Raw genomic sequence first — 144,179 nt, forward strand, 5'->3', positions numbered from 1 at the left:
TGATGATGGTATTCATATGAAAATGATATAAGTCTTAAATTTGCATTATGCATGTGCGCGATAAATAGGTGAATAACTCAAAATCACGCCAACCAATTTTGATGATTCTTTTTTCATTAGAAAGGATATACGTTAAGGGTAGTTTAGTGAAAGTTTGGTAAGGTTCTGAGCATAGGATCCATGACAATATAACGGAACGGAAGGGAACAGAACAATTCTGAGGAGCACGTTAGCGATCCTCGGCCGAATCTTTTATTTATATGTTATTTGGATATTCGATTTACCTTTCGAAACGTGGTTATGTTCATGAAATTGTCGCAGTCGAATATTATAATCAACTAGCGACCCGCCCCGGCTTCGCACGGGTGCTATACTGATGCATCACATCGCAAACTTCTAAAATTATCAGTGTTTCTTTACTATATTGTTCATGTATTATATACACAAACCTTCCCCTCGAATCACACTATCTATTAAAACCACATCAAAATCCGTTGCGTAGTTTTAAAGATATAGGGACGGAGAAAGCGACTTTGTTTTATAAGTAGGTACTATGCAGTGATGGAAATCCTGAACGGCTTACAGTTAGGATGCGATTTGGGGCATAATTTCTTATTGTCTTTAATCAAATTTTGTGTATATGATGTGATGCCATATGATGTACAACATATATTAGCTCTTTTGCAAACTTCGAGGTCGATTACAGCTCTTTCGAGGGTGCTACTTTGTAGTTTATGCCGCATGACGTATTAAAGCCGCATTTTCGAAAGTCTATTTCCGAAAAATCCGATGTAGTTTCTGATTCATATAAACGACACGCTTAATCTATCCATATTTAAAAAAATAGTTAGTCTAAATCAACTTCAATTAAAATCTGAAATACTAAATATAAACGGCTAATGAAGTAAACTCCATAACTTTTTAAGTTCTATTATATTTTATTATATTGTTAGCTGTGCCCGCAGTTGCATGGGCGTTTCTCGGGTTTCTCGACATCAATAATACGTGTTTCAATCAAATTATTTTATTACGTTTTGGTAATCACTTTGAAGTCGGTGTTATTTTTGAGAACAAACATTTTATTTTACTCTTTTTAGTGTTATTTTCTCAAAATATAAATTAAAAGTCCTTATGTAACAAATGATTATTTGTTGATTAATATTTAAAATTAGCTTTTACTTACATAGTTCATTACAGCCATTCTGTAAGAACTAAGAAGTAACTAGAACAAATCTGAAAGTCTGAAAGTACCTAATACTGTAATAATTATATAATTAAGGCGTGTATTCTTACAGAAAAACGTCGCAAAAAATATACTGTTTTATGTTAAGTATCTTAATAAACCTCTTTGATAAAAACTTTAAAAATGTTATCCTTTTGCTTTAAATGTTTTCTATCAAAAATTATTATTTATTTATGTGGTTTGATTGTCGTACCTAATACCTTTATTATATTGTTTACCCCTTAAGGGTACACAACAAGCAACAACAATTATTTCAGAAATTACATAACCAATAATTAACTGTCCCTTCTCAACTTCAACTCCTCTATTACTCACGCGGCCACAACTTATAATGAAGGAATTATTTGAACGTCACGATACTAAGTCGCAATTTGTTAATATTCAAGTTGATACAGTTTCATGCCATATATCTATAAACTAAGCAAATTATGAAGACTTAACATCCTCAGGGCGCGTATTAAAACATATAATTATGTTTATATATATGTGAATTATTACATAATTATATTTATGTGAAATTTTGAATTTTTAATCACCGTCAAGAACGTAAATGAGTTCTTGACTGGAAGAGATCGCTATTTTAGCGATCTTGTGAATCTTTCTCCATCATGTCTAAATTATTTATTTATTGGTGTACAATAAAGGGTATTTTCATTTATTTTGATTTGAATTCTGCTAAAGAGATTATATTAAGACTTTAAAAATTAATGGGACAAAGTGAATAATAAGAAAAATTAGATCCGCCTCAATAAGTCCGCAGATCGAAGGCATAAATTCGACACACAGTGGCTTCATTAATGCTTAATGTGTGTTTTCAATTTTTCATCTCTGCTCGGCAGGGAAAAAAGTATGCCTTGAGCTATAATAAAATACTAATTTGAAATGAGGAGATGTCTCTCATTGAAGTACTATTGATGACGACTGAGTACTACTAGTACAAATATTTTAAATCCATAATAATATCTGTAGCAGTGACATAAAATTATCTCATGTAAATATAATATTTGGATTAAATATTTACATAATTGAAATAATATTCAAATAAAATATAACGGCACATACAAACAGAAAAGTATAAAATGAAAAGCTAAAATGCTGAAAAAAACATGTTACTATAGAACAAATTTAATTGGTATATATATGCTTGTTCCATTATTTTTTTATATGCAAACAAAGCTACTCACAAAAATAAAACTTATATTGGAGCAATACCTTTGCCAAAAAGATTTAATTCAATTTAAAAAAATACTGTCAAGTGTCAATGTCATTTGTAGCTTTAACTAGTAGGTAAGAACTGTCAAATATTTAAAAAAAAATATTTTTTCTGTTTGAAAACAATATTGTGTTCAATTAGGTAAACAAACAAAATGTGACTGTGAGTGCGTATTGGATGTTCCATTTTTGAAACGTTTATTGTATACAAATGTTGTATCCCATTAAAACTTCACAATGAAACATCAAAACCGATATAAGTATCGATATTCGCTTTTGCCGTTTGAAAATGGGTAAGTTTGTCAATATTTTATTTAATATAATTTGATACTGGCTAATAAATATTAATCTGAGATATTATGTAATAAGATTAAGAAATGTATATTATTATTGACCTGTGGCGTTTATTATACAACAAAAAATTTATCTAAATAATAAACCATATTCTAACTAAGCAACTAATAAAAATGAATAAAATCTATCAACAAATTCTAGTGAAATTATTACATCAATTAGATTATTATTTAGTATAACATCAAATATTTTAATAAATAAAATCAAAGTATAGTAACTCCACCATGCATAACAGAATATAAATGAAAATTTTAGAAGCATTAGTATATAAACAACATAAGTATATATTTCCCAAGTAGTAACTTATTCTTTTAAACTCACTGTAATCAAAATTAAATTCCACATGACTTGTGTGTGTGTGCAGAAGTGTTTACAGCATTTTAAATCTTGACAAAAACATGTTATCGAAAAGTGTTATGCTGGCACAACAATAAATTATTAATCAAGCTTTAATCCAAACTACAGGGGATGCAAAATACTAGTGCGCCTCACTGCTGTAGTCAAGTCTTGTACCATATGTGATGCGAGCTAGAAAGTCAATGTTTTTATGGCTTAGAAAAATTTGTGGGTATATTTACTGATTTTGTTTAGTTTAAAAACTTTTTGTTATATTAATAATTAGAAAAAGAAGTTTCATTAGTCTATGAATTTTAGTAAGAATATTTTTTTATAGGAAAGATAAAAAAGTATATGTATAGTTTCATGTCAAGACACAATGGTTTTTTATTATTTTTAAATGTACAGAAAACATTTCTAAACAGATTTTGTCACTATCAATATTTGTAAATAATTATAAACATTCACAATACTTGTACATAGTATAATATATATGAGTCCCAGAAATTTCGAATTCCTTGCTTCTATATATTCTTAAATAGTTGTAAGCTTTAATAACATTTATAAGTTAACTCAAGTCATCTCAAGTATAATTTTGGAATACTATTAGTGCCTAGGCCGGTGGATCTAGGTTGTGGATGCCTGTACCGCTATGATGGCGTGTTTTTTTAAATATTATAATTGTTATAACAAATGTTGCCGTTACGAGCATATAGAAAGTAAATATGTCTATATCAAAAACCCATTGTTTTTGATTGAATTAATTAATAAAATAAATTAATACTGACTATTAATACTAATAATTACTATTTAGATTATAATAGAAACACCTGAACCACTAAATAACAACTAAATAATCTTCTCGGTGACACATATAATATTTTTAGTATGATTGAAGTAAAAGTTAAAAGTAAAGGACCTATGCCGTAGGACTCTTTAGTAATAATCATCTTACAGTGTAAATTATTACCAAACAAGACTCAATATATATTTATAACTAATACTGATAGCTTATACATAGATAAACAACTACCCTTAATTAAGGTCAAAGGGATATAAAAAATGTTTAAACTAAACTTATAGATAACTTTATCCTCCACAAGATTGATATTAAGTAAATACAATTAGCGTAAATCTCACAGGAAACGAATAATTTGCAAAATAAATGTTAAAAAATTTACAGGCGGGTATCTCGAATTCCGAAATACTTGCCTAGTTTTGACAAAGATGAGAGGACTATTTAAACTATCGAATACACAGCCGCAATGATCACAACCTAAAGTTATAAACCAGCTTCCTCAATTGATAAAAAAATTGTGTAGTATCACTTGAAAATGTTCGTGTAATGACATAATTTGTGACAGTAATGTATTTTTAAAAAATTGTAGCGTAAGTTGTGTTATTATAGCGAATTAGTAAAAGTACTAATGTTATTAATAATTATATTTTTATTGTTGACGATGTGTCCGCTCAGTTATGATGAAAAGTTTAATCTACCCGAATGTCGAGCATTTCTCGATAAATAATAAAATGACATCGGAATAATTACTCATATTATTATCAACTTTATATTATTATAGTCTACTTACTTAAAACATATAAAAAAAACTTAAGTAAAATAGTATGATGATAGAACTATTACTTGGAACTGAATCACAGTTGTTCTTGTAATGCTAAAGATTTACTATAAAATTATGTACGAATTAAATGTACTTTATTAGTAGTAGTCAAATATAGGGAGACGTGTATAATATATCTAATAGTAAAACCTCATTACGGCAACAATATGAATATTTATTATCGAGGAAAATATACAAAGAAACTAGGCTGAATTGATAACCTCCCTCGATTTGGATTCGTACTGAAATACGAAAAAAAAAAAAATATATTTCGAGATATTTTGTGTGACAACAATAATAATAATTTCTAAATTACCTTTACTTTTTTTTTTGTTGAGTTAGACTTGAAAGTGAAACATGCGGAATCCTTGAAATAATTATTTATATAGCATCTTATTTAATTACAAAAAATACTAAAACAAATGAGCTGACTTTATCCTGTTGGTGTATAGCTATCAGCTATGCTTGAAACTCGCCAAATGTCATACTACTTTAATAGTATGCGTGTATTTGGGTCCAACTACTTATTTTAGTTCTACTATAATATAACTTGCAAACTTATTAACTTGAACATAGCAAATCTATATCTACTAAATACCTAGAATGCTTTTAAGTTCTGTTTTTTTTTATACGGTGAATAGATACGGTTTTTTTGCAGATCTTGGTTGGGATTTTTATATTTTTCTGTTATCAAACACCAATACTATTTATAGGGCCAATGTTATTACTGGCAAAGGAACATAACATCTTAAATCTTAACCGTCATTGGAGACACTGGTGATAATTATATTGGGTTATACTTACACCGCTATCAATGTGTGACTATGTTCATGAATTAAATAAAAGGAACGTCCATTAACTCTTTGGCTTCTCAGAAAAGAAAAACTATGATTGTGTTACGTAATGATTAATTAACTACCCACTTATATTTTCTAGACAATCTAAGGCTGATTTAAGGTATCGAATCCAATTTGTGTCGTCAAGTAAGCTTTCACAAGCAACTTTGAATAGTCTTTTTACAGAATTGTATTATAGAATTTATAAACTAGTTGCAATTTTTAGTTAAGCTTATTTAAATTATTTATTAAATTTAAAATACAAAGTTACGATAGTAAAACACATAAATATAAAATATATCGTACCCAAAAGTTAAATATTATTAGCGCAATTCTATCATCTGTATAATGTATGTTAAATAATATGCCTATTTATTAACGTTTTAATCAAAGAATTTCAATTTATAAATTGGCAAAGTTAAAAATAAATATGTGTTTCGCATATGTGTTTACTTAACAAATTATAACAGTAATGCTATTTATTTTCATTTAAATGTTTTTAGTTTATATTAACATGCTGTTCAAATAAGCACCAACGGCATTTAAAAAAAAACGTTTTAAATTACCTATCAAGACGAGTCGTTTAAAGAAAATACTAACTATTCAATCAATAACATTTAATTATTTGCTTAAAGCTCCAGTTACGTCAAAAGACACTGATAGTCTCTAAATTTGTAAAAAAACCAACATTCTAAGTATGTATTCTGGTAAATTTTCTAAACATTCACCTCTCATTTTAGCCCCTCAATGTTTGAATTAAAAAAGTAGCCTTTATCCATCCTGGTGACTCAAACTATACACACCAAATTTAAACTAAATTCAGCGATTTAATCATGAACATGTAACAAACAAAGCTACTTTCCCATTTGTAATAGTAGGTATCAAGATTTTTATATAAATTACGTGCTGATTATGGCTAACATGGTCTACCTTTATTTTACAAAAATAAGTGTGTATTACCTCCATATTGTTCCCATCAGCGCCGTGATGACCTGACCCATACACCATCTAAGCTTCGTTATTAATATTGGTTCTGTCGTTAAATACAGATGTATGGGTATAAAAATCGTTCCAATTGATTATTCTGTTTTTAGGTTTTCCGATGCGATATCGTTGAAAAGATGAGAGTTATTTAATACGGGATATTTACCATATTTTTTATTTGAAACTGTAAAACACTGGACAAGTCAAGTGCATGTCAAATAAATAAAACAAATATAACAAGTGACAATAGTTGTGGCGTGTGTGTTTACGTAGTAAACGTACGAGAAAGGAGGTCCGATATGGACACTTCTAACAAAATCAACATCTACCCGCAAACTCCAGACTCATGAACAAGACATTCGTAGATAATATCTAAATATCGAGCTCCACCAGCAAAAAATAAAAAATCATGGTAAATATCCCGTATTAAATGACTTTAATAATAAAAATAACCATGTCAATTTAAATTCCTATAAAGATCCCTAAGTACCTACTGAATTATGTATAGTTTTTTTTAATTGACAGATTGTTAAATGGGCCACCTATTAGATACACATATACGACCAAATGTGTCACCAACCTTGGGAACATGCGCCTATAATTACAACGACTCACCGAAAGTGACACAACAGTACCTATATGTATTGCAGTTTGTAAAATTTGTGATGATTGACTGGTGGTCTACCCAGGCGACCTGGCACGGAGCCCCAAACAAGTTTAATAATCCATTTATACTTTTTAAAGATCAAAATGTATGCAAGGTTTTCGGTTGAATGGTATTAAGAAAACTACCATACAAAATTCACTCGATCGATTGAACATGCAAATATCTAGTAAATTATTTGTGAATTGAATTCTAATCGTGCCAACGATGCACATTATTTCACGGAGAATAATGTTAAAACGAAAGAGTGATCAATGTTCTCGATATTCCATTATGAATTAACACATTTTAGTAGTTGGAATTTATTCGTGAATCCTTAGCCAGATTTTAAACTAATTTAACACTGAATACATCAAAATGTTTAGTATAATTAAAGGTCATACGATATAGCCCATTGGTATTCGTACCTTTTGTATACCTTTTATTCATTGCCAGTATCTCTATGTTTGTAATTATCTCTGCTAAGGTATCATTCTGATTCTGTTGGAACCGTTTCAAAAAAAAAAATATTTATTTTAATTGGTAACAGGATTCAACTTGCCGAGATGGGTATTGTACATTGACGATTGGTGTTCAAATCCAGGAAATTATCACTTAATTTGAATGTAAAGGTAAAGGGACACATCCAAAAAATCTACCAATTAAGAAAAAGAATAACTTAAATATCTAAGTCTGTACAAACGCAACTGAATCGTCATTATATAAATAAATATAATGTGTACGATATACATATGTCGATTCTATATAGGAGAACCGACAAGAAACTTGGAAAATAACCATTTTTTAAACATACACAAAACAATTGTCTGACCCCGACATGATCGTTGTCTGTTACAAAAAAAAATGCCTTTGTCGTATCGCTATATCTCGTAATGTATAATGTTACTGTTAGAAAGGCGTAGTATATAATTCGCGTATCAACAATGCCTTAATAGTGGGGATAAATCGCATGAGTGCTGATTCTAGTTAGTATAGTGAGAGGCGCGGGCGTCGAATGACTAGCCGGCCAATCTGAAAATTATACAAAGTCAAGGCAAAATCATCTCTGCACCGTCGTGCGTAAAACCTTTTTCGCATAAACTTTGTAGTGGTTGAGAAATAGTGACCCCAGTGCAGTGTAACAATGAATGAAGATAACTCTGTTAGTGATGATTTAAAACGCCAAGCGGCTATGTTTTATAATTCAACGGAAAGGTTTGTTTTATATCTTTTTTTTAATTGTAAATCAAGACAAAAACGGTCTGTGTATCATTCGATATTCATAACATTTTTCTGCTCTGTTTAACTTACGTAATGCTAGCTTAATGTCGAAATTATAATTGTATAATGAAGTACAGGTTTATTATGAACACGTTTTAAGATTTGTAAAAAAGCTGCTATTGCTTGAAATTGAAAATGTAGATACTGTTTTTATTTCTAAACATGTTTGCACATGTCATTGGCGAAATAATATAGGCACAGGTACGAAAAAAGGTTACAAAATAAAACATTTAACAAAGTAATTAGTAACTTTATATTATCTTTTGCTCTGGAATCGTACAAACAGCGCATTCTTTGGTTCACATACATTAAAAAATAATTAACTTAATTAAAAATTATTAAGTACAAGTTTCTGAATTGTTTTTTTTTTTTGTATAAATAATAGGTAAGTAGGTTTCATTCGGTTACCGAACGTTCGTATTAATGATGAAGTCGTGAGCAGCATACGAAAACATTAACAACTACGTGAGGAATATAATATGAACATATAAATTATAACAAATAAATAGTTATAAACAATTTTTTTTTTTATATAAGGCGTTGTAGTGCATACAAATATTTTAGCTTACGCCGTCAAAGCTTCGTTCGAAAACAAGGAACTCGTTACAAGGCCGCCATCTTTTCATTCTACATAATTTGAATATTTTAATGTTACCGGTGTTCGATTTTTAAGTTTGTCATTCATATAATAAATGATAGTTTTTTTATTTATTCGGCAATCGATAAAAAAAATAAGAGTTATGAATATTACTAATTAAATAAAGCAAGCAAAGCATCAATACAATATTGTTTGACATTACATTATGGCGAAAGGAAATTGTCATAGTGTATAACAAGATAGGGGAAAACCGCTGGCTTAGGGTGTCCCTACGTAATATGTGTTTGTTTATCGGTATTTTATTACTCGTGCGATGAATATCCAAATTATCTGCTCGATATGACGTCATCTGATCCTCTCGACATTTTATGCTCCCCTAGTACAAGCAACCTTTAGTTTAGTCGAATATATGAATGCAATATATGAAATAACTGAGATGGCCCAGTGGTTAGAACGCGTGCATCTTAACCGATGAGTGCGGGTTCAAACCCAGGCAAGCACCACTGTTTCATGTGCTTAATTTGTCTTTATAATTCATCTCGTGCTCAGCGGTGAAGGAAAACATCGTGAGGAAACCTGCATGTGACAAATTTCATAGAAATTCTGCTACATGTGCATTCCACCAACCCGCATTGGAACAGCGTGGTGGAATATGTTCCAAACCCTCTCCTTAATGGAAGAGGAGGCCTTATCTCAGCAGGCTGTTAAATTTTTTATTTACTTTTTATATTAATTAACACGTGTATCCGCGATTATATTAAAAGCATAAGTAAAAACGCATTTTTATATTTAAAATAAAAAAATAATTAATACACTTCGTCTGCGTGAGTATGTCAATAAAAAATTTACTATTAGATCTTCCACAGTGGTTCTTATCGGGTCCAGATTTTATAAGTCGTATTTCTTTTGTTTTTTGTTACATAACTACATATATTATATGTAATGATATGTATACAATGTGGCATTAAATAAATAAATATTGCTAATATTTTCTTAAATATTTTTTTAAACTGTAAGTAGGTACTATAGGTACATATAAATATTACTGAAACTTGACCTAAGGTTTTCCTTAGTACAATGAGTCACTATATAATCTGATAGATCGTTATCATAAACCAAAAAAAATAACAATTGTTTCTTTTTTCATAGTTATAACAAAGTTTTTATACAACAATCGTAGGTTTATTTAATAATTTTCCTAAATCCAACTACCGGTCTCACATTTCAGATACAATTCACATATTATATGATTATAAAATACACGTTTTTGCGGCTGGTAGGTAATTAAACATAATGACTCATCGTATTAATTACGCATTCGGTCTCAGTATAATAAAACATACTTAAGAAATGCTTCAATTTGCATTCGAGACTAAAATAACATATGTTATATTCGAACCAATACGGCTTGGGAACCTTCGGAGAAGCCTCCGGTGTTGCAGATCCATGGGCAATAATCAGTTTCCATCAAGTGAGCCTGTTGTTCGTTTGCCCTATATATTAAAAAAAATGTACCCGTAATACCAGTAAATAGTTACTGGTTAAAACTCAATGGTAAGGGTTTGTACAAGCCCGTCTGGGTAGATACCGCCTACCAATTCAACCGCCCAACAGCAATACTTAATATTTTTGTGGTCCGGTTTTAGTAGTGAGTGAGCCAGTGTAACTACAGATAAGTGTTTTGAAATCCGTCAAAGAAACGCAGTTATCGATAACCATAACAACATACATAAAATGTTACTATAAGTATGAAATACTGCCTGTGCCCACGATTTCATACGCGGTAGAATTTATCGAAAAAATCATGTTTACAGTCTAAGTTAGTCCGTATTACATTAGCTATCTGCCAATGAAAGTCCCATCAAAATAGGCCCAGCAGGTCCAGAGATTAGTCAGAAAAAAAGACATACAGGCAGACAGACATAAATTATAAAAAAATGTTTTAGTATATGTGCTTTGTTTACATACATGTGCATTTAACAAAAAGCTTATTTTAATATTACAAAAAGACACTTCAATTTTATTATATGTATGTATGTATGTATGTGTATAATACTTATATTGACTGTCGTACCAATTTCTCTTCTTTTATAATAGCATATGTACATAAGGCCTTAAGACTGTTTGTGTGAATATTAACACAGTCAGTCAAACGACCTATCTACCGTATTGTGCTAATGAATCATAACATATGTAGGTATACCGTAAACATCTTATAGAGATATAAACCCAATCAAAGAACTTTGACCGCTTTCTCCCACCCACAAGTATATAAATACGCGAAAAGTTTAACGTAGTATATTTTTTTAATTAAATTACTCATTTCTACTAAGACACTTTCTTATGTCTCTATCGAAGTAACACATAAATAATTGAATTGATCATTATTTTTGAATTTGGATAAAAATAATTACAAAAGAAATTCGAAGACATATAAGCAACTACTATTACATAAAGTGGTGTAATAATATATTTCAGATAATCAATTTACGAGCCTCCCACGGAAGCCCCTATCGTCAATTATTGCGGACAATTACTTTTCAATCTATCCGCTAATGACTTTAGTGATACAGTGACGGAGAATGCAGACACTTCTCGTGTCAACAAATCTCTACAACAACAGCCTGTAAATTTAAGGTTTGGAATACATTCCACGTTGTTCCAATGCGTCTTGTTGGAATGCACATGGCACAATTTCTATGAAATTTGACACATATAGGTTTTCTCGCGATAATTTCTTTCACCGCCGAGCACGAGATGGATTATAAACACAAATTAAGCACATGAATATTCAGCGATGCTGGCCTGGGCTTGAACCCGCAATCATCGGTTAAGATGCATGCGTTCTAACCTCGGGGCCATCTCGCCTCGTCGTGAATCTCTAAAAATATTCCTATATTCTACGCCTCTATTGCTCAAGTTTTTATTTAAGTAACAGCCATTTTGAATATTCAATCTTGATTTAAATGAAATATGTACTTCAATGTGAAAAGCTAACGATGTTTAAATGCATAAGTTCGGGTTGGATAGAACTTTATGCAAATTATACATAAGTTTTGTAGCTTATCTACGAACTCTATACAGAGTACATACGTACGAACTGCATAAAATAGGTAAGATTCGAAATAATTTAAAATTGGTAACATTTTGAAGCAGCGGAGTAATTTGGTAATCGATTGGAATTTGTAAATGTAATAATTGTTTACCAGTATTTCTTAATCGTAACTGTAGATTGCTTTTTACCTGTACAGTCAGAGAAAGAAAAGGTTCGTCACCTTAATCGATCTATTTTTGTGTGTATGAGCGATAATCTGCTTTACTGTATATGACATACTAGCTGTGCCCGCACTCTTGTGAACGTTTTTTTTTTAAAACGTGTTAACGTTTTAATTTAACAAAAAAATAAATAAATATTGTAGCCTAAGTTACTCCTTATTATATTAGTTATCTGTCAGTGAAAGTCCCATTAAAATCGGTGTAGCCGTTCCCGAGATTGTAAAAAATTGTAAAAAGTGTTCCTTCCATATATGTACTGTGTATACATACATATGCATTGAGTAAAAAGGGGCTATTTTAATATTACAAACAGATACTCCAATTTTATTATATGTAATAAATTGGGTCGCAATGATTTCATGTTTAGATTCAAAAGGTACTAAGAGCTTGAGACTTGATAAAGGAATCAATTTGAAAACTGACGAAGGTTTTCTTTCTTTGAATGTACCAGGAAATCATAATGAAATCAGAATGTACGTCATAATCCTTTTAAGTTATTTACTAACTTAACGAGGCAGCAAGAGAATGATCATTGACCATGCGTGTATACGACCACTTGTTACTTTCAAATAGAGGTTGCATCAACCCATGCGAGTTGTGGCTGTTGAATGTCAATCTTTTATGTAACCACTCGTAAATGCTTTATCTATATAAAAGTAAAGTAACAGACTGTAAATATCCCACTGCTGAGATAAGGCCTCTTCCATTAAGGAGAGGGTTTTTGGAACTTATTCACCACGGTTTTTCAATGCGGGTTGGTGGAGTGCAAATGTGGCAGAATTTTGATCAAATTAGACACGTGCAGGTTTCCTCGCGATTTTTTCCTTCACCGCCGAGCACGAGATGAATTATAAACACAAATTAAGGACATACTATATATAGTCGTGCTTGCCTGGGTTTGAACCCGCAATCATCGGTTAAAATGCACGCGTTCTTACCACTGGGCCATCTCAGCTTATCTATATAAATATATAATTAAATTAGAGTGTCTTTTTGTTTTATTAAAATAACCGCTTTTTCCTACATGCTTATTGCGTCTTTATGTACGCCTAGATCTTTAAAATTACACAACGGATTTTGATGCGATTATTTCATACATAGAGTGATTCGAAAGGAAGGTTTTTGTAGAATGTAGATAATACATGGAAAATATAGTAAAGAAACAATGATAATTTTAGAAATATCTAATGTGCTGTCAATAAACAAATTGTGTAGTATATTGAGTATCAGTACTGCACCCGTGCATAGCTGGGGCGGGTCGCTGGTGTATGAGTAAGTGGTGCATATACTAAAATCATATTTTCTACAATTTTTGTCTGTCTGTCTATTTGTTCCGGCTAATCACTCGAACCATTGGAATGATTTGACGGGATATTCACTAATCAAATCCCAATAAACTTTATTCAAATAGGCTTTAATACTTTTGAATCGTCATTTTACAATTAAGTGAAGCTACCACCGGTTCGGAAAGTAGATTCTACCGAGAAGAACCGGCAAGAAACTCAGTAGTTACTCTTTTTCAACGTTTAAAAAATACAAAGTCAAATTAGTTAAATACAATTACTTCATTAATATATCCTGCTTAGGAGTCAACAGGTATTAAATTCACGTTTTTTCAAGCACTGGTAGATGGCTGATGTTATAAGGGATAATTTAGGCTACAACAATAACTTTTTTGTTCACGAAGTCGCGTGTACCGCTAGTCAAATATATTTTTAGAACCAGAAGTAGGAAGTAGATTAACCTCTAAAACAATTATCTTTAATTTAAAATAACAATCAATCTACCACAATAGAAAAACATCTCAATGTGTCAACTACGAATCTCCCCCTTTTTTTTTAAAGGGAAGTTGTGTGACTTGACGCAGATGTTGCTTGTTTATTCCAACAATATAATTATGGTGATTTCACCTGAGACATTCATTTAGTGGAATTTTATTTTTGACGAAAATCTATGTTGATATTATAAATGTGGAAGTAACTCAGTCTGTCGTTCTTTCACGACTAAACCGCTAAACAGAATTTGATGAAACTTGGTATGAAGCAAACTTGGACTCTAAGAAAGAACATAGGCTACTTTTTTGCCTGTGACAGGATAGCCAACGCACTAAAACGCAAGCGAAACCGGGGGCGACTACTAATCTTTTATAACTTTTCTCTATTTAGATTGGGTCCAAACAGTGGCCTATATACATCCTTGAGATTCAAACTCATTTCATAGTCTTCCAACACTGGTTCATAAATTTAGCCGTTAAGGTATAACGGATAGACATGTACCTGATGACGTAACTGTTTTTGTAGTTCAGGTAAAACACACAGACATCTTTCTAAAAACACAGAAGTTTGAACTGACGTATCTCACTCGTGAAATGTTGACAAAAGATTTACGGTGGTACGACATTTTGATACCTATATCCTGTAAATATTAGTATCATAATAATTATTATCGCATAACACATTTTGCCATTTACTTGCTCTAAGGCGTTACAGAATATCTCTAAAAGTGTGCCATATGCAAATCTGCCTATACATTTTCCAAAAAGAATATGCAGTGTTTGTGACCATAATAGCTTGATCTACTCATTAAGGTCAAGTAAAATTATACATTAAATAAATAATTCATCAGTCGATTGACTTGAATAATTGGTACAGCAAAATATAATAGAAATAACTTGTAAATGTCCCTCTTTTGGGCTACGAGCATGTTCCACGATACTGCTCTAATGCGGTTTGATGGATTCATAATTGACAGAATTTCGTTAAAATTAGATACGTGCAGGTCTCTTCACGATGTTTTCCTTCGCCGAAGAGCTACAGATGAATTTTAAGCACATGAAAATTAATTGTGCTTGCTTGGGTTTGAACCCGCATCATCGGTTATAGATGTACGCACTCTAACCACTGGGCTATCTCGAAAAATCTGGGCACTCGTAATCTAAAGCAAAGTACAGCATTGTAAACACGACGATTTGTTTAACAATATTTATGCAACTATCTCAAAATGCGTACATTGACTGTGAGCGCTGTAATGCTACGCTAAGCACATGTTTAAATAATGATTAACAATGTGTTACTGGAAACCTATTATTACGAAAACATTCTACTTTCGCTTAATATAAATATACTAAAGTATTTAAAATATATATATTTGTCAAATGTACTTTGGCTATTTTGAAAGGTTTGTTTCTATTTGAAACACTTTTGCAATTACAGTAGTTTTTTTTATTTTTTTATTTACGTTAGTGCTTAAATTCATCCTTAGTATTTTTTTTTTAAATAACATAAATATTTTACGTCAAAGAACAAAAAAAATTAGGTGAATTTAATACATCTATGGACGATACAACAGGAACACATTAATCAGCGTTTATTAAAATTTAACAAATAAAAAAATCTTCCATTTAATAAAGGCTTTTAACCATTGACTGAAAATTTCGCAATTAAAAAAAGAAGGCATATTCCTAATTCAAAATCCATCCACAAACCATATTGTCAACATGATTTTTGACCTAATTCCTCTCGCACAGCCTGTAGATAAGCAACGTCAACTAGAGTTATAGCAGGATTAAACGGGATAAAAAGGGACCGGACAGAAATGGCCGGCCATTTCGTGTGCCAAGCAAGACTAAGAATACTACTGTTTAAATAATATTCGTCTATGGATTAAGTTTACTCTATCATAAAGGAATTTGGTGTGAGCCGCTACAAATGAGGTTTTACTTTTTATTTTAAGTAGAGGGACGCGCTCGCTCGTTTCTTTTCTGTTTTGTTACACTGTGACTCCGTGGAACATTTGGAGAGGAAATATACGTTATGTATTACTTTATGTACACCTATATATATATATATATATATATATATATATATATATAACTTGCTTTTATAATCAACTTTAAAATGATCATTACACGAAAATTATAATCAAAATGAATTTTAAACAAAATAATGACCAATATTTGTCCTTGATAAGTTTTGACAGTCACCAATTCGAATGTACACTGCACATTACTTCACTTCCGATATTATCTGTGTAATTTCCTGTGCAATTAATTCTACACATTCTCAAAAATTACGCTATCGATGTACATCTATTCACTTATGAAGGCAGGTCCACGTTAAATTATACATAACACTTCAATATATTATAAGGTATGAGATCGAACTATGAGATTTTTGGAAAATACTCACATATAATATAGTACCAGATTTTGCTACCGATTTCGTCCGCGTAGAAGTTAAAACAATATTTTTAGTCTAAGTATGTTAGCAAAATTTAGACCCTTATGTAAAAGTAGTGTATTTTATAATATTTTTGAGGATATAACTATAGTTTAGCAGTACTTGATATTTTTACATATTTAGGGGATTTAGACCCTTTTAAGAGAAAAAAAATCTATCATACCTACATGATTAAAGCCGTTTTTATATTTTTCATTGATACTTCGCTCCTATTGGTCGCGACTTTATTATTTATTCTTTATTGTACAGAGACACACACAGAGAAATAAAAATAAATATAACATAGAATTGGCTTTAATAAAACAGGCTTACAATTTTGGTGACCTTATAGCGATTTCTTCCAGGCAACCAACAGCGACTTGACAGTTTCAAATATGACCAGTTCCTGCAATTCACGTGAGCTCGTTCAACAAACTAGAAAATCAAACACTCTTTACCTTTCTTATATTAGTATATATTTCTAGAGCAGGTCACTCTGATTTCCACAACCTTAATCGTTTCATATAATATCATCGTCATTATTTTTTTGAGTAAAACCTTACACTATAATAATCAGAGATTGGAATGCCTATTTACACTACAACGTATACTACGTTGAATTAGAAGTATTTTCCGCATTTCTATATGTATGACATATTACTCTGTCGGGAAATGTTACACGTTCATAGCCTTGAATTAATAAGATTACATTTATACGACATATTATAGATATATATATCTTTTGTCAAAATTAATTTTAATTAAAATTATATATTCAAAATATGAAATCCGTGCATGATTTTATTTTTCATTTTAACAGTAACTCATTTGATAATAGATTTAAATAACGAAAAAAGATTACGTAACGTTTGCGCTTAGTAAACATACTCAGGATACCCAAGTATTTTCTATTATTTTTGACTCACCATTTTCGCTTGGTACCTACTTATAAATAAATTTAATAGGACTACGTCAAATCTGCGGGTCTTGACAGAGTTGCATGCGAATATACCTTACTATTTTTCCTAATGTTTTAATATTTGTAAGAAAGTATCGTCTAACTTTTGGTATGAGAGTTTTAGCTCCAGAAATATTACAATATTTATTTATTCTTAATAGAACTAAGTTTAATAATGTTCTCTCTCTTCTCTTCTTAAAAGAATAAAAGAGAAAGGATGATATACATAGGGGAATGTGAAGCTACGTCATTATTTATGATTTTCAGCGAACCACGATGTTAATAATTTTCTTCAAGTATTGTCCTTGAATTCTGCAGATGCACTAAGAATAAGTTTTTATATTTCCTTTTCCGAGGAAATTCAAAGAAAGCTTTGGCGATGCAGTCGTTTTCATTATGGCTTAGGTTGTGTGTCTTGAACAATTTAAGAGTATCTTTCGTTTTTATTTTCTAAGAGAAAATAAAATATATTATTTTGAATGTTATTTCAGTAAGAGGCTTTGTGGAATACTTGTTAATAAGCAGTGTCTATAAACATTGGTACTGTAAGTAATATTAATCAGTCTTCAAATCACCAGTGACCCACCAACCTTGACGCTAAGATGTTGTGTCATTTATGCCTGTGGCTACACAAGGTCACTATCTTTACACAAAACACAATTATAATCAATATAACTGTTCGCTAGTCGACTAAATGTTAAATGGGTGGAAATACAGGTGGAAAACAGAAATACTTGAAACAACACAAGAAAAACTAGAGAAAGACGAGGTCCTACGACTAACTAATACCTGAAAAGAAAAAGTAACATATGCCATCCCACCTACCCACATGACACGATAGATGCAATATCGTCAGAAATAATATGGGATATTATAAATAAAAAATTTAACAAATAGAAAAGCCGACTTCATACAAAACACTATTTTAAAACAAATAAATATGCACTAAAATGTAATAAAAACAAATGCGTATTGAACATATTTTTTAGAGTCCTAAGTAAAATGAAATGAAAATTATTAAACTACTTCAAAGTCGATCTACGATTATATAACGTAGTTATAGTTATTGTTATATTTGGAACCGGTGTCAGGATATAATTAAAATGGGACCCCACGGGAAGCATTATTTCAAACAAAAAAAATTATGATTATGATAATTATTAAAAAACAACCAATAAGCTTATACTAGAAAACAGAATAACATTCGTTCTGAAAGTATGAACCAGCGATAGGCCTGAAACTGAAACAATTTGCTTACATTTTCATTGTTACAGTATTCTCACAATTCGGATCGATATGTGTGACGTTCAAATTAAAACGATCGATTGTGATTGTAATACCTCGTGCGTTGAAATAATATTGATTAATTTCCCATAATACGTTTGGTGACTAATACGATAAGTATTTCATATGCGAATAAGCTGAAACAAAACTGTCGCATGGAAGATATTTTTTTGAGACAAAATTAACCTTAACTTTGCCCCAAATAACCAAACTTTCTCCCAAATATTGGCCAATTACCTCGCCTCTGACCTCGACGAAAAAGCGAAATGAACTGCATAGCTTTGAAGTGAATCTTGATAGTTTGGTGCCTCGAGAGCTTGATAGCTGCAAAGTTTTGAAAAGAGAATAGTGTGCCTATTGCCAAGCCGTAGGGATGCACTAGATTATAATATATTTTTATTCTATTTAGACATTGGCACTCTAAGAAATATGAATCATTCCCTTAGAGCGTCAATACATCACCTAACCTCGGAAAGGAAAAAAATATGTATCTCTTTTACCTGTATATACACTGGCTTACTCAGCCTTCAATTAAGAACACTACGATCCTAAGTACATCTGTTTGTACCTACTACCATGTAAACTAATAATACGAACAGTAAATTATTATTGATTGTTTTTTACGATAAGATAAAATATACTTTTATTTCACAATGATATGAAAGCTACATTGTACCCATCATAAAATTAACAAGGATTAGAGTTGAGTTATCATTCTATAGTTATTGCAATGTTCCCTTTTAAATGGTTTTATAAGCAACCCTTTTTTCAAGTTTAAAAAAATTCTTGAAGGGTTTGCCTGTTTGGGTAGGTGCTCTGATAGCATTTTAGTGTACCAATTTAAAGGCTGAGAGAATCAGTATAACTACAGACCTGAAGAAATTAACATCTTGGCTCCCAAGATTAGGCGGGGATGTTAAGAACATTAACATTTCTATGGCTCACGTGGTCATCTTTATTCTCCAAATTCAAGCATGCTCTGTAAAAACTCTACGTACCCTTTATTTAAATCTAGTTACTAATTTAAAAAAAAAAATCTTAATTAAATAAAACTAATTTTACTTGAAGATTTTCTTGAATAATTAGCCTTAATAAGTCACAGCTTTACATGAGAAATATTCTTTGAGATTATTCTGTGTTTCTACAAGTTTGATATCAAGTACACAAAGTTAACAGTGAAATAATTTAAATATAATAATTAAGAGCTGGGAATTACAGAATTATTATTATTTCTATAATAAACCGTGATCGTTTATAATTTTCAATTATAAACGATCACGGTGTGCACTATAATGTGTCCTGCGTAGTTGGCTGTTCTGCATGAGGATGGCGGCCGATATACGTCAGGAAGAACCATCAAAATAAATGTTTGATGTATTTTTATCTCATTCTTGAACTGTTCAATAAGGTACATTTCTATTCTAATATGCACTAATTAAAAACAAAAATGACCATTAAGAACAATCGTGGCATGCTGAAGATATCACGAAATCATTGCTTCGTTTTATTGCGTCGTTAACTAAACTCCCGATGGTATCATTACGTCGATGGCAACCGTGGGATGGACGTGGATGGTGTCAGCCGACCTAATTAGCCTTTGACCCAATTACGTTTTTAAGAGGTCTAGAGGAAAATTCAATCTATCAATTTAACTGATCGTTGAAACGATAAATACATTCATCATTTATTACTGAACCGAGATGTTTCAGGGGTTAGATGTGAATCTTAACTAGAGAACGAGTATTAAATCCTGCGTGGGTACCATTATTGCTTTCATATACCTACATATTTTATTTAGGTTGTCCGATTAGCTATTGGACGTGGTCGTCCATACATTGGCGTAAGAAATATTAATCCCTCCTTGCATGGCTAATGCCCCACCAAATTTGGAAACTAATATGTTCCACCCTCTGTGTCAACATTTATATTGAATCACACACAAAAACTGGAACATTATAATACTAAGTTTTGCTCATTGGTGGAAGAATATCTTAAGCGGGCTTACGTAAAATCCTACCTCCAAGAAACAGACATATTTTTATTAAAGTTTTAATGCATATTAGGTATTTTCTCTGGCCACTGCACTACACAACATTCTGCCCTTCAAACGATCTCCATAACAAACGCTATCATCATTACATAGTATAAAACAAAGTCGCTACCCGCTCTACACTTCATTATCACCGTTACATAGTATAAAACAAATTCGCTTACCGCTGTCTGTCCCTATGTACGCTTATAACTTTAAAATTACGCAACAGATTTTTTTTAAATAAATAAAGTGATCCGAGTTCTTCTCGGTTTTTGTATATAAGACATGGACAATATAGTAAAAAAACACTAATAATTTAAGAAGTTCCCATTGTGATGGGGGGTATAAACAAATTATATAATATATTCAGTATCATTGCGCATTGCACCAGTGCGAAGCCGGGGCAGATCGTTAAATAACTATATATATACAAATTATATGTACAAAAAAAATATAAAGGCTTACGTTGTTGTTATTCTATTTTTGACAACAAAAAAAATCTAAGCATTATAGTAAAATGACAACGCATTTTGGAAAATGTGTCACAAAGGCAGTGAACAGAAATGAATGTCTAAATTTATAAAGCTGTCCTTGCTTTTGGACAGAAAAACTTTTGATAATTTCCAACTAAATAGTAATTATAGTTATTGAACGGCAATGTTTAATATATTTATTTCGGTTACAAGGTTAGGAATCAAAGCAGAATTTCCTTTACGGCTATCAGAATATCTATTTTTGTTTTCCGTTCACTTGTTTTATACGTGGGTTTGCAGGCTTTCCTGTCTATATCCTATTTGTCTTTGATTAGTATTTATGAGCCAAGATGACCCAGTGATTACAACGCGTGCGTCTTAACCGATGATTGCGGCTTCAAACTCAGACAAGCACCGCTGAATATACATGTGCTTAATTTGTGTTTATAATGAATCTCGTGATCGCCGGTGAAGGAAAACGTCGTGAGGAAACATGCATGTGTCTAATTTCATAGAAATCTGCCACATGTGTGTTCCACTAACCCGCTTTGGAACAGTGTGGTGGATGTTCTAAACCTTCTCAAGGGTAGAAGAGGCCTTAACCCAGCAGTGGGATGTTTACAGACTGTTGTTGTTGTTGTAGTATTTATATAATACTACATTTCGTATAATGTCGGTCGTAGTGTACTAGGTATAAAAATAATTCCTAAAAAATAGAAACATTTTACAATTGCATCTCAATAAAGTTATTTCGTAAGTTTGGATGGCGTACGTACATACATCAAGGAACATGATAAAGGAGCGGATTTAACGTTTCGTAAGTCGTCACAAAAAACAACTGGTTGCTAATATGTAATAACGATTAGTTGAATATATTTTTATAGAAAAATTTAATAAATAAGATTGAGGTTTGAGCCTTTTTTCTTAAAACCTCGACCGGATGAAAAACTTGACCACTAAATTGATGGTCAGTCGTTCAAAGCAAAAACGTTGACGAACGTAAAATAATAATACTTAGTATAAAAACAACACGCAATTTGTAGTCGATAAATTTATTGTTCAATTGACGAAAATTAGTGTAACCAATACAAAAATTATTCGTGAAAAAATGTTTCGAAATATGCAAATTCATATAATACTAGTTTGCTCCCGTATTAGGGGGAGTGGTCGAATGTTTTAGATATATAAAAAAACCTATAATACCTTTACTTAGGCTGGGTTCAAGCTAGGTTTGGGTCAGTAAAGCGTAACACTCGGACGGAATTCCTTTGATAATTTTAATATTAGTCGTTTTAGACCGGGGGATGATAATGACAAATTAAATCGTTCGATACTCGTTATTTTTCCGATGCGTTCGATGAATGCCCACGCAATTGGGCCGCCGGTTCGAGCGCTGTGACCATCATTTTCCTTTTTGCCTTTACGTAATTAGACCCCTGAAGAACCGCCATACTGTTACAAATGACCAAATATTTTGGCATTATCATCTCCCGATCTATTTCGTAAGTTGGTTGAATTTATATCACTAGGCTAACTTTTATATTTATGTGATTTGAATAAAATAATAATAGTTTATTTTTAATATTAATCTTATTAATAATAAATGAAACAAAAGAAATCAAGTAACAAAGTAGTCGCTGAAATTAAATGTTTGAAATGTCATGAACACTAATGAAAATGACGCTAATGATTATGACAACAATGGCAGTATATGACAGGTAAACGTAGTATCAAGATTTATTATTAAAACACCGCTCATAAGGTCGCATATTGTAAAAACGTGTAGATTTAAATAACCTAACTTTGGAATTTAAACTTTATTAGAATCAAGTAAATTTCACTTTCATAATTATAATTAGTCAAATGTAATTAAACAACACGGCTATTTTATCTCCGTAGCTAATCGCATCGATTACTCTACTAATGTCGACGAAACGCACCAACAATGGACGCATTTGATATAATGTAAGTACAGTCGGGGTAAGAAAAGGTTCCTCACCTCAAGATCTATATTCGTGTGCTCACTATGAGCGATAATCTGCTTTACCGATCGAGAATATATAACACTGACAGACATATTTTGACAATTCAGTAGAAGATACCAAGTCTAATTTGAATTTGTAATGACTAATTACGCTATTAAAAAGGTTTCATAGTGACATAAAACTAGACGTAGTCCAAAGATGTTACCCTACTTGAACCAAGTTATCATACTATGTAAGTTTAATTTTATATGCATTAGTCAGTTTAGTGCTTCAGTTTCAAAAGGTAATAATAGTTTATGACTTGATAAAGGAATGAATTTGAAAACTGACCAAGGTTTTCTTACTCTGACTGTTCTTAAAAAACATTACAAAGGAAAAAGGTTGAGGAGAACGGCAGCCGAGATGGCCTCTTCCTGCCGCACGCATTATCGAGGAGTACGGGGTTGAGATCACCGTCACCTGAAGAAAGCTCATTTGAGCCACGAGCGCAGCACTGCACTGGAGACACGATCACAGCCTCTCCAATCTGTGCTAGCAGATACTCTCCAGTCTGTACTGGGTGGTAATTTCACCATAACCCTGTTTTTTAATCACTTTATAATACTAGTATATGTTAAATATAGTCTGTATTAATTCTGGATGAAATGGTGTCTCATGGTCTAATGGTTTGTAGAAAGAATTGTTGTTGAAAGAATTATTATCATCGATTCTATAGTTACGGAGTTTATCAAAATTAATTTAAAACATTCTTTATTCAAATAGGCTCATAAACGATTAAATTATCTTGTTACGGTACTGAATTACGTCTAAAGGTACCACCGGTTCGGAAAGCAGATTCACCATTCCAATAACGCAGTATATCAATAAAGTAGTAAAATTAAAAAATATATATATATATATATTTATCCTGTCCCTAAAATTATGTATACATTTCCTTTTCATTATTTATATTTCTCTATTATATATTATAAATGTGAACATAACTCTGTCTGACTCCATGAAAGGACATAGGCTACTTTTTTGCCTAACACATGACAACCAGCTCTCTAAAATGCGAGAGAAGCCGCGGGCGAATGCTAGTATTAACACAGATAGGATAGATAGATAGATTACTTATTACTGTGAAATTATCGTTAAGCAGCACATTAAAATTACGAAAGGATCCAAAGTGGAGACGAATTTCACAATAGCGTCTGCTATTTTGCTTGGCTCGTTAAACATTATCAAATGGCAGGAAGCGTTTTAGTGTTAAGATGTTAAGGATTTCAGAGATTTGTGTCTATATATAAAAGTATGTCTTATATTAAAGTATTAAATAGAACCGAGATGGCCCAGTGGTTAGAAGTAGTTTTAACCGATGATTACAGGTTCAATCTCAGGCACTACTGAATATTCATGTGCTTAATTTGTGTTTATAATTAATCTCGTGCTAGGCGGTGAACGCAAACATCGTAAGGACAGCACATTGGAACAGCGTGGTGGATATATTCCAAACATTTCCAGCAGTCGGAAATTTTTGTTGTTGTAAATAGTATGTATAATTATAATTAATTTTACTTGCTAAATTTTACACGGTTTCGCGCAATTTGGTCTGTGTACCACTTATTAAATATTCTACCGCCAAACTTGGTATGGTTGTGTTCGAATTGGAAGTGTGAATGAGGTTGTGCAACAAGCACAAGGGATATAAATCCTTAATCACCAGACGGCTTGCACAAAGACCTACCACCAAGTTAAAAATGGGAAGTGCAATTGCGCTCGACATATACAAGAAAGGTGTCGTCTCGGCCCTTTCAGACTGCCTGTTCTTCTGTTTATAGAATAGGATCTCTCAAGTATTTTTTTTATATTTAATGAATTAGCTAAATGTCATTAAGGCGGTGGTTAAACAGTACAGTTTAGCAAAGTAGTTAATAGCACAACTAAGTAAGTTAATTAGCCTGCGACAATAACAAACAACAACAACAGCCTGTAAATTCCCACTGCGGGGCTGAAGGCCTCCTCTCCCTATGAGGAGAAGGTTTGGAACATATTCCACCACGCTGTTCCAATGCGGATTGGTGGAATACACATGTAGCAATCATCGATTAAGATGCACGCGTTCTAACTACTGGGCCATCTCGACTCTGCGACATACATAACATAATCAAAATTACAATAATAATAGATTAAGGTACTAACTAACTTATTACTTACTATTACTAATACTTATTTAAGTCTACAGAACTGGAAAGTAAATCAATATATTACATTATAATTTAATTCGTCGAAAAGACAATCTACTGAGTTTTTTTCCGGTTTTTCTTAATATAGTCCTGTTAAATTACGATGCAAAAATGCTCGTAAAAGTACATATATTTGGAGATGTATCAATAAATTTTCATAATCAAACATGTTACCTCAGCCACGTTTTCTTTAAAACGTTTTCAAATATGATATTTATATGCCCTTAAGGAGTATTTACTCAGTGTTATTGCCCCTTATTTACATTATAAGGTAAAATACAGTTTGTGTAGTCCTGATAAATGTGTATCATTTGATCAAAGTTTGCTTCTCAAAGAAAAATGTTAATATGTTGAAATAAATTTGAAAATCCTTCATTTTTCATGGAGATAATTTAAAAAGGGCTTATAAGAGACTAGCTTCTGCACGCGACTTCAACCGCGTAGATTTCGGTTTTGCAACAGGATTGCGTGTCTCGAAAGAAAATCAAAATAACCCACGAAGATAAAAAATAAATAAATAAAATAAATAGAAGTAAGAAGATTCTGGTTGATTTTTTACACCTTGTGTCCGAAAAACCCAAATATCTTAAGGAACCCTATTTTTTCCAAAATAAAATTTGGCCTATGATACTCGTAAATAATGTAGCTTTCAAATAGTGAAAGATTTTTTTAAAATCGGTCCATTAGTTATTGAACCTATTCATAAGGCCATTCAGAAGAGGGTTTGGGACATATTCAACCACGCTGTTTCAATGCGGGTTGGTGGAATGCACATGTGGCAGAATTTTGATGAAATTAGACACATGCAGTTTTCCTCACGAAACATCGTGCATCCTTCACCGCTAGCACGAGATGAATTATAAATACAAATTAAGCACATATACTATATAGTGGTGCTTGCCTGGGTTTGAACCCGCAATCATCGGTTAAGAAGCAGCTAAGCATCTCACAAACAAACGAACAAAATTTTCTTATTTAAAATATTGGTGTAGATAAATTTCTTGATATCTTTATGTGATAGTTTTCTCTTTACCTCAAAAAATCATAACGATTTTACAATCTTCTATTTTGTGTTGAATAAATTCATTATGTACTTATAAAAACATACAAATCTACAGATAATTTAATTTTTCACGGCGTAATGTATTACAAACAAACCAAATTATTCAAGGTAATTTAAGTAAGGAGTTCCAATATAAATATATGTTATGTCCACATTTTTTATCATTGTTAAATGCTTCTATACATAAAATAGACTTTTGTTTGTGTGACGTTACGGAATCGCTTGCGCATGCTACCATGAGGTCACTATCGATATGAGCTCTGACTAGAGATTTTAATTCCAATTCCATAGGTATTTATTTATCATATGGGTTACTTGATAATTGTTCAAAACCTAGACGCTTCATTGGCGCTGTAAGAAATATAAACTATTCCTCTCGTCGCCACTACGACACCATTGTTTTTTTCTCGCTGGAAAAACTCTTTACGCGCTTCGCCCCACGCGATGGAAAGGGGGGGGGGGGTTGCACTCCTCGGTTTCCTGGACGCCGAGTGCACCCAGTTCCACCGGGTTTACCCACTAAAAACCCGCAGTACCCTCTCCGTCTTTCGGTGGGCGCCACGGGATCGCTTACTCATGCTGCCGTGAAAGCCACTACGCCACCAACCTTGAGAACTAATATGTACCCTTGTGCATATAGTTCCAATTTCTCAGTCATCCTTCAAACTAGAACTACAATACAAGTTATTGCTCTTTCGTAGTAGAAGGTGGTGATACCTACCCAGGCTTGCAATAAGCTCTACCGCCAAGTATGACCATATGTTGTACAAGTTTACAACAAAATTCTCTAAAAGTATATCTGTTTCTTGCTAGATATAGTAATATATATTTATACACGGATATTGTTATTTACATACAAAACATAATAACCTTACAACTAATAATTGCTGTTGGTTCTAATGAAATTTTACATTAAATAATTTAAATAAAACTCGTATCAAACACAAATTCGAAATAATATAATAAAATTGAACTGTTCGTATCTTTCGAAAAGGTAAATAAAAACATTAAAGAATTAGAGATGGACGCTGTTATAAGAAACATAACTACTTATATCCTAAATGCCGGCTTTATCCTTTGTGGTTACCTAATTACACGGGCTCACCATTCACACCGCAACACAGAAATACAACTAATTGTTGGTGATAGAATCAACTTACACAAAGTCACTAGTAATGAGCCACAATGATATGTATGTCATCCGGCTCTGTTTCCTTATATTACTTTGGAAATTTATGTTTGGAATAAAGATCTTAAGAACTGGCAGAAATCGTTGCGTAAAAGAAAGATAAGCATTGTACCTTTCCCGTTCTGCTAACGCTACTTCCGTCTATAATTTTTTTTACAATATTTGTAGGTTTGTTTCGGCTAATATCTGGAACAGCTGGACCGATTTTGGAGCGACTTTTCCTGGCAGATGTAAGAAGAAGTAACTCGGGCCCCAGCAATACCTTTTTTAATTCATACGCCCACAAATTTGCGGACAAAGCCAGCACTATTATATTAGCGAAAAGTTGTTCAAAACAGTTGTCCAACGAAATCTTTGACAGGCTTGCACCTAAGTCCTACCACCAAGTTAATCCAATTACAGTAATAAATGTATTAATATAATACAATTAATAAGTCATAAAAACTTCTCCATGTTTCAAAACAATAGATGGCAAATTAATTACACGTTAAATATGTGCGTGGCATGTTTATTACAAGCGTCCGTTCTTAATGGGCTAGTTCATCGTCTACCGGAGACCTTTGTGGACTATTAGGTTCTTATTTACATAATAGAGTGGATGAACATCCGTCCGTATGAGCCTATTATCTAAGTAATGGACGTTTAATATATATTATTCGTACAAATAGACTATAACTGTGTTATTTGCTCAGATTTCAATCAAATACATCGTAGTCTTTGGATATATTTCCATCTTGTCCTTGAACAGTGTTATCAACGTCTAGTTACTTGTCAGTATTTTTCAAGTAAGGAGATATTAGTTTTCAATGAAGTGTTATTTTCACTTCGATTATGAGTAAGTGCAAAGCAATATTAGATAAAGGAATTTAAATTTGTATTCGCGATGAACGAAAGAAAAATGCAGTTATTCTAACGATACCCGTAACTAAGCACATTTATGTAAAAATGCCGAGACTGTTCCCAATAAAGGAATTGAATTTGCTATAAAATAAAGATAGAACCATAAAATATATTTTCACGGGACAGAGCTATATGTTTAGCGTTATAGCGAAGAAACAAAGCAAGCAATTAAATATGATACTGTTATTATCTGGCAAGTTAGTAATTAACGTCAGTGGATAAATGCCATAATAGATCACATCACCGAACATCCGTATGCGAATGATTTATACCTACATAAGATTAATGTTTGACCTTATTATATTACATGACATACTTCAGGCCTTTTCACGTGTCGAACTTCTAGGAAAAATAATCGCACCTCATTTGTGGACACAGAGAAGACAAAAGTTAAGACAAATTATGAAAAGAACATCTAATGAATGTTACGTCTATTTAGAATTGAGTAATGACTAATGAGTGAGGGCTATGCCTTTTGGGCGCTCGTTTCGTGGAATAGGCTTTAGTATCAATTTTCCAAGTAATAAAAAGCTGTTACTTATTACTTTTTCTTTGTTTATATCAGTGTTAATGATATTCTGTTATATTATACAGTTCGGTATAGGAGAATAAAATTGACGATATCTTCATCAATCAAAACACAGGAATCAGCAAACATTCTCAAATGATTGATCAACTGCACATTAAAGTGTACAATTTTGTGCGCATGTATAGGTGCACTCTTTATCCTAATTCCTAACTCTAATTCTCCCACGGGTCAATAAACCGATATCTGAGAGATATAAGGCGCAAGACCAACGGCTTTACGTGAAGTGATATACGGCTTCATATCTCCAGGCTGCTAATAAGAATTTATTGACAGAAAAATCCAATAACTATTATTGGCTCGACCTGCTATTTGAACCAAAGACATCGGGACTGCATCCATAGTCTTGAGTGGACCATCATAATAGCCATTTCAGCAATAAAGCGTGTATTGATCCTTCGCAGACAATTCAATAGGAACATTAAATTAATAAGCCGAGATGACTGTCGTTAAAAAGCATACGTCTTATCTGATGATTGCGGGTCCAAAGCTAGGTAGACCATTAAATTACCATGCGCTTAATTTGTATTGGTTCTTTTTTAATGAAATTGGTGGACGAGCATATAGGCCACCTGATGGTAAGTGGTCACCATCACCCATAGACAATGACGCTGTAAGAAATATTAACTATTCCTTACATTGTCAATGCGCCACCAACCCTGGGAATTAAGATGTTATGTCCCTTGTGCCTGTAGTTACACTGGCTCACTCATCCTTCAAACCGGAACACAACAATACTGAGTACTGTTATTTGGCGGTATAATAACTGATGAGTGGGTGATACCTACCCAGGCGGGCTTGCACAAAGCCTTACCACCAAGTTTGTATTTTATCCTGAGCTTGGTGGAAAAAACATCATGTACGCACCTGGGTGAGATAAAATAAAACTCAAAACCTCAAAAAAGAAGAGGTGGCCTTACCCCGCAAGTGAATAATTATAGGCTGTTAAATATAATGGTACAGCTATGTACGTTCAGCTTTATATACTATATTCTGTGTGACAGTTTGAATACCCATTGTTAGAATTAAACTAGAGCCCCACGTTGCACAGGTAAGATAAGATTACCGAAACATTTGAGACAACGCCTTGATTGGCAAGGCTATTGATATTCAGGCACGTCTTGAATATTCGTTGAAATACTATTAAGATGAAGGATAGAGAGATTTAAGGATAGATTTATAACTAAACCTGTAGAACACCTAGGACATTTTGTTCAGCGTTTTTTATGTATACCTAGTGACGCTGTGTTACAAAAACAACAGCCTGTAAATTCCCACTGCTGGGCTAAAGGCCTCCTCTCCCTTAGAGGAGAAGGTTTGGAACATATTCCACCATGCTGTTTCAATGCGGGTTGGTGGAATACACATGTGGCAGAATTTCTATGAAATTTGTCACATGCACGTTTCCTCACGATGTTTTCCTTCACCGCCGAGTACGAGATGATTATAAAAACAAATTAAGCACATAAATCAACGGTGCTTGCCTGGGTTTGAACCCGCAATCATCGGTTAAGATGCACGCGTTCTAACCACTGGGCCATTTAGACTCTTGACACTGTGTTACTGGCCCTTATTTACACTGACAGAGGAAAAGGCAGTTCGTGTATTCCTAAAGGTATGTCTTTTAAAACAAAGTGTTGATCAAAAGCAAACATCTTCATGTTAACTGTTTGACAATTTTATGGTCAACCAGCAAGCTTTCCATGGCGTAAACAGAACGCATCAAGGTTTCATCAAAATCTTCTGAAGTTTTGGCTTTGGAACGCATAAAATACATAAAATTGATCATTGTTATTTATATAGCTCAATCTAGAAAAACAATATAAATTGATATACAAATCTACACTATCCGCCCTAATGAAGACAATGTCCTTTTGAATGGTTTCTGCTAAAATAAATAATTAAAATTGAGAAGTGCAAAAGCTTAAAGTATGCGACACACTCTCACAGTCTGATGAGGCGATCCGTCATCCGACACGTCTGAGAAGAGATCAAGCGTATAGCTAACGGATTTGCATGATTCCAAGGCACGAGAGTGTAACGATTGTCTGAGAAAACTCAATATATGATCCTGATTTCGAGTCCAATTCTTGTATGGTACAGTACTTATGTATGGTACTAGTTTTTGTCTGCGGTCTCGCTTGCATTTTAGAGGTTAGTTGTCAGGCATAATTTGTAAAAAATACATTGGTAAAGAAGGCATATTATTCAATACAAGATTATACAGACGATAAAAAAGCGCTGAATTAATACTGGTTGACGTCCGGGTTGGATATATTACATGCATAATATATAATTGTAATTAAGTAAGATGACTGTATTCTTAAATGGTAAAAAAGAGTACTGAGTTTCTTGCCGGTTCTTCTCGGTAGAATCTACTTTTTAAACCGGTGTTCACTTAATATAGTTGTTAAATAACAATTCAAATTTGCTTGTAATACCATTGTAATTCTTGAACAAAGTATTTGGATTATAATTTTTTCGGTATTATGAATAAAATCTTTTCCCCCTTCCCTTCCCTTTGATCTTGGAGTGCAAGCTTGCTATGTTATGAAGAAAGCTTGCTTGTTACATAACCAATTTCATTAAATTCGTCTCAGCAGTTTGGCCTTATTTAGACACTGTCTGTCCAGAATTAATTTCGCATTTATTATATAAAATCCTAAAATATGAAATTGGCGTTTTAAAACGAAGGAAAACACTTGTAGGGCGGTTTGGACTGCCGCATTAGAGTTTTTTTTACTATTAACTAATATTAAGTAAAGATTATATAAAGCTAAATTGTATGTATGTGTTAGATAGGCCGTTTATTGAATAGGTTACCATTCATACTACAAATGTTTGAACAATAACAATAACAAAGCTGATTAAAGCCGTGCAGAGCCTTTAATCTTATCTAGGCTATATTTCAGACAAAAATGGAACTTTTAAAAATACAGGATAGTATATAACGGAGAAGGCATGTCCGAGCGCGTTTTTAAAAAACATGACGTCAGCATAGCTGACGTCACGAGTGTCAGAGTTTCGATCTTTAACCATCTTCGGTGGTATGAAATAAAACTCAGGAAATAATCATCTCTGATTTATTCCAATATGAGACGGTCCGATCGCTCCGACGGCTCGACCAAGTCTGTCGAAACCGGCGGTCGCTTGATCTTTTATAACAAAAATAGGTGGGTAGACTTATTCACTCAAGATAACAGTTGTTTACAAACATTAAATTTTTCAGAGTAATTTAACATTTCAAAATTCACTAGAAATTATTCATTTAACAATGAAACAGTTTTAAATTAATAAAATAATCATTTCTGGACACGTGTTTTTCTTAAATTCGTGGTTCCGCGCCGACACGGCCATTCTGACAGGCGGTGCGCGCTCTGCACCTGCCTAAGTTGTGCGATTGGAAATCTGCGAATCAAAAAACATTTTTGAAGCAGGTATCTGTAAGCAACACATCATGTTGACCTTTGATAATTGTTTTGTAAAACAGTACACAAAGAAATCTCTCATGCATCTTTATTATAATAAATATGGGCAGATTTTACGCATTCTATGCTCATAACTGTGTCATCATAACTGTTAAAAGTTCTCGTAGATCTGTGGTGTATACATGTCCATACCACGGTCCACAAGGTCTCCCTACGGTATCTCATGGTTCTCTCTGGATACATCAAGGATCCGCGGGTAGCTCAAGGGTAACACGTGGTTAGCTCAGAGGTATCACTCTCCAGATTACGGTATAAAAATGGCTACTAAAGGTTCTCGTAGATCTGTGGTGTATACATGTCTAACCACGGTCCACAAGGTCTCCCTACGGTATCTCATGGTTCTCTGTGGATACATCAAGGATCCGCGGGTAGCTCGAGGGTAACACGTGGTTAGCTCAGAGGTATCACTCTCCAGATTACGGTATATAAATGGCTACCACGGCTCCACAACGCCTCCCAACGGTATCTCATGGTTCACTTTTGGATACATCAAGGATCCGTGAGTAGTACGAGGGTAACACGTGGTTAGCTCAGAGGTATCACTCTCAAACCAGAGTGTAGGCACACACTAGTTATGGTTGCATGAGGAATCTCAATGGTAATTAATATTAATTTTTTTTTTTTTTTTTTTTTTTTTTGCTTTTTTTTTTATTTCTTTTTCTTTTTAGATTTTAAGCTTTTTCTTTTTAGATTTTAAGAGGTAAGATAAGTAAATTTTGCCTCACAGTTTTATGCGATGATTAGTTCTCGTCGATGTTGACCACTCGCACTGACTGACCAGCTCGTGATATGGATGGTAACTCCCACTGTCACGGCCATTCTGCGGGACGGTGCGCGCTCTGCACCAGTCGCATTTCTTGGTCGCCCGGCTGCGGTGCACGACGAAGCTGATCACGAGCGCCCTCTGCCGACCACCTTCTCCACTGTCGTTATTCTTATGAAACTCGTTTTTGAGGGTAGTAATAACTTTTTCCACTTAGCCCTTTGCTCGGCTGTTTCCTGACGTGTTGTTTATCTTAGTGTCTCATTTCCCCGCGATATCCATGATCTCCGTGATATCCATGTGGATCACTTGTTGAGTTTTCAATTAAGATGTTCCACACATATGAACAGCATGGCAAATGAGGATGCCCTTGTAGCGTATTATTCTTAATTGTAAGAAGTAGCCGCCTTAAGTGTTGACGAAGTGGGTACTCCCGCATTAATCGGCCTTGGAGCTGATGAATGATTTACTGGATCCGTGGTTTGCGGTCCTCCCACTTAGATGGGCCCCATTACACCGAAGTTGCTCGTAGATGTACCAGGCAGTTAGTGTGAAGTGCTTAGAGATCTTCTTATCAATTCGCAATATGGTTCTGTCTTGTAGCGATCCTTATGTGACAGGTGGAACCGAAGCTGATGAGGACGTAGCAGAGATCGGAGCTTGTTCCAATCCCGCTTCTGATAACGGAGAAGGCATGTCCGAGCGCGTTTTTAAAAAACATGACGTCAGCATAGCTGACGTCACGAGTGTCAGAGTTTCGATCTTTAACCATCTTCGGTGGTATGAAATAAAACTCAGGAAATAATCATCTCTGATTTATTCCAATATGAGACGGTCCGATCGCTCCGACGGCTCGACCAAGTCTGTCGAAACCGGCGGTCGCTTGATCTTTTATAACAAAAATAGGTGGGTAGACTTATTCACTCAAGATAACAGTTGTTTACAAACATTAAATTTTTCAGAGTAATTTAACATTTCAAAATTCACTAGAAATTATTCATTTAACAATGAAACAGTTTTAAATTAATAAAATAATCATTTCTGGACACGTGTTTTTCTTAAATTCGTGGTTCCGCGCCGACATATAAATATAGATAGTAAATGAACATTTCCTATAATAAATAGTGTGAAGGAAATAGTGGAAAGTGCCCAAATAATATCTCTGTATTGTCATAACTGAAGATTTCTCTCTATTATTACGTGAGCAGAATAAATTCATTTTCGACCACGGCTGGTTTTCTCCTTCAACCCCACAGTATATACATGTAGATATAGATACAGATATAAGCCAGTCTTCGGCCTCTGTTCATATTTCCGCTGTTGCACGTGCTGCGTATTTTATAGCACACAAATAATATATGTTTATATATTTTTGCTGGTCGCAATGTTCGAAAAATATTACCAGATTTTTTTTGATAAAATATTTGGATAGCGTCGGAGTACTACGCATTCTAACTGAGATGGCCCAGTGGTTAGAACGCTATATGTGCTTAATTTGTGTTTATAATTAATGTCGTGCTCGGCGTGTCTAATTTCATCGAAATTCTGCCACACGTGCATTCCAGCAACCCGCATTGGAACAGCGTGGTGGAGTATGTTCCAAAACCCTTAATGGAAGAGGAGGCCTTAGCCCAGCAGTGGGAAATTAACAGGCTGTTACTACGGATTCAAATCTGAATTATGTTATTAATTTGTGTTTCTTTTATTGATCAGAAGAACAGATCAATGGACCATCTGATGGTAAGTAGTCACAATAGACATAGACGAATTTTTTAGGCAGTAAGTTATATAGTAATAAATATAATATTTTATTTCGGTTTCATTTTTATTAATTTATATTGATATGCAAATTGCATTCCTATTTATAGTTTTAAAGCGGACATAGCAAGTGAATTGGTTTAATATGTTGCATATATTTTTTAGATATATATAGATATATTTTAGATCGGTTTGTAAAAGTTAATATTTCATTGATTAATCATACTGAAATAAGACTGGGTGAAATTGTAGGAATTTGTTTTCTGCTTTTCATATATGTATTATTATTTTAATATATTATTATCATTAATAAAAAATATATAAATTTAATTGTACGAGTATATTTATTGTTCTTAAACGTGTATGATTATGATTAAGGAAAATAGTAACAGAATAACAACTTGACCCAATTTTTATTTTACAACCCCATACTTCTTTTTTTTTGTTTCATAAACGACGGTGTGCGGAAAAAAATAACTGTATTGATATCATAAGTATAAAGTAAATTTAAAGCAAGTGAAACCAAATGGCAAGGCTAGTTTATAATATGTTGCCACATCAAAATTATGAGAGCGTAGCGTATAAGATAGCCATGAGAAAGATTGTAATTAGTGTGCAAGTTTTTATCAATTAAATATATACTCTATGCCATGCCCATATGGACGCGTATTGATAAATTATAATAATCGAGTTTCAAATCCGTTGCACAAAATTCACATTTTCTACGCTTTTCCCGGTTCCGTTGTTTTCATACACATTCTATTGTAAATTTTTACAGTGTTTTTTTTTTTAATTGCAACACTCCCGTGCAAAAATATGTTTTAAATTTATTACCGATCGATTTTGTTGTCGTTTAAAATTTTTTTTTTATTATTTTTCTATTGCTGCTATTGACATTGACAGCATCACAGATAACGAAAATAATAACGTAATAATTAGTACGATAAAAACCGGAAGTTAGGAGACACTGAGATATTTGAAAATGTTATAAAGGAGAATGCCCAATAATAGTATCGCAAAAAATCTTCTTGTGTCTCTTTTATAAACTTAGTTATTATAAAGTAAAATTAAACAAATTATTTTAAATATGATGACATTATAATATCTCCGGATAACTTCAAACCAAAAAAAAGTAGTTGTTTCGTCTACATTGTATATTTATAAAATCGATCAACTCAGTCCGATTATGATGACGTTGCGAGTTTCGATTCTTATTTTTAAAATTAATTTCCAATATACATATAATAGAATTTTTTACATTTTATCTAAAAATACTTAAAATATGCATAACACTATTATAATATATGCAATATGCATTAAAAAGACTTTTTGTTTATTTAGATACAATTTATAAACAGATAATAAATAAATAATCGATAACTAAATCGATAATAACTTTTACTTCTGTCTGGCAGCACGAGTAATATGTCACTCAGTAACTGTTTTCATTGTTTGTAGTTGTTGTTGTTGTTTTAAGCTCGTGGTAATATTTTAGTACGTGTATAACAGCATTGGTGTTAGTATAAGCTAAAGTGATTGTGAGGCTGAGACTCCTTTGCTTTAGTTATACTTTTAATCCTTGCAGAATTTACCTTGTGACTTATAATTTAACCACAGTGATTGTGAACGACGTGAAAACCCACCTGTCACTTCATCAGAGAAACGGCAATTAAACCAAGAGATCAGCAGGCGCGTACGTTTAATGATGTAAATGCACCAGCCCAATTTTTAGATAACATTTTTGAAGAATATTGTTATATTTTTGAAGAATATAAATGATTAATATGAAATAAAATAATTTTTGTATATTGCCTAATTGTTTTATTTCTCTCTCTCTCTCTCTCCATCTGACTCTTTCTCTTTCATTCTTTCAACAGCTGTCACTGCTGGGCTTATTTTCAAACCATAGCATACCTTAATATAGATTTAACAACTACTTTTATTTTATTAATAATACTTTTATATTTATTAATTCCGGAGTTTTAGCCATGTTGTTTTATTTTTATATGTTTCTGTAGCATTATCACTATAAAATAAACATGAATTAAAGTTGACACAAAAATTTTTGTGGCGATACTAAAGTCCATAGTATTTTGGGCATTCTCCTTTGCATACACGTTTATTTATATGTTTTGTTATAATTTGTAATCCATAAAAGGCTTATGTAGTTCCCATTTAAAAAAACTATACGTCTAAAATAACAAGTAATATGTTATATGTATGACTTTAATTATTCTTTTTTTAAATAACACATTTGAAAACAATATTTATTAGAAGAAGAATTTATTAATTAAAGATTTCTCACAATTACTTATTTTTGACTAAGGTCGTAAGCGCCACTGCTACTTACACCCTTACTTAGGGTTAACACAGTGCAAACTCCATGATTGATGTTATTCCCCGCCATCATATTCGTGATGTTGTTTCTCGATTAAAGGAAGTGCTTTACTAACACTCTTCAGCTACTGTCTGAGTCTGCTTGGTATGCTTCTAAATGGAAACTGCAGATTAAACGCACATGACTATATTTCCATTTCGACCTAAGCGCCGTGACTTTGACCGTTGCGAACACGTACGTGACAAATAATTCAATGGATTTTGTAACCCTATGACCCGGCACATTTACTGCCTCAACGCCAGAGCTTAAGCTGAGACAAAATCACAAAAAAATGGATGCGGTTTTTCCCAATCACCGACGATTCCGCTTACAAATGGCCCACGTTTTTGACATTGACAGTCAGCCGCGAATGACGTCCATTTTTCTAAATTCAAAAGCTGGACGAATTATATTTAGCTTTACAGACAACACACATAGATTCTAATCGTGTTAAAGTGTATCTCTAATCTACTTTACTGGTACAACAAAATAACAACAACAACAGCCTTTAAATTTCCCACTGCTGGGCTGAAGTCTCATCTCCTTTTGAGGAAAAGATTTAGAACATATTTCATCACGCTGTTCAAATGCGGGTTGGTCGAATACACATGTAGCAGAATTTATATGAAATTAGATCCATGCTGTATTTCAGAACCTCACAATGATTCCCTTTACCGCCGAGCACAAATTAAGCACATGAATATTCAGTTGTGCTTGCCTGGGCATGAACCCACAATCATCTGTTAAAAGGCACGCGTTCTAACCACTTAACCATCTCGGCTATATAACTACTACTATAAGAATAGTGCGTAGTATATCATAGTTATGACTATTAAATCAAATATACTAGTTGTACTAACGTCAGATTATGAAAAAAAGTTAGGTGGAGCGCACGAAACAAAGTATTATATGGACAAAAAGACCCGTTGTTTCACACACGGTAATTGATAGTCGAATTTGATTTTGTATTCGCTTTCCTTGTTCCTTATGCTCCATCTGATTTTCCAATATCTTAGGTACAAGATATTATTATCAGAATAACATTATTGTTACTAAATATATATTTTATCGTTTCAAATGTTATTGTATGCAGCCACTACATTCAAGACCTTCAAGAAATAATTAAGCACGTAGTCAGTTTTAACTCTCAAATATATTTTTGAGGGTCGATGTAGTTAGTTTATTCCATTGTTACAAATTATGTATGCTTTTCAAATCTAAATTTAAAAATAGGTGCTAATCATAAGTATGAATATAGGCTTTTTTTTAATTTGAACAAATTAGGTGAATTATAGTGAGTATTGCTTAATATATAACTAGTAATCGCTCACGGCTTCGTTTGCGTTTAAGGGTGTTGTTTTTCATATTTAAGACAAAAAGAGCTTATGTCATTAGCTTGAAGTTCAAGTTTGCTTGATATCAAATTTAATCAATTCGGTTCAGCGGTTTGGTCGTGAAAGAGCGTCAGATAAACAGAGTTACTTTCACATTTATAATATTAATATATTAGATTATATGAATAGCTGTACTTAATCTATAAGCTTACTTTAAGGTCCTTTTTGCGGCGGAAAACCCGGACTTTGTTCGGGTCAAATATTATCTATGCCGTCAATCCACTTGCTCTTTAATCTGTTCATAAAAATAATCTTGTTCATTGTACTATTTCTATTAAATATTTATAATAAAAGGTTGGAAAGTGGAAGAGAAAATCTAAGATAATTCAGTGGATCCGTTCATCCACATAGAAACTTTCACTACACACATGCACATATAGAGATAGACTATCAGGACTGAAATTGCATCGATTAAAACACGCACATTAGTAAAGTATATTACGACACTTAGATGTAGCATAGGCAAAATTCGTAAAACCGATCACATCCGAATTAAGTACGCCATCCCTAATTATCAATATTTATTTCTTATGTGAATATGATCTTTACACAAACGTAATAACTTGTAATATCATATGACCTAATATATTCGTCGATTTACATGCACTTGCTTTCTCGGGTTGAACTAAGGCGGGAATCTGTAGCGACGAATAGCGTCGAATGGCGTGTTAGGGAGCTATTTCTACTGGTTGTATAAATCGGCAGTAATAGGTTTAATTGTATTTTCAGGTGCAACATCTAAGTTGTGTCGTACTGTAGTCGAAAACAATTTAATTTTGTTTAAATTTTTCGTTTTTTCTCATATAGCATAGACATCTCTAACTGGCCAGTAACTTTAAAAAAAAAAAGTAAGAATCCTCTTCAATGTTCTGTACATCACAACTGGACCATAACATTTTTTTATGTGCAGCTATCGTTACTGGAACAAAAATCAGTTTATGCTATTAATATATAAGGTAATTTTGCGAAACGCTCGCTATTACCTTCGAGAGCAGCCTGCCTTGTTCAAACAGGAGGCCTTGGAGTTAAAAAGAAAATAGTCCACGAGGTAAAATAAATTTACAGCAACAATATTCTTCTCCGTAGCAATAAATTACATTACTCCTTAGGGACAGCTGAAAATGTCAACGTTAGCGAAAATTCACTCGTACAACGTATACAATATACGGAATAAGTTAATTTTAATGTGATTTCTTTCAAGGCAACTGGGTCACGTGACCCTTTTAACGGGTCAGAGGAAATCTCATAAGACACGAAGCATTCTCTATTCGAATGAAAATTCTTTTACACATCGTTCCTTGCACCATATCAAAAATCACTCATTATATTTGTCTAGATAAATATTTTAATGTTAACTGTTTAACCTTCCCGATTTCACAAGCGTACAATAAAGGTATAGATAGATAAGTTTTAGATTGAACATCAAACATAAACAGAAATAAATTTTTGACTACTGGAAAAATTGTATATCTCGGCTTTTCTTTACTACGATATGCATGCATGCATCTTATATATGTAAACCTTACTCTATCCACAAAGAATCATCTGTTTATTGAAAAGTACATTAAAATCCGCTGCCTAGTTTAAAATATCTAAGCTAGACATCATGTGAATGGGCTACATTAATAGTGATAGTAATATATACATTTGCCCTTTAGACGAATCTTTGACGATTCCCATGTTTTTGAAAAACCTTTATGTAAAAGGCAGGATTATTCGACGTTTATTTCCTAATACGGACCCTGACATATTTAATCTACAATAACAATCATACCAAACGAAACATTTTAATAACAAAGATCTATTTCTGCGTACTCAAAATCCTTCCTATGCTGTTTCAGAGAACGAATACAAGAGCACCGAAAACACAAGACAACATGGCGGTTTTGGGAGCAAAGGAGATTGGTGGTCGCTCTGTTGGCTTTCTTCGGGTTCTTCAACGTATACGCCCTGAGGGTAAACCTGTCCGTCGCCGTGGTCGCGATGACAGAACCCATGGAAGTCGAGCTGGAAAATGGAACCATTGTTTTTGTACGTAAATGTTATACTTGAGAGCATTTTGGTAGCAATTGGTTTGATGGCCAGCGGTGCTAAAATTTTTGGGCGTCAGTCTCATATGTCTGTCTGTATATATAGCTAGAGTTGGTCCACGGCACTGGGACAAGAAAGGACTCGGCCATGGACTAATTTACGAGTACCAGCAGTTTAGCAAAGGACTGCAAAACCGATTCACACGATTCGATTATATTCGATTATCTTATTTATTTTAAATCGATTAGAAATTTTGAAACAAATTCAAGCAATAAAAATATACTCAATATCAATTTGCGATTTTAGTAATCGATTAAATGTCTAATTTTTTTTTAAAATATCAAACAAAAGAAAACATAGCGAACTCTTGTAGCAAAGAGATAATTAATAAATGTTATTAATAATAAAATAAAACCTAAAATAGTTTTCGATTATACTGATAATCGACTAAATGATTATTATTTTATATTCGATAAATACACGTTTGTGTTGCCATACGGTTTTATCATACAGTTTAGTCCTCTTCACAAAAATACCGTCAATTAATATTTAAAAATAAAAAAAAAGAAACTTGTTACTGTGAACGCAGTGTTGCTATTGCAAAAAATATATTTTTTATGAAATTAAAATGTATAATTTTGCAATATACGGTTATAAAAATTACATTCTGTATTTCCTTAAATTAGTAATTGTAGATGTGATCTTATAATTCAATTAATCGAAATAAAACCGCAGTAAAGTATACCTTAGTTACGTCAAAACCCAGAAAATTTAATTAAAGCACTTAAATATAAAATTCATCTTGTAATTCGTATAGGAAAAAATTCTGTTCAGCAAAAATCTTCATGACGTCATAAAGTTTTACGAACTTTGAAGATTTCGTCCCGGACAGACATAAATACATATTAAATGTATTAAAAAATCCCTCAATCGCCTTTCAAATTAAACTCTATACTGAAGTGCTAAGGGTCAGACTACACTTTGGGTACTGGTAATCAAATAAGCGGTTCCGTTAGATTAAAAACGGAAAGCTCTAAGTCGTTGGCATAAAGTCGAAAATGATATGATATCTAATCGAATTTATATATATTACTATTAGAGGGATTATTACTCGTAAAACGATCCGTCGTAACCATACATATATTTTTATAACGTTCGTTTTATAAATTCAGTCTGTGACATCGTATACTATAAATAAAATATATAATACTAATACTATAAATAAATATAATGTTTATTTATTAATAGGAAAGGAAGGAAATTGCGAGGATACATAACCCTTCTTACTGGAAATTAAACTCACCTGAATAACCAGTATCACAGCAAGCTTAGCAAATTATACTTTAAATCTATCAATCTGGTTATATATATAATTTAAAAATGTATAGACTTTCATACAATCCACTCATCAGATATTTAACTGACTAACATCAATACTTCGTATTGTTGAGTTTCGGTTTGAATGGTGAGTGAGTCAATATAACTAAACATAGACAAGGCATAACATCTGAGCTTTGTTAGACAACGTTGGTTGGTCCCATTAGAGGTATTATTACTCTTAAAACGATCTGTCGTAACCATACACATATTTTCGTTCGTTTTATATATTCGGTCAGTTACATCGTATACTATAAATGAAATATTTGTTTATTTTGTTAAAATTATAACTATCAAAGTTTTCATATTCGTCTTTTTCTAATAACTCAGTATTTTTGTGTTCCGATTTGAAGGGTGAGTGAGCCAGTGTAACTACAGGCACAAGGAAACATCTTAGTTTCCAAGGATGGTCACGCATTGTATGTAGGGAACGGTTAATATTTCTCAGAGCGCTATTGTCTATGGGCGGTGGTGTCCACTTTTATTTCAATATTTTGTGGAAATTCAAATAAATTAAGCAATCATTACTACTTGTATAGGAGAAAGTCTATATTCATGGATCTTTGTTACACTTTCACGCAAAAACTATTGAATAGATTTTAATGAAACTTAGTAATAGTGTAACTTGTACATCAGAATTACACATATAATTTATAAAATATAGTGTAAAGATTACTTACACCAACCCCTTAAACGTAGCCACACATAAAAACTTGTATAAAATAAATAAGCTTATGAAAAAAGATAACTATAACAACGCCCAATCGCCAAAGTTTTATAAACATAACGTCATTAAAGTATCCTGTTATCCCTCAAACATAATTAGGATTACAAGAGTATATTATAATATTTTTATTTTTTAAAAACAAGTTATAACAGTTGTATATATATAACAATTTCAAAGTTATAAAGCATTTAAACAATATTATAAGCTATTTTTACGAAATCACTTACAACTAAATACAGGCGGCAACAAAAAATATACCCACGTTAAACATAATCATAACAATTGTAATTTATTAAATAAAGTCATAATTTGAATAATAATAACTATTATTTTTTTATATACTTTGTTTTTATCACAACTTATGATTAATGTTTATTATAAATGTTTGTTATTTTATATACTTGTAACCCGTCCCGGCACAGGATATAAGATTTCTTTTTATATTTTTTTGTTGCGTTTTTCTGACATGTTAAAAAATTGTCATTCTATTTCAACATATTTACTTAAAATCCTTAATACATTAAATACATAAACCTGCATTATGAATCTCTCTATCTATTAGTGGAAACCGCATGAAAACGTGTTCAGTAGTTTTTTAGTTCATCGCGAACGCGCATGCAGAAAGACTTAGCCGAGCGCACTTTGATTTATAATATGTTGTGAGAATGTTCATTCTAGGTGAATGATAGAATACCTTTGATGTTTACCTAGCAGACCCAATTTATATAGAAAGCAGTAATTACCTATACTTCAAAGTGCAATTAGTGTATCAGTGAGTGCATGAAAATGTTATTATTATTCTTGTTGGTTTGTTTCCTCATCGTCCGAGTAGTTTGAAATGGTGTATCTGACTTATCCATGGGTCTTGGAAACCATTAATTTATTAACATACTAGCAATCCGCCCCGGCTTTGCTTGGGGCTTATAGACCTTTTTAAGCCGAGCCGTTTGCAATGTAATCGCATAAAATATGTTTATTTATGACATTCACCTTAGTAGTAAGATATATAATATAGATAGATAGATAATAGTAATACCTCTAAAATTATCAGTGTTTTTTATACCATATTATTTATTGATCCTTCTCTCAAACTCAATGTATTAAAAAACCGCATCAAAATCCGTTGCGTAGCTTTAAAGATTCTTTTTTTTCACGCTGGAAAAACGCGTTGTGCGCTTCCTCCACATGATGGAAAGTGGGCGGTGTGGGACTCCCCGGTTCCCTGAACGCCGAGTACGCTCAGGTCTACCGGGTTTACCCTCTAAAAAACCAGCGGTACCCTCTCCGTCTTGCGGCGGGCGCCAAGGGATCGCTTACGCATGCAATCGTGACGCCCTGACTCCTCTTAAATCTATGTTTTAAAAGAACCGCATCAAAATCCGTTGGGTAATTTTAAGCATACATTATACAAAAGGAAAGTCGGAATCGATATTGTTTTATACTATGTAGTAATTGTATGTTACAGGTTCCAGAATTCGACTGGTCGTATCAAACAAAGGGTCTCGTATTGAGTTCGTTCTTCTACGGCTACATCATCACACAACTACCCGGTGGCTGGCTGGCTGCTAAAATAGGAGGTAACAGGTTCGTTCCTTTTTATAGAACAACAGATAAATTATATATATTCTGTTTGACGTTGATAAATCAGAAATACCAATTCATTTTGTTGGTTTTCATTAGGACAACCAACAGTAGATACAATATTACATAAAAAAAGTTAAAGTAAGTAAAGTAACAGCCTGTAAATTTCCCACTGCTGGGATAAGGCCTCCTCTTCTATTAAGGACAGGGTTTGGAACATATTCCACCACACTGTTCCAATGCGGGTTGGTGGAATACACGTGTGTCTAATTTCGATGAAATAAACACATGCAGGTGGAAACCTGCATGTTTCCTGTGGAAACAGGAACTATAAACGCAAATTAAGCACATATGTATATATAGTGAGTGGTACTTGCCTGGATTTGAAATCTTCTGTAAATATTTCTACATTTTGTTAAATCAAATTATTTTATTAATTTTTAATGATCACATTGAAGTCGGTGTAATTTTTTAGAAAAAATATTATATTATTTTTAGCAATGATATTCTAATAAACAGATATGTTATATCCATACTAAACAACAGAAAAAAGTGTGCCGCGCCGGGGCCCGTTTATTTTAGTTTATTTTTACATTTCGTTAAAAGTAAAAAGGATAGCTTGATAAAAACAATAAGTAAAAGGGATAGATGTTTTAATTACGCAAAACGTATTACTACGTAATTATGATGTATTATAACGTATTACTACGTAAAACAACTAAAGGCAAACGTCCCAATTAGGACGTTTTCTAGTCTTCACTTTTTGCGCGTTAATAACATATCTGTTTACTATAACATCATTGCTTTTTAGTGTTATTTTCTCAAAATAGAAATTAAAAGTCCTTATGTAACAAATGGTTATTTGTTGATTTTTCAAAAAAGCGCTAAACCTATTTCAATAAAACTTTACGGGGCCACTTCTGGAGCATGATATACCAAACAATAACATTACAAAAGAAATGTTTAGTGAACCTGTACTTCTCTTCATAAAAGCTACGAAGAGGAGTATAAATTCATATATTAATGTTGAAAGAACTATTTCCTAACTCCTAGTAATTGAGGACTTATACCTTCCATCATCAGCTTAGCAGTATAACATTATGATTGCCAGAAGCAAATGCCAATATAACTTCATAAAATATGTAAAACACGGTACATGTGCCTATAAAATTTGATAAATCCCCTCGATTTCTCCAGGATCACATCATCAGACTTTGATATCCTCATCATGGTACCATTCCAGGAGTATCTTCTTTCTAACTAAAAAGCGAAGTAATCGACGAACAAACATAAAAAAATGCCTGTTGAATTGAGAACACTCGTTTGTTTGAAGTCGCTTAATAAGAGTAACTACTGAGTGTCTTGCCGGTTCTTCCCGTTAGAATCTACTTTTCTAACCGGTGGTAGCTTCACTTGATATACTTGTTAAATGACTATTCAAAAGTCCTTGCCAAAGCCAGATATTATTATTCTTTGGTTATTATTATTATTATTATTATTATTATTTGGTTATATTGAGTTCTTTGTATATTTTTGAGACAGGAGTGTATTTTTCTGTTTTAATTTTTTTATAAATAATAAAAAATCTTTTTTTATTCTTATATTCGTACGCCGTATTTTATTTTTTACTTAGAATAATAATTACTGTCAATATTTATTATTTCCCATTGTTAAAAGTCCGTTTTATTGATACTTAGTGAATCATAATTGCGTCCGGTTATGTTAATTTTACATTTTTTTAGGATTAAAGTATTTTATTATCAATCGTCAATTAACTAATGTGGTGAGATCTTTAAAAATCTACAGTGTTCATTAAGGATTCTTGAAAAATCGTGGTTTACTAGAAAAATAATTTTAGGAACTACTGATCTAAGTAGTTAAATGTAATATTGTTGTATTGTTAACCAAAAGTTATTTTCAAATGATATGATCTATTTCAATCTAAATTCTGCTTCTGTTATTGGAATAGACTAGGAGTATAAATAGCATCTTAAGGTAATCTTTGACATTTAAGAAATAGGCTTTTAAGAAAATGCCACCATCATAGTGCTGACAAGTCATTATACTTAAATTCATTAATTGTACAAAACATGCGCAGGTTCTGATGTAGGGTTATTGAGAATACTATCACATCCCCCCCCCCAACTCCCTGCAATAAGAGATAAAAAAGAAATTCTATCAGTCTCATTCCGAGAACACTCCATTATTACATGGTACGTTGTATGATGTTACACTACAGTTAGGTGAAGCTGTTTTACCCAAAAGAAAATCTAAGTTATTTAATGGAATGTGGCCGGAACGAATCGAAGAGCTGTGACAATTGATGACCTGCTTATATTGGGGGTAGACAGTTATAAATATTTGTATTTTATGTATACAGGATGTTCGCGATAGGAGTTGGCGCTACATCCCTTTTGACGCTCTTCACTCCACCTCTGGCGCACACGAGCACCGCGTTACTGATCGCAGTACGAGTGTTGGAAGGCCTGTTTGAGGTATTTATTTTTATCTTATTATTTGGATCACCAACAAAAGAAAACATTATTACATTCATTTCATTATCAAACTATTAAAAATAACTTAAATGTCCTTTTAATTAAACGCTATCACATCATGCAAAATATAATAATTGTAGTATATCAAGATTTAAATTAAAAAACAATAATAATAAATTCAATAAAACATTAAATAATAATCAATAACATTGACATAACTAATAACTATTACAGAAAATACAATTTAACATTTAATATAACACAAAGTTTTAAAATATCACAAAATTAAATTAAAAAAAATATTTTATTTTGGTTATTTAAAAAAAAAAATGCTTTATGTGTAATACTAAAAAATATTCGAGTCAATAAATTTAATTATCATAACAATAGCGTCAGCAAAAAAAGTGAATAGTTAGCAAAAAAAAATTGCGTGCGATAGTGTGTTTATATTTTGTTTTGTAAAGTAATAACAGTTGAATTCAGTATGAAATTGTTTAAATATATAACGCCTTTAAATAAATAAATCTAAAAATGGTTAGTTATTTGTATGTGTTGTTGTAGTATACTATTTGACATGCAAACTTCTATACTCTATTGCAACTATAAAAAAAGTCAAATAAACAATATTTGCAAAATTGACGGCGTTTCATTGGTCGACAGTTTCATTAATCTATGATATAAAATTAAAAGAAACCGCATCAAAATCCGTTGCATATTTTCAAAGATCTAAGCATACATAGGGACAGACAGCGGTAAGCGACTTTGTTTTATACTATACAACAACAACAACAGCCTGTAAATTTCTCGCTGTAGGGCTAATGCGGTTTGAGGAGAAGGTTTGGAACATATTCCACTACGCTGTTCCAATGCGGGTTGATGAAATACACATGTGGCAGAAGTTCTATGAAATTAGACACATGCAGGTTTGCCCATGTTTTCCTTCACCGCCGAGCTTGAGATTGATTTATAAACACAAATTGGGCACATGAATATTCAGTGGTGCTTACAAATGCACGCGATGAAACCAGTGGGCTATATCTGCTCAAAGGCTCGTTTCATACTATGTAAAGAAGATAGAGAAAAGATGATGAAATGTTCTCAGGGCGTGACGTACCCGTGCATCCACGCAGTGTGGTCGCGCTGGGCTCCGAGCGACGAGCGCGCCCGGCTCGCGACGTTCGCGTTCAGTGGCAGTTACGTCGGCACCGTCGTCGCCATGCCTGTCAGCTCCATGCTGACACACTACACCGGCTGGCCGGGTATTTTCTATGTCTTCGGTGAGTACAATACATTACAACAACAACAACAACAACAGCCTGTAAATTCCCCTTGCTGGGCTAAAGGCCTCCTCTCCCTTTGAGGAGAAGGTTTCGAACATATTCCACCACGCTGTTCCAATGCGGGTTGGTGGAATACACATGTGGCAGAATTAATATGAAATTTGTCACATGCAGGTTTCCTCACGATGTTTTCCTTCACCGCTGAACACGAGATGAATTATAAAGACGAATTAAGCACATGAATCAGCGGTGCTTGCCTGGGTTTGAACCCGCAACCATCGGTTAAGATGCACGCGTTCTTTCCATCAATACATTAGAGAAGTACTTATTATTGGATTATGGTTTAAAGGGTGAGTCAGTGTAACTACATGTTGGGAACTAGGTGGTAAATATATTTATATCTGTAAACGCCTGACATAAACAGTAGAGCAACCTACTCACCTACCACCTATTGTATACGCATACGACCACATGTTACCGTTCTAGTTGGTACGCAAACAATATATTAATAAAAAAGTCCCGTTTATTCCCTATCCCTTGGGAATTCTGAAATATCCTAAAAATAGTTTTTAGTTGTTGTTATAACCTACTTGCATACTAAATTTGAAACCCCTAATAATTACAGTTACGGAGATAGAGCTACTTTGGTTCGAAAATATGAATCCCATTTATTCCCTATCCCGTGGGAATTTTAAAAAATCCCTTCTAAGTGCACCTCTAGGACACTTAAGGCATACGTGTGCCAAATTTCAAGTCTCTAGGTCCAGTGGTTTAGACTGAAAAAAAAAAAAAAAACAAAAAAAAAACCTCTGAGTTTCTTTCGCCGGTTCTTCTCAGTACAGGGTATTTTCTTTTCCGAACCGGTGGTACTGTTTCAATTAACCATTAATAAGAAAGTGTAATACTTCTATATTGAATAAAGCAATTTGAGTTTGTGCGTTGTCTGTCAGTCACTCAGTCACTCAGTAACGGAACAGTTGTATATATTATATTATATATATATTGATAGCACCCTCGTGAAACCTGGTACGTGTCTCTAGTGATTAGTACATTAGACTATTTTCTACGTCTTATAATTAATGAATTTTGAAGTAAAACTTATGATGATTCGATTGTATATATGAAGACGTATTGAGCGTAAAGTTTTAAGGCCTCGCCTCACATGTATCGTTTCGATCCACGAGAGAGAAAAAAGATATGATATAATATAGTAGGGAGAAAGAGAAAGAGCTATATATCCCGACAATTAATTGTAGCGACATAAAGAACAAATTGATAGAAATGATCTCTTAATAGGACAATATCCACTCATATATTTTAACTCCAAACAACAAAATCTTAGGATTGTAGTATTCGGATTTGAAGGGTAAGTGAGCCAGTGAATAGGGATAAGGAACAAGACATTTTAGTTTTCAAGGTTTGTTTGGCACCAACCACCAAGATTGGCGCCAATTGCAACGACCAATAGTACTTAGCATCGGGTTGCATTTGGCCAACCGCTCACCAATGTCCTTAAAAATCTATCAAATAACACGCATCCGTTTCGTTGTTAAGAAATTTCACTTCTTTTTAATTTCTTTCGATTTTAAATGTTAAAACTGAAATGATTCCAGGTATATTGGGTTTGGTGTGGACGACGATATGGTGGCTCGTTGTCAAGGAATCACCAGAAAAAGATCCGCATATAACAGCCGCTGAGTTGAAATATATACAGGTAACTTAGTTTTAGTATATAAACAAATCGAGTAAATGATGAATAAGACAGAAGCTGTAGCTTTCTGGCCTCTGTCTGGTGTCTGGGTTATGTTGTATACCTAGTGTAATAAGTGTTCAGAAGTGCTTGGAAAGCCTATTTGAACAAAATGTATTATAATTTGATTTGATCTATGTGTGTGTTTGTATATTTGTTGTTGTTGTATTTATGTATCTTCGTATGCTGAGATGACCCAGGAGTTAGAACGCGTGCATCTTAACCACTAAATAATTTTGTACTTAATCTGTATTTATAATTCATCTCGTGCGCGATGATAAAGGAAAACATCAACTGCATGTGTCTAATTTTATCGAAATTCTGCCAAATCAGAATCCCCAGAAATTGTGGTTCAATATGTTCCAAAACCACATGTGAATCCAGTAACACTCATTGGAACAGCATAGTGGAATATGTTCCAAACCCTTCTCAAAGGGACAGAAAGCCTTAGTACAGCAGTGGAAAATTTACAGGTTGTTAATGTGTATAATGATCTTTTTTCAGGAGTCTCGGGGCGCTCTAGCAGTTGAAGGGACACAAATTCGACACCCATGGAAAGCAATGTTGACATCCGGACCTGTCTGGGCTATTGTAATGGCCCACTTCAGCGAGAACTGGGGCTTTTACACGCTACTCACATTCCTCCCGACATTTATGCAAGGTAATGATTAAATACCTAACAATTACTGTATATATTTAACCTTTTTAGAGTTCCGTAATTCCGTAACTGAGGATAAAAACGGGACCCCATTACTAAGACTTCGCTGTCTGTCTATCTGTCTGTCTGTCTGTCACCAAGCTGTATCTTCAGAACAGCAATTGCTAGACAGTTGTAATTTTCACAAATTATGTATATCTGTTGCCTCTCTAACAGCAAAATACACCAAATATTTAAGGGGGAGGAGTGAGTCACCCCTTAAGGGTGTAAAATGGGTGTGACGATTTATGTGACATTGGTAAAGTTTGATTTTTGTCGAGCTTTTTATTTTATTTTTATTTATTTTATTTAAGGACCACTCGTAGCTACTACATGTTTTTATGACAAATGTAAAACAATTAAGTGAAAATACCTAACATGTGAAGCTTTTTAAAGTAGCCACAACAATTACAATATTTGTTTTAAAAATACATTAGCACATAATTATAGCAACATGAGTAGAAAGACTAAAAAAAAAATAAGCCAAAATTGATAAAAATTAAAGACCATAAAAATAAACATGCACTTAATAAAATTAAAAACACAAATAGTTTGAATTGATATAGGGACAAATTAAAATTAAATAATTCATTAAATTAATTCAAAATTTACGTTAGAAAAAATCACAAAAAGTATACAAATTCATACAAAATAAAATTAAGATAGTAAGAGTTTTTGTCTGTAATATATAACTTTATTTTTTTTCAGATGTATTCAAGTTCCAAACGTCACAAACCGGGTGGCTATCAGCCGTTCCGTACTTGGCAATGGCTGTGGTGCTCCAAGTCGCCGGTCACATGGCGGATTGGTTGCTAAAGATGGAGATTTTGTCGAGAACCAACATTAGGAAATTGTTCAACTGCGGTGCCTTTCTAGCTCAGGTGACATGCACCTTCCATGGAAACTTTATGATTTACTATGTCCATTCATTTTTAAGCATTCAACGTATTGGACCAATAATTACATATATAAGAAAATTGACAGCAACTCCCTTTTACAAAAATATTAGCTCATAGCAGCTCATACAGTTTACCATTGTGAAAACTATTTCAGTTCATTATGCTGGAAACATTTGTAAAACAGTTACAAATTACAAATTTATATTGAGAAAAAAACAGTTAATATTTTAATTCAACAGCACCAAAAACAACAGCCTGTAAATTTCCCACTGCTGGGTTAAAGTCTCCTCTCCCTTTGAGGAGAAGTTTTGCAACATACCACGCTGTTTCAATGCGGGTTGTTGGAATACACATGTGGCAGAATTTATATGAACTTTGCCACATGCAGGTTTCCTCACGATGTTTTCCTTCACCGCTGAGCACGAGATGAATTATAAAGACAAATTAAGCACATGAATCAGCGGTGCTTGCCTGGGTTTGAACCCGCTATCATCATTAATGAATATTGTGTATATTTTTCAGACGATATTCATGGTGGCAGCTGCGTACGCCCCCTCGGTGTCGGGCTGCGTCGTGTGTCTCACGATCGCCGTCGGGCTCGGGGGCTTCGCTTGGTCTGGTTTCAGGTTAATATTATGTGTAACTTAATTACAAACGTTAATTTGTTCTCATCTCATTAAATTTTATTTAACACCATTGTGAAAATAGTCACGAATAATTGTATATTAATTATGTCTTAATCATTAGTCAATCATCTTTTCAGTATTCTTTGACACGGATTGAGTTTTGCAATATACATAAAAAAACAGCTTCCATATTTCACGGATAGATGGCGCTGTTTAATTATATTTCAAATATGGTAACATTTACTGTGTATTTAATATTACTAAGAGAGTCAATGGGGCAACGCTAAAAGACAGTATTTTTTAGTTTATATATATATACGACCCATCCCGGCTTGCACCCCGGTGCAATGCTGATACTAAGAATACTACAGATTCTTATTTGTTTCAATTTCTATTGTCCATATATTATTTACAAAAACCTTCCTCTCGAATCAATCTTTTAATAAAAATGCATCAAATTCCATTGCGTAATTTTAAAGATTTAAGCATACAAGCAGACAGCGGTAATCGACTTTGTTTTATACTATGTACTGATATATGTGTTAATATCCTTTTCCAGTGTCAACCATCTAGACATCGCCCCCCCACATGCGAGTGTTCTGATGGGACTTTCAAATACTATCGCTACGCTACCCGGTATAATCAGCCCACCGCTAGCCGGTTCCATAGTAACAGATAGGGTAAATACTATATAAAACTTTTATACTACCCTACTTGAGAAGAACCGCGCGAAAGAAATTCGGCGGGTTTTTTTTTTTAATTTAATTTCCGCTAGTTAGATTTAGGGAGATGGACAAGCAAATGGACAACTAAGTGGTAAGTAGTCACCAAAGCCCATAGACAATAGTGGTGTTAAAATATTAATGGCTTGTTACATAGCCAATGCACCACCAACCTTGCATACACGAAAATACTGATTACTTCTGTTTGGCAGTAGAATATAATATGATATATGGTACCAACCTAAGCAGGCTTGCACGAAGCCCTACAACCAAGTTTACAAGTTAATAATATAATATATATTCCTATTTATTAACGTTATTTGTGGAGAAATAATTAACATTTTTAATTATATTATTAAGAATTGAACATATATTAGGTTGGGGAAAAAGTCTTTTCGCATATAGTATGTATGAACTTGTAATAAAATCTCTTTGGCTATACCATTTGTATCTGGCTGGTTTTGGTATCATTAAAAAGTTTTAATTTTAAAGAAGGCACTTCCAAATTCAAATTAGGAATTTGTGTGATTTTCATTTGTTTTTGTTGTTGTTAAAATGAGTGAATCTAAAGAAGAAATTCGATACATTTTAAAATTTTACTATAAAAAAGGTAAAAATGCAACTCAGCCGCGAAAAAAATTTGTGATGTTTATGGGCCTAATGCAGTATCTGTGAGAGTAGCGCAAATTTGGTTTAAGCGTTTTCAAGCCGGAAATTTTGATATCAAAGATGCATCTCGCTCTGGTCGCCCTGTTACGGACAAAATTGATGCCATTTTCGAAAAAGTGGAGCAAGATCGGCATATTAGTAGTTACGATGTAGCTGAAGAACTGGCAATTGACCACAAAACGGTTTTGACTCATTTGGATAAAGCTGGGTACACAAAAAAGCTCGATATATGGGTGCCTCGTGAACTCACTGAAAGAAACCTAATGAACCGTGTACTCATTTGTGATTCTTTATTACGACGTAATGAAACCGAACTATTTTTGAAGAAGCTGATAACTGGTGATGAAAAGTGGATCACATACGACAAGAACGTGCGAAAAAGATCGTGGTCAAAGGCCGGTCAAGCTTCACAGACTGTGGCAAAACCCGGATTAACTCGCAACAAGGTAATGCTGTGTGTATGGTGGGATTGGAAGGGCATCATTCATTATGAGCTGTTACCGCCCGGCAGGACCATCGATTCAGAACTGTATTGCGAACAATTGATGAGATTGAAGCAAGAAATTGAGAGAAAGCGGCCAGAATTGATCAACAGAAGGGGTGTGGTTTTTCGCCATGACAACGCTAGACCTCACACATCTTTAGCCACTCAACAAAAATTACGAGAGTTTGGCTGGGAGGTATTAATGCATCCGCCGTATAGTCCTGACCTTGCACCTTCAGATTTTCATCTGTTTCGGTCTCTGCAGAATTCCTTAGGCAGTGTCAGGTTAACATTACGAGAGGACTGCCAAAACCACTTGTCGCAGTTTTTCGATCAGAAGCCCCAAAATTTTTACAGCAATGGGATCATGTCACTACCAACAAGATGGCAAAAAGTTATGGAACAAAATGGCACCTACATACTTTAGTCAAATGTAAATAAACTATAAAAAAAACTTTTTGAATTTTCATATAAAATACGAAGAAACTTTTTCCCCAACCTATTATATAACTTTAATTATTAAAATTATTAAGTTTATTAAATTCAATTATGTATAAACAAAGTTTTTAACTTTTTAAATAATCATTAAACTTCATCGTTTAAAATATTTTTTATTAATATTTCAGACAGCAGAACAATGGCGAATAGTATTCTTCATATCCAGCGCAATCTACCTGCTGGGTGCAATTATATATGGCGTGTTCTGTTCCGCTAACAAACAGCCATGGGTCGTGGAAGTTGACAGCGACGCTAGTTTCGACACAGATGGCGCCTCCGTCACCACAGCCCGGGGCTACGATAATAAGGCCATGGACAGAAGTTCCGAAATGTAGATTATAAATATATAAATTATGTGATGAAATTTTAACGGAATTATTTGTAGATCTTTTTCATAGTATAATTTGTATTAAGTATTATTAAGTGTTTTTCTGCTCAAATGCAAAGAATATGGAAATATTACACAAGCACATTATAAAAGATTGATAGAAGCGTCCTAGAAAGAATTTTGCGTTTTTTTTCTGACTCATATATGTATGACAAGTATATTATATGGACTATGTACAGTCGGGGTAAGAAAAGGTTCGTCACCTTAAGATCTATTTTCGTGTGCTCAGTATGATAGATCTGCTTTACCGATCGAGAATGACATATTGCGTCGCAGTGATTCGATATTAAGATTCAAAAGGTACTAAGAGTTTAGACTTGATAAAGGAATGAATATGAAAACTGACGAAGGTTTTCTTACTCTGACTGTACATCAACAGCTCGGAATAAAATATAAGTTGAATTATTTAAATGCAAGAATAAATGTATTCCTAGCTTCATCAGTGACACAAACTTGTTATAATCTCATAAATTATAATATAACTGTAACTATAAATAAATGTTAATATTGATAGTAACAGTTTTAAAATAAGACATTTTTGTATTAGTTAACTTTTATTATTATGACACATGATGGAAAAAAATTGATGACGGAATCCCTAGACATGCGTGTGCGCAAATGCGATAGCAATATTATCGCATTGCCTTTCCATAATCGCTGACTAATTTATAAGCACGAGACAACAGTAATTAGTAAAATTATATAATTTGAATTTAAATTAGATTTTTGTGATATTTTTTTTTTGCCGTCCTTTATTGTTTATGACATATTTGTTGTATTAATATCAAATATAATTTATCTTTCTATGTGTATAAGGAGAGTTATAGATAATATTTATTATTGCTAACTATTATTTTGTTGTGAAATGAAATTTAAAATATTAAGACGTAATTATTGTAAATTTATTATGTATGATATAAGCTCCATTCTTGAATCTTGTATACCCAAAGTACATTCCAACCACAAGCATAAAAGCCAAATAAACAATATTTAACAACAGATTGACACAATCTTATTGGTCGAGAGGTCTATGACATTCATTTTGTGTATTTGAGAAATTTTTCAATTGTTATTAGCGCACAATGTAGCAGTGTTATTAGCTAATCGCATGAAATAAGTAAATTAATGGTTTGTTTAACTTTATTCCGTCTTTGATTGCAATAGACTATATCTCAGGAGTGAAGATTATTAAACTTTAAATTAACATAGGTATATCATAATGAATATCACATATTATTTTAAATATTAAACAATGTCATGTCATATTCAACGCGATACTAAAACCACTAAAAATACCCTAGTGTACGAATAAGAAACGTCAGCCAATTTCAAATAATATATGAAAATTTTATTACTATTATCATAAATTAAGCGCAAGTAAAACTGAGGCATGTCTATTTATAAAGTTTCTTGTTATAAACAACGGCATTTGTACTTACAACACTGAAATCGTCCAAGCTCAATGGGTTATTATTTATTAGTGAAAATTTGCTAATTACATAGAAATGGATTACATATACAGTTAAAACAATTATTTATAAGCTGTAATTTTATGTATAATTCGTTATGCGATTGATAAATAAAAACATTATTTCTTGTCTATATAAACGCTTATTGTATTTAGTGAGTATTTATATGTGTTGTAATTTTTATCAACTGTGATTATTAAATAAATATATTTGAGCTCATACATATTATTAATATTATTGATAACTAGCTGTTCCCGCGACCTTGTACGCGTTTGGATTTAACAAATAAAATATTGTAGTCTAAGTTACTCCCTATTATATCAGTTATCTGCCAGTGAAAGTCTTATCAAAATCAGTCTAGCCGTTCCAGAGATTAGCCGAAACAAACAGACAGACAAAATTTGTAAAAAAAATGTATTTTGGTATATGTACCGTGTATAGATACATATGCATTAAGTAAAAAAGGGGCTATTTTAATATTACAAACAGACACTCCAATTTTATTGTATATATAGATTATAAGAAATCATGTATATCTTTTTTTTATTTTTAGAACGAATTCCTTTAACAGCTTACATTAAAGAAATCTGGTAAAAATCTTCATGTAGGCAAGAAGCGAAATAAATGTGACCTCTCGCTGTGACCTGTATAAGGACTGTTCTCAAAGTCCTAGAATCTTAAAGTCCGGGAGCAAACCAATAAAAATATTTTGATTTTTTTCAGTTTATGTATTCTAAACTGCTGACCAGAATTTGCCAGTATTTTTTTCCTGTCCTTTTGCTTCAAATCAGTACTAATATTATAAGGAGCTAATCGTTTGTTTTAATCTCCGGAACTGATGATGCAATTTTTAAAAAATCTTATAGGGTATCAATTATAAACTGTACTCGTGCCTAGGTGGGTCGGGCGGGTCGTTAGTTTCATGTGAAGTCAGCGCCTGGAACACACCAGTCATGAGGAATGGCTGTCCCATAGCATAAGTGTGTGGGACCAGGTAATTGAGTATACCTATAATCACGTACACACTAGTATAATATATTCTGCTCGGTTGACTAATCTCTCGTAATGTGTACTCTTGAACAATCAAATGAGTTTCAATTGTTATTGTTTCAAGGACCTAAACTACAATAAGTATTATTGATAAAGATTAATGAAAATCTGCTTATTTAATTCTTAAATTCATATTTTGTTAATGGTTTAAAAAGAAGTACGAAAATATAAGAAATAATTCAAATTTATTAAAAGTTATCGATTATGGATAAATAGTTCAAACAGTACCCAGCGCCATCTATATTTTGCAGAGGATATTTTTATTGGAACTTTGTCAAAACAACTTTATTTAAATTTTATTTAAAAATATATTTTAAAATATTATTTCATTGAATGATTAATTAAAATTCATAATTACAATAATAAATTACGTATAGAATGAATACGTAAAATTTAAAACATTAAAGATGTTATGGGGTTGATAAATGATTACTGATGATATAAATGTGAATTTCAATTATTCACTTGTTTTAGTACAAAATCATCTCTTTAACAAAATTATTAAAAGTAAATAATGAAAGTAGTTGTTTGTTTTACTCATTAAAAGTTGTTTCTTAAAGGAAACTGATAAAATAATATATATGAAAAGAAATAAATTTCTTTTCAATTATTATACGTTATTATTATACATTATTTATACGATTATAGTTTTATATAATGAGTAAATAATTAAAAAAATACGTTTGATTACACAATGAATACAATTAATTTCCCACTTAACTATTTTCATAAAAAATGATTTGACTAATCCTTATAGGACCGAAGGCGACCTTTACTCAAAGTACTATCTATTTTAATATTGTTTTTTAAATAACTAAATTAATTAATCTTAAAAAACACTAAAGAATATATTATTGAAAAATAAGAGTAATGTTTTTAAAGCATATTTATATAAATTAATATTACTCCTTTAATAACTTTTAAATATTCTGACGTCACAACCGCCGGTACATTTGTCGGCAAGTATAAAGAGGTAGGCCGCTTTGAATCGCCGCTCTAGTTCTGTTGTTTGATTATAAGCGAACGTTCGTTGAGACATTTGTGATCGAGTTGATTTGAATTAAATCATGGTCGAACAGAGTAACCAGATGACGTACAAGCTTCTGGAGCTGATGCAGAATACGGGCTATTCCATTGTCCAGCAGAACGGACAACGGAAATTCGGTCCACCGCCAGATTGGGTTGGCCCGCCTCCACAAAAGGGATGCGAAGTTTTCATCGGAAAGCTACCTAGAGAAATTTTTGAAGACGAGCTCGTCCCTCTTTTCTCCCGTGTCGGTAAAGTATACGAAATGCGCCTAATGATGGACTTCTCGGGATCCAATCGTGGATATGCCTTCGTCACCTATGCCACACGCTCTGAGGCAGCTGCTGCGGTCAGGCAACTTAATGGTTACGAGATCAGACCTCGAAGGCAAATTGGCGTCGTAAAATCTGTGGACAATTGCCGCCTTTTCGTTGGAAACATACCCAAGACGAAGACTAAGGAGGAAGTGATGGAAGAACTATCGAAGAGAGTCACTGGAATCGTAGACGTGATCTTATATAAGAATTGTTTCGATCGTAAACTAAATCGAGGGTTTGCGTTTGTGGAGTTCACATCACATAGGGCTGCGGCGATGGCCAGGCGCGCATTGGTACCAGGCTGCGTCAAGCTATGGGACCAGGAAGTTATGGTAGATTGGGCTGAACCCGAACCAGATATTGACGATGATCAGATGAAAAGGGTGAGTGACCATTTCTATTATAGCTTGCGAACTGTTAAAATTTTACAATGTTTCATGTTTATGGCTGGTTTGTTTATTTAATTCAACATGCGACTGTTATCATTATCGTAATTGAATACGTAAATATTTATGATTCGTGGTTGTATTGTTCATTTATTGTTTAGATGGTATTGTAAATAAAGGTGCTTTCTGTATTGCAGGTGAAAGTGCTTTATGTACGTAATTTTGAAATACGGACTACACCAGATACAATACAAAAAGTATTTGAAAACGCAATAAATAATAAAGTTGAACGTGTTAAAAAAATATATGACTATGCTTTTATACATTTTTATGAAAGAGAACATGCTGAGCTTGCTATGTCTAAGTTACAAAATGCTGACATTGATGGTAGTAATATCGAGATACGCTGGGCGAAACCTGTTGACCGTGATCTGTATCGGATACAAAAGTTAAATAGAGGCAATGCGAAGTTTAATAACAGCTTGGATTTGACCCAAACACTGTTGCTTTATAAACAGCACCTCGAGAAGAAAGAGTATGCCAACAGTCCTAAAGATGAAGGCATTGGATCTGCATGTGCTGGGGAAAGTCCATGCTACTCACCGTCTGATTTAAAATCTCCTGCTTACTCTTATTCTGCACCGCAAGTAAACTACACTTTGGCTCCAGCTAAGCTTGAATCAATGTGTAAGAGGTAAGCACTCTTCATAATTAAATACATATGTATAAGTTTTTGCTACAAATTAATCGTAAAAAATATTTAATTTCAGATATATGTGGCCACAACCAACATATCATTACTTGAAGTATGAAGATCCAACTGGAGCAGAATTATGGGTGTGCAACGTAGAGCTGCCGCAAGTTGGACTTCCCTTGCTGACTGTACCACGTCGTATTGGCCCTCTTTCTACAAGGGCTTGCTTCTCAGACCAACAAGCTCATGTAGAAGCAGCTGAAATTGCCCTGCACACACTTAAGGTATTACCAAATTTGAATGTGATTATTTATTTACTAATTTTATGAGTAATATTGTTAATATAATTTCGATTACATAATGTGCATTTCATGTTACAGATGCTAAGAGTAGACCTGATTCAACAATCTACCCCTGCTCAACCCATCTACTCCTCCATGCCACCGATGCAGAGCTGCGTGAGATTGCCTTATGACTATCCAACCATATATCCTCAAACACAGCCAGTAGTGCCAATGCCCACAGTCTGGCGTACAGTTTAAACGTACTAACAATTTTCTGTTACATTATATAAAGAAGAAAATCTGTTCTTTATTGTTGAGCCAAAAAGATATGATTTTTTTATAAATATGTTAAGACTTAAGAACTATATTTCTGTTGTGTTAGTTTTAGGCCGGTAATGACAACATTTTGAAACAATATTTCTATTGCGATAGTGTTGTCATTATTGCCATAGTTTATTATCTAGTTATTCAATTGTTTTCTTAAAATTGTTTTATTTTAAATTTGCATTTGTGACTCTTGTTTACTACTCGGACTTTATCCTTAATATTGACTATATAGCATATAGAGTATTTTGACTAGATAGAGTAAGACAATCATTATTTTGTTTGTAATAGGCATAACTATCTAGGCTAGTGACTCATATTTTCTTTTGATATTCCTTTTTCAAAATATGATTATTTAGTTGTAATATTTGGTGGCATAGTTTACAAAGATGTAAAGCCACATTACAGTGCTTCCTTGTGCTTATATTTCAGTATATTCAGAGAGAATGCACTGTATATTACAGTACAATTTTGTTAAAAAATAAATAATAAATAAACATAATTATTAGAATGCATTCTTTTTTTGAATACCTTTATTTTGATTCTTAATTTAAAAATACATGTTTATGTTCATAAAACGTCAATTGAAATCAGGCGAATTGGCCAATTCGGGACATAGATTAATTGCCATACATGGTTTTTCGAATTCCTTTCGTAAATAACCAGATTTACAAACACATCCTGGTATACATGCTGCGTTGCTGTCACATTTAAACCTGGCTACTAGTGACAAGCAAGTGTCTGGTGGACAGGTCCTTTTACACTCTTGATATTCTTCATTAGCCCCGCACAATGTGTCTTTGAAAGTAAAAATATTCAAAAAAATTAATCAACACCATCCATTTCCAAATCGTCTTATTTACTTTCGATATTTTTTTTTTAGACCATTGATCATTCGATAATTTAGGAATAGTATTAGCAGGCCGCAGTTGATTTACCAGCATAAGACAACATTTAATAAAACCTAGGATAACTCGTCGCAATCTACCCACATTCGTCGCATTTTAAATTTGGTAAGGCAAGACCGCGCATGCCAAATGCAAGAATGTGCTTACTATTGCAGCTAGTTAGCTAGCTGGCTGGTTTTATATATTGTACTTAGTTTATTTAAATTCGTAAGAAATTTCTCGCTGCGTTTGAATTTTATGTGAATCGTATGAAGTGGTACATAGCGCAACACATTTGCTAAAGTTTCATAATGAGATGATTGATTAGTTCAAAGCTGTTTGTATTTGTTAAACACTCCTTTAACAAGAATACTGTTAATTACCTAAATGTGTTTTTAGTTCTATAAACTATAAAGGGGAGCCAGTTCAGCCAGTTGTACCTTGGGCAAGTGAATTTTGCGAAAAGTCCCGTTCATTACAATAATATTGTCTATGGCTTTCGAAGTATTCTTCCTTAACTTTATGTTGAAATTATTGTGATTCGACGACGCCAATTATTAGGTGACTAAAAGTATTTTTAGTTTATTGCTATTTATTTAGCGTGATTATTAATTATTAGATAAAAAAGCTTTTGATTCATTAAGGTATGTGTTACCAAAGGGGATATGAATAAAAATATATTTTTTTATTAAATAAGTATATTTAAATTTTTACTCACGACACTGATTGAAAGGAACGCAAACGTTATTGTGATTTCTTGCATATCCTTCTTTGCAATAGCACTTTTCGTTACATTTTATGTTCCTAATGGGACAATGTGTTTGGTTTTGCATATGTAAATCTGCACACACATTATCACAGGCACCGCCACAGCTATAATATTCATTGGTGTCAGGACATTTATCTAGAAGTAAACATCGTATTAGGAATGCGTTGATATTAAACTTAAATTGTATAACTATTTACTATGCTTCTAATGGAACAAATTATTAACGATTGAATGATGATTTAAAAACATCGGCATATATTCTTCTAAAATATTTTTCTATTGGCATTCAATTCTGATTTTGTAATTATAACAGCTCTCTTAGTATCTAGAAGCCATTCTTGAAAAGAAGACTCGATAAGATAATATTTTTTAATTTATTTTATCCTCAGAAAATCAGATAGGTTTGTTAGTATTACTAATATTAAAATAATATAAAATTAAACTCACCACACAATTCACTTGCTATGCATTGTCCTATAAAATTTCTATAAAAACCTTTTTTACAGACGCATTTCATTTGACATCTTTTGTTAGTTTGTAAACAGTTAAATTGTATATCTTTCGTTTTGCACGTTTTCTCAGGAGGACAATCTCCAACACATTCCTTTATTTCATTAGGGCCGGAACATTGTAAATCTAAAACATTTCAGTTTGAAATAGCAACATTCTGACCAAATCAAGTTGTATGAATATTCTGCTGATTATCAACAATTGTCATTTTCATATGTCACAGCCAAAATATGTAAATACTAAGATTGCAGAATTACAAACTATTGAGTTCAATAAACTATACAACAAATATATAAATGTATATAGAACATTTCAAAATAATAGTTTGCTCTATTTAACGAATTATAAAGTTTTTGATATTAATAGATAGTTCAAAAATGTGGAGAAGAAACTTTATGCATTTACTGAATTCAATAGAATCAAGAACTTGTAGACATATTTCTGCTGTAAGCACAGGATCAGGACGTTATTTCTTGCTCAATAATAAGCAAAAATTCCATCATCAATGGCTACTTAGTGCAAAAAAGCATGAAACGAAAAGTAAATACATTAATAACCTAGATATAGTTGATCAAAACACCTTTACTTATAGAACACATACCTGTGGAGAGCTAAGATCAAATAATGTCGGAGAAAAGGTTATGCTATGTGGGTGGGTGCAATTTGTGCGTTTATCTAAATTTTTGCTTATCAGAGATTCTTACGGACAAACACAATGTATAGTAAATAATTCTGATATAAATATAAGTGATATACCGTTAGAAACTATAGTCATGATAAATGGCACAGTAGCAGCAAGGCCGAAAAGTATGTACAACCCTGAAATGGAAACTGGAGAAATTGAGGTTATTATTGACAAAATAGATATCTTAAATGAAGTTGATAAGCTACCATTTAATTTAAGGAATTATCAGAAACCAAAGGAGCAATTAAGACTACAGTACCGTTATATAGATTTACGATTTCCGGAAATGCAAAGTAACTTAAGGCAACGATCTTTATTGTTGCATAATATGAGAAAATTTCTTGTTGAAAAACATAGATTTGTTGAGGTAGAAACGCCTACTTTATTTTGTCGGACACCTGGAGGAGCTAGGGAATTTATTGTGCCGACTCATTATTCCGGTTTATTCTATTCTTTGGTACAGAGTCCACAACAGTTCAAACAAATGCTCATGGTTGGTGGTATAGATAGGTATTTCCAAATTGCTAGATGTTACAGAGATGAAACTACAAGACCAGACAGACAACCGGAATTCACGCAACTTGATATTGAACTGTCATTCACTAATTTAGATTACATCATTAATATGATTGAGCAATTACTACAAGAAACATTTTTGGAAGATCTACCAAAATCACCATTTAAAAGAATGACGTACAAAGAGGCATTAGAAAACTATGGATCAGATAAGCCAAATTTAACATATGAATGGAAGTTAAATAATATTAGTAATCTTTTCAAACAAGATTCTGCGGATTTCAATTTTGGAGCATTTTCTTTAGCATATTCCAGGTCATTAGGTAAGCTTACCACTAAATATAAGGAAACAATAAATTCCTTAAGAAAAAAGTATAATGTAAAAATAATACTCAATGAAAATATATCTAGAGATATAGGTCAAGATATAAATAATCAACTAAAAGGTATTACTGGTGAAGAAAATGACAATATTATAGCCTTAGGTGATAAGGAGAATGTGTGCTTATGTTTAGGTGATATTCGTGAATTGCTTGCCCCTTTATTAAAATCAAAAAATCTTTTATCATGGAAAGATACCATAGAACCGTTGTGGGTGGTAGATTTTCCCCTATTTGTTAAGGGAGAAGATGGTTTGCAAACATGCCATCATCCATTCACAGCTCCACATCCCGAAGATTTGCATTTATTGGATAGTGATCCTCTGAAGGTAAGGTCACTGGCCTATGATATAGTTTTAAATGGCAATGAAGTAGGTGGAGGCTCTGTGAGAATTCATAATGCAGAATTACAGAAAAAAATACTTGATATTTTGAATATAGATTCAAGTTATTTGTTACACTTTATTAATGCTTTAAAAAGTGGATGCCCTCCGCACGGGGGAATAGCTTTAGGCATAGATAGACTCATGGCTATTGCCTGTAGAGCTGAGTCTATTCGAGATGTAATAGCATTTCCGAAAACACATGAAGGTAAGGATCCGTTGTCAGGTGCACCAAATGAAGTAAACGATGAAGACAAAAAGTATTATCATATAAGAAGTATTGAATCAAAATAGTCATATTTTCATTTGTAAATTGTTTAAATATTTTTATATAGACAAACTTAATATATAATGTCTAAATAAAACCTAAGTAATTTTTATTTATTTAGTTTTAATTATTAATATTCAGTTGAACACTTTTTTAATATTAATTACTGTCAAGATCTATCATATTCTATGACCTACAAGTTTATATTCTTAGGTAAAAAATTAACTTCATATTACCCATATTGATATGCTAATGTCTAAAATTTATTTATATAATTTTGAGCAGTATAATAATGCTAAAACACTACTTTTTAATATTAACATATATTATTATAAATGAATTATTTGTTTATTGACCTCTACAGTTTAAATGCAAATTATGCTATATATATATATATATATATATATATATATATATATATATATAACTTTAGCACAAACTTCATAACATAAAGTAAGTATTAATTAAACTGGTACCTTTTAATTTTTTTAAAAAGCTTGAGTAGTTTTTTTTTTCGTTGCCATGCTTGTAAATAATAAATCGATAATTTAAAAAAAAAACTAATGTCAAAACTTACCAGATTCACACATACACAGGAAAATAAAAAACGAAAAAAACAAAATGAAGGTCTTCATGTTTACAAACTAACATTGGTTCTCCATTTCGACTTGAGATATTATTTATATTTATATCCTGTATGACTATTGCGTTTGAAGAGGGGGATTTCTCAGAGCGGGTATAATATTGCTATCAGTATGCGAATACATCGCGAATATTTTTATGTTACTAGTGGTAGCCCGCGGTTTCGTACTAGGGTGTTGATTGTCATGTGCTAGGTAAAAAAATAGTCTAGATCCTTTCTTGGAGTTCAAGTTTGCTTCATACCAAGTTTCATCAAATTGGGTTCAGCGATTTGGTCACGCAGTGTTACTTCCACATTTGTAATGTTTATATTGATTATAGGTATACTCATTTAGAAAACCTAAAAAAAATACTTTTTTAATCTGGAGAATGATGGGTCGGAATGGGTGCGTTTTAATCGACGATTGCGGGTTCCACCTCAATTAAGCAGCACTGAATTTCCATCTTCCAAAGGAGAAATGAATATGGCTGTTAGTAGGACGTTTACAGTCTGTTTGTTTACTTTACTTTATTTAGTATTCCATAAGTACTAAGACTATTTTATGAGATGTCGCCTGACCTAGACTTTAGACGATTCTATTTAATAAAAAAGGTGCAATGAATCTTGACCAAGTTTCAACTTTCACGCTTATTATTATGTAATAAACATGGTCTTAATTTCATTATTAATAATTAGAAATTATGTGGTAGGTAGTCTAAAAATATATTAAACAAAATTATATTTTCTAACTTTTCGCGTATTGGAATTTAATGTGAACCATAGCGAGTATAATCAAGTTCAATGAGCAAGTATGTGTATATAAACCGTGTAAATAACTACGTAGTAAATTTCATACAATTATGGTATACCTATAAATGAAATTGGTTTTAAGGTTTATAATCGTTTTCTATCCGCAAGAAAAAGAAACAAAACAATGATGGAGAAAATAAATGGAAACTATATAACATCTGTGCAATGTATGAGTCTAAGTAATAGGGTATTCCCCGTCTTCGTAGATAACATCTATGAGGAAATTGGTGCTGTTTATTTATAAATGCCGTAAATGATAAATTTGCACATAATTATTTTTTTTTTTTTTTTTAATGAGACATCAACTTATTTTTGGGGACACAGTACCTAAGCGAATTAATAGGTTAACTTTTAAATGGCATAAGTGTAATTACCAGGGCCGTAGGCAGAGGGGATTTTGGGGGTTCAACCGACCCCCCCCCCTGAAATTTTTAGTCAAGGAAAGTCGCGGTTATCGTATATGTCACTGTGAATCTAAACAAAATGAATTGTTTTACGCAAGGGTGTAGCCCTATACCTAAGGGTGTAGGCAAGAATAATCATACAGTTATTTATATTTTAATAATATGCTAATTTTTAATTTTATAATCATGTTATTATAGTAATTTTGGATACTAAATAGGATAAATCTTTTACAGAGTGCCATTACACTTCGAAATGTGTAAAACGGATTATAAAATTTCTGATACATTCTATTGAGTAACTTCTGGAACACTGCTTTGGTGCATCCGATACCTAATAAGGGAAACCGCCCAGACCCGTATAATTATAGGCCTATAGCCATCACATCCTTGTTTTCATTTTCGTCGGGGCGGTTCAGCCGATGATCTTCTACAAGGCGCAAGTTCGACCCCACATGGAATACTCCTCCCACCTCTGGGCGGATGCTCCCCATTAACAGCTCCTTCCATTTGACCGTATCCAACGCAGAGCGGCTCGAATTATCGACGGTCAAGCCATTTCGGACGTGCTTGATGCTTTGGCTTTACGTAGAGATGTTAGATCACTCTGCATCTTATACCGAATTTTCCACCTAATTTTCTAGCGAATTTTCCGAGGAAGTGTTCAGATTCAAAGTTTTACCCGCGCCACCTTGTTTTTTTATGGAAAAATAATCTAGTAACTGACAGAAATATCACTTCGTTTATAATTATACTAATAACATCGGGAAAACCGATGTAATGAGGACGATAGAACACAAATCATAAATGTTTCAAAAAAAGTAAGGGGCGGTAAAAATTTAATAGCCTACTAGATCAGATTTGTAAATCAGCTACCGGGTAGTAGGAGATGTTTTATACTTATTCCTAAGTTTCAGTTTCAGTACCAGTTATATTATCATTACAATCGAATTGAAACCAATTTGTGTTTCATCAAATTGCAATCGTATATTATTAGATTGCGTATTGAATTTACCGGGATAGTGAAAAATAAAACTTTTTGGAACAAAAAAATATAATTTTACATAAATATGGCAACATTGTGTGATTTCAATTAATTAAATCACAAAAAATATTGTTGCTGTGGCAATTTAGTAAAGTATTACTTTATTTCATAAATATAATTTAATCTTTCCTGCTAAATATAAATATAATAAATATAAATAGTACAGAAAATATTATAATTCGTTTTCCTTATAAAAGAACACGCACTAGAAATAATATTTTGCGCTACCATTGTGTTGTCCTCACGTCACTAAAGTTGATCGTTGCTTAATAAATACTCTGATAAAATTGCTCTCGATGGCCTCAGTTCAAACCTGTATAGATCAATAAATGTATCTGCGAATTATTCAATAGTTTCGAAGTAGTTTTTAATCATTAAGTGCTTTAGAAAGCCGATAAAGTCGTTGATATAGCGCTTGATGCTCTTGTTTTGAATTTTCTCTTCTCCCCTTTCATACTTCGATGGGCCATTAAATGCCTCCTAAAAGCGCAGGATCAACTAGTGCAGAGTTAACGACTATAGATGATTTATAAAAAATGGGAACACTGAAAACGGCGAGATGGTCCAGTGGTTAAAACGCTTGCATCTCAACCGATGATTGCAGGTTCAAACTCAGGCAAGCATCACTGAATATTCATGTGCTTAATTTGTGTTTGTAATTCATACTCGGTGAAGGAAAACATCGTGAGAATGAAAAATGCAGGTTGTATTTACCTAATTTCATAGAAATTCTGCTACATGTGTATTACACCAACCCGCATTCGAACAGCGTGGTGGAATATGTTCTAAACCTTCTGCACAAAGCGAAAGCCTTAGCCCAGCAGTGGGAAATTTACAGGCTGTTGTTGAGAACGGCCAGACTCCTCCTCCAACGCAGATCACATTATATAATATAATTACTTATGTATAAAATACATATAAAATATATTCATTGTATTAGTCTAGATCAGATAGTATTTCACCTAACAGTAATATTTAGTATTGTTGTGTTTCAGTGTAAAGGGTGAGCCAATGTAAAGGCACAAAGAATAACATCTTACTCCAAATATAGTTGGTGAAGATGTAAATGAATTGTCTAAGATACTTATTTGCTTTTAATATGAAAAAAAAACAGATGTTATTCGAGTTACAAAAATTATCAAAGTGTTTTATGAACAATTGAAATTAAATTATTGACGTAAGGTAAAAAAATGTTAATTTTAGTAACACAAATGTGTTTACAAAGTAATAATGGTAGGTTAAAGTCTATCGTGTACGGTAAATTATTTTTCTTTCATTACACTAAAACTTTATTTTCATTTAATAATAAATTGGCATAAAAAACTATGCGTCATACATTTAAGTATAATACAATAGTATCTTTCGTGCACACGATTGGATCGTAAAAGATATGCTCTACTTAAACTAGCTAGTTCTTAACTTTCGCCATATTACAGCGTGGATGTATAATCTTCCCCGAATTATTTTACAGCACTTACATCCTAATAATCTCAAAAGCATAGTGACGTAGCGTTTATATATGCATTTAATAGCAAATACTGCTTTTTAAAAATTAAGTTTGGAACCTAGAACCTTATAACTATAAGGCCAATCACACTCATGTGGGTTGGTTATTATTCGTAGGCTTTGCGTCAGCCACCTTCAAGCAATAAATGTTGTGTTTTTTGTCTATTGGGCATATAAACTCTACACATTATGAGCAATCATTAGATAATAATTTAATAAATACATTTTATTTCTCCTTACAAAATAAACATCATTTTGCACTATGTGGTAGTGTCGTATAGTGAAAAATGAGTATTGTTTAAAACTAAAATGAACTATACAGTTTGCAATCGAGTGTATGTCAGAGCAAGTCTTCAGCTCGTGTGATGCAGCTGGAACAAAATGAAACTACGACGGATTCAAGTAATGAAAAGGAATAACAAAATAATGATACCTAATCATGAGTGATATTTTTCTTCTTGAACCTACACTGTTCAATTTTGAATTATTTAATTATTTCGAATATTTTTTCTGTAATACTGACTAAAATGTTGAAATGAAGTCGTAAATGTTAATGACAATCTTTTATTGTCAAAAAAAAAAACTTAGTTTCAGTTTCTCTCTTCGAAAGACAAAATTTAAGATTAACTTCAGAACTTTTTATGAGAAAAATGTACGAGCACATAAAAATGTTTTGTTGTGTTTAGAAATTGGTAAGAAGTAATCTTTAAAATACCATACATATGAAATAAAATATCAAGTTTCAGAAAAAAAAAACTTTATTGAAGCTTAGACTTTTATTGAGCTGCTTGATTTTGAGCTGAAAATGAAATTAAAAACAATTATTATAAGTGCCTCTATTCCTTTACTGGAAGGGAAAGGGAAAATCCGACAAAACGGAAACAGTTTCATTACAGGATCACTGGCTTAAGTGCTTTCCAGAGCACAGGTTTGTGAACACCAAACAACAGTACTTAGTATGTATGTGTGTTCCGGTTTGAAGGGTGAGTGAGCCAGTGTAACAACAGGCACAAGGGACATAACATCTTAGTTTCCAAGGCTAGTGGCGCATTTGCGATGAGAAGATGGTTAATGTTTCTTACAGTGCCATTGTCTATGGGCGGTGGTGACCTCTTACCATCAGGTGGCCCATATGCTCATCCGCAAAGCAATAGCATAAAAAAGAACACTGTCTGGTATCATCCGGACTGCTGCTGAAGTTTTGAGGTTTTATCATCAGAAATACCTTATAACATTTTTAATGGTGATCTACCCTTATGAATATAAGGTTCAAATTAGGCTCTAAACGAACAAGACAGTCGAGCTGGAAGGCAATTGAATTATAAAATACTTACAGCATTCTTCGTAGGTTACGCATTTATTTTCGTCATTTCTCCAATAAAAGTCGATACAGCGACATTTCGGATTACATATTACTGTTATTCCTATTCTACCTATCTGCCTGCAGCGTTTTCCACTTGGAACGGCATTCGCACATGATTCGGAACATGTGGGGCAGGTATCGTAGATTTCATTTTCACCACATGGAATTTGAGCTGTCAAATACAATAGAAATAAATTTAAGTGACTTAAAATGTTAGAGTTACTTTATCTAGAAGATTTTCACACCATTTTTGTTATGATTTGAAGGACGTTTCGAAATAGTAAAACAAAAAGACGCAATATATATGGACGTACTAAATAATTTGTCATTGTGCCTATTTTAAATAATAAAATCATTTTGGGGATAAGGCGGCCTATTTATACAGTACCTTAAATGCACATTGTACAGTACATATACATACTATACATACACATATGGAGCAGCGTGGTGTAATATGTTTCAAACCTTTTCCTCAAAGGGCCTCCTCAGCCTTAGCACAGCAGTGCATATTTACAGACTTTTGTTGTTGTTGTACTTACGACATTCTCTAGTAGATATACAAGTCCCATTTGCAGCTCTCCGACTGAAAAGATTGCATTTACAGGGCGCACATGGATCGCGATTATCTGTGCACTGATCTTCAGCACCAGGGCAGTAGTCGGACTCACAATCTGGGCTTTGTTTCAGGACTTCATTAGTACCACACTCGTCATCAGCTAAAATATTTTTTATTACTTGTCAACATATAATTATTATATCTATATATAATATGTTATCCAGTGGTAGAAATACCTCACTCTTAACGAGCGATTTTTTGTCTAACTTAATCACAATCAAAATATACTTTATTCAATAGTCTTTTGAATCGATATTTTACAGAAGTTAAGAGATTAATGTTAATCTAATAAAAATACTATATTTATCAATATTTTTTATAAAATATTTTATCTTAAATATTCTATTCAAATACCCAAATTATTAAGTCATTTTAAGATCAAACGATTGTTTTAAACGCTTGTGTGAACCAGATTTTATTCAGATACGTGTGTAATTTACACGGTAGGTGGCACTACGATCAGGAAGTATTAATTTTATGAAATAAAAATATATGTATCTTATGAATTCCAAATATTTATCAAACCCGTAGTCCAATAAAAAAATCAAATCAAATCAAAATAAACTTTATTCAAGTAGGCTTTTACAAGCACTTTTGAATCGTCATTTTACAATTAAGTGAAGCTACAACCGGTTCCGAAAGTAGATTCTACCGAGAAGAACCGGCAACTTAGTAGTTACTCTTTTTCAACATTTAAAAAATACAAAGTCATGTTAGTTAAATACAATTATTTAAATTAATATATCATGCTTGGAAGTCGCCAGGCATTACTCCACGCTTATTTATCATCTATAAAATCTTGTATCGAATAATATGATTTTTCTTTTTCTACCTTTATATTCTATAAATAAATTAAAAATAAAAATCGTACATTTAACTTTAATAATTAATTTGTATTACCTGTTGCGGAATATATAAGTAAAACAAACACCAAATTAATGATAAAACACGACATATTGTCTCAAAATGTCGACTTATAGTGATAATTGTGACTCCAGTTAAAATTCTTATCGTTTTTGTACAGGTGGTACTATTGTCTCCGTACCATACATACTATTTGCTTCTGTATTTACAGTCTAACTAGAGAAACTACCAGACTTTGCACGGATGCAATATATTAATGAAATAAATAACAATTGCTAAAAAACCAGTTCGTATATATATTTTATTAAGTTTATTTATTCGTGTATATAATAAAGTAGTAATTAGTCGTCATTTAATCGTAAAACAGATAAAAAAAATTGTCACAAATTATAAATTCTTAATTCTTAGTTAAAGAGCTGAGATGGCCCAGTGGTTAGAACACGTGCGTCTTAACCGATGATTGCGGGTTCAAATCTAGGGCAGCACTACTATATATATGTGTTTAATTTGGGTTTTTAATTCATCTCGTGCTCAGCGGTGTAGGAAAACATCGCTAGGAAACCTGCATGTGTCTAATTTGAACGAATTCCACCAACATGGGAAATTTACAGGCAGTTACTTTGTTTTTTAAACGGCTTAGTTTAAAATTTTATTCTTATTGCCAGTTATGCGGCTATCAGTTTCAATTTGAAATCGGCGATACATTATTTATATTCATTCGGATTATTATAGTTATAAGCTTCTTTTGTTATTTTAATGAAGGAAAAACTGGATAACAAAAAAAAAATATTTGCTCTGTAAACAAAGGTGTTTATTAAAAAGGTTGAATTAAAAAAAATGTCTATAGAATCAATAGCTAAATTTCTTACCTTTTACCAAAAATAACAATTAAAGATTATTTATTATTCGACATGTCAAGTAATTATTAAAGTTATTAATTTAAATTTATTGTTCACGATACTCGTGAACAATACATTCGTGGACAATGTCAAAATAAAAAAAACATGGTAAAAATCCCGAAATCAATAACTTTAATAATAAAAATAACCATGTTAATTTAAAATCTTATATGTCAAGTAATTCGCAAATATCAAATATTTTAACTTCATTTCTAAGAGTCTGTTAATTTCCAACTTCTACTAGGCATCTCCCTTTTTGAGAAGGAATTTAGGAGCATTTTCCACAATACTGTTCTAATGCTGGTTGTTGCATTAAGATATAATGACTATATCTTAATGCAATATAAATGAATGATGATATCTGACGACCTCCGTGGTCGAGTGGTGTGTACACCGGATTTCATGGGTACGCCACTCTGAGGTCCCGGGTTCGATTCCCGGTCGAGTCGATGTAGATTACCATTAGTTTTCTATGTTGTCTTGGGTCTGGGTGTTTGTGGTACCGTCGTTACTTCTGATTTCCATAACACAAGTGCTTCAGCTACTTACATTGGGATCAGAGTAATGTATGTGATGTTGTCTCATATATTTATTTATTATTTATAATATAGGTCCTCAATCTCTCAATAGGTTGAGGCGGACGTGCTGTGAAAGCGATCCCAAAGCCTATCCGTGCTGATGGCGGCCATCGCAGGGTTTTTAGTGAGTACAATCTCACATAACCCGAATTCCCCCCCAGGAGTCGGGTGTCTATGATAGAAGATTTTCACTGCGTTAAAAAAAAAAAAACAAAAAAGAAAGGTCCTTTTTTAACTAACAAACTTTCTCAATTATCAGTGAAACAAACTTCAGAAATCATATACCTACAAAAAATACAATTATATACTTAGATTTATTAAATACCAAAGATGATTAATATATTTGTTTGAAAATGGATTAACAATTAATTAAAATCAAATATACTTAGTATTTATTTACCTGTTATAGATAAAAATAATCGATGTGAGTTTATCTTAGTGCATAGACACGTGCCCTTGTAGATCTTAAGACTTTTTTTTAAGACCTGCAATGTTATGATATTTCTCTTAATGTTTTTTTATGGTATAGGTTGGCGGACGAGCATATGGGCCACCTGATGGTCACCATTACCCATTGACAATGACGCTGTAAGAAATATTAGCTATTCTTTAAATCGTCAATGCGCCACTAACCTTGGGAACTAAGATATTATGTCCCTTGTGCCCGTAGTTACACTGGCTCACGCACCCTTCAAACCGGAACAACAATATTAAGGACTGTTGTTTGGCGGTAGAGTGGTTGGTACCAGACGGGCTTGCACAAAGCCTTACCACCAAGTAAAAAGTTTAGCTAATTAGACATGTCAGTGAACAATAACAGTTTTTTGTATAAATAGACCCTCTTAGTACAGCCATTTTAAACATATTAAATACAAATTTTATTATATTGTTATCATTATTGTTTGCTTAGTATCTTTTTGAGATACTTTACGGACAGACCACATCCAAATGGAGTACTAATAAAATACAATGGAATTTAAACATAGAAAATTTAACTACTTTTTACAAATGTGATATATTCGTAACATATTATATTATATACAAATTTTGTTATTCCCCAATGTTTATCGTTCAACGTTACGTAACGCGTTACGGGGCCAGTCTGTCTGCCTTCCCTTACGCATACAGCAGCGTTAGACAGCCTCCCCCTATATTATATTGGTACTTTGGACAGACTTTTTAAAAGTTATCACTTTTGTCGGACGTAACAAGACGCACACGTATTTTCTATTTGAATACGAAACAGTTACTGTAAAACTAAAATAAAAGATGTTTAAATGTTATATGGATATATAAGTTTCTCTTCCAGGCTAGGACAAGGGAAAATTGGTGCGAGCCTGTCTTGAAGGTACCACCAACTCATCATATATTCTACCGCCAAGCAACAATATTTGTGTGTGTTATGGTTAAAAAAATGAGCGAGCCAGTGGCACAAGGGAATTTCAGATTTAGTTCCCAAGGTTGGTGGTGTATTGGCGATGTAATGTAATTGGTAAAAAAATTACGGTAATAGGATCTATCGGCTGTGGTCTCTCCATAACAGGTGACGATTATAACCGCCTAACTTTGTCATGAAAAATATTTATAACAGTTAATTTAAGCGTAAATATGTGTATAAAAAAATATTTTAAATAAAAAAACATGTTATTTTTATGGTTTTTATTACGATTTATCACTTATTGTACACTATTAAGTAATTACAAATAGGCATACAAATTAATTAAGTAAAGTAAAATAAATATTAAAAAACAAATCCCACTGCCAAAATTGCCGAACAGATTTTCAAACGGTTTTCACTAATAAATTCACGAGAAAAGTCTAGTTGTTTAATTCATTAAGAATTCCATTTTGTAATTCATGAGTTAGCGAATGAACTTGGTTTTTATAATACGTACAATATTTGTACAGATAGACAATACAATATATACTTTACGAGTAGGCATTATTCAGATGTGACGTCATCAAACCGTTGCGATGTCCACGTTTCATTCAATAAGGCTTCGTTGTTGAGGTTGGCTTTAATGATGTTGGCTGTAAAAAAAATGACGAATAATTTGAAAATATTTAAATCTTATTAACCTGCCTGTTTGAAATATCCTGATGATGGGATCAGGGATCATTCTTTTTAAACGATTTCAAAAAGGAGGAGTTTAGCACGCCTGGGTAACACTAGGTACCACTCACTCATCAGATATTCTACCGCTAAACAACAGTACGCAGCATTGTTGTGTTTCGGTTTGAAGGGTGAGTGAGCCAGTGTAACTACAGGCACAAGGGACATAGCATCTTGGTTCCCAAGGTTGGTGGCGCATTGACAATGTAAGTCATAGTTAATATTTCTTACAGCGTCATTGTCTATGGGTGATGGTGATCACTTATCATCAGGTGGCATATATGCTCGTCCGCCAACCTATTTTATTAAAAAAAAGAGGTTATCAATTCGTCTGTATTTTATTTGCGTAAAAGTATAAGTAAGTATAGGCACACTGTTCCAATGCGGGTGCTTATTAGCAGATTTGGTTAAACAATGCGGTTTTCTGCTGCTTCTATGCAGAATTTTAATATACTCTATATTTACAAAGCACAGACTGAGATGGCCCAGTGGTTGGAACAAGTGAAGCTTACTAGTTAGTTATGTTAACAAACTCAAGTAAGCACTCCAGATTTATATGTCCGTAGTTTTATGTCAATAATTTAATTAGTGCTCAACTAAGACAAACAGACAGTGAAGAATGCTTTATATCAGAGACAATATTGTTATATTTGTATACACCAACTCGCAATGCTTGGTGACATACGTATTAAACAATTCTTCAGATTAAGAAAAAAGGAAGCCTTTGCAATCGATTCAACAATTTTGATTCGCCATTAATACATATTAGTATACTTGTACACTAAAGGACCCAAGTGTTAGCGCATATACAACAACAACAAAAAACAACAGCTTGCAAATTCCCACTGCTAGGCTAAAGGCCTCGATTCCAATGGGATGGGAATACCATCAAGGCCGGTGCGAGTTTAGGCGCATGATCAATGAATTTAATTGTTTAAATTTAAGTACTTACGGCACTCGTTAAAAGGGACACAAACTCCATCTTTCCTCCAGTAATTTCTGATACATCTGCAAGAGGGGCTGCAGTTATTGACAATGAGCAGGAAAAAAGGGCATTCCCCAAAAGGCGTTGCGTCGTCACAATTGTCAGAAGGGCAATAGAAAGGGCACGGATTGAACTCTTCATTGACGCGGGAACACTCAAATGGAGCTGAAAAGACAAGTGGTAAAATATTTAGTAATAATATTCAAGATTAAAATGGTCTAATAGTAATAGCAACTCACCATTGGGACAAATTGATTGGGTAGACAAATATTGAATTAATGAAGAAGAACTGGACCGATTTTGACGGGACTTTCAGTGGCAGATAGCTTATAACTTAATTTGAGAATTATATATTTTAAAAATCAAGCTGCAATGTTCAAATACTATCCGTCGTCACTTCGGATCCCTATTATCCGTCTATGGTCCCAACCGGCAAGACGGCACCCAATCTTCCACTTCCACGCAGGATATATTAATTTAAATTATTGTATTAACTATGTAACATGACTTTGTATTTTTTAAATGTTGAAAAAGAGTAACTACTGATTTTCTTGCCGGTGGTAGCTTCACTTAATTGTTAATAGACGATTCAAAAGTGCTTGTAAACGCAAAAGTTTATTTTGATTTTGATTTTGACAAGCTGCCTAATACAGAATTAATCAGCTATAGTGAAATCTACGAATTTGAACCCTTTCTCCGGCTAATTTTGTCTATAATAATAATTACCTTCATGTACAAAGAATTATTTTAATGAAAACAGGACAGCTAAATAAATTTTATATTAAACCTAAAAACATCCTTAAACAGTATTGTTTAAGGATGTTTTTAGGTTGTGGTTGTTACTTACGACATTCTGTAGTGGGTATGCACGTGCCGTTTTCAGCTCTGCGATAGTTGAAGCCACACTTGCAAGCTGGTGGTGGACAAACTTCAGGCTTAGGGCATGGTGTTCTATCCTGTAACTCGTGCTTGGGACAATAGTCGTAGGCGCAATCTGAAGGACATTTATCCAATATCTCGTTGATACCACACGAAAATATCCCTGGAATGAGATGAACTATATTTAAAACTAGCTATACCCACCCGCTTCGCTGGGCAATAGTCGCAGAAAAATAAATGTTTAATTATTCCTTTTGCAATTAATTACTGATCATCAACAATGTACAAATAATAAAGACACCAATAAAGAAACAGGCGCGTTCTATTCAAATTCTTAAAAAAATATTTTAATATTCGTCATCTATTTCATCTTTTTCAATGATGCTCTCGATAGGCTGCAGATTGGTCATAACACCCATAAACTTATACGATGTTATATAGGTACGATGAAATTTTTGATTAAATTTCTATAGTCTGTTAAAGTTTGCATCAAACCAACACGTCCTCTTTTATCCGGTTCTATCGAATATCGATGTTATTACATGTACAAACTTGTCAATACCTGCGAACGTACGTCAAAACATCCTGAGCATATTTGTGAATATGTCTTGGACTTCCACTGTACGAAAATCTTTGTCCAATATCAGCAGCTACTTTATCATTCGATATTGTATCTCGTAAATAAATGTACTCTTTGGCTCAGAGTTTTGATTGGTTGTATCGAATTTAGTTTAATCGTTCGTTCTCAACCATAGCGTACATGTCAAAAATGAATTGTTAAAACAGTTGACGACACTTCAGAATATGGTTAGATTGATTATCTCTATACGATACGCAAAAAAATCCATACAACTAACTCTTCGATGTCACAGAGCCTGTCGTGAGTATATTTTTATACAGTCCGAGATGATATCCATCTTCTGCTCGCATAAACATAAATGGATAATCGTAATAATTGTCATACGATTGATGTGTTTCAACGACACCTTGATGTTTTTTGTGTCGTTTAGTGATAACAATACCTCGTTTTGTAATTTCTGTACCGACAAATACAGCTGTGACTTCAGGAGCTACGGCAGCATTAAAACGCCTTTCATCATCATCATTTGTTGTTTCACCTTCACGAAGAAGTGAACCAATCATATGATACACTTTAAACGTAGACGCAAAATTATTATACAATATTATACAATATTGCACAATATTTGTTGCCCCAAATGATGTCATTTCAAAGCAAGAATTGTAATTTCTAATATGCTGAAGGAAATATTCCGACTCCTCAGTATTTCCCGTAACGTAGATAAGAAGAGGTTCTGGTGGTTCAGCCAGTTGTGGTAAATACGTTTTGCCAGTGGAGTAGCACTATACCAGCAGTTTATTTTAAACAAACATAGCGTGACAATATGGGCATACTATATTCATTGAACCAATGATTACATCGGGATTTATTGAGATTGGTTCTAGTTCTTGACTTAGTCTATTTTAATTGTTGATCATCCAGTCGTTGGGCTCGCTCGTCAGGTTTTTAAGCATCTCTTGATGAAGATGCTTGTTAGAAGATCTGGAACTTGATCATTACGTTGACTAACTGTTTTGGCAACTCTCAAAGTAGAAATTCGGATTCTATTTGTTTCTAAACGTATTTCTTGTGAGTGTGTTGTTTCCGTAGTTATTTTGCATGACGCTGCGCATAAATTGTTGATGTTCCGATCTTTTGTTTCTTCAATGGCATCGTGGTTTCTATTTATATAAATTATTTGATTCAATGATGATCAATGATTTGCATTTATTATTTCATATTTTATACTTATTGGTTGATCGGCATAGAAATGCATCGTGATACCCGTAAGGGCCATCTGTTGGTTATTTTTAATGATACGGATGAAATAATCACTTTCTCCTTGAAAAAATACTTGTACGTACTAATTGTCATGACAATCAGATGAACGGTGTAGATATATTTTCTGAGTTTATCGATGACACACATACAAACACATCCACTTTTGTATATAGATAGCCTATCTTTTGCGCAAGCACATGTTTTTCCTGTATACCAATTTTTATAAAGATGCACGGTGCATCTTTCCTCGAGTTATAGCAGAACATACAGACAAACAAAAATGTCTAAAGTGGTAAAAATTATTTCAGTCAATCATAAAAAGAATACTTATGACGAATTACCACAAAAATAAGTGTTCAGACAGACTAGAGATTTATATAGTAGTATAGATTTAGTATTCACGTGCGATAGCTTTATTATTAGCGTATTTCATGTATAACCTTGGTGTTTCTATACCGATTTCTATGATTCTTTTTTATGGAATAATTAATATTGTTAACTTTTTTAATTTGGGATGATTGAGAGTATTATAAAGGCAAGAATAGACAAATATAATCAGAAAGCTTCGAACAACTAAGCTATTGGGAGTGACACATGTTATTGTGAGTCAACCATAAAAGATAGACAAAGGCTGTCATAGGATATTTTTTAGATAATTTTAAGTAGAACATTTCCGTAATACACAATTTCTATGTAGCTTTAACCATCAAGGTTGTACACGCGACGGAAGCTTAAAATATGGAGTAACTTCCCTCGTTTTTCCGACATTTCCCTTCATTGCTCTGCTCCTATTGACTGTAACGTGATGAAAAGTATACTATAACCAGCTCAGGAGTATGAAAAATAATTTTACCAAGTTTAGTTAAAATCCGTCGAGTAGTTTTTGTTTCTATAACGGCTATACGGACAGACAGACAGACAGACAGACAAAAATTTTACTGATTGCATTTTTGCCATCAGTATCGACCCCTTTTCAACCTCTGATAGTTATTTTGGAAAAATATTTCATGTACAGAATTGAACTCCCTACAGATTTATTATGAGTATAGATGTGATGTGATTGATTGTAAGCCGACGATTGGGCGTTTCAAATAGATCTTGAAAAATCAGTTATTCTTCACGTTTGTTGACAAAGCGTAATATTATTTTTCACTGTTAATTAATTTATTACATATAAAATTGAATTTATTTATAACAAATTTAAAAAATAAATAAAACATAAACTATTATTAGCTATCCAGTAAAATACGTATTGTGCGTAATTTCATTAGCAAGAAGTTGTTAGTAATCGTGCGCATATGGTGGACTATTGCTATATATCCAGTACAAACAGCCAATCTTCGGTAATGGTTACCGAAAAACTATCATCGTCATCATTATTGTCATCTACCTCGTTATTTTTATCTTCACTATCATTGTCATCATCTTCTACACATAGGTCATCATCGAAATCTTTGTTATCAGCAGCATCGATACTGCAATCATCATCGTCATCATAATCATCACCGAAATCGTCATCGTAATCAATATGGTTACATTCATTGCCATCACCATCATAATCATCATCGAAATCATCATCATAATCATTATGGTTACATTCATTGCCATCGTCATCATAATCATCACCGAAATCGTCATCATAATCAATATGGTTACATTCATTGCCATCGCCATCATAATCATGACCGAAATCGTCAACATAATCATTATGTCACCATTTTATAATTTTTTGTCATCAGCATCATCGATATTGCAATCATCATCGTCATCATGATGATCACCAAAATCGGCTTTAAGCCCTACCAATAGGTAACCGTGTATACAGGGCCTTATGTCAATATAAATACAGAAAATTAAAGTGACTTGGTTCCTAAGGGTTGGGGGCGCAATGACTTTATAAGGAATGGATAATATGTCTCGCAGTGACATTTCTATAAGCGGTGGTGGTTGCGACTGGCAAATAGTCTATTTGCTGGTCCTAATTAATAAAAACTTGAATTCATTTAATTAATCTATATTAAGAAATGAATAAAAAATGTAATACTATGTATTTTCTGACTAAAGACAAGTTTTTTGATAGGTAATAATTCACCGTTCGATCAAATGTTATTTGTAAAAACCCATCATACAACTGTGTTAAGGAAATACCGCGTACGATACACCGATAAAAAAATACAGGATAGAATAGAGGAGAGACCACGCGATAAGTAGTGGTCAGTGGTTGGGAATCACCAAAATTACACGATAATCTACAGTAAACAAAAAAATCTTTAGTAGTTGTTATTGTCAAAAAAGTTTTTTTCTTCAAATTGTTGTCCGTGAATTTGCAAATGTATCCACATATTTTTTAAAAAACATTTCGCTCTCAATTTTTTCAAATATCTTCAACGATCTTCATTTTTCAGCAAAAATAATATATAAGAATTTATAAAATACTCATCCTTATGTATTAACCTGTCGATATAACCTGTTTGAAAATGCTATTATTGGTGTTTTTTTCTTAGATAAGCAAATTGACGCGGCGAGGAGGATTTCGTTTTACATTATATCCGATAGTAAATAAGTGCATATATTTATAAAAATATATACATACTATGTCTTAGAAAAGACAACTAACATAATAATTGTATCCAAAATCAATTGTCATGTTTTAGATTAGAACTTGGATGCGGCCGTGCCAAATTTATTCTTGAAGCTAATAAAAATAAAAAAGTAATCTTCCTAAACGAGTTAATACATTGAGCTTCTCAATAATATTTATGAAAGAATAACCCATGGCATAAGGCTATGGTATTGTATAAGATTTTCTCGTTAAGTGTATCTATCTACTTATCATTGCTGAAAAATTAGAAAGCCTAGTTTCAGCACTGTGTTAAATACTACATAATTTTGATTCATTGTCAGTCTACCAATAGATAATAGTTTTACAATCGAGGAGTTTTCATTGAATATTAGGAGTGCGGACGATCAGTTTTTCTGCATTTTAAATAGTAAAATCTGCAATCTTAGACATAATATAGTATTTTAATAATGACTTTATATTGCTGAAACGTAATTCTCCCACTTGAATAATTGAAAATAAAAATATAAGAAATTCCTTTGCAAAAAAATATATGTTTGTGAGGAAAATATTTAAAATGCAGTCTTAATTACTTAATGAAGATGGCATTTCCAATAATAGTACATAATAAGTGTTTTGAATAACATAATTCTTACCTGAGGACATATTAACTAAAACTGATAACAGCACGGCAATGGTCGTCGAACACGTCATTTCGCGAGTTAGTTACAATTCTATATGATTGATGGATGCTGGATCACAAATTATCACATTTTAGCACGAGTTGCATTTTGATATTTAAATTTATATTATATACTTAGATTTCGAACAACTAGCGCCATCTGTGTTTGAAGCTTAGAACTTGATTGTAACATTATAGTAGTTATACGATTCTTCGATAGATGGCACGGCAGTTTTATTTAAATAAATGCATAACAAAAAAGTTTTACTTACAATTTATTAATATAATTCTAATCGGGTACATACATACAAGCCGGGTACGGGCCTCGGGGCTTCTATCCCTACTCGGCCTGTTCCTCCCCGGTAGCCTCGGCTACCGCGTCATATCCTTCTGACCCAATGGGTCAGGGTCCTGTGAACCCAGTGGTGTGTCTGATATTAGTGATAAATATTATTAATACCTGGTTTATTCGCTTGAGCGGTATTGGCTGAGGTTTAGTTGTTAGATTTAACACATATAATACTCATGCAATAGTTAAAAGATAAGCTATTAACTTAAATCCTATACCCTCCTTTCCTAATAATTATTAACGATAATGATAACGACTTGGTTTTTTTTTCGATTTCTTTAACCCATTGCATTAGTATAATATGCCCAATAGGTAGAGGGATGGGTGCTGAAAAATAGTATCTTTCATTTTTTTTTACATTGGGGCTCAGGATTTTCTGGCTAAGTCCATGGTAGTAGCATTCAAATTAAAAATATAAAACGTAAACAGTGATCGCAGTTAGATTACCAAATTTGTGTTTTATTTGAGGCTGATTGAACGCGTATTACGTCAGCGAATACAATGGGCCTATGATATAATGATATAATAATATACACATATATATGGGTAGATAATCTTTCGTTCATTAAAATTACACGTAGGTAAGTATAAAATAAATACGTAACTATTTATCATAAAAAACACGTTTGTATAATAAGCCTTTCTTAAAATAATAACATCACCCAGACCACAGACTAAAAAAATATTTCAATGTGGCAAAAAATATTCAATATCTAGTTAATAAAATTTTAAAATGGCTAATTGTCATATTGTAACGCCCAACTTAAACAGGTGGATCTAAATATTAAGTATAAATATAGCATACATTTTGGAAATTATAAAAGAATTTTAAAGTCATCATATTTTAAAACGACGTAAGAAACTTTGTATAGAAATTAGTTACATATATGTTAGTAATATGGAAATCGGTATTTAAACTATATGCTACAGATATAAATAAATACCTCTCGTGCTTACAAAATGCTTCAGTGAGCTTGACGAAACCAAAAAACATAAAACATCACTACCAACCCGAATTGGAACAGCGTGGTGGAATATGTTCCAAACCCTCTTCTGGGATAAGGGCAGGAGGATGATGGGATGAGATTACATTTATTAAGTTTATTTGTGAATATACCTATAATTAGCTAAAGAGAAATAAAATTATGAATTATAAATAATTTGATTTTATATTATAAATAATTATTAAGATTAACGTCAATAGGCTTCATTTTACTTTGACTCCTGTTTCAAAAGCTGGAAATGAATGTTTTATTCATACATGATAATAGTTGCTCTTTCTATGAAGTTTTTCTTGAAGCAGAGTTGAAATACACCTTATAAAGTGTTCGAGGCTCATTTCCTATTTCATTTTTGATCCAGTGAGGAAAATGAGGTATAAGCGTAATCAGTTTTGCCTACAAATAGCTTTGCAACCTATCGTTTAGGATTTTTCTGTAGCTTTTACCTTCGGACAAGATAAGTTGAATATTTGTTTTGAAGTATTTCTTGTCCTGTTATTATTCTTGATTATATGCATAATTTATTGTATTGTATCGACATAATAATAAATTAAGAATGTAACCATATTATAATTAGGTATTTATTTTACTTCATATAATTTAATTATTTATTCGTTTTATTTACTTTTTAATTATAACAATAACTTACGCGACAGCCACTCTTTAACAATACAAAATAATACTAAAATATAAATAATAATAATTATTATTGACAACATCACATACATTACTCAGATCCCAATGTAAGTAGCTAAAGCATTTGTGTTACGCAAAATCGACATCGATCCGGCCGGGAATCGAACCACCACGGTGTACACAGTACTCGACCACGGAGTATAATGCATAAGATTTTCTTTCAACTGTTTAATGTATATATAAAGTTACAATGACGGTTTTCACAAGCACTTTTGTTACTACAAGTAAAATAACATATGAATATTCAAAATCAAAATAAACTTTATTCAAGTGGGCTTATACAAGCACTTTTGAATCGTCATTTAACAATTAAGTTAAGCTACCACCGGTTCGGAAAGTAGATTCAACCGAGAAGAACCGGCAAGAAATTCAGTAGTTACTCTTTTTCAACGTTTAAAAAATACAATCATTTTAGTTAAATACAATTATATGTGTATGTAATGTATCCTGCCTGGAAGTCAACAGGCATTCATTTTACGCTTTTTTATCATCTACTAACCTACTACTACTAAAAAGGCACATTATTCGATACAAGATTTTCTTGTATCGAATAATGTGCCTTTTTACCAATGTATTTTTTAAACTTTTTGAATTTATTATATTACAGTTAAAGTTAAGAAAAACCATATTTATTACAAATCGATGAGTATATAAGATTGTCTAGAACCTTGTAAACCACACGTGACACTGAACGAAATTATATTCGTCGAAATAAAAGTAGATCAAGGCGATGAGTAAACATTTTTCTCATATTTAAGGTTAAACCGTATATAGTTATAAAGTAAAATTTGAACGTGAAAAAGATGCTTTCTTAAAAGAGATAGAACTTTAAAAGGGCACATCCAATAGTACAAGACTCAACATAGCTCATTTATATCTTCTATACATTTAATATTTATATTGGTAGTGTCCGTTTGTAAAAAAATAACAGCTTTTTACTTACACTGGCACACTCAGCCTTAAAACCGGAACACAACAATACTGCGTACTGTTGTTTAGCGGTAGAATATCTGGTGAGTGGGTGGTACCTATCCAGACAGGCTTGCACAAAGCCCTACCACCAATCCGACTTACAGAGATACGCCATTTTCTCACAATTATCCTTAAAGTTTTATAACTATTTTACGCTAGTGTACTTCTTTTAGTTAGTCCCCCATATTATTTTAACATAATAAATAACTAAATTGTTTCATTATTGTAACATAACAAATGAAATATTGAAATATCCTGCTTGATGACGTATGGTTGACGTACGAGATACATTACAAATAAAGACGTTTAAATACGTATTATTATTTTTTACTATGTTTACCTAATATATATGTAAATAATATTATTGGACATTATAATATGTATTTATATATTAGTACCTAATTAGTTTTAAGCATGATAATGGGCGCAAGCGGTGGCGGCGCTAGATCGAATTTCAATGTGGGCATGATACAGTTTGCGAGGCTTTTGTTTTTTTTTTGTCGTCAGTAGTCTGATCCCAATGATATGTTGTACTTTTTCTAATTCGAGCGCGAGGCCCTTTGCACCGCGAGGCCGCGGGCGGTGTGGGCCACTGTCTTACGCCGCCATTTGGCGCAAGCAGTGTCCTGGAGACGCTCAAAATGCGATCCCTGGGATAAGACAGTCCAGTTTACGGGTACCTGAGGAGAGCCTCGTCAAGCCCTGAGCGGAGCACAGCACGGGAAAAGCCGCGGTTGTGCTACATCGATACGATTCCTCAGTCTATCCAATCCGTGCCGAAAACTGCTACCGCAGAGGTTTTAAGATGGAATGTTGGTTCCCGGGGTAGCCCGGCTTCTCCCGCCCTCCCGAGGCCAGGTACCTTACTGAAGATTTCCTTTCCCTGCGTGAAAAAAAGGCCTGCTTATGGGGCGTGGATGGTTTGCAATCTTTTGTGAGACCATCATGGTTCAAAAGAAAAGGACGGAGCTGTGCTTGAGTATAGCATCATATTTCAATCATATTTGGGTAGTTTTTAAGTGTAGATTCGGTCAGAGGTATTCTTTATAATTAAATTGTGCACCCTATTAGGTGCCCTCTTAGGTACCCCCTTAGGTACCCTTTTGGGTACCCCCTTAGGTACCTCTATAGGTACCCCCTTAGGATACATCTTAGTTACCCTCTTAGGTACCCTAACTTTATTACAAAGAATACTGCGTGTTCGCATATAAGAGGCATACGTAAAAACAATGATGAGTTAAATATATATTTATTGAAAAACTTTACTCGTGTGCGTATATTTGTTCCCGATAATACAATTTACATGACAAATAACACATTATTGACAGTCTGTGTACACATTACTTGAAATAATTTGATTCTAATTATTATAAGTATAACGACAGTCTAAGTCAAACATAATAACAGCAAATTTCTGTTATTAACTAAACTTGTCCAAACAATTGACACAATGTTTTGTAGTTGTTAGTAAGGTAGTTTCTGAAAATTTGCAAAACATGTGGAAACACATAAATTGTTACTGAAATACAGTTTAAATTAAGTGCAAATTATGCTAAGCTTTTCCGGTAAGGAATTTCGTAAGAACAAAGTCAAACTCACCGCAGAGTACGGTCGTTAATCGGCAGAAGGTGGTATGCGACATTATTATATTATTGCATTTGATGCACGCATCAATATAAGCTTATTGATGTAACTTATCTTTCAACATTTTATGAAAGGTTTTATAGCATGGACAGACGAGCAAATTGACCGCCTGATGGTAAATGATCACTACTGCTCATCGACAATAGCGCCGTAATACATTTTACTATTTTCGTGGTGGTAGAATATAATAAGCCTACCATAATCTTGCTGTACCATAAATTCTGCGAGGCAGAAACTGGCAGAAATCATCATCATCTTTTTGACTATCAAGAATACATTAAATATATAATTATGAACATATTAGCGGCTTTGCATGGGTACAATGCTAATACTACTATATCACCTTAGAAAACCTGACAAAAGTTGACAGCATATATAGTCCTATAAAATTCGTTGCGTAATTTTAAAGACCTAAGCATGCACAGGGTCAGAATAAATAATAATAATGGTTTCCGCTTTTCTTGTTGGACGTGTTCTGGTTAGTTTAATCTTTTCTTTGTCATTAGTCAAAAGTATCTTTTGTCCTTGTCCATAAATTTGTCTGACCAAGAGACTAGACTGTGACACACATATAAATATGTATACGGAACGATTTCGTTTCGCTCTCTTTGTGCCTAAAACATCATTCATAGTATTTGACGCAATGTTGATTTCAATTTACGTTTGTGCAAACATTGAAAATTCAGGTAATGAAATGCTTCGTTAAACAAAAGAGATGTATGAACAGCTTTTCGGTTTTATTTGTTTTACTCGTATTTATAATAAAAGGCACCTTTTTGAAGCCTTTAGAACTGTTTGAATTCTATAACGAAAATGAAGATTTTATATGTGTTTTGTGTTGTGTTATATTTCAAGTGCGGAGGTTTGTACTTTAATAAAATTATAATAAAACATTTCGTTTATAACATTTATAGCCGGTGGCGGTGTTTAGAAAAACTTAGTCGAGGAAACTGATTATATAATCGGTTTTTTAGTGTTTACAAATATAATTGCTAAACTATACTATATTGTATTTGATTAAATAACTCTTATATTTACTTATGTTTTATATTTTAGCATGTTTGTATCCCGCTATTAATGGTAACTATCAAAATCAAAGGAGTATACAATATAATGATCAAATAAATCATGATATAATTATCAATCCACCATATAACATTCGCAACAATCCATCCGAAATAAACTACCAAAATGAACCACAAGAAGCAATGGAACAACGCATATTACCGGTTACAACTATAAGTGAACCCTTAAGATATAGAGAAGACACTGGTTTGAGAGTGCAACCAAATTCTCCCTCACTAACAAAAGCGCAAATACTTGAAATTAATAACAGACGAACAAACACAGAAAATGATGTGCTAAAGAAACAAAACGTTCGTTCTGAATACTTTGGAACACCGATTGGAGAAATAAATAAAGAAACATTTCGACCTGGAACTTATACAAAGCAAATTGTTCCATCTGAGTTTTCGAAACCTCCAATTGGAAGAATAAATAGACCGCCAATCAAATCTAATGATGAAATAACATTAGAACTACAAGGAATGTCTCCTGAATACATACAATCAGTAGGTAAGCAAATATATAGATCCCAAAATGAACAAAATCCTTCGCTGATAAATCACTCATATCAAAATATTCTTGGTAACTTAAAATATCCCAAACCAACTTCACAAACAATTGAACAGCCAAATCAATATCCAACAGCAAGTTTTCAAAATCCATCAGCAGAAACACTTTATAAATTAAAACAAGCTTTGCCTTATAGAATAAACACTCAACAGTTCTCAAATACACCCCAAGGTAAGTAATTAGGAGTTATTTGACCATATATTTTTTTTTCTATCAGGTAAAATATTGTATTCAATTTAAATTCACGTGTGCTTATAATATTTCAGATAACACGTTTTTAAAGAACATTATTAACAATTCAAGACGAATACAGGACATTTATAAATCAGAGCAAACAATAAAACGCTATACTGTGATACATCCTGATGGAAGAATAGAACATGTTGATCAAATCGATGGAATACTTGAGAAGTATCCAAACCACGTGATGGTCAAATCTGATGACGTAATGAAACATGTCCAAGGTAGACCAATTGCATTTGCCAAACCACAAACGCAAGTCACACAAAATCCAACTATCAAACCAAATACAATAAATAATCTTCAATCGAATGTTGGACAAAATGCAGCCAATAATACTATTTCTGATACTAAAACGTCCATAACGGTACCTGTTGTTACTAATCCGATATTGATTAAAGAGAGACAATTACCAAAATTGAGTGAAACTCACTTTGAGACTGTTATTAACAAAAAAGGTGATAAAACGAGTGATCTATCAACAATACAGAAATCAAAAACAAGTCCACCTGTTCATAAAATAATATCAAACTCAAACCTAAATGAAACAGAAGAAAGTCCCAAGTCGGTTAATACTCCCGAAGCAATTGAAAAAGCTGTTGAACATACCCAACAAAATCAAATACGAAATAATACAGAGTTAAAAAATATATCAGGAATTGAAGATCAAAACGTAATTGGACATAATGTTTTATTAAACAGTTCTACAGCCGACGAACCTGTTAACAAGGCTGAAAATTCCACAGAAATATTAATGGATCCAACTCCGACGCCAATTGTAAATGAATCTCATACCTTAACAAGTGTCCAAGAACCAGAAATGAATAGAAGCGAGGCTTCTCATTTGGAAATAAATAAGGAGAGCGACAACTTAGTTAGTTGTAAGTAAATTTATATTTAAATTAGATTTTTTATATGATATTGTTGTGGAGGTAGAGAACAGACAGATCTTGACAGAATTTACTTGGTGGTAGGGCTTTGTGCAAGCCCGTCTGGGTAGGTACCACCCACTCATCAGTTATTCTACCGCCAAATAACAGTACTCAATATTATTGTGTTCCGGTTTGAAGGGTGAGTGAGCCAGTGTAACTACAGGCACAAGGGACATAACATCTTAGTTCCCAAGGTTGGTGGCCCATTGACGATGTAAGGTAATATATCTTACAGTGTCATTGTCTATGGGTGATGGTGACCACTTTCCATCAGGTGGCCCATATGCTCGTTCGCTAACCTATAACATAAAAAAAAAAACTTTTGTGTGTTCTTTAGAGTTTATAACTTATTTGTAATTTATTTTTTAGCACCTACTAGCACTCCAACGCCAAATACGGAGAATACAACAGAAAATCCAAAGTTTTGGTTTAAGGCCGATGATGATTTTTGGAAAAAACTAATGAGTGGAAATAATGGACAAAATTTAATATATTTTCTATTTGTTCCTCCTAAACCAAACCCAGAGAAAGAGACGAAAACTACCATATATCCTAATGGTACCACAGTCGAGGAAGTTATAGAAAGAATAAACGGTGATGGTAAGAATATTTATTATTATGATGCGTACATACGATACGTGCCTAATAATACGTTGAAAATAATTAATAATGATTTAATAAATCGCGTTAAAATAACATTGAAAAACTTTATTACAGATGGAGAACCTAAAATAAAAAAATCAACAATAATTACACATAAAAATAATACTGACGTTAATTCATATAAATAAAATCACTTAAAGAACTTAAGGATCAATGTTATCATCGTATCCATATAAGGAGATTTGTTGTATTATTCAGAGCACAAATATAACAATATATATATATAAATATATATTATCTGTAGTAAAAAATGATAAGCACAAGAATATGCAAGACGAGAAAAAACAAAGTACATATTGTATTCATGTACTCTTTTGGGAAGACTGCTGAATATTATTGACAGCAAGCATTTCAGTATTCAGAGCATTTAAGTATTCTGTTTATACTGAAAGAATTCAAGATTTATCATAGTGGTGGTTCACTTCACTTTTTTTCGAAATGTTTTTTTTTTATGTATTTCGAAGCCTATTTCAGGTTATGTTTTGATTTTATTTCATTGTAAACTGCAAGTCATTCTATATTATATTTATATTCTACATTTGGTGCCAAAATTATCACGCTTTATTTAAAAGATAGTTTTAATGTACATGTGTACAGATTAGTTAAGTTGAAATTGGAATTTTAAAATTAGAATAAATACGTTTTTAATTTTATGTTTTTATATTCTAAATGGCCATTATCATTTTTCCGTTCTCTAAAATTAATTACTTTGAAATAGTAACAAAATATTTAATTGATATGAAGAATCGTCTTTATTTTTCTGCACATCGACGGTTGAAGCCCTTCAAAATAAGACAATATCCAGTGCAGCTATCGCCCCATAATCATACAACGGCAATCGGCTTCAATTTAATGGATAAGATATTGATTCAGAGTAGAAAGTCTTTGTCACTGCGCTTTTTGGTAACAACGCTGTAATTTGCAGGTGAATGATCAAAAGTGCATAGCTTATTTAAATTGTTCCTTATTTCATTCAATTCATTAGTCTTGTTTTATATGTCTATTTGAATGATAATATTTTCTTGGTCAGTGTCAACGGGAGATCTATCATAGTGACCAAGATTAGTGGCGCATACGTGATAAGAGAAATTATTAATATTCCTCATAGTCCCAGTGTATGTGTAGTAATGGCATCAGGTGGCTCATTTACCAGTCCATCTTCATTTACGACATTAAAAAAATTAAAGTGGAATTATTCCATATTTAAAAAACTAAAAAGTTTTTACTATAAACGTTAGTCTAAGGCCTGTCAGCCTGTTTTTTTTTTATTCTAGAATGATCCCAGTTTTTGATCAACAATTTCAGAAATATATAGGCCAAGCGAATAATTATTGTGCCTTCTTTAACAAATACGACGCGATGCCTATTTGCGTCATCAGCTACGTCGTTAGCAGGTGCAGATTACGTTCATAAAGTTTCGTAAAGTACAATTATGGTTAGATTAATAACGTCAGAGAAATAAGCAAATCATATAACAATTTTACCCTTACCATAATATATATATATATGAATAACGAATGTCGTGCACTATAAATTATATATTACTATTATCAGTGTTTCTTTACTGTATTGTCCATGTATCATATATAAAAAACTTCCTCTCGAACTCTATCGATGAAAAAAAAAACGTATCAAAATCCGTTGCTTAGTTTTAAAGATTTAAGCGTACATAGGGATATAGCTGAGATGGCCCAGTGGTTAGAACGCGTGCATCGTAACCGATGATTGCAGGTTCAAACCCAGGCAAGCACCACTATATATATGCGCATGATTTGTATTTATAATTCATCTCGTTCTGGCCGGTGAAGGAAAACATCGTGAAGAAACCTGCATGTGTCTAATTTCATCGAAATTCTGCGACACGAGCATTCCATCAACCCGCATTGGAACAGCGTGGTGAAATATGTTCTAAACCCTCTCCTTAATGGAAGAGGAGGCCTTCTCCCAGCAGTAAGAAAATTACAGGCTGTTACTAGGGATATAAGGATAGAGAAAGCGATTTATATTTACACAATATATTTATACAATGTAGTGATGATGTAGTGAAACAAATGGCTTCAGAAATAAGAGCTCATGTAACTGAAAACTTTTGATTTACAACACTTAATATTATGTTTATAATTATTTTTAGTGTGCTTTAGTAGTTTGTGGAATGAATGTGGTATTAATTCTTTAAGCTTACAATTTCAAATACAAATTGGAATTTGAAATAAAATGTTCCAATGTAACAAAGGTGTCACATTAATGGCGAAGACGGTCACTCAGATGAATACTGATTTCTATGCCTTAAATCAGTATCCAACTTTTTTGGATCGGTTCGATAGTGAACTCATTTGTCACTTTTATTTTTTGCTTAAACGTGTCACTTTGAATAAAAGAGCAAAATTGAACGAAATTGATCTGTCTGTTTTCGTCATTAGAACTCACTTAAAGCTTATCACGAAAACGATCGTGAAATATCAAAAAGTGATGTGAAATCTTAACTATAATAACATTATATCAATCAATCAGTCAAAATAAACTTTATTCAAGTAGGCTTTCACAAGCACTTTTGAATCGTCATTTTACAATTAAGTGAAGATACCATCGGTTCGGAAAATAGATTCTAGCGAGAAGAAGCGGCAAGAAACTCAGTAGTTACTCTTTTTTAACATTTAAAGAATACAAAGTCATATTAGTTACATACCATAATATATTTAAATAATTTCATAACGCAGTAAAATAACATAAAACAGTAATCTGTAAACAGTAACAGCGTAAAACAGTTGTCAGCTTTCCTCGGTGAGATCTTAATTTAATTGCAAGTGTTTTGTAAAAACAAAACCGTCTCTAAAAAATAATGTGTGTTAATTCTTTTGTATTCTTTATTGATACTAGTGCATCACCTGCGAAAACTTCGCATTAAAATTTAAAGATTTTTTGGTCATGTCAAATACTTTTATGTTTTCTATAAATGGCCAGTAACTTTTGTTCTCTAATATTGATTCTTTATTAAATTGTAACAATTTAATAAATTAAAATCAAGAATCCTCTTATTTCATATCTACGGCTCGAACGAGCTCTTCAGAAAGCCATAACCGATCTTCCAAGCCAAAAATCAGCTTATATACATATGTTTTAAGTTTGTTACCTCATATCTTTGTCATTTATGAAACGATACGAAACATCCTTTCTTTACTTCGAACACATATATTTGTTTTATACAGAACTGGAACATTTTGCTTTGTAATGGGGTCTATACGTCATATCCGGGGTCGAACCCACTCAGCCTGCCCACGCCGGCTATGTTCGCGATTTTAGTGTGACATTTGGACTATAGCAATCTTTAAGTAGCATATTTCCTGCTGCCGACAACTATTCGTTACTAGATTAGATTTAAGCGGCCGACAACAGCGAATCCTGTCGACGGTTTGGCGTGAAGGCTCTTAAACGAAAAATTATATCCCTTATATAATAGTAAGTTATTTATATAATTTTAGACGTAATCTCTGACGGGGACGAGATCGATATTATTGCTTTATAGTATAAGTATTGTAAATAAGGCAATTTTATTTACGAAAATATATAACTCTTGTGTATGTAGTCTATTCTTTTATTTTTTTATATCTTTCCGTCGACACTGCTAAGTTTAAACACCTGTTTAAATAATCCAGTCTTTGTCGCCATGACAGATACATATATATTAATATATCTTACTATGTGTATGAACTTAAAACTGATATGTAACTTATGGTGATAATTTATGTATCAATGTGAAAAACAATGTTTTATTTGCATTTTTCTATGATGATGACGTGATGAATGATTTCGCTCACTGCGGCGAAACTCAAGAAGATCAAACAAATACGCAAGAAGTTTTACAATACACAAACAGAGGTACACTCTCTTTTCGTCTCTCATATTCCGAAGGCAAATCCAATACTACCTAAAAAAGAGCAAGACCGTGCTTTATGAGGCATGAATGAACACACCTCCGATATCTAATTTCTGGATATTACTGAGAATCTTTTGACAGAAAGTCCAATAACTTTTTATTGGTCTCAACTGGGGTTTGAAACCAGAACCTCAGGATCTTTGTCTTTCACGTTCAGAAGACCAACGAGTTAACATTATCTTTTTATCTCGTATAACTGTAAGGAATTTGTATAAAAGACTGATCTATTGTTTAAACAGAAATTTTGAAAACATTTGGGTAGAAAAAGTTTGCTCTTAGTCAGAGAAAATAATATTAATAAATAATTAATATAGTATGTCATTATACATACATAGGAATTGGTCGAATAAAAGATAGGAAGTAGTAAGTTTCTCGCATATTTATAAAGAAGAAACTATTTTTGCTGCCGGGGATAGTTATTTTTAGTTTTTTATTATATATACCAACATATGTCTTATATATATTTTCATGTTCTCATATAAAAAAGGGACATGGGCATAATAGGTAATGTATAAGAAACGGTTTGTAGGAAGTTGAGAGATTGATGATGTTTGCTATTGAAATGGGACGTGACAACGTAATCGGAGAGTCGTGGGTAGGGCAGGAGGGCATTGTTGTAGCGGACACTATTCAGGAACGCTACCAAACGCTTAGATAACCAATAACTTGGTATGAGAGATTTGACATCCGGAGTTTGCATTAAACGATTCCTTGTTTAAAATGCTGCTCGCTTATAATTCAAAAGTGGAACAAGTAGCTATATTTTGTTTTTTTTTTTTTGTTTATGATAGAAGCACAGACAAATTTTTCACCTCATGGTAATCCATGATGGTGTCTGTTGTAACCTAATGGTTACACTCTGTAATATTACCTTAAGAATTGAGATGCCAACAATACCAACTGCATTTGTGTCTATTATTACACTGGCTCACTTACCAATTAAACCGAAACAAACAAGTGGTAAAATAGAGATCGGAAGGCTTTTGAGCCCTTCTATTAACGATAAGCTAGTTTTAGAGACAATACAAAATATTAATATAATAATGAACAAAATAATGTATTGTAATTATGTACACGTATTTAGCTCAGCAAAGACGTATTTATTATTAAATCATCATTAGCCATCTACTGTACACTTACTTACGTGCCTGAGTGTCCAACGACCTTGGTTTAGTTTAAAACTTTATGTTTCGACTATATAAGTACACACACATACACACATACTCATATATAACTTCAGGCTGGAACATAATTGTCACTAAAATATAAAATGTTATTTTAACTATTGGATAAAGTGTATTTCTCGCGGTGAATTAATTATTAAAATCGGCTCAAAAACAATTATTTCCTCTTTATAATAATTATAATAACACATAAAAAAATAATGATATCAAGCCTTATACTACAAACATATATAGGTTGTTTCAAAGTAATTAAAAAAAATGACATAACCTCTAAGCGTCACGTAAGAACTCGGCGCATGTTGCAAATACAGATTTCAGTAACAAGATAAAGGCGGGTCGCATACTCTTCAAAGTCATCGGATAATGATAGAGAAATGTGAAAGAGCTCTTCCCTTTTGTACTAAAATGAACCTAAAAGTATAAAAGTATTTATTTCTTTGTATATTACCGGTTTGAACTAGTTTTGGTATCGAATTATATTATAGTTTAAAAAATAACGACTCGTCTATGGAATACGTTCTGAAAAGCTTTTTTTGCAAAAGTAACGAAAACGTAAATTAAAGGTAGGGATATCTGCAAGGTCGCCTGTGTAGGTACCACCCACTCATCAGATATTATATCGCTAAACAAGAGTCTCTCTTACTCAGTATTGTTGTGTTCCGGTTTGAAGGGTGAGTGAGCCTGTGTAACTACAGGCACAAGGGACATAGCATCTTAGTTCCCAAGGTTGGTGGCGCATTGACGATGTAAGGATTAGTTAATATTTCTTACAGCGGCATTGTCTATGGGTGATGGCTTGCAAAAATATTCCATAAAAAAATACATTAATTGTAAACCATCATATCTGAAATCAATTCCAATAATGCTTATTGATAGATATTTAGAAATCTTCGCGTAAGATTAACTAGTATTATTAAAAATCTGAACGATCATTGGTCGACGGCAGCATGCCTGCTTACGTAGAAATTTATTTCAGCAATAAAAGGAAAAGTTAAATGAAAAATTCATTTCCTCCTACCTTAATGAAAGAGTTTTGAAGGTTGTGGTTAATGGTGCCAAATCAAATGGCGCTGTGGCGCAAATGGGTGTACCACAGGGTTCAATTTTGGGACCTCTCTTGTTCTTAATACATATAAATGATTTACCTTATTTTGTAAAAAATACTTGCGATATTGTACTGTTTGCAGATGACACCTCCCTTATTTTTAAACTTGACAGAAAAATAAACAACTATGACGTTGTAAGCAGTGCTCTGTCACGGGTTCTTGATTGGTTTGACATAAATAATGTAGTACTAAATGCCAAAAAGACTAAATGTGTTTTGTTTTCTTGCCAAATGTCAAATCAAATCCTTCTGCAATCACTTTGAAAAATGAAAGGCTTGAGTTTGTTGAGTCAACGGTCTTTTTAGGGATAACCCTTGACTCCAAACTGCAGTGGGGCACCCATTTGTATGCCCTAGCAAGGAAACTAAGTAGTGCCATTTATGCAATAAAAATAATTAGAAAACTCACGGACATAAGTACTGCTAGACTAGTTTATTTTAGTAATTTTCACAGTCTTATGTCATATGGAATATTGTTATGGGGTAATGCAGCAGACATTGAAGTTGTTTTTATTCTACAGAAAAGAGCTATCAGATCTATTTACAATATTAGCTCTAGGACATCATTACGCTAGAAATTTAAAGAAATTAGTGTATTAACGGCTGCTTCACAATATATTTATGATAATATATTGTTTATACAAAAGAATATAAAAAAATATTCCATCAATGCTGATATACATACTATTAATACAAGAAATAAGTATAAACTTGTAACCCCCAGTTTCCGTTTGCATACGGTAAAAAGAACGTTTTTGGGCAATGGTATATGCATTTATAATAAGATACCGGAAAATATAATAAATTTACCATTCTCAAAATTTAAAATGATTATTAAGACTAATTTAATAAATAAATCATATTATTCATTAAAAGAGTACTTTTTAGAAAGAAACGCCTGGAGATAGGCTCGGGTTCCATCATAGGACACTAATTACTGTAAATTGCACATTCACAACAGCATTGTAAATCTGTTTATTTAATAAGAGCAACTATGCGAGTTTCTTGCGGTTTCTTCTCGCTAGAAGCTGCTTTCCGAAACGGTGGTAGTATTTAATTGTTGACGATTCAGAAAGATTTCTTTGTGAAGTTTACTTGAATAAATTGATTTGATTTGATTTGTTAAAAAGAAAAAAAAAATACATATATTCTCACTTATATACGTAGACATGTTAAATCATTGTAAATTTAAATCATGTTCAAAATCCGACATACATATCTATTTATTTGAAACAATATAGGCAGATGCAGGGTGATACATCACTACAGGTTTTTACAACACTAAATAATAAAAAATAAAGAATTAATACACTCTTTACATAATTAGCATTAAATAAAACAATATAACGTCTCATAACTTATAAATAAAAATACAATAATTATGATACACATTTACAGCGCGTAATAACGATTTATTAAAGTTAAAAAGATTTTGATTATCGATATCAATATCGAGTCGTAAGGTTCGATACATCGAGTGAGAATTTCCCTGAATTCGTACGGCGTCTGGGTATAACGAACGTATTTTTAATAGGGTATCGAGGTAAATTACGTGGTATATGTAATTTAATTTTAGGCATCAGTTCTGGTGATCGAGTTTTATCGTTCGTTAATTTATATAAAAAACCAGCCTAGAAAACCTTAATAAAAAAGTATTGGATTTTTCTGTCGAAAAAATCCCAGTAACAGGAGTATGGAAGTGTGTGCATACCCGTGCCTCGGAAAGCAAGTCCAGCGTTCGGTCCAGCGCCGGAACTTTTTTGGGTCGTTTTGAATTCGCCACCTTTTGGATTTGGAGAGAAACAGATTAACCATCGCGTCTGGGTTTGCCCACCACATCTATGTATAATATGTCATATTTAGTTGGCTAGTCTCTCTTGAGATTCGCTGTGCCCGAAGTCGATTTGGTCGATATCACATCACTAGTACCGTTTTGTCGTCTCAATCATTGGTCCATAATTAAGGGCATCGGAGATCCCCGCTGCATGTACCCGAATACGTATTGTGTGAAATCCAACTCAACTTAACTCAAATGACTCTATTCAATGTAGAAGCATTACATTTTCTTATTAATGGTCAAAATACTACCACCGTTTCGGAAAAGGAACACCGCACCGGCGAAAGCAACTCTGCGGGTGTTTCTTCCCAACGAATTAAATACATTGGTGTATGAATAGAAATAGCCAGAAGGCGATTGTTTCATGTGCTGCTGTGTAATATAACCTTTCGCACACAAGCGTTCCTTGACAATTTTGTAAATCAATACGCTATATATGCGTGTACCTAATAAATGAAACTCCTATGAAATCTTGACAATTCACGATCGAGTTTGCTTCGACTTCTTTCTGTTACGCTTGATGGATGTACCCTTATGTGCTGACGTGCACTTCAGCATGTTGCATCAGCAATACTGGCTTAGTAGTCAAAGGCGAGGGACGATAGTCAGTTTCTCCGAATCCGTCATACTGTTCAGACATCTTTTCTGTAATATTTCCACTGTTTCTTTCTTAATAATTATATGTTTTAATATTATTAAACCTCTGTTTCCTTAAGAATAGATTTTTAAAAGGACTCCAACGGAAACTCGCGTATCTTCTTACAGAATAGACCTGCAAGCTCCAGAAATATATTTCATTTAATTCTTTGATTTATCGAAATGTCACGCAGTTTTATTGTTTTGTTTGACTGTCGCTCTCTGTTGATCTTCTTTTCGATTTGACGAATTGTTTTACTGTATTTTATTTCGATTATGTTTTCACTTGAAAAAAAGGAATTTATAATTAAAAATGTTATATACTTTTTTGGATCATATTTTTATTTATATTTACTTTTCGCTATGAAACAAAATGATATATCTTTTTTTCAATTTATTGGTTATAGTAACATGTACTTCCATTGTTATGTTCTAATCATTAAATCCTTATTTTGAATTAGAAATTCTATAAAAACTTTCAACATAAGTATGCGACCCTAAGTATCATCAATCGAAACCGAATAAGGTAAATTAAATCAAAATTATTCACATAATTAACAAAACAATTTAATTTCCCATTATTTGATTTCGGTTTAATTAACATAAGCCTATTAAAGGTGAAAAAAATAGATACTACAAACACACACAGTACCATTATACTCTTAATACGGGCCTTCATTAACTCTCTTTGTTTTCCATTGACCCATAAATATACTATCTCGTTTTAATTAAAAAGCATTTCGAGTATATTTCGATGATAAAAGACGTTACGCTTTGAACAATAAACGGCGAAGGTTTTATTAAAGAGGTTTTATTGTTTTGATATTATTTCATCTCGAATTCAAGTAAATCAAGAACGGATAGTGGATGATTACGTCATATAAACATGTTCTCAGAGAATTTGTAAGGGAATAAAACATAGCCAGCATTTTCCTACTCTACAATTACTTGTTACACTTTGCTGAGTGTCGGGTAGAAGTTAGTTCAGACAGATTTTTGTGCGGGCCTTTGAGAGCAATGTTCGTTACGTGCATGTTTAATTTTATTATAAAATTATACTATTTTCTTAATAATTATTAATCCCACTTTTAGTTTTAAAAATATATGTCCATTTAGTAAGTAAGTATGTTTGTTTATTTTTAGTTAATTTTGTGAGAATTTTAAAGAGCGACCTTTAGTATGAATTCGTTCATATTCGAATACGAATGTCCGCCAGCGTCCTTTCTGGTGATTTTATTTCGATTGATTTGAAATAATTTCCTCCTTTTTATACATTTTTGAAAAGCTAAGAAAACGGTTATGTTTTTATAATAATGTGCAGGCCAAGTTTCATTATGATTTTTTTAGTTTTTAAACCATTTTTGAGGAAAAAAAATCAATAAAATATTGAAATAAAATCTTTTTCCGTCTCGCATTTTTAAATTTGGACCGATAATTATTGTTTAAATATTGACAAATATCCCGAGTTTAATCATTTTTATAAAACAAAAGAAAAATATAGATTTTAATTGATACTTTTTTTAAAATAAATTTTTGAAGTTGCATTTTTGAAATATTTTGAAAAAAGTTAAAAATCGTGATAACTTAAAAATGGTTCACTTTTGGATTATGCATATGTGGGGTTTAAATTATTGCAAATAGTCACCGCTATCACCTCCTAACGGATATACGTCGAGTTAGTTAGATGTTGATACGGCTCGACTAGTATATTTTAGTTACTTTCATAGTATAATGTCCTACGGTATTATGCTTTGGGGTAACGCAGCCGCTATCCAAACTATATTTGTGCTGCAGAAGAGGGCTATTCGCGCAATCTATAACCTAGGAGCCAAGGAATCATTAAGGCATAGATTTAAAGAAATTAAGATATTGACTGTTGCTTCTCAATACATATTTTGTAATGTTTTGTATGTACGGAAAAATATTAATGTTTTTATGAGAAAATGTGATTCTCATAACATTGGTACAAGGAACAAACACAATCTTGTTACTCCTGTTACTCGACTGCATAGAGTCAGTAACTCTTTTGTGGGGCAATGTATACGCTTCTACAACAGGATCCCAGAAAGCGTTCAAAATGCTTCTGTTGCCAAATTTAAAAAAATTGTTAAGGAACGCTTGTGTGCAAAAGGTTACTATACAATTAGCGAGATTATATGTTTGATAGCACACCTTGGGAATGAAACGATCGCCTCCTGGCTATTTCTAATCATATACTACTATGTACCTTATAAATTTGACAAAAAAAAAAATAACAGAAAAAAAGACCCGCTGAGTTTCTTTCGCCGGTTCTTCTCAGGTCAGGGTGTTCCTTTTTCCGAACCGGTGGTAGTGTTTATTTGACAATCAATAAGTAAGTGTAATGCTTTTATATTAAATAAAGGAATTTGAGTTTACCAATAACCCTGTATATTAATGATTAACGAAATATATTGTGACAGAATAAATAGATCAAAAGTATATAATTATACACACCTACTTATTAATATATAGTAATCTAAATAAATATGACTTCTGAGAGGTCACTACAAAATTGGAAAAGTTCAGCAGCGAACCAATTTGTTCGGTGAAGTAAGCAGGAGTGCAATTCTCTTAATTTATTTTGTATTTAACTCATGAAGTATTGACACAAACAATGATAAGCAATTTTGATACGTGCATCCTATAGATATAATATAATTATTAGGATCATTTTCGCAATCACATCCTGGAATTTCACGCTCGTGTTCAGAAGTGAGATTCGAGCTTCTTCTTACGGAATAGCTCTGTAGTGCATTCGTAATGTAAGGAGATCTTTGAATGTGGAAAGGGCGTCGACAGATTTATAAATCTTCGAAGACACGTTACAGTACAGCGTCAAATCATTGATTCCCCCTATTTCGAAACTATTGATTCACTTACAAATATTTAAATGGTACTATTTTGGGCATTAAAACAACAACAACAGCCTGTAAATTCCCACTGCTGGGCTAAAGGCTTCCTCTTCCTTTGAGGAGAAGGTTTTGGAACATATTCCACCACGCTGTTCCAATGCGAGTTGGTGGAATACATATGTGGCAGAATTTCTATGAAATTTGTCACATGCAGGTTTCCTCACGATGTTTTCCTTCACCGCTGAGCACGAGATGAATTATAAAGACAAATTAAGCACATGAATCAGCGGTGCTTGCCTGGGTTTGAACCCGCAATCATCGGTTAAGATGCACGCGTTCTAACCACTGGGCCATCTCGACTCATCAAAATCGACTCGACGCATTAAAACGCCTTATTAGTATTTAGATTTTTTTTTATATTTTTTTTTATTTATAATTGTTATGGCATATAAATTCCTAACATTCAAATTTAGAAATTTTGGAGATCTATACTAATATCATAAATGTAAAAGTAACTCTGTGTTCTCTGTAAAGATGTCTTCACGCTCGAACCGCAGAACTGATTTAGAGGAAATTTGTCATGGAGATAGTTTTAGTCCAGGAATTGAGATAGGGTTTTATTTATTGGTGAACTGGGTGGTGAATTAGGTATTGATAGTTAGTTAGTGTCTAAATATATTTGTATTTATTATAAATAAAGTTAACAAGACGATTATTTAAGGTAAGCTATCAAAGTAAATTGCAATACCTTGTCTAAGTCGGATTTAAATCTGCCATAACTACTCCCTCTTCTTCGAAACCAAATAGCCCAAGCCCAACAGTGGGAGAAAAACAGACTGCCGAGATAGATTTAAACAAATTTCAAATTAAGAACGATTTTCTTTTCTTAAATAATATAAACCTTTTTATATTTTCATCACATAAAATTTGGATAATCTTCGAACATTTCGTGATGGTTCAGCAAGTTCCTTTTCTTAGCGATAGCAATTTATTATAAATTGAATTATTCTTTTTTCAATATGTATTTAATGGCTGTGCGAAATATAATCATTACATTACGATCAGATTTTCCCCGCCCGAGTGCTTGGGGGTCTTCCCGAGTAATTGGAATCGACCAATGGGATCCAAGGCCGTTCGTATTTTACTTAAGGCGAATGTTAGAATTTTACATCAGCAATTCATTTGTTTGTTGTATCTTTGGTTATCAAGTTACATAATTTTATCGAAAAATATTAATTTTATTTATCAGTATCAAGTTTTACCGAGTCTGGGTACCACCTAATCATCAGATATTCTATCGCCAAACAGCAATACCCACTGTATACGGTTTGAAGTGTAAGTGAGCCAGTGTAAGTACAGGCAAAGAAGGTCACATGATAGTATTTATTTGTTTATACACTCTGTATAATTTATCATTACATACTATAAAAAAAAGTCGCTTACCGCTATCTGTCCCTCTGTATGCTTAGATCTTTAAAATTACGCAACGGATTTTGATTGTTTTTTTTTTTATAGATAGAGTGATTCGAAAGGAAGATTTTTGTATAAAAGACATGGAAAATATAGTAAAGAAACACTGATTATTTTAGAGGTTCCTAATGTCATGTCGTAAATAAGAAAATTCTATAATATATTTAGTATCAGTGTTACACCCGTGCGAAACCGGGGCGGGTTGCTAGTGGATAATATTCCTTACAGCGTCATTGTCAAATTAACTTTATTCGTTTATGTACAATAAAATTACAGGATACGAGATTGACTGAGGGATCGCATCAGACATGAGGTGATCCGTCAAAGAACCAAAGTCATCGACATAGCCCACCGGATTAGTAAGCTGAAGTGGAGGTGGGCTGGTCATATTGGTCGCAGAACCGACAACCGTTGGGGAAAACGCGTTCTAGAGTGGATACCGCGTCTCGGCAAACGTAGTGTAGGACATCCTCAGGCACGGTGGAGTGACGATATACGCAAGGCGGCAGGCAGGAGCTGGATGCGAGTAGCCGGAGAGAGACCACAGTGGCGTGCACTTGGAGAAGCCTAGGTCCAGCAGTGAACAAAAGTGGAGTTATGTGATAGGAGATTCATACCTCTGAAAAAAATAAGAAGTCTCGTGATACTTGCATGTAATATTTGGTTAATCATCACGTTTTTAACCACTGGACCATCACGTATCTATTATATATTATTTATCTACCAAGCGACCAAGAATATACGCAATATTTTATAACAAGTGTTTGGAAAACGTTATCATAAATCAGCTGAGTTTGCGAAGGCCGTAAATTATACAAAAATTTCTAAAAGTAATCCATTGCTTATTCCAACCCAAGAAAAAAAAATATATTAGCGAGTCATATAGAATACGTAATTCAATATGACTCGCTAATAACTCATTTATATTGTGCACTACAAACAGTTCTTAATTACATATCTTTCCTTTATTTATTTATTTTTTAATAAATATGAGACAACATTACATACATTACTCTGATTCCAATGTAAGTAGCTAAAGCACTTTTGTTATGGAAAATCAGAAATAACGATGGTATTTATTTATTTTTTATTTATTTATTAAGATACACCATCGACTTATCATAATAACTAACACAATATTATAATGCACTAAATATACAATCCAGTATGATTTGCCTTTACAGGTGTATACAACATTGTTGGCATTTGTTTGTGTGCGATTACATGATGCTATTAAGGTATCATCTAAATAGTATAAAACTAAAACAAAACAAAATAAAGCTAGGTGCAAACAAAGTTCGAGATGGCGTCTTTCTGCGAAAGTGTAATGTCGCAGAAAGAGGCTGCGGAGCGAGCGCGTGAGGAGAGTGCCGCAGCGGATTCGCTTCGACGAAGAAGACCGGGGAGAAGACAGCAGCGCTATGCGCAGCTTCTCCTCCAGCTGTAAACGTCGCCGGGAGTAGAGATGTTCTCTGTACCCCGGGAACTCCTCTAGCTTGGAAGCACATGGTGGGCCAACCGTCGGGGCGTCACGGTAGAATGCGTAAACGATCCCGTGATACCCCCCGTAGAGACGGAGTGGGTACCGCTGATTTTTTTAGTGGGTATTTCGGTGCCTTAAGCGCCGGCGAGCCCCACATACCCCCCCACAACACAACATCATGTGGGGGAAACGCGTAACGCGTTTTTCCAGCGAAAAAAAAAAAAAAAAGGTGCAAACAAAGTTAAAAATTAAGAATTAAATTAATAACAAATTAATCCACTTAATCTAGATGAGATAGAGAAGAAAAGTGCAACAAAAAATTATTAACTATACAATCATTCTTCGTCATAAATAACATCTAAACACTTTCTAACAAATTTGGCACAATCTTGAGGGTGAAAGATATCGATGTCACCCTTAGACGAAAATTCGTTATATGTTGCCATGAGTCTGTTCAAAGGAGAATATTTCCCTACGTTGGTCCTGGAACTTTTATCACAAACACCCAGACCCAAGACAACATAGGATCATCATCGACTCGGCCGGGAATCGAGCCTGGGACCTTGGAGTGACGTACCAATAAAAACCGTTGTACACACCACTCGACCACGGAGGTCGTCATATTTATTATATAACACTATTTCATTAAACTACTAGTGGATATAACACTTTAATTTTACTTTCAAAATTTCTATAACATCTTCGTAGATCTTCAAAACACAATTTGACGAAACCATAATAAATATTTATTTATTATTCAGGCTCTCGACCAATGATATTCCGTCAATTCATTGTCAAGTGTTGTTTACCAGTTTGTAGAGGTCCAGCTTTAGATGTGTAGAAAAATAAAGAGGATTCTTGATTGCAATTTACAAAATTGTTACAGTTTAACATAATTAATGTAGAGAGCGGAAAAAAATACTGGCCGGTTGTTGTATGAGAAAAATAAATTAGAAACGTAAACAAAATTGTTTTCGACAAACTTAATTTTTTTCAGATGTAATGTATACATTAAATATTTCATTTTTTGACTGTATTCCTCTTCTGATTGGTAAATGGTACTTAAGTTTATCTAACTCGGCAGTTGAGTAGTCACTAATTTATTTGTTATTACGACCACAATTTGCTCAGTAATTAAGAATAATAGCTCTGTGCTAACCCTTTTAAACTGAAATCAGCTAATCAAGGAAGAGCCAAACCCAACTTTAAATATTCATTAAGAAAACAATTTTTTTTATTAATTAAATTTATTTGTTTTATTACAAAGATTTTATAAAATTATTTTATTGATTTATAATATTAGATATAACACTTCTAAATATGCATTTAGTTATACATTTATACTAAGATTACATGTGTGGTGTTTTTGTTGTAGATATATGATATTGCCTTCATGAATTTATGATTCGCCTGAAGGTTGACTGGTAGAGAATGAATGAGAAAGCCCCCAGGCTTTAACTCCGCCTTTTGTTCGAACTGCAAAATTTTGTTGGCCAATAAAATTGCTTTAATAATTTTAAAATTGGAATAAATAACCCGAATAAAATATGAAGTAATAATCGTTATAAACTACATACACTTTAAATAATAAATGTATTAATTAATAAATAAAAATTTTAACAAAAAGAAAAACCGACTTCAAACAAAACACTATTATTGAAATGAAAAATATTAGACTACTTAAAAGTCGATTAACGATTATATCATGTAGTTATAATTATTGTTATATTTGGAGTCGGTGTCAGCCAATAAAACCCTACAGTATATCTATCAAAAAACAATACGAGAATACTTTGACAAATATGTTTTTTACAAATTACCTTTTACACAATAATATACTGGATCAATCAAGGGGCTCGTATCGCTTCTTTCTTTTGATTGTTGGGGCAAGGGCACCGTGGCTGACACCGGCTCCAAATATACCAATATTTATAACTACATGATACAATCGTTAATCGACTTTTAAGTAGTCTAATATTTTTCATTTCATTTAACTTAGGAAGACTCTAAAAAATATGTTGAATACGCAATTATTTTTATTACTTTTTCGTGCATATTCATTTGTTTTAAAATAGTGTTTTGTTTGAAGTCGGTTTTTCTTTTTGTTAAAATTTTATGTTATGGAAAATCAGAAATAACGGTGGTATCACAAACACCCAGACCCAAGACAACATAGGATCATCATCGACTCGGCCGGGAATCGAGCCTGGGACCTTGGAGTGACGTACCAATAAAAACCGTTGTACACACCACTCGACCACGGAGGTCGTCATATTTATTCTATAACACTATTTCATTAAACTACTAGTGGATATAACACTTTAATTTTACTTTCAAAATTTCTATAACATCTTCGTAGATCTTCAAAACACAATTTGACGAAACCATAATAAATATTTATTTATTATTCAGGCTCTCGACCAATGATATTCCGTCAATTCATTGTCAAGTGTTGTTTACCAGTTTAGTCTTATTTTGTTGAGCTCCAGCTTTAGATGTGTAGAAAAATAAAGAGGATTCTTGATTGCAATTTACAAAAATGTTACAGTTTAACATAATTAATGTAGAGAGCGGAAAAAAATACTGGCCGGTTGTTGTATGAGAAAAATAAATTAGAAACGTAAACAAAATTGTTTTCGACAAACTTAATTTTTTTCAGATGTAATGTATACATTAAATATTTCATTTTTTGACTGTATTCCTCTTCTGATTGGTAAATGGTACTTAAGTTTATCTAACTCGGCAGTTGAGTAGTCACTAATTTATTTGTTATTACGACCACAATTTGCTCAGTAATTAAGAATAATAGCTCTGTGCTAACCCTTTTAAACTGAAATCAGCTAATCAAGGAAGAGCCAAACCCAACTTTAAATATTCATTAAGAAAACAATTTTTTTTATTAATTAAATTTATTTGTTTTATTTCAAAGATTTTATAAAATTATTTTATTGATTTATAATATTACATATAACACTTCTAAATATGCATTTAGTTATACATTTATACTAAGATTACATGTGTGGTGTTTTTGTTGTAGATATATGATATTGCCTTCATGAATTTATGATTAGCCTGAAGGTTGACTGGTGGAGAATGCCCCCAGGCGTTAACTCCGACTTTTGTTCGAACTGCAAAATTTTGTTGGCTCATAAAAATGCTTTAATAATTTTAAAATTGGAATAAATAACCCGAATAAAATATGAAGTAATAATCGTTATAAACTACATACACTTTAAATAATAAATGTATTAATTAATAAATAAAAATTTTAACAAAAAGAAAAACCGACTTCAAACAAAACACTATTTTAAAACAAATGAATATGCACTAAAAATTATTAAAAATAATTGCGTATTCAACATATTTTTTAGAGTCCTCCTAAGTAAAATGAAATGAAAAATATTAGACTAATTAAAAGTCGATTTACGATTATATAACGTAGTTATAGTTATTGTTATATTTGTAACTCCCATGTTCTAAATAACGATTTTAAATTATGTTTACGGTATGTAACCGTAAACATAATCGAGAAGAACCGATAAGAAACTCAGTAATTACTCTTATAATATTTATATTTATTCTCGGTATTTACTGTCCTAAAGGGTGGTAGCTTCACTTCATATGTTTGTTAAATGACGATTTAAAAGTGCTTGTAAAAGCCTACTTGAATAAAGTATATTTTGATTTTATGATTATTAATAGAAAATGATCTAAATCAAAAATTCTTTTAAGAAAATCGTTCCGGGTCATTACTATTTTCATCCAAAAGTTTTTTCAAGAACATGTAAGCCTTTGAGGTCGTAATTTAAACATTACCTGACCCACTTAGCTCAGCGCATGTTCCTCAGCGGGTTACGGGGTCGACACCGCCGGCTATAGACGTGTTTTCTAATCTCGCCCAATGGAAAACTGTCATCGTCACTCAGTAGAACGCCGTAAAACGTGTATTGATAAAACCGTAGGGAAGTATTAAAAATTGTGCCATATTTTATTAATGCTTTTGGAAAAATAGTGGTTGTATATAATTGAGTAGTCAAATATTCTTTGCGCAATCTCACCTGGAAGATACCCCATCCCTTTGTCAAACTCATAATCACTTTGTGGTAACCAGTTACCATCAGCCTGATATTGAATTATTTTTTAATATTAATAGACAGTGACACCCTTTAAAAGATTATAGGTTTGTGCTTTTAAATTTAAAATCAAAAATTTTAATGCTTCTTTTGTTTCAGTTCCAGCAAACTTGGCCAGTCTATCAATTGTATACAGGATGTATCAAGAAATCAAGTTATTGATTTTATACACATAGAATGCATAGAAGTGAACCTTTATTTTTTATGTGACAGGTGGCAAATAGCAGGAGGCTCTAATGGAAAGTGACATCGCCCATGGACATCTGCGATACCGGGGTTCTTGCAGGTGCATTTAAGGAAAGAGTATGCTTTTTTCTTGAAGGCTCCCAAGTCGTATAGGTTCGGAAAAACCTCCGCTGAAAGCTGGTTCTATAGAGTGGTTATTCGAGGCAGAAAATGTCTTAAGAATCGCACTGTTGCGGATGTTTAGGACAAAACCTAACCTGCTAACAATCAGCAACTGACTGTGTGTTAGATGTGGACGCTGGTTGACAAACATGATATGTGTTTAACTGTATGGATGATGATGCTTGAAACGAATCGCTTACGTCTTTTTTAATAATATTAATATTTACCATGTCTTTTATTTTTGTTCGGTGGAGCTCGATATTTCGTCATGTCTTGTCACCAGACTGTCTCGTGAACAAGACATTCGTAGATAACTGAATTAATAACAAAAAATGTACATGGATATTTTTAATAAAAATTGTAACAAAGGCACATCGCGGGCGTGTCAGCCCCTTACAGTTCATACTCAGTCCCATGACGAAACTTCTGAGGGAATACATACTATAAAATAGAAGACAACTAAATTTTAATGTAAACTTCAATTCTATATTAAACTAGTAGTTGCCCGCGGTTTCGATCGCGTTTTGATGTATTGGTTGTCATGTATCAGGCAAAAAAAGTAGCCTATGGAGTCTTGGAGTTCAAGTTTGCTTCACACCAAATTTCATCAAATTCGGTTAAGCGGTTTTGTCATGAAAGAGCGACAGATAGACAGACAGACAGACAGTTAAGTCAAGTTACTTTCATATTTATAATATAAATATAGATTAACATTCAGTAATAGTTCCTACTAGTTTTATTTTAATTCGAAATAATTAATGTACAGTCGGGGTAAGAAAAGGTTCGTCACTTTAAGATCTATTTTCGTGTGCTAAGTATAAGCGATAATCTGCTTTACCGATCGAGAATATATATCACTGACAGACATATTTTGACAATTCAGTAGAAGATGTCATATCTAATTTAAATTAATCATGAATTATTACGTCATTAAAAGGTTTCATAAGCAAGTAAAGTAACAGCCTGTCAATTACTCACTGCAGATAACTGTTCTATGTTATTTTACTGCGTTCTGAAATTATTCAAATATATTATGATACTATTATAGTTAAGTTTTCACAGCAATTTTGAAATTTCACGCTCGCGAATAGCTTTAAGTGAGTTCTAATGACGAAATCAGACAGATCCATTTCGTTCAATTTGCTCTTTTATTCAAAGTGACACGTTTAAGCAAAAAATAAAAGTGACAAATGAGTTCACTATCGAACCGATCCAAAAATGTTGGATACTGATTTTTGGCATAGAAATCAGTATTCATTCGAGTGACCGTCTTCATTTATGTGACAACTTTGTTACATTGTAACATTTAATTTCAAATTCTGATTTGAGTTCGTATTTGAAATTGTAAGCTTAAAGAATTAATATCAATTCCACAAACTACTAAAGCACACTCAAAATAATTATAAACATAATACTAAGTGTTGTAAATCAAAAGTTTTCATTTACAAGAGCTCTCATTTCTGAAGCCATTTGTTTCACTACATCATTACTACATTGTATAAATATAAGTCGCTTTCTCTGTCCCTATATCCCTAGTAACAGCCTGTAAATTTCTTACTGCTGGGAGAAGACATCCTCTTCCATTAAGGGGACTACATGAGCTAAATGCAAGTTTTAAAATGCCAAAAAGTATATAATCCAATGCAATAAACCAAATGAAAAAAATATATGTTAATCTTCAGGATAGATGCTAGTTATACATTGTGTTGAAAACATGATGTAATTAATTTGGTACGATAGAAAAAAATCGCAAAGTTACCTCTAAAAAAGTCTTTTTTTGTTTTTTAACTACACTTATATACCTTCAATAATTTTGGTCTTTTATCAGATTATTCTACAAACAATATACTAAAAATTTATTATCCTAATTATTTAGTAAAATCAATAGATTTTTTTTAAATCAGATTTTCTTATTTTCGACCAAAATGCGTAAGCATGTGTGCGTGAGCGCCTCGTACAGACACTGCCGGCCGAGGCTTGTTGCTATACAGACGTGTCGCTCTTTTCACCGCATCGTTGCGAATAAAATCTCGTAGATTTTATTTTTGTGTAATTTTAATTGTAAATTAATTGTCGAATATTATTCTTTTATGTAAATAAATATATTAAGTTAAAATAGTCTAGTTGTAGTTAGCCATTTATTTTTTTGTTAAGTTATTTTTTATAAAGTTTAATTTTGTAAACATGGGAAATAAAGTACAATCTGTGAAGAAAACTAAAAAACGTTCATATAAATTAAAAAGCCGAACATATGAAAGATAATATGAAAAGGTAAGAGTATTTAATTAGTAAACATATATATATATATATATATATATATTTATTATAAATAATGATTATTGGAAACATTTATTAAAAACAATGCAATTAGTTCGCATAGAATCAGATTTTTCGACAGAATTTTTACAGTCACCATGGAGTATTTGGTCAATCCAAGCAAGTCCAAGAAGAATGTGCGGGTTCGATCCCCGCACTCTGAACTAAAATTTTATTATTTTTAAAGGACTATATTTAAATATATATATATATATATATATATATATATATATTTTAATTATTAAAAAAATAAATGCATAGTTGTTAAACTATGCATTTATTTTTTCAGAATCAAGAAAATCGAAAAAAAATAACACGGAAGCTATTTCTATTACGTTAGAGTTTAATTTTATCAATTTTGTTTATAATAGGAAATATGTATGGATGAAATTTAATAATAAAAAAAATAAATAAATACAAATTAGCACATCACATGAATATTTAGTGGTGCTTGCCTGGGTTTGAACCCGCAATAAGATGAGCGCGTTCTACCCACTGGGCCATCTTGAAATATGTAATTGTTGTGAACCAAAGAACTAAAATATTTAGAAGTGTCATATACGTAATTAAATATTTTTTAAAGATTGGAAATAGTATCAATTGAAAAATTTTAGCTCGTAGCTTCAGTGAAAGTGGGTGAAATATTGATTGCAAGTATCCAAGATATTTTAATAACGAACGACGACGAACGAATAATTAAAAAAAATATTTTAATAAAAAAATTGAAACGAAATTTATTTGTTTTTTTGTTAAACCAAAAATAAATAAAAATATTTGAATTTAATTGAATCAGTTTTATTTCAAATATCAGTCAAAAACAATACAAATAATTCTAATATCCAAACTATTTTTATGAGATTTATGACTAAACCCACTGTGATTGACCGAGTTAACCAATAATTGTACTAAACCGACTTGACGATATTATTTTTATAGTAACTTTTTGATGCTGACTTTTTTAACTTAATTTTTTTTCTTTGTGTACCGATATTAGTAAAACGAACAAACTCTACGCTTTTTGTCAGTGTACAAATTACGAACAGTTCCAATTTTATTTAATAAATCGCTTAACAAACTTACAAAATTTAAAAATAGGTACGATTTAATATTTAGTATTACAACTAATTGAATTGATACAGTAAAAATTAAAGAAAAAAATGTTTAAATTAACTATTTTTTGTACATAAAATAATAATAATTTAAGTTTAATTAATTCAGTTTAATTTTATCATAATTTTTTAAATGACACAAAGAAATTAAAATAATTCTGTTGTCCTGTCTATTTTTATGAAATCTATGATTGATAGAATTGATAGAATTGACTTCGCTTCGCTTTCGCTCGGCGCGGCGCGCGGCGGTTCGGCGCCATCTATTGGAATATTCAGGCGTAACCTCGCCGCCTCGCTAAGCGTAGTGCGCGCGGGGACATGCCGTTTTTGTCGTTAGTGTAAGTGTGTGCGCGTGATTCTCAAGGGCAATTAGCTCCTGTAGTCCCCTTAATTTGTGTTTATAATTCATCTCATGCGGTGAAGGAAAACATCGTGAGAGAACCTGCATGTGTCAAATTTCATCGAAATTCGGCCACATGTGCATTCCACCAACCCGCATTGGAACGGAGTAGTGGAATATGTTCCAAACCCTCTCCTTAAGGGGACTACAGGTCCGATTTACCGATTTATTAAATAAAATTGGAACTGTTCGTAATTTGTACACTGACAAAAAGCGTAGAGTTTGTTCGTTTTACTAATATCGGTACACAAAGAAAAAAAATTAAGTTAAAAAAGTCAGCATCAAAAAGTTACTATAAAAATAATATCGTCAAGTCGGTTTAGTACAATTATTGGTTAACTCGGTCAATCACAGTGGGTTTAGTCATAAATCTCATAAAAATAGTTTGGATATTAGAATTATTTGTATTGTTTTTGACTGATATTTGAAATAAAACTGATTCAATTAAATTCAAATATTTTTATTTATTTTTGGTTTAACAAAAAAACAAATAAATTTCGTTTCAATTTTTTTATTAAAATATTTTTTTTAATTATTCGTTCGTCGTCGTTCGTTATTAAAATATCTTGGATACTTGCAATCAATATTTCACCCACTTTCACTGAAGCTACGAGCTAAAATTTTTCAATTGATACTATTTCCAATCTTTAAAAAATATTTAATTACGTATATGACACTTCTAAATATTTTAGTTCTTTGGTTCACAACAATTACATATTTCAAGATGGCCCAGTGGGTAGAACGCGCGCATCTTATTGCGGGTTCAAACCCAGGCAAGCACCACTAAATATTCATGTGATGTGCTAATTTGTATTTATTTATTTTTTTTATTATTAAATTTCATCCATACATATTTCCTATTATAAACAAAATTGATAAAATTAAACTCTAACGTAATAGAAATAGCTTCCGTGTTATTTTTTTTCGATTTTCTTAATTCTGAAAAAATAAATGCATAGTTTAACAACTATGCATTTATTTTTTTAATAATTAAAATATATATATATATATATATATTTAAATATAGTCCTTTAAAAATAATAAAATTTTAGTTCAGAGTGCGGGGATCGAACCCGCACATTCTTCTTGGACTTGCTTGGATTGACCAAATACTCCATGGTGACTGTAAAAATTCTGTCGAAAAATCTGATTCTATGCGAACTAATTGCATTGTTTTTAATAAATGTTTCCAATAATCATTATTTATAATAATATATATATATATATATATATATATATATATATATATATATATATATATATATATTATATATATATATATATATATATATATATATATATATATATATATATATGTTTACTAATTAAATACTCTTACCTTTTCATATTATCTTTCATATGTTCGGCTTTTTAATTTATATGAACGTTTTTTAGTTTTCTTCACAGATTGTACTTTATTTCCCATGTTTACAAAATTAAACTTTATAAAAAATAACTTAACAAAAAAATAAATGGCTAACTACAACTAGACTATTTTAACTTAATATATTTATTTACATAAAAGAATAATATTCGACAATTAATTTACAATTAAAATTACACAAAAATAAAATCTACGAGATTTTATTCGCAACGATGCGGTGAAAAGAGCGACACGTCTGTATAGCAACAAGCCTCGGCCGGCAGTGTCTGTACGAGGCGCTCACGCACACATGCTTACGCATTTTGGTCGAAAATAAGAAAATCTGATTTAAAAAAAATCTATTGATTTTACTAAATAATTAGGATAATAAATTTTTAGTATATTGTTTGTAGAATAATCTGATAAAAGACCAAAATTATTGAAGGTATATAAGTGTAGTTAAAAAACAAAAAAAGACTTTTTTAGAGGTAACTTTGCGATTTTTTTCTATCGTACCAAATTAATTACATCATGTTTTCAACACAATGTATAACTAGCATCTATCCTGAAGATTAACATATATTTTTTTCATTTGGTTTATTGCATTGGATTATATACTTTTTGGCATTTTAAAACTTGCATTTAGCTCATGTAGTCCCCTTAAGCACATATATATAGTGGTGCTTGCCTAGGTTTGAACCCGAATTCTTCGGTTAAGATGCACGCGTTCTAACCACTGGGGCATCTCGGCATTTTCATGGTTTCATGTTGATATAAAACTAGACGTAGTCCAAAGACTTTACACTATTTTGAACCAAGTTATCGTACTTAGTAAGTTTAATTTTATATATAGTTATCAGTTTAGTTCTTTAGTTACAAAAGGTTCTTAGAGTTTAAGACTCGATAAAGGAATAAATTTGAAAACTGACGAAGGTTTTCTTTCTCTGACTGTACACAAACATGCACTTTTATGTGTGTACACTTGTACATACACACGCATACAAGTCTGACATTTCAATAATACGTTTTTATTTACACACACAAGCATATAAAGAATCATATTATTATCATCCTCATGGCTCCTATGACTTCTTATATTGTGTTTTCCTCTTAAGAGATTCTCAGTACTAGAGCGTGTTAGAACTCACGTGCTTGAGAAATAAAGTAAAGCTTGCCTTTCGGTAGTGTCGTATTACCATAAGATCTTGTGAGTGCATCTGTAGTTGCTCACACGCTTGAAAACTATAATATCTCCTACACAGCTGGCAGTTCTAAGTAAAGAATTTCAAGACTGATATCGTTCAAGACATTCGATCTAGTATTACTTTATAGAACCCTCACATCATTCGGTTTTAGTTTATAGAACATGAAAGTCGAGATGGCCCAGTAGTTAGAACGCTTACATTATAAACGATGGTTGCCGGTTCAAACCCAGGCAAGCCACTGAATATTCATGTGCTTAATTTGTGTTTATAATTCATCTCGTGCTCGGCATGAAGGAAAACATCGTGAGCAAAATCTGCATGTGTCTAATTTCATCGAAATTCAGCCACATGTGTATTCCACCAACCCGAATGGGAATATTTTCCAAACCTTCTCCTCAAAGGGAGAGGATACCTTGGCCTAGCAGTAACAAATTTACAGGCTATTGTTGTTTTTTTATAGAACACACACAGGCTACGTAGATACATGTACACTCGTAGTAATTTTACAACTAAAGTGATAAAGAAAAACAGAGCAAATCGTACAAGTACTGCTTGTAATAACTTATTTATAGAAAGTTCCTATATTTTTATATTAGATTTGTAACTGATGTGTATGTGTATATTATTTATTTATTTATATTATGTACATATGATTATAAATCATTGCAATACGTATGACAATTTCAATTTATTTTATGACGTATAAAATATATTAAATCCAATGAGGTGACGTCGAATTCCTTTATGAAGTATTTATATTTTTCCTCGAAGCTTTTTTCCATAGCAGATGCAGAAATGTTTTTTCGTTAACAAACAATATTCTGTTACGCCGCAATTGATAATTTTACTTAATAAATTTTTATAAATAAAAAATAACCGCCTTCAAAAATTAACTAAAAAGAAAAAAATAATCAGTTACATCCATATCCAATTTACAATTTTTTAATCACCTCTCAAAGTCGGTGCCAAAATTGCTAATATAGGTACATAATACATACATACAAACCTAAATCTATTTATTGTGTAGATGACACCATTAGACAAACCTTACTATCGATACAAATTAAATGATTTTAATATAGGAATTTATTTACTTTCTTGGAACCGACTTCAAAAGGTGATTAAAAAATCGTAAATTGGATATGGATGTAACTGATTATTTTTTTCTTTTTAGTTAATTTTTGAAGGCGGTTATTTTTTATTTATAAAAATTTATTTACTGCTTTTCAGTGTTGTTTTGTTATTTATAATTACAATTGGTAGTGTTTGTCATTCACTTTATTATACTCAGTACATTTCAGATTTCGACTCTAAACATAACTCAACGCCGTTTCAATACGATGTGGACTGCAACACAAATTAAGCGTTACCTAAGTTACAATAGCCTAATGTTAACTGCTCATCGCCAATTAGACAATACCATTTTTCCCGATGCAATACCGTTAATCATTGAGGAGTTCTCCTGGTAGTCCGCCATCAGCTAGACTTCATCATAGGCATGTTTACTAACATCAATTGCTTGAAGACTATCTTAAAGAAATAGAACTAAACCCGTAAAATAGTTACTTACTAATAGGTTCTGATTACCAGTTGTGGTCTTCATCATCAGTTCTACTTCATCAAATGTCACTTTTCGTAAGCATATGACCAAGGCACTTTGAATAAAACCGAAATCACTATAGGTGTGCCTATAAAATTTGAGGAGTTCCCTCGATTTCTCCAGGATTCCATCATCAGATCCTGATCTCCTGACAATAGGACCACCTGTAAAACATGCCCTTTCAAACAAAAAAAGAATTGTCAAAATCGGCCCAGCCATCTTCGAGTAATTCGGTAACATACATAAAAAATAAAAAAAAAAAAAAAAAAGGCCCCGACGAATTGAGAACCTCCTCTTTTTTTTGAAGTCGGTTAAAAACATACAATCACAATTATTCTGTGTATGAGAATGTATTGAGGAGCAGAGCTGAAACGTGTGTCATTTTACTATTAAATAATGGACTTATTCCCTTTGTCTTTTAAACTCGAATGTTTGATAAATGATTCGAGCATGTTCTCCAGGGAGAGGAAACGTAAACACGCCACTCGGAGTCTTCTACAAGAGATTGAAAAGGGTCGTAAAGATTTATATTCATCTTATCTGAAGTGACCATAGAACAGGGCTCCAACTAAAAGTGATCAATTTTATCATGGATAATAATATATCACTCCTTTTTTCCATAGTTGTTGGTAGCTATTACATACATAGCTTTTTGTTAGGTCATCGGGTTAGGCGCAATCCACATACGAGTATGATCCAAAATAAAGGGTATTTCGGACACCCTTGTGCCTTTTTAAATGTATGGCAAACCATATCATACTTGAAATAGTTGTGATTATCTTATATACATATAATAAAATTGGAGTTTCTATTCGGAATATCAAATAATATTAAATTAAATAACCGCTTTTTACTAAATGCATATGTATGTTCAATAATACTTAACAATAGCAAAAAATATTTTTTTCAGTTTTTGTCTCTCTGTTTGTCTGTGTATTTGTCCTGTCAATCTCTGGAAGGTATCGACCGATTTTGACAGGAGTTTCATTAACAGAAAGTTGATGTAACAGGAAGTAATTACTGTTTTTAATAAATTAAAACGCGCACGAACTCACATGCACCGTATTATTAATATTATTGACTCCATATATTTATAAATTCCAATAATTATCACCGTGTTGGGCCAGGTGTCTCTTCTAGCCTGTTCACAGTTTTCTTGGAAAGCCAAGACCTTTTTTTTCTTTAGAAAGCCGGCTTTTAGAAATATCAATTGACAAATGTTCTAGACGTTGACATAGATTAAGATAAACTTGGAACACGTTCATTCGAGAGATTTGCCAAATTAGACCAGCTTGATTGATCCACTATGAGTTGAACTTGACCTTAGACCACGTGTCTTTTAAATATCTTTTTATGCATCCATATCATATATATTATATATCCATTTACGATTTGTCATATATCGTTGCCAAATCTTTCACTTTTGACTTTGCAAGTATTTTATTTTTTTATTTTATGGTATAGGTTGGCGGACGAGCATATGAGCCACCTGATGGTAAGTGGTCACCATCACCCATAGACAATGAAGCTGTAAAAAATATTAACTATTCCTTACATGGTCAATGTGCCACCAACCTTGGGAACGAAGATGTTATGTCCCTTGTGCCTGTAGTTACACTGGCTCACTCACCTTTCAATCCGGAACACAACAATACTGAGTACTGTTATTTGGCGGTAGAATAACTGATGAGTGGGTGGTACCTACCCAGACGGGCTTGCACAAAGCCCTACCACCAAGTAAATATAATTAGATTAAAATAATAGGAACGGCTAATGGTGATGGTAATGTCATATAAAAATATTCTTAGAGAATTAGTAAGGGTATAAAACATAGCCATAATTTCCTACTATATGAATATCCTATCCTATATATATATTTATATTATAAATATGAAAGTAACTTTAAAACCGTCGTACCGAATTTCATCAAATTCGGTTCGACGGTTTAATGTTACAGTGATGCAGCAAACTTGAACTCCAAAGACATCATCGGCCCCTAAAACACGAGCGTATCCGTGGGCGACAAGTAGTATAATATATAAATAAATACATAATAAATTACTGGCGTTCGGATTTAGTTCACGCTATGTTGACCCAGTTTTGAATAAAACTATCTTCGTTATCATATATGTCGATCTTATACGAGCTTATTCCAAGCGGAGTTTTGAGAAATACCTCCGGACAATCGCGTGGAGGTCAGACCACATGTTTTCATGTTGCTCGGACCCTTTTTACCGAAATCATTGGCCATTTTCTATTCTATATAAATAGCATATTTCAAATGACCAGCGGTAGATCTTAAGCTGTGTCGTAATTACGTAACTATTTCGATTTTGTTCTACAGTGAAGTAATAATTGTTGTATGTGGAATTACTTTTAAAGAGGATAATAATCAATTCATTACTATTAATAAAAAATGTTATAATCTGCTTTCTCAGGTGACAATGGAAATAAGAATACATTAAAAGAAATTTGAGTTCTCTAAATGACCAGAAAAGTTTTTAAATTCAAATTTATTATTTACCAGCGACTCGCTAGCTGCACGGGTTCATTAATGATACTAAATATACTATAGAATTTGTTTATTTACGACATCAAATTAGAAATTACTAAAATTAGCAGTGTTTCTTTACTACATTTTCTATGTATTATATACAAAAAAAAAAATTGTTAAAGATGCTATTCATACATAGGGACAGACAGCGATAAGAGATTTTGTTTTATATTGCGTAATGAAGTTTATCCCAACCAAACCAAACGATTTATAAACAACTAGCTATACCCGCCCGCTTCGCTGGGCATTAGTCGCAGAAAAATAAATTTTTAATTTTTAATTTTGTACTTAATTACTGATCATCAACAATGTACAAATAATAAAGAAACAAATAAAGAGATAAAAACATGCGAGGTCTAATCAAATTCTTAAAAAAAAAAACAAATTTAATATTCGTCATCTATTTCATCTTTTTCAATGGTGTTCTCGATAGGCTGTAGATTGGTCATAACACCCATAAACTTATACGATGTTCTATAGGTACGATGAAATTTTTAATTAAATTTCTATAGTCTGTAAAAGTTTGCTTCAAACCAACACGTCCTTTTATCCGGTTCTATCGAATATCGATGTTATTACTTTTACAACCTTGTCAATACTTGCGAACGTACGTCAAAGTATCCTGAGCGTATTCGTGCATATGTCTTGGACTTCCACTGTACGAAGATCTTTGTCCAATATTAGCAGCTACTTTATCATTCCATATTGTATCTCGTAAATAAATGTACACTTTGGCTCAGAGTTTTGATTGTTTGTATCGAATGTAGATTAATCGTTCGTTCTTGACCATAGCGTACATGTCAACAATGAATTGTTAAAACAGTTGACGACACTTTAGAATATGGTTAGATTGATTATCTTTAATCTGTCGTGAGAATATTTTCATACAGTCCGAAATGATATCCATCTTCTGCTTGCATAAACATAATTGGATAATCGTAATAATTGTCATACGATTGATGTGTTTCAGCGACACTTTGATTGTTTTTGGGTCGCTTATTGATAACAATACCTCGTTTTGTAATTTATGTACGAACAACTACAGCTGTGACTTCAGGAACTACGGCAGCATTAAAGCGACTTTCATGTTCTGCATTCAATGGCGTTCTATCTGCATTGATAATGACTTTGAATCATTTGTTGTTTCACTTTCTAAAGCAGTTTTAAAATCTTTAACTAAACATTTATTTTCATAAAGCGTAATCCTAAATTTAGCGATGCTTTCTCGATTAGTTGTGGCACTGAACATGCATCGAAGATCAATCTTTTTCTACGTTGTCCATGGAATTAATGTTTAGATACTGGAAGAAGTGAACCAATCATATGATACACTTTAAACTTAGACGCCAAAATTATTGTATAGCAAAATATTTGTTGCTCCAAATGATGTTATTTCAAAGCAAGAATTGTAATTTCTAATATGCAGAAGGAAAAATTCAGACTCCTCAGTAGTTCCCGTAACGTAGATAAGAAGAAGTTCTGGTGGTTCAGCCAGTTGTGGTAAATACATTTCGCCAGTGGAGTAGCACTAAGCAGTTTATTTTAAACATCATAGCGTGACAATACGGGCATACTATATTAATCGAACCAATGATCACATCGGGATTTATTGAGATTGGTTCTAGTTTTTGACTTAGTCTATTTTAATCGTTGATCATCCAGTCGTTGGGCTCGCTCGTAAGGTTTTTCAGTATCTCTTAATGAAGATGCTTTTTCGAAGATCTGGACTTGATCATTACGTTGACTAACTGTTTTGGCAACTCACAAAGTAGAAATTCGGATTCTATTTGTTTCTAAACGTATTTCTGGTTGGTGTGTTGTTTCCGTAGCTCTATTGGATGACCCTGCGCATATATTGTTGATGTTCCGATATTTTCTTTCTTCAATGGCATGGTATTTTCTATTTATATAAATTATTTGATTCAATGATGATCAATGATTTGCATTTTTTGTTTAATTTTTTATACTTATCGGTTGATCGGCATAGAAATGCAACGTGATACTCGTAAGGGCCATCTGTTGGTTATTTTTAATGATACGGATGAAATATGATTATTTCATCCGTATCATTTCTCCGTGAAAAAATACACGTAAATATCGGTTGAACGGTGCAGATATATTTATATCTCAGCACTACCTGGTGGCGAGTTACATCAATGGGGATAGCATAATCTCTTTATTCATTTAATCTTAATGATCGATCAAATAGTTTCTGAGTTTATCGATGACACACATACAAACACATCCACTTTTGTATAAAGATATCCTATGATTTGCGCAAGCACATGTTTTTCCTGTATACCAATTTTTATAAAGATGCACGGTGCATCTGTTCTCGAGTTATAGCAGAACATACAGACAGACAAAAAATGTCAAAAATGGTAAAAATTATGTCAGTCAATCAAAAAAGAATACTTATGACGAATTACGACAAAAATAAGTGTACAGACAGACTGTAGAGATTTATATAGTAGTATAGATTTAGTATTCACGTGCGATAGATTTATTATTAGCGTATTTCATATTGTTAACTTTGGTGTTTCTGTACCGATTTTTATGCTTCTTTTTTATGGAATAGTTAATACTATTAACTTTTTTAATTTGGGATGATTGAGAGTGTTATAAACGCAGGAATAGACAAATATAATCAGAAAGCTTCGAACTACTAAGCTATTGGGAGTGACACGTGTTATTGGGAGTCAACCATAAAAGATAGACAAAGGCTGCCATGGGATATTTTTTACTTAATTTTAAGGAGAACATTTCCGTAATACACAATTTCTATGTAGCTTTAACCATTAAGGTTGTACACGCGACGGAAGCTTAAAATGTGGAGTAACTTCTCCATTTCCCTTCACTGCTCTGCCCCTATTGTCTGTAGCGTTATGAAAAGTATGCTATAACCTGCTCAGGAGTATGAAAAATAATAGTACCAAGTTTTGTTAAAATCCGTCGAGTAGTTTTTGTTTCTATAACGGTTATACGGACAGACAGACAGACAGACAAAAATTTTACTGATTACATTTTTGCCATCAGTATCGACCCCTTTTCAACCTCTGATAGTTATTTTGGAAAAATATTTCATGTACAGAATTGACCTCCCTACAGATTTATTATAAGTATAGATTATGACATTAATTTGACATGATACCATAAATGACGATAAATATAAGAAATCATTACTTTTTCCTATTTCACTCACGTAGTCATACACCCTTGTCAAATATCTTGACTTGATGTATAAATGACATTCCCTTAATGTCAACTTTATAGACTCTATAATTTCTATAACAGTGAATAAAAAGGTCGTTATAAATAGCTCTAGCCTTTCATTACTCTATATATAACAAATAACATCTATTTATAAACAGGCTTACAATAACTTAAAAATGGCAATAATATTTACGTTTGCGTAATTGAGAATATTTGGCCTACCTCTTTTCCTCTGGCCCGATGGTCCTAGCCATGACGTTGTCGTTTTGGTCCAGCGATTATCTTTGAGTCTGGCTATGTGTCCAGCCCATCGCCATTTTAGCTTCTGTGAGTAACTAAGTGCTTCGATAACTTTAGTTTTCTCTCTTATGCTTCTCTCCATACTTCTTTGGCTGGTTATGATCTTATTTTTTAGTTTGTTTGTGAATTTCCACGTTTGACAAGCGTAGGTTAGTGATGGGAGTAGGTAGGTGTTCATGACTCTGCTTTTCAAATTTATGGACATGTCGCTTTTTAGGATTTCTTTGAGGTTCCAAAATTTCTTCCAGGTGATGTTGGCCCTTCTCTCTGCTTCTAGTTCGTTGTTGCGTGGGTTAAAGGAGATTTGTTTTCCCAGGTAAATGTAAGCATCAGCATATGATAGCGGTCGATTACTGAGACAAATAGGTATTTTAGTATGATTCGTCATGACGTTTGTTTTATCTAAATTTATTTCCAAGCCTACTTTACGACTTTCTTCATGTAAAGAGTTTATCATTAGTTGTAGTTGGGTTGTGCTTTCTGATAGTAGAACTATATCATCTGCAAATCTGAGATGGTTCAGGTAACGTCCGGATATATTTATGCCCACTTTTTCCCAGTTTAGTTTGCCGATGATAGACTCTAGCACCGCTATGAAGGAGAGATTGGGTCTCCTTGTCTAACACCTCTTTTTATTTGTATGGGTGGTCCAGTGGTTTCCAACTTCACTCTGCTGGTATTATTGTCGTATATGTTTTTTAGGACTTGTATGTATTGCAAAGGTACTTCTTGTGTTATATAATAGATATACTATAGGTATACTATAGGTATAGGTACTTCTTGTGTTATATATAATATATTAGAGCTTCCCAGATCGATGAGTGGAGTAAAGTATCAAAAGCTTTTTGTAGTCAATAAAAACTATATAGAGTGGTTTGTTGAACTCTATGAATTTTTCTATAAGCATCTCTAGCGAGTGTATATGATCGACTGTGAAAAAGCCTCGACGAAAGCCCGCCTGTTCGACGGGTTGAAATTTTTCTGTTGTTTCTTTTAGCCTTTTTTCTAGTAATGACGAGAAAAGTTTATATAATGATGGTAGTAGGCTTATTTCATTAATGGAATAAAGTCTTCTGGATCTACGTTAAAAATGGGAGTTCCACAAGGTTCAATTTTGGGTCCCTTTCTATTCCTAGTATATATAAATGATCTTCCTTTCTATGTTAAGGGTATTTGTGATATAGTGTTATTTGCTGACGATACTTCGCTGATTTTTAAGGTTGACAGGAAAAAAAATGACTATGACGATGTGAACGGTGCATTATCACAGATACACAATTGGTTTACGGTAAATAATTTAGTTTTGAATGCTCAAAAAACAAAATGTGTAGTTTTTACCCTACCTAATGTTAGCAAGCAAAATTATCATATATCTTTAAATGGTGACCGTCTTGAAGTAGCTGATACTACGGTGTTTTTAGGAATATAATTGGATTCCAGACTTCAGTGGACTTCTCATTTATCATCCCTAACAGGAAGACTCAGCTCCGCAACATACGCGGTTAGAAAAGTTAGACAACTAACTGATATTGATACCGCTCGTTTAGTTTATTTTGGTTATTTTCACAGTATTATGTCATATGGCATATTACTTTGGGGTAACGCTGCAGATATTGAATCTGTCTTTATTTTACAAAAGAGAGCAATTCGGTTTATTTATAATCTTGGAGCTAGAGACTCTCTTCGGGATGTTTTTAACAGAGTAGGATTACTTACTGTTGCGTCGCAATATATTTACAATAATATCATGTATATTCACAGTAACATTGATCACTTTGATAAAATCAGTGATAATCATTGTATATGCACTAGAAGTAAGGATAAACTTATAACGCCAAGTTTCCGACTCCGCAAAGTCAATGGATCCTTCTTGGGGCAAGGTATCCGTTTCTATAATAAAATTCCGCAGAAATTTTTAACTTTGCCGTTTAGTAAATTCAAATCGTTTGTTAAAAATACATTGTTAGAAAAAGCATACTATTCGATACAAGATTTTGTAGATGATAAAAAAGCGTGGAGTTAATACCTGTTGACTTCCAAGCAGGATACATTAATTGAAATAATTGTACATATTTAATTAACATGACGTTGTATTTTTTAAATGTTAAAAAAGAGTAACTACTGAGTTTCTTGCCGGTTCTTCTCGGTAGAATCTACTTTCCGAACCGGTGGTAGCTTCACTTAATTGTAAAATGACGATTCAAAAGTGCTTATAAAAGCCTACTTGAATAAAGTTTATTTTGATTTTGATTTTGATTTTGATTGCCAACTTAAGAATTATATGCGAATTGCTTATATTATCAGGATCTCCTTTTTTGTAGAGCAGATTTCCGATTCAGACCATTGTCGTGGAGAGTTTGTACTGGTCAGTATCATGTTGAACAGTCGTGTGAGAGGTGTAACAAGACACGTCGATCCTGCTTTTATGACTTCATTTGTGATCCTGTCAGGCCCAGGGCTTTTGTCTGATTTCAGGGCTTTAATTCCTTTGGCTACTTCCTCTTCGGTGAAGGCAACTATCGCTTTTTCTGTGTTACGACTCGGTAGCTCATATGTTGACTGATTTGGTGGGCTGTATAGGTCTTTGTAAAATTCTGTTGCTATTTTGAGTATTTCCGATCTATTTTGTGTAGTTTTAGTACTGTTTTTTAACTCTCCGATCCATGATTTATGTGGTTTTAATTCTTTGTATGCTTTCTTGGCACTGCCTGTGGCTTGAAGATGTTTTTTGATCGTTTGTGTGCGATGTACCTTATAGTCGTGGTTGATTCGTTTACTTATGAGTTTGTAAAGAGCTTTTAGCTCAATTTTCATAGCCCTTGTTTTCGGTTTAGTCTTATGTATTTCTCTTCTTCTGCTGATTAGTTTCTTAGTGCGTGCTGATATAATTTGCTTTGTCTCTGTGTTTGTGCTACTTGTAAGCCCTTTTTATTTTTTTTTATTTTTTTTATTATTTTATTTATTCCTACAGTCTCCACCATGTTTTAACTAAAAACTTAAGAATTATTGAGAAATAATAAAATAGACTCGATTTTAAAATAATGTATACGTATCATACCGATCGAAATTTGCCTGATTTATTATTTTATTTTGATACCAATTAGACCACTTTTTTTCTCTCTGGAATAACGCTTTACGCGTTTCCGTTTCGTATGGAAAGTGGGGACTCCCCGGTTTCCTAGACGCCGAGTGCGCCCAGGTCCACCGGGATTACCCACTAAAAAACCAGCGGTACCCTCTCCGTTTTCGGCGGGCGCCACGGGATCGCTTACGCATGCTACCGTGTTATAGCAATTGGATCAAACAGATCTAATATGTTCGCAATATTTTTTTCGAACCTCGAACAGCACCGCACCGCTGCACGATATCAACTTTAATCAATAAATACTAACCTCTACTATTATTTATAATTTATATTTTATTAGTATGTATTATATTAAATATTTATATATAGGTTCTGTTTACATGGATAAGTTATGTACGTAGTTGAGGACGTTCGTTACGAAGTTTCAAACTTGCCCATTTGGACTGTGGCTTAGAGCTTAACATAAAGTTTTGTATCAGTATCGGCAGTTCATTGAGTTCCAGTCCAGGTCTCTAGAGATTATGAGTTTAATATATTCGTTTAGTGACCTTCGAATTCTGAATGGATAACAATGTAACTACTAAATATTTAATTTGTTGGAGAATACAATTGTGAATGAAACATTAAACTGATCTTTCTAATACTTTACCTTACTTTGACATGAGAAAGCGAAATTTTTAGCTAGTGTTTAATGGCCGTTTTCATTAATCTATCTATCCCTTGTTTCAGTCACTAAAGATAACCAAATCTATCCTTCTGCCTTTACTTTGTTTTCAATTACCTATCGACGGTTAGCATTTCCTATCGAAACTAGCTATCTGTCATCGGGAGGATAGATAGCTTACTAGAGATAGGAACGCTCATACGATTCGTGGTTACCTACGTTTCTATATACGTTTGATGGCACTTATCCTTGATTGTAAAACGCATACTAACGATAGATAAATTCTAACTGACAATCGGCGATAGCGATCTATCTGTAATATTAGATAGGTTATTGAAAACGGGCGTAAGAGTAACCCTAGCCTCCAGATATCTAGATCTAGCCTCTAGATACTGTGTTGTCATTTGGTTCTGTGTTATTGATTGTATCACATTTTTATTGCATATTATGAATATAGCAGGGGCTATAGAATTTACTCTATTATATACAATTACCAGCGACCTGCCCCGGCCTCGCACGGGTCCAATGCTGATGCTAAATATACTACAGAATTTGTTTATTTACGACATCACATTGCAAACTTCTAAAATGATAAGTGTTTCTTTTATTATATTGTTCATGAATTATATGCACAAACCTTCCTCTCGAATCACACTATCTATTAATAAATAAAATTTTAACAAAAAGAAAAACCGACTTCAAACAAAACACTATTTTAAAACAAATAAAAATGTACTAAAAAGTAACAAAAATAATTGCATATTTAACATATTTTTGAGAGTGCTCCTAGGTAAAATGAAATGAAAAATATTAGACTACTCAAAAGTCGATTTACGATTATGTAACGTAGTTATAATTGAATAGAAATGTTGGTAAATTGATTATTGCACTTTTGTTATCTTCATACAACTACACTAACACTAGTGATATTGAATCTATTTTAGTTCTGTAATAAAGAGCTGTACGATCTATTTATATTCTTAGAGTTCGAGACATCCTTGGGAACGTTCTTAATGAAGTTGGTATACTTACAATTGCGTCATAACATGATTACTTTTTATTTAGGAGGATTCTTTATTCATACAACTGGCAGGACAAATAAAAAATTTAAAAAAAAACCGCGCGAAGCCGCCATATTTTTTTGCGCAGACTGTAGGTCGATATTCGTGCGACTTGTAATTTGCTAAAAAGTTTTCATTGTGTTTTATTTTGGACTTGTAAACTTAACTGAGTAAGAAGTTTACTTAAAAATCTATAATTTTGTGATTTATTTATGTTAAGATAGAAATATTTTTGGTTTTGTAGTCAATTGTTTTGAGTATGTATTTTAAATTCTTGTTTTTTCTTTTTAAATCTATTTCACTTATGTACGCTAGAATATAGCCTGTGTTTATGTATATGAATCAGGGCAAGACAAGGACTTGGTGCAAGCTTATCTGGGTAGGTACAATCCACCACCATTTAGTGGTAAAGTTAGTAAACCACTAAGTAACAATATTCTGCATTGTTCTGTCTCAAAGGTAGAATGAGTCAGCTTAACGACAGGACAAGGAACACAACTTCTTAGTTTCCATGGTTTGTACATTGGTTTTTTAAGGATTAATATTTCTATCGATGCCAATATCTGTGGGTGTTGTTGAACGCCACGTCTGCTTACATAGGCGTTTTATTTTAAATAAATGAAGGAACATAGGATTAGTTCTAAAGTTATCTTTACAAATAAAATAGTTTGTATTAAGAATATAAATTAATTTCTCTTTTCGCTCTTTTGAAAGAGACAGCAGTGTCTTAATGTGCCAAGGGTGCTATAATTATAAAGTCGAGAAACAACAAATTGACTTTACCTAGTAAATTTTATTGTTTATGATAAAATTAATTGTTTAAAAAACACTATAAATTAATCCAGTTTGATCCAGATTATTCGACTCGGATTTTAAATATATTGTTGCTTTCTTACATATTTTATTATCAATCCTCTGTCCAAATTGGCTTGGGTGATAACCACTGTTTCATTTAATGTAATTATGAATATATGATTTAGTTTTAGTAACCAATAAAGATTTTTTAGTAAATAAATACATTACTAACAATAATATGGAATGTCTTCTCAAGATCTCTCTAATAACATACATAAAAGATTTTGCTTAAAAATAAGAATATTAATGCTTTATGAATATGCACCAAAGTCGAACTTGTCCAGGACCACAAGGTAATATATGCATATGTATAAAACCACGTCGAGACCGTGTTGTAATTTGGTTTACATTACAAAGGTATCATGTCACCTAAGCTAATGTACACATGTGAATTTTTCATATCGTATGACGAAATTCATCATTATTCATATAAATTATCTACCTAATAACATAGTACATAAATAAAAAAACAGAATATTCTTTATTCAAGTAGATTCATAAAAGCGTTTTTGAATCGTTATGCTTGTGTTGAAAACGTGGAGACTCATTGTATTTTTATAATAAGTCAACAGAATTCACTGACTTGGAGAATCTAAAATATATTCTGTAAGGGTCAGTGAACCGTATGACCAACGACTATATCAGACGTATAAGGCCGTATATCCCAAGATTGTAGGTATAAATTTGGGTTTATATGATAAAAAAATCGGTAGCAGACCGGAGCATTAAATTAGAAATACGTAAAGCCCATTGGTCATACGCTGGAATTCTTTCGTGACTATGAAAGGTCACCTGTGTTTTTGTGTGCCTCACACTTGTGCAATAATATGTTCTGGGTTTAATAGTCACCCTTGACATTGACAGCCGTGAGCGACACATATATTGTTTCAAAGTGAACAAAAAATAAATATAAACACACGATCCTTTTCCAATTTTATTATGTGAAGTTTATAATTAGTTTCTAAACTATACACATACATCAAAACTAAAGTAAATATGAAGAAAATTAATGGAAACTTTCACGTTCAGCTCTACTAAAATATACATACTTATTATATATTTGCTACGTCTATGAGCCGAGATGGCACAAAGGTTAGTGCGCGTACATCTTAATCGATGATTACGGGTTCAAACCCAGGTAAGCATCAATGAATTTCTATTTGCTTAATAAGTGTTTAAAATTATTTTCTAACTCGGCGATGAAGGAAAACATTGTGAAGAAACCTGCGTGTGTCTAATTTCAACGAAATTCTGCCGTCTTCCACAAACACGTATTGAAAAACACCCATTGTGGTGGAATATGCTCCTTACCTTCTCCTCAAGGCAGAGTAGCCCAAGAGTGGGAAATTAATAGGCTGTTTTAACTTGTGTACAACGTTTTTCAACGACATTCATGCGTTCACAAGCCGTTTGGGGATTGTAAAATTTATAACATTTTTCTTCGTTAACAATACAAGTATTTTTAAAAAGTTCCATATAATTGATTATTTACTGTAGGTGAACCAACAATTTAATCTGCTTGCAAATCGAGTTGTGACCAAGATACTTCAGGATTTGTATACTATACGTACTACGTATACATGTATAATCCCAAACATTTTATGCAAAAAATACACTCCTTTATTTCTCAAAATTCAATCTTCTTTTGTGCTAAATTTCATCAAAATCGATATAGTAGTTTAGCCGCGAGCAAGACTGATAAAAAGAGAGACATTTAAATTTATAATATTAGTAAGAACAATCGAGTTTAATTAGTTTTATACGTACGTTATGATTTCCCAAAAACTATCCGCATTTCTGCGAAATTTAGTAATACTTGATTTACGTTATATCTGCAAGACATTCGTTTGAATATTTTATATGTATATGTGAAATTCGATTGCACATATTTCCATATGACATCAACGAAGTTTCCACGAAGTAAATCCTATCGACAGCTTTCTACGAAAATGTTTACTTGAAATTCGAATATCTTCAAATCCAATCTATATTAAACTGAGATTGAGTCAGATAAAATCATATTACGTGATGTGTCCATAAAAATATGGTTACAGTGTCCCATTGCTGGACAAAAACTGGGGCAGGTTTTGCCCACTTGATAAGTTTCAGAAAGGAATTGCCCAAAGCTATGACGTTTGGGCAATACCAATATAGATAATATAGAATATAAGGCGAGATGGCCCAGTGGTTAGAACTGGTGCAACTTAACCGATGATTACGGGTTCAAACCCAGGCACGCACCATTGAATATTCATGTGCTTAATTTGTGTTTATAATTCATGTTGTTCTCGGCGGTGAAGGAAAACGTCATGAGGAAACCTGCATGTGACAAATTTCATTCATAATGTTTTTAATTCTACCAAATGTGTATTCCACCACCCCGCATTTTAACAGCGTGGTGGAATATGTTCCTATTCCTCTTCTTTATGGAAGAGGAGGCCTTAGCCCAGCAGTGGGAAATTTACAGGCTGTTACTCTACTACTTTACTGTAACTTGTAAGTCGTCATTTATGCAAGTTACCTTGCAACAAAAGAGACTATAAAACCTTAATGGTTCTTAACTGCAAATCCATGTTATATTGGTTGAGGTACACTATTTCAACTCGTTTTGATATAACTAAGGTTTTGTTAACACCAAAGATCACATTTTTAGTGATCGTTTTTAATAAATCCTCATTAGATATAGCTGTCACGAAGCAATCTCTTGAAGACGATGGCGTCACACTATGAGATTGCGTGATCGAAAATATTAACCCAAGTATTTAATTAAAAACGTATAAAGTATGCGGTAATGTTTATTAATTTCATTTCCATATTATATTAACAACGACGTAATCAACGGCACTGCCGTCTCGGGCCATCTTCTACTCAATGTGGGAAGACCGAAATCGCCATGCTGGCACCTATATGCTAGTACGCTTCATGGTACTACCCGGTAACGTTATGGTTATGCGATATGCTTTCACCCCTCGAAAAGGGCACTTATTAGGACATCACAGAGGGTCATAGCGGTCAGTGCGGTACGTGGTTATTGTACAGTACATCAAAATCCAAGTAAAGGTGCTCTTGGAAGTATAAGAGTTCTGGGTTTGACAGCTAGATAGAGCGGTGACTGATTCACAAATAGGAGGAGGACCTAGGTTCCCACTTGAGTTACTGAGTGGAACAGAGTCACAACACACTCACATTCAGGATGACGCAGATGGTTATTGGACATTGTTACTTCAGCAGTTCTTTTAACGGAATAGAGAATTGGGAGTTGAAATCCACTTATCACACTGCACGTGTATACCATCGAATCCCACTTTCCTTTTAGGACTTTCCAACGGTAAAATTAAATAATGATCATAATTTGAATCATCCAATATAACTGGGGCCGGTAACTATGCTGAGGGAGACAATGGAAATAACACCAACCCGCCTTTCTGATATCAGCTTTATAACCTCTGACAATAGTTTTCCAATCTTGGACCCCAGACAGACTACAAGTAATTCCATTCTAAGTAAATAATTTTCGTTTGATCTGTGAAAATACTATTTTAGTTTGGATCGTTGTGTTCTAAAATTAATTAACCAAAAATGTTGTTCGTGAAAACAAAAAAGGAAAGGAAAATACTTGAAAGTAGGATATTATAATAGAACATTTTGTAGTTTATTGGAATTAAACAACGATTTAATCATTACCGCCAAACTATTAGTAAATGTTTCGGTTTTAATTAAGTCATTCATCAAGACATAATCGAAATTGTTGAGAATCCGTAATAAGTTGCTTATATTTCTGTTGGCAATCTTCATTACTACCTCAGCTCCCAGTCACTTTCTAGAATGAAGTACACAAAGTAAAATAACATAATAAAACCCATCAGACTTTTTACAGACGATCAGTAGACTGTTTATGATGCTCATGGCGATTGCTTAATGGAATAAAAATAATGGGTAAAAAACTCGTTGAAAAGTCCAACACGTGCGTCACGTCTATTAATAATAATTATTATTTTAATTTTTTTTTTTAATTCAAATTTATTAACATAAGAATTAACAACATTAAATGCTTAAATATATATATACAAATATGAACTAAAACTAGTTACTGTATAAATCTTGACCGCGTGGAATAGTGGCAAGAATGCTAGCAGCATTTCCCCGTTGAATCGCAATTCCGATCCTCTGGGCAAAAAACGAACCAGCCCTCCTGTCACCAGTGGAGGCAATGAGGCGAGGTGTTATACTTTTGATGAAGCTTTTTGCACCACTACTCCAAGGGCCAAGCGTTTCGACAGCAAATGGAACAAAAAAGTAATTAGACATAATACACGAATATTTAGTTATTTTTTTGGCTTCAGCTTTTTCCGCAGCGGCACCGGCTCTTAACATTGTTTCTCGGATATGAGATGGGGCCAACGTGCCAACACATGTAGCGTCCCACACAAGGGCCCGACCTCGTTCCCAGGGAACCAATGTTAATCCATCAGGTCTCTTACCATCATCACGACTAATTCCACGAGGCTCAGTAAGAGCAGGAACGTCGATGGTGGCAAGAGCCCTTTTTATTATGTCATTAAGAGAACCGTGGCGGAAAAGCCTACCTGAACTCCTTGGGCAAGAGAGACCATGTAAACCGAAAGAGTCTACCTCCTTTCCACACGGGCATCTGTGTTCAGAACACAGAGGTGTTCCCAGTCGGAGACCAATCGATATGCGAAAACATTCATTATCTAAAAGTGTCCCAAGATTTTTAGAGGGTAATGAATTCAACCAGTGACTAGACTCTTTAGATGATAACGCTAGAAGCCTGGCACGGTCTTGAGCACTTGTTAAATTTTGTGTCAAACTGTGTAGTGTAGCGTGAACCAATGAAGAATCCCAAAGTTTTTGTTTTGTAACTACCTTAGGGATATCGTCATTAGGGCACTTTACCTTCCAGGTCTCTATCGCCTCAGTAACATTCATGATTTTTACAGATTTTGATTTTAAAATTTCTGAACAAAGGTCTGAAATGCTATGTACAGAAGAGAGAAAGGCCGGGAGGGCAATTTTATTTTAATGCATTAAATATGATCCATTTCTCCGCGTCATTTTTTTTTTGTAATTTTGGACAACATTTATGTGACATTACTTTGATCCAAATGTAAATAGCTGAAGCACTTGTGTTATGAAAAATCAGAAGTAACGACGGTACCACAAACACCCAGATACAGGATAACATAATAATGAATGAACTTTTTCTACTTCGACTCGGCCGGGAATCGAACCCTGGACCTCAGCGTGGCTTATCCATCAAAACCGGTGTACACACTACTTGACCACGGAGGTCGTCGATTTCAACAGAAGTAGACAAAGTGTAGGAAAAAAATCATCTATTGGATTATTTATTGGATTTATTTCTTTTTTAACAGCGATTTTATGTCCATATGAGTTCCAAATTCCATTTCATGCCATGGTTACAGCTCCATGTTTTTTTTTTATCAACAGTACATACTTTTGTTTAAATCATTTACATTATTTAATCAAAGTGTCTGTATATATGATTTCTGTGATTTTTTTTCAATACTATAACCACATTTTTCTAGTTATTTGAGGTCCGAGTTACTATCCTTTTTTTTATTCTATAGGTTGACGGACAAGACATACCCATTGTCCATGATGCTGGAATAAATTTTAATCATTCCTTGCATTACCAATACGCCACCAACCTTGGGAACTAAGATGTTATGTCCCTTGTGCCTGTAGTTGCACTGGCTCACTCACCATTCAAACCGGAACCCAACAATACTGAACGTTGTTTGGCGGTAGAATATCTGGAGAGTGGGTGATACTTACCTAAACGGGCTTGCACAAAGCCCTAATAAGTAAATAAAAAAGTATCCTTTTAAGAGAAATTAGACAATTGAAATTCACCTTTTATCAAAGTAATCAGGATTAAGATTATAAGATATAATTATAGCGTATATTCATCACAAGCTGGTCCAATCCCAAGCGTTCTCATTCGGTATAACGCTAAAAAGTCCAGAGTCTTACTATGAATTACTGTGCCTATTACTCATAAGAGTAGGATGTTTGATTTGATATGGAAATAGCACTTGAATGTCATTGCAATAGACGCGAATTTGGCTTGCACATTGAAAAGTATTACGTAAATGGTTCAGTAGAAGAATCCACGTATATATCAAATAAATTTTACGAGTCGGCTAAAGCGTTATATTACGTTTGTAGCAATAAAATGTAAGATACAAGTTTGTCAAAGAAATATCGTGAACTATCAATTGTCGTTGCTTTACTTGCTAGATTTCTAGTTTATATGTGAGATATTTAAATATTAAAATATACCAGATTTTATTTTACTCACATAAACTAAATCCAGAAAGATTTAAGAGAGAAGCGGTCTTACCTTTCTACCTTTCAGCTATTCCTGTCAGATAACCTTTGAAATAAGATAGATTGGTAGAAAGGTGCAAAAATATGTGAATACGATGTATAGGTGTATTTATATAGATATATAGAAAGTCGGAAGATATACCAAAGCCGTCAGTGAATCGTAGTAAGAGAGAAGCAAGCAAGCAAGTCGGCGGACCACTAACCCAATGGTCAGATGATACGATAAGAATATCAGTATCCGTGGATGCATATGTTTTTTTTTTTTTTTATGGAATAGGTTGGCGGATGAGCATATGGGCCACCTTAACTATTCCTTACATCGTCAATGCGCCACCAACCCTGGGTACTAAGATGCTATGTTCCTTGTGCCTGTAGTTATACTGGCTCACTCACCCTTCAAACCGGAGCACAACAATACTGCGTACTGTTGTTTAGCGGTAGAATATCTGATGAGTGCATGATACCTACGCAGGCGGGCTTGCACAAAGGCCTACCACCAAGTATAGCGCAGACTATTAGATTTGGAACGTAAGGTTGAATATGATGATCACGATAGAAGTATTTACGATGTGCAAAATAATTTACACTAACGAAAATAACAAACTCCGTAATGCACACAATATATATCTAAATGTATAAATACACAGAAAGTTTGTAAAACGTTCTAATGAGTTTTTGTTTAAATAGCTTTTATTAACAGCAATTTTGCTTCTGTTTCGTGTTTACATTAACCTTTTCATTATTATTCTCTTGAAATTATATTTATTGATGTAAGTTTCATAAACGCTGCAAAAACAGGGACTTCTAAGGTATGCTTTTGATGCTGAGATGGTTTTCACAATCAAGTCAGTGAATTAAGTTGAGATTAATACCGGCTTCTGAATTTTGTCAAACGACATCTCGTCAAAATTTGATGTTTCACCAGCACCACCTTGATATCCGAAAATCCACGACAGCACGATTTTTAAGACATTTCTGTCTCGCCTAACAACTCTGTGGGACCAGCTTTCGCCGGCGGTTTTTCCAAGCCAATACTTATAAATTTAATTAAATTTCAAGGAAATAGTACTCCATCCTTAAATAAATAAATATAAATATGAAACAATATCACATACTCTGATTCCAATGTAAGTAGCTGAAGCACTTGTGTTATGGAAATACAGTTTTATTATGTTATTTTACTTTGTGTACTTCATTCTAGAAAATGACTGGGAGCTGAGGCAGTAATGAAGATTGCCAACAGAAATATAAGCAACTTATTACTAATTCTCAACAATTTCGATTATGTCTTGATGAATGACGTAATTAAAACCGAAATATTTACTAATAACTTAGTTTGGCTGTAGTGATTAAATCGTTGTTTAATTCCAATAAACTACAAAATGTTCTATTATGATATCCAAGTTTCAAGTATTTTCTTTTCCTTTCCTACGCTTCAAATGTTAAAAACAGAAGTAACGAAGATACCACAAACACCCAGACCCAAGACAACATAGAAAACTAATGGTTATCTACATCGACTCGGCCGGAAATCGAACCCGGGACTCAGAGTGGCGTACTCATGTAAACCGGTGTACACACCACTCGACCACGGAGGTCGTCAGAGGTCTTAAAGGTTGCAGATATCCATGTGTTGTGGTAATCACTTTCCATTAGGTGAGCCACCTCGTTTGCTCTACAACATATGAAACATAGATATAAATTGTCAGTACAGATCTTATGTTATTGAGGGATATTTACATATACAAGTACGAAGTCAATCACCAAGTAAAATATGTTTAATGAACCGTTTAGCCCGATCCATATAATATGTACATTACCAATGACTCGCCTAATATCACATAAAGTTGGTCTAACACAAGACGTTTAAATATAGAAGGACTGATATCAATACTATGGGAAAAGAGGACGGCAATGCAAACGATAACATAATGATCTATCTTCTATTCTGGCTTATAGTTAGTGCACTATTCTGGTTCAAACCGGAACACAACAATACAATACTGTTGTTTAGCGGTAGAATAACTGATGAGTGGGTGGTACCTACCCAGGCGGGCTTGCACAAATCCCTACCACCAAGTAAATCGTAATCGTAAATCTTATATCTATAATAAGAAACTCAAAACGATTTGAATACAATCAGTTCCAGATATTTTCTTGCTGAAGTTCGTAGACACGCATACATTAATCGGTTAGATTTTCCGTGCCAAAGGAAGCGAGACGAATATATTTTGGCTGTTTTCATACATGTCAGCATTAATGTAACCAAAATATAATCCATTATTCTGTATGTATAATATGTTTATACTTTTTTAATATTAATAATTATAGGGATACTAGGGAAATTCGTAGATTTAGATATTTTCCTCGGACTACATTGATATCTGTGGGATAGGGCTTTATGCAAGCCCGTCTGGGTAGGTATTACAAACTCATCAGGTATTCTACCGCTAAATGCAGTAATATTCAGTATAATGTAAACCCGGTGGACCTAGGCGCACTCGGCGTTCATGGAACCGGGGAGTCACCAACCCCCCCCATTTACCATCACAGGGGAAGCGCATAATGCGTTTTTCCAGCTAGAAAAAGTGGTTAGAAAGCGTGTATCTTAAACGATGTTTACGGGTTCAAACCCAGGCAACAACAGAATTTTCATGTGCTTAATTTGTGTTTATAATTCATCTCGTGCTTGGTAGTGAAGGAAAACATCTCGAGGAAACCTGCATGTGTCTAATTTCATAGAAATTCTGCCACATGTATATTCCACCAACCCGCATTGAAAAAGCGCTGTGGAATATGTTCCAAACTTTCTCCACAAAGGGAGAGGAGGCTTTAGCCCAGTAATAGTATATTTAAAGGCTGTTGTTGTTTTTGTATCAAACTATAGGTATAAATACATAGTATAATTAACATACTAAATATGCAACATCGTTCAATGAAGTGCAATTCCCAATCGATCGGAATATTATTTGCGTAATTGCAAAGAGCAAATAAACATAACTTAATTATTGTATTAGTGTTACGTGTCGGATGAGTTTGCATTGATGTAATCAAATGTAATTTGTTCACAAGATACGTGAGGTGAAATAACCATTAGAGAATACATATGTACTAAGACTAATGTTGCTTATTAAATATAAATTAAATTTCGCAAACATTTAAATTTGGTCCATGTTCTGTCCTGGTAGGACTTTGTTAAAATATTCTGAGTAGGTACCACCCATTAAGATTATTCTGTCTAACAACAATAATTAATGTTGTTGTCTTTTGGTTTGAAAGGTAAGTGAGCTTTTGTAACCCAAAAGACAAAAGGAAAATGACATCTTTGTTTCCAAGGTGGTGGCGCATAGGTTACTATGGGTATTACACACACTTACCAATCTAAATTAAAAAAAAAGGTTAAATCTCGAGAACGCAATCTTGACTATAGATACCTTTTTTTGGTTTTATCTATTTTTATGATTTTAGCCTATAGGCTAAAATCTCTGCATGGAGATAATTTCATCATGATACTGGTTATGTTGCTTATGCGTCAGATTACCAACACATGCAGGTATTCTCACGATTTTTTCCTTTACAATGGAGAACGAGACGATCACACACGAACAAAACACATGATTTTAAATGAAAAATTAGTTTTATGAACAATTACTATTTCTTATTAAGTACGTTAAGTATTTAATCAGAAATATTGAGTTATAAAATTACTGAGTCAAAAGGACTAAGAAGGATCTTAAATGTAATTAAATTACGCCCATTTTAAATGTATTTTCAGACAATTGTATTGGCTGAGATCACACGAGGGTTAATTTAATTGAATGATCTATTTAACGATCATGAGTGCTTTTAGAAATATAATGAAAATTGGACTAACATCCCTTTTCCCTTGCGTATCTAATATATTACTGCTATGAAATGTTGTTCTGGTGGTCCCTTATGAATAGAGAACATTTGTATTGCTTGTTTCTCGTAATACGACAACGCTGTTGTTTTTTTTATAAAAATATTTTTTTATTAAACTACACACACAGCAGATCGTAGAATGTTACGTTTATCTTGTAATCTACTTAGTTCGACACCCTAGGCACAAAATAAAAAAAGTGTTTTCTGTCGAGAAATATTTATAACTGCCCGGAGTTCAAAAATAGAATGTATAGGTCATGTCGTGTTTGCCATTCCATCAGATTAGAGAGAAGAGGACAGAGGTCACTTGTGCTTGTGCATGCATTTGCACATTAGTATGACCTGCGTATTTGATTAGTCTCAATCAACAATCAACTATCAATAAAAATAGCCGACATTGTAGAGGAAGTAGGTAGAATATTTTAGAGTATTGCGGATTAGTCGATTTTGATACTTACCTTGTTTTAGTTTTGATACTTCCGATATTGTTATTGTACAAATTACCTATCTTTATTTGCGGGGAAAAATTGACACTAAATATAGTGTCCTTAGTTCTTTTTAATCTCTTTCTCTCTCTTCATAATCATAAGATTTTTTGTTCAAATATCTCTCACTTCAAATTACTTGGAAAGTCCGAGAAACTAATAAATATCTACATAGTTCCCTGTTGACCCAAATTTCGTAATAGATCCTCCTATAATTACTTTCATCAAGGCGGGAACATAAACTCCTTCGAAGGAGATTTGACATCGAGCCTGTCTGTGTGACGCTGCGTAATTAATTAGGGTCCCGCAAAAGGTGTCGAGGTCCAGTAGCTGTGACGCAGGCTCCTGCGGCAAAGGCAGTATCCGCCCAACCTCCGAAGCGACTACCCGTTCCGTTCCGTCGCGTTCGTGTCGCAAGCGGGCCGCGCTCGAAATTTAAATTTAGTATTTTGAGTGACTAACCAAAACATATACGACCTTTTTTCGTTGCATAAATAAAATTCGAGAGAGTTATATCAACAGGATTAATATTAATTGGTATGCGGCTGTCAAAATACGATTAATTAAAAAAGTTGAAACAGCGTGAAATATCCGATAAGGGTTGAAAGATTTTAAGCTGTTATTCCGTATGTAATTAATTATTGTATCGTTGTGCTTCGAATTATTTAATTGTTTAATTAAATATTTATTTCGAAATGACCGGAATGAAAATGAGGTAATGTTTTAATAAATAAACATTAGATTAAATAAGACACATTTAAACTCCGGTATAAACATTTAAGTAGAGACCACAAATAATCATTCATTTTAATATATATTTTTTTTAAATAATTTTGGGCGCAATTTGACAGGACCCTTTTTTTTAAAAAAAAAACAAACATTTTTTATTTAGTCGTATAAGTCTAATGCGACATTTTATTTAATGAAGTTACAAGACCGGTTTAGGCCATAAATTAATTGAACTTAAAAGCGTTGGATCCATACAAAAAAATGTTGTACGAACCCATTTCAAGCTCTTGAAAACAAAAATTCTGCTTGCAAATTTTTTTATATTTTGTTTCATTTCAGAATATCATGTGTGGATTTTTATAAACAAAATATACGTATATTTTTTAAAAAAAAGTTGTTGCTTTAAAAATACAGTGTACGTTTTATGCAGCGACTGGGTTTGATAAAATGTACCAATACATGTATTTGAAAAATAAAATAAATTAAACAATAATGATGGAATCAATACATACTATTAATAAAATATTTAATAAATAATTTCAATAATCTATATTTTAAGCATTTTTCATTCGAATAAAACCTAATTATCAACAGATTAATATTACTATTGGTTCGAAATTTAAATATTTAATACATTAATCATTGAATTATCAGTTCTGTTAAATGTTTATAATATTTTAAAATTATATATTATCTGTTTATTTTAGGTAAAATGTTTAAAAACGTGTATATATGTAAAATTAAGAAGTATCTATTACTTTTTCATTATTAGTTTTAATTTTTGCAAAGCAAATTTGGTAGTATTTTTATTTTTCTATCCCAAAAGGATTTATTGAAAGAATGCATGAGCTTTTTCTGGAGTGCCAGCTGTTTTTTATTTTACCATAGCTTTTTCTAAGGTTTAGCGACTCGTGGAGAAACTATTATGGACAAACCGACGTTGGCATTTTTAATATAAATATGGATTTCATACGATGTATATGACTTCATTCAGAATCATTACGCACCTGCCCTTATTTCATTTATTTGGGACAGCGCAGTGCGTTTCATAATACTGCAAAAAAACGAATCTGACACATCGTAGCCGGATGCCGCTAAATTTCTTTGGGGATGATCTTTCTGGTGGGTTGGTTTCCTATCACTATACGGTTGGTTGAGACACTACGGTTTTATAGTACTGGTAACAGAACAACACCAAAATTATCGTTCAAGCCCAGGCAAGCATTGCTGAATTTCCATGTACTTAATTTGTGTTTATACTTCATCTTGTGCTCAGCGGAGGGTAAACATCGTGAAATAGCCTGTACCATATTTAAATGAAAATCTGCCTTGTATTCACCAACCTGCATTGGAACAGCGTGGTATAATTTATTCCAAACACTTTCCTAAACGGGAGAGGAGGTCTTAGTGTCAGTCAAAACACAGGCTTTTTATTATTCTTTACGTTTGTGACTAGATGATGTTGAGGAAGTTTCGTGCAACTGCTGATGGAGACGCAGATGTGTTCAATAGCCTTAGTTCGGTTTTATTGGAATGAGAGGAAGTATACGTTGAAATCAGTACAAGTAAAAGAGGGAAGTTCTATACTATCCTATTCGAACTACATGGTTCTAAAAGTGCGTTTCAAATGTAGATCATTCCTAACACGTACTACGTATTCGTATAATACAAAGTACCCTAGGAAAAACGCGAATAGTTTTTGTTGGTACTGGAAAACTAAAAAATAGGCTTCAAAAGTTCTAGAAACTAAAATTTCCTGTATCGTCGTTTTGGTAGTACACTTTTGGTAAAAAAATATTACCAAAAGTGAAACACTACAGGAAGACTTAGATGATTGGTAAATATGAGGAGATCCATATGCCTTCTATAAAATAAAATTATGTATTTAAATATGGATTTTCTTTTCTTATTTTGTGATTTACAAATAAACAGAACTTATTAGGGGTTTATTATAATTGAACCGTTAATTACTAGGCATAAAAATCCCTTTCTTGGAGTTCGAGCTATCTTTAAAACAAATCTCATCAAATTCACGACTTTAGCCGTAACAGACAGACAAAGTTACTTTCGTATTTATAATATCATTATATAAAGAAGAAAGTAGACCACGTCTTGATAGAAAATACTGTATTTTGCTCATGAATAGAGCACACAGCATTGTAGTGATTACTCGGCTGGATACCTTGCGAATGCGCTTCCAAGCGTTAACCCTTAGTTGTCCTTTGTACCTGTAATTACACCCGCTCACTCACCATTCACGACAGTACTCAACACTGACATAATTAAAATAAATTGAATAATTAATGCGAACTAGCAATACGTTAAATTTATTAGAATGCTTTTCGTTGTTATTATTAATAAATCTAAATTAATTTATATTAATATCATAAATGTTGAAGTAACTCTGTCTGACTATCTTTCGCTCTTTCACGACCCAATTAATGAATCGAATGTGATGAAGTTCGATGTTTAGGCAAATGAAACTTTAAGGTAGGATATAGGCTACGTTTTTAGTATAACACATGGCAACCAATCCCCTAAAACGCTAGCGAAGTATGGGGCGACAATAAGTAGTTTATAAGAAAGAATTAAGATAATTATTTTTTTTTTATTTTCATGTATGTTATTAACCTTTAATACCTCTAGTATTTGCCTTACCTTTTACCTTTCGAAGCGGATATAATTTATTGCAATAGAAGAAATATTTTAATTACGTCATTAAACTAATTTCGTCAAAGCATGATTTAAGTACATGAGCGTTTATCCACTGGCAACGTAAACATAGATAAAATATATTATGCGAAATAATCACAATGG

The 144,179-nt window shown here is 32.8% G+C and overlaps 8 protein-coding genes and 1 long non-coding RNA gene across 11 annotated transcripts; 5 read left to right on the plus strand and 4 right to left on the minus strand.

Moving 5' to 3' along the window:
• Window positions 1-2,536: 2,536 nt before the first annotated feature.
• Window positions 2,537-55,361, plus strand: LOC124530607 (vesicular glutamate transporter 1). Of its 2 annotated transcripts, none has more exons than XM_047104838.1 (11): window positions 2,537-2,748; window positions 40,916-41,105; window positions 44,675-44,793; window positions 47,171-47,285; window positions 48,388-48,562; window positions 50,179-50,279; window positions 50,820-50,976; window positions 51,721-51,893; window positions 52,434-52,537; window positions 53,097-53,217; window positions 55,039-55,361. In XM_047104838.1, the coding sequence occupies exons 1-11, from the start codon at window positions 2,693-2,695 to the stop codon at window positions 55,243-55,245; spliced, it is 1,518 nt and encodes a 505-aa protein (XP_046960794.1). In that variant the 5' UTR covers window positions 2,537-2,692; the 3' UTR covers window positions 55,246-55,361. The 2 variants fall into 2 exon arrangements, with proteins under 2 accessions (XP_046960794.1, XP_046960793.1); XM_047104837.1 differs by lacking the exon at window positions 2,537-2,748 and adding an exon at window positions 8,229-8,442.
• Window positions 55,362-58,524: 3,163 nt separating this feature from the next.
• On the plus strand, window positions 58,525-61,317 carry LOC124530217 (probable RNA-binding protein 46). The gene is made up of 4 exons (XM_047104263.1): window positions 58,525-59,544; window positions 59,745-60,241; window positions 60,318-60,525; window positions 60,622-61,317. Exons 1-4 carry the CDS (start codon window positions 58,885-58,887, stop codon window positions 60,781-60,783), a joined length of 1,527 nt encoding a protein of 508 aa, XP_046960219.1. The 5' UTR covers window positions 58,525-58,884; the 3' UTR covers window positions 60,784-61,317.
• Window positions 61,318-61,351: 34 nt separating this feature from the next.
• LOC124530218 (inducible metalloproteinase inhibitor protein-like) lies at window positions 61,352-65,978 on the minus strand. Its single transcript, XM_047104265.1, has 4 exons — window positions 65,825-65,978; window positions 62,953-63,141; window positions 62,455-62,640; window positions 61,352-61,647 (listed from the first exon to the last, which is right to left on the minus strand). The coding sequence occupies exons 1-4, from the start codon at window positions 65,880-65,882 to the stop codon at window positions 61,430-61,432; spliced, it is 651 nt and encodes a 216-aa protein (XP_046960221.1). The 5' UTR covers window positions 65,883-65,978; the 3' UTR covers window positions 61,352-61,429.
• On the plus strand, window positions 63,148-65,344 carry LOC124530216 (aspartate--tRNA ligase, mitochondrial). The gene has a single exon (XM_047104262.1). It carries the CDS (start codon window positions 63,393-63,395, stop codon window positions 65,271-65,273), a length of 1,881 nt encoding a protein of 626 aa, XP_046960218.1. The 5' UTR covers window positions 63,148-63,392; the 3' UTR covers window positions 65,274-65,344.
• A 4,393-nt stretch (window positions 65,979-70,371) lies between the features above and the next one.
• LOC124530220 lies at window positions 70,372-72,617 on the minus strand. Its single transcript, XM_047104267.1, has 4 exons — window positions 72,511-72,617; window positions 71,534-71,710; window positions 70,966-71,166; window positions 70,372-70,430 (listed from the first exon to the last, which is right to left on the minus strand). Exons 1-4 carry the CDS (start codon window positions 72,563-72,565, stop codon window positions 70,408-70,410), a joined length of 456 nt encoding a protein of 151 aa, XP_046960223.1. The 5' UTR covers window positions 72,566-72,617; the 3' UTR covers window positions 70,372-70,407.
• Window positions 72,618-75,595: 2,978 nt separating this feature from the next.
• LOC124530219 (inducible metalloproteinase inhibitor protein-like) lies at window positions 75,596-83,092 on the minus strand. Its single transcript, XM_047104266.1, has 4 exons — window positions 82,985-83,092; window positions 77,897-78,091; window positions 77,017-77,214; window positions 75,596-75,982 (listed from the first exon to the last, which is right to left on the minus strand). Exons 1-4 carry the CDS (start codon window positions 83,040-83,042, stop codon window positions 75,894-75,896), a joined length of 540 nt encoding a protein of 179 aa, XP_046960222.1. The 5' UTR covers window positions 83,043-83,092; the 3' UTR covers window positions 75,596-75,893.
• Window positions 83,093-88,353: 5,261 nt separating this feature from the next.
• On the plus strand, window positions 88,354-88,758 carry LOC124530349. Its single transcript, XR_006966466.1, has 2 exons — window positions 88,354-88,534; window positions 88,729-88,758. It is a non-coding gene; the product is annotated as an uncharacterized LOC124530349 (long non-coding RNA).
• A 61-nt stretch (window positions 88,759-88,819) lies between these two features.
• LOC124530348 lies at window positions 88,820-91,480 on the plus strand. 2 transcript variants are annotated; one of them, XM_047104494.1, is made up of 4 exons: window positions 88,820-89,478; window positions 89,574-90,428; window positions 90,849-91,079; window positions 91,197-91,480. In XM_047104494.1, exons 1-4 carry the CDS (start codon window positions 88,881-88,883, stop codon window positions 91,268-91,270), a joined length of 1,758 nt encoding a protein of 585 aa, XP_046960450.1. In that variant the 5' UTR covers window positions 88,820-88,880; the 3' UTR covers window positions 91,271-91,480. The 2 variants fall into 2 exon arrangements, with proteins under 2 accessions (XP_046960450.1, XP_046960452.1); XM_047104496.1 differs by having other exon boundaries at window positions 88,820-89,247.
• A 35,017-nt stretch (window positions 91,481-126,497) lies between these two features.
• LOC124530505 lies at window positions 126,498-127,019 on the minus strand. The gene has a single exon (XM_047104689.1). The coding sequence runs from the start codon at window positions 127,017-127,019 to the stop codon at window positions 126,498-126,500; it is 522 nt and encodes a 173-aa protein (XP_046960645.1).
• Window positions 127,020-144,179: the final 17,160 nt, after the last annotated feature.

Source organism: Vanessa cardui, chromosome 6 (genome assembly GCF_905220365.1).
Source record: "Vanessa cardui chromosome 6, ilVanCard2.1, whole genome shotgun sequence".
NCBI classification, from domain to species: Eukaryota; Metazoa; Arthropoda; class Insecta; order Lepidoptera; family Nymphalidae; genus Vanessa; species Vanessa cardui.

Coding starts and splice junctions, on each gene's coding strand:
- LOC124530219 (XM_047104266.1), bottom strand. CDS start 83,042: ATGACGTGTTCGACGACCATTGCCGTGCTGTTATCAGTTTTAGTTAAT. Junction 78,092..82,984: donor TTTAGTTAATATGTCCTCAG/GTAAGAATTATG, acceptor ATCTCATTCCAG/GGATATTTTCGTGTGGTATC. Junction 77,215..77,896: donor CATACCCACTACAGAATGTC/GTAAGTAACAAC, acceptor TTGTCTTTTCAG/CTCCATTTGAGTGTTCCCGC.
- LOC124530217 (XM_047104263.1), top strand. CDS start 58,885: ATGGTCGAACAGAGTAACCAGATGACGTACAAGCTTCTGGAGCTGATG. Junction 60,242..60,317: donor CTTGAATCAATGTGTAAGAG/GTAAGCACTCTT, acceptor ATTTAATTTCAG/ATATATGTGGCCACAACCAA. Junction 60,526..60,621: donor TTGCCCTGCACACACTTAAG/GTATTACCAAAT, acceptor TTCATGTTACAG/ATGCTAAGAGTAGACCTGAT.
- LOC124530216 (XM_047104262.1), top strand. CDS start 63,393: ATGTGGAGAAGAAACTTTATGCATTTACTGAATTCAATAGAATCAAGA.
- LOC124530220 (XM_047104267.1), bottom strand. CDS start 72,565: ATGTCGTGTTTTATCATTAATTTGGTGTTTGTTTTACTTATATATTCC. Junction 71,711..72,510: donor ACTTATATATTCCGCAACAG/GTAATACAAATT, acceptor AAAATATTTTAG/CTGATGACGAGTGTGGTACT. Junction 71,167..71,533: donor TATATCTACTAGAGAATGTC/GTAAGTACAACA, acceptor TGTATTTGACAG/CTCAAATTCCATGTGGTGAA.
- LOC124530218 (XM_047104265.1), bottom strand. CDS start 65,882: ATGAAGACCTTCATTTTGTTTTTTTCGTTTTTTATTTTCCTGTGTATG. Junction 63,142..65,824: donor CCTGTGTATGTGTGAATCTG/GTAAGTTTTGAC, acceptor GAAATGTTTTAG/ATTTACAATGTTCCGGCCCT. Junction 61,648..62,454: donor CGTTCCTTTCAATCAGTGTC/GTGAGTAAAAAT, acceptor TTACTTTCAAAG/ACACATTGTGCGGGGCTAAT.
- LOC124530348 (XM_047104494.1), top strand. CDS start 88,881: ATGGAACAACGCATATTACCGGTTACAACTATAAGTGAACCCTTAAGA. Junction 89,479..89,573: donor GTTCTCAAATACACCCCAAG/GTAAGTAATTAG, acceptor ATAATATTTCAG/ATAACACGTTTTTAAAGAAC. Junction 90,429..90,848: donor GAGCGACAACTTAGTTAGTT/GTAAGTAAATTT, acceptor TTTATTTTTTAG/CACCTACTAGCACTCCAACG.
- LOC124530505 (XM_047104689.1), bottom strand. CDS start 127,019: ATGAAAATTGAGCTAAAAGCTCTTTACAAACTCATAAGTAAACGAATC.
- LOC124530607 (XM_047104837.1), top strand. CDS start 8,372: ATGAATGAAGATAACTCTGTTAGTGATGATTTAAAACGCCAAGCGGCT. Junction 44,794..47,170: donor GCTAAAATAGGAGGTAACAG/GTTCGTTCCTTT, acceptor TTATGTATACAG/GATGTTCGCGATAGGAGTTG. Junction 50,280..50,819: donor CTGAGTTGAAATATATACAG/GTAACTTAGTTT, acceptor ATCTTTTTTCAG/GAGTCTCGGGGCGCTCTAGC.